General features: G+C 51.6%; 3 protein-coding genes across 4 annotated transcripts in view; 2 read left to right on the top strand and 1 right to left on the bottom strand.

The window, feature by feature from the left end:
* The first annotated feature begins 1,344 nt into the window (after positions 1-1,344).
* CCDC12 (coiled-coil domain containing 12) lies at positions 1,345-56,907 on the top strand. Of its 2 annotated transcripts, none has more exons than XM_049777421.1 (7): positions 1,345-1,470; positions 38,470-38,537; positions 54,578-54,657; positions 55,787-55,848; positions 56,009-56,043; positions 56,418-56,494; positions 56,594-56,907. In XM_049777421.1, exons 1-7 carry the CDS (start codon positions 1,375-1,377, stop codon positions 56,674-56,676), a joined length of 501 nt encoding a protein of 166 aa, XP_049633378.1. In that variant the 5' UTR covers positions 1,345-1,374; the 3' UTR covers positions 56,677-56,907. The 2 variants fall into 2 exon arrangements, with proteins under 2 accessions (XP_049633378.1, XP_049633377.1); XM_049777420.1 differs by having other exon boundaries at positions 1,366-1,470; positions 38,467-38,537.
* Positions 56,908-71,307: 14,400 nt separating this feature from the next.
* On the bottom strand, positions 71,308-97,701 carry PTH1R (parathyroid hormone 1 receptor). The gene is made up of 15 exons (XM_049777352.1): positions 97,503-97,701; positions 95,003-95,125; positions 81,296-81,398; positions 78,891-79,025; positions 77,069-77,185; positions 76,842-76,960; positions 76,599-76,693; positions 75,910-76,102; positions 75,387-75,540; positions 73,667-73,727; positions 73,280-73,346; positions 72,933-73,027; positions 72,343-72,484; positions 72,218-72,259; positions 71,308-71,819 (listed from the first exon to the last, which is right to left on the bottom strand). The coding sequence occupies exons 2-15, from the start codon at positions 95,075-95,077 to the stop codon at positions 71,442-71,444; spliced, it is 1,776 nt and encodes a 591-aa protein (XP_049633309.1). The 5' UTR covers positions 95,078-95,125; positions 97,503-97,701; the 3' UTR covers positions 71,308-71,441.
* Positions 97,702-118,765: 21,064 nt separating this feature from the next.
* MYL3 (myosin light chain 3) overlaps positions 118,766-121,896 on the top strand; it is a 5,430-nt gene continuing 2,299 nt past the window's right edge. The window contains exons 1-3 of the mRNA XM_049777418.1: positions 118,766-118,912; positions 121,733-121,760; positions 121,846-121,896. The exon at positions 121,846-121,896 is cut by the window's right edge and continues 99 nt beyond it. Coding sequence (XP_049633375.1) covers positions 118,766-118,912; positions 121,733-121,760; positions 121,846-121,896 — 226 coding nt within the window. The remainder of the gene's footprint in view (positions 118,913-121,732; positions 121,761-121,845) is intronic.

The raw sequence follows: 121,896 nt of genomic DNA, 5'->3' as shown, positions 1-121,896 counted from the left end.
CTGAGTTATCTGGCATGCAGGAAATAAGGCCCTGGCAGCACCTGCTGGGAGACAGTGGAGCTAAGCAATGCACCTGCTGCATTTCAGGCTAGCCCAGCTCCATTCTCAGGAAGGTTTTTTTTTTTTTTTTGAGGGGGGACTCTGAACCCATTTTAGGATCTGCTTTTTAGCTCAAGTAATCTGACACTGGATACTTTGCCCCTCCAGGGTGTGTGTTGGAAGTGGGGGAAAAGAATCATCTATGAACCTAGATGGATGATTCAGCCATGTATCTCTTGTGAGCACTGGAGCAAATGGATACAGAAAGGCTCCGGGAGAGAATCCCAAAGAGCCACTGAGAGGTGGAAAGCGAGTTAAGATTTTCATGAGGGGGGCCCGGAGAGATAGCACAGTGGCATTTGCCTTGCAAGCAGCCAATCCAGGACCAAAGATGGTTGGTTTGAATCCCGGTGTCCCATATGGTCCCCTGTGCCTGTCAGGAGCTATTTCTGAGCAGACAGCCAGGAGTAACCCCTGAGCACTGCTAGGTGTGGCCCAAAAACAAAAACAAAAAAAAAGATTTTCATGAGGGGCCAGAGAGATGGCATGGAGGTAGGGCGTTTGCCTTGCATACAGAAGGACGGTGGTTCGAATCTCGCCATCTCATATGGTCCCTCTGAGCCTGCCAGGAGCGATTTCTGAGTGTAGAGCCAGGAGAAACCCCTGAGTACTGCAGGGTGTGGCCCAAAAACCAAAATAATAATAATAATAATAATAATAATAATAATAATAATAAAAAGATTTTCATGAGGCTTAAGTCAAAGTGCAGAATCTGAGGAGACTCCAGGAAAGAATTTGTGTCTTTAAATATGATCACGGCAGTGTAAAATTATGGGGGGGGGCTCCTTTGGGTTTCTTTCCTATAGGTATGTAGAATTGATTTGAAATGCCACACTGAATTTGTCCTAACTTTTACTACTTCTTGCTTTCTTAATTTTGTATTTATCATTTGAATAAAATATAATCCCAGGAAAGAATTCATGTCTTGAAGAAACAGGACAAAGGGACAACTTTCCCAGGGTCCTTATAATTGGTACTTAGACGCCCCCCCCCAAAAAAACCCCAAAACCCCAAGACTTGAGATCGATGCACTCAGTGCTCTTTCTCTCAGGTCTGACTTACACTTGTTGCTGCCTCACAGTTCGTTATTGGATAAATCGAGCCTGGGAGTAGGGGAGGCGGAAGTGGGCGTGTCTTGCTACAGCTCGATACTGATTGGCTCTGAGTACTCCCGCCCCTCCCGACGTCCTGCCTCCGGATTGGCTGAGCGTGCCGTCAACTCCCAGGGCCGGCGTCTGATTGGACGAGGGCGAGGAGGGTGGGTCTCCGTGCAAGATGGCGGCCGCTGCGGCCGGTGTGGGCCGACTGGAGGAAGAGGCGCTGCGGCGGAAAGAACGGCTGAAGGCCCTGCGGGAGAAAACCGGGCGCAAGGTGAGGGAGGCATTGCGGAATGAGGGTCGGGGCTGAGGAAGTCAAGCGGTCGAGGATCCAGAGGTTTGGACGGGAGGACGGGGAAGCTACTTCCGAAGGGAAAGCGGCTACTGTGGGGGGCGCCTGCACGCGAGCATCCTTGCGCATGCGCGCGCACCTGATACCTGCGCGCGCACCCGGGACCGTCCGGGCGCAGGTAGCTGTGCGCATGCGCCGTTCGTACCTTGGTCAGTGCCCCACCCACCCAAACTCTTGTATTTTGGTGTCACTCTCGGGGATCGCTTCTGCTTTGACACACTGGTTGATTTAAGGTGTGGTTGTGTGCGCGTCTCCCCGTGCTAGAGCTTCTTTCCTCCTCCCCATTCTCCCCTGCAGTCAGTCTGTTACTCCCTGGGAAAAGTGAGCCCTCCCGCCTGGATCTTGCAAGGCCGGACCCTTTGGGACCATGCACGGGTCTCGCAGTTTGGAAGCAGTTGGTACAGACACCCAAAGGACAAATGCATTATTTATTTGTTTGTTTATTTATTTATAGTCACATCCGGCGGCACTCAGGGGTTACTCCTGGCTCTGAATTGGGACCATGCACGGGTCTCACAGTTTGGAAGCAATTGGTACAGACACCCAAAGGACAAATGCAATTATTTTTATTGATTGATTGATTGATTGATTGATTGATTGATTTAGGGTTTTAGGTCACACCCGGCGGCGCTCAGGGATTACTCCTGGACCTGACCTTTTGGAATCATACACCGGTGTTTCGGCAGTTTGGAAGCAATTGGTACAAACACCCAAAAGACAAATGCATTTATTTATTTACTTACTTATTTATGGTTTTGGGTCACACCTGGTGGTGCTCAGAGGGTTACTCCAGGCTCTGTCCTCAGAAGTCGCTCCTGGCAGGCTCTGGGGACCATATGGGATGCCGGGATTCGAATCATGTCTGTTCAAATTTTCTGCATGCAAGGCAAAAGCCCTACTGTTGTGCTATCCGGCCAGCCAAATGCATTTATAACTGGGGGGGACGGGACCTCTGGGGAAAAGGTGGGAGGGACCGTGTGCACCCTTCCCCCTCCAGACTTCACAAGGGATAGACCTCGGGGGCCTGTGATTTGCGAACTTTGAAAGCAGTTTTCTATTTGAACACCCAAATGCTCTTGATTTCATTTCTTTTTTTTTGGGGGGGTCACATCCGGCGGTGCTCAGGGGTTACTCCTGGCTGTCTGCTCAGAAATAGCTCCTGGCAGGCACGGGGATCATATGGGACACCGGGATTCGAACCAACCACCTTTGGTCCTGGATCGGCTGCTTGCAAGGCAAACGCTGCTGTGCTATCTCTCCGGGCCCTTGATTTCATTTCTATTTTGTTTGTTTATTTATTTATTTATTTATTTGAGTCACACCCAGCGGATTACTCCTGGCTCTGTGCTCAGAAATAGCTCCTGGCAGGCTTGGGGAATCAGGTGGGATGCCAGGATTCGAACCATCGTCCTTCTGCATGCAAGGCAAATGCCTTACCTCCATGCTACCTCTCCGGCCCCTCTACTTCTATTCTTTTTTTTTTTTTTTTTTTTTTTTGTTTTTGGATCACATCCAGCAGCCCTCAGGGGTTACTCCTGGCTCTACACTCAGAAATCGCTCCTGGCAGGCTGGGGGGCGGGGGGAAACCATCTGGGATGCCGGGATTCGAACCACCTTCTGTCCTGGTTTGGCTGTGTGCAAGGCAAACGCCCTACCACTGTGCTATCTCTCCAGCCCCTCTATTTTATTTATTTATTTATTTATTTATTTATTTGGTTTTTGGGTCACACCCTGCAGTGTTCAGGGGTTCCTCCTGGCTCTACGCTCAGAAATTGCTCCTGGCAGGCTCCGGGGATCATATGGGATGCCGGGATTCGAACCGCCATTCTTCTGCATGCAAGGCAAACACCCTACTTCCATGCTATCTCTCTGGCCCCTCTATTTTTATTCTTTTTTTTTTTTTTTTTTTTTTTTTTTTTGTTTTTAGTTTTTGGGCCACACCCGGCAGTGCTCAGGGGTTCCTCCTGGCTGTCTGCTCAGAAATAGCTCCTGGCAGGCATGGGGGACCATATGGGACACCGGGATTGGAACCAACCACCTTTGGTCCTGGGTCGGCTGCTTGCAAGGCAAACGCTGCTGTGCTATCTCTCCGGGCCCCTCTATTTTTATTCTTTTTTTTTTTGTGTGTGTGTGTGGTTTTTGGATCACACCTGGCAGTGCTCAGGGTTTTTTTCTGGCTCTATACTCAGAAATTGCTCCTGGCAGGCACGGGGGACCATATGGGACGCCGGGATTTGAACCGATGACCTTCTGCATGAAAGGTAAACACCTTACCTCCATTCTATCTCTCTGGCCCCGTCTATTTTTATTCTTAAATAGAACAACAATATTCTTTCCATGCAGCAGATCCAATCCAGGAGCTCACTTTACTCTCACTTCCGATGAGCCATGGCTAGGCAAGTCTTCTCTACAGCGGAGCCCTACCTTTTCACACTGGCCTACGTGGGAAATAATTGGGAGAAAGGAGAACTCGCATCATTGTATGCAAATCCTGGTCCTGTCATTTTTTTGGGGGGGGGGGCATACCCAGTGGCACTCAGGGGTTACTCTTGGCTCTGAGCTCGGAAATCGCTCCTGTCAGGCTTGGGGGATTATTTGGGATGCTGGGAATCAAACCCGGGCCTGTCTCTGTTCAGCAGTGTGCAAGGCAAACGCCCTATCACTGTGCTATCACTTCGGCCCCTGGCCCTGTCATTTGGAACTGTGGGACTTGGGACACGTAGCTGCCTCTCTGTGAGTGCCTCTTCATGTCTCTTCTTAAGGATAACAGCCCCTGCATGTTTATTCTCACTGGGTTATTTTGGGATCTAACAGGATAATGTGTGTGATGGGGCCCTAGAGGTTATCTAGTTGCAGGAGTTGTTGGTTCTGTTGTGGAATGGATGAAAAGTTTGTTCTCTGCTCTACAGAATGCAAAGGCTATTATTAAATATCTAGACTTTTGAGTTATGGGTAGGAGGGAAGGGTGACCAGGAACTCCCACTTGCCATCTTAAAAAAATATATTTATAGGGGCTGGAGAGATAGCATGGAGGTAGAGCATTTGCCTTACATGCAGAAGGACAGTGATTTGAATCCCAGCATCCCAGATGGTCTCCTAAGCTTGCCAGGAGCGAATTCAGAGTGTAGAGCCATGAGTAACCCCTAAGCACTGCTGGGTGTTTTTTATATATATCAAAGGAAGTGCCAGAACAATAGTACAGCAGGTAAGGCACTTACTTGCCTTGCACACACTGACCTGGTTTTTGATCCTTCGCATTCCATTTTGACCCCAAGTTTTGTCTGATGTAACTAAAAAACTATAAAAAATAAAAGGATAAAAATAATAAATTAATGGGTTCATCTGGCTTTGTTTTGCATTCTGTTTTTTCGCTTCGTATCTGGTGGAGTTTCATGGGTGACTTAGATTCTAAGAAGTAAGTAAGAAGGAGAAAGGTGGCAACCTCAAGAAGGAAATCTGTCACCCATGGAAGCGCCTGGGAGATTGCTGAAAGTCTGCTGTGAACCCCCTTCATGGCAGGGGCCTTCACTTCTTGTAGCCCCTGAGGGAGCCATCAAGTGTACCTCAAGTCCACTTGTTCAGTACTGTGTGGGAGATGATCCCTACACCCAATATCTCATGGATCCATGGACTCAGGTGAATTTTAGAAAGGAGTCTTTGTTCAGGCTTTTCCGTTCTGTTCCCTTTCCTCACAACACAGAAAATAATTTCAGGACGAGAGAAATAGTGAAGTAAAAGTTTTACTTAGAGAGAATGAGGAAGGGGACACAGAGAGGAGAGAACTGAGAGTACACATCTCAGGTAGAGATGTTGACCCCACCAATGGGGAGGTGTGCTGTCTGCCTTTGCAAGTTCGCTTCATATATTTTTCTCTTAACTGTCCCTATGTGTGGCTTCCTACATAGTCTGTTGCTATGGCATTGTCAAGGAGAAGATCTTGGAAGATTTTGGGGGGGCACATTCAGCAGTGCTCAGGGCTTCCTCTGGCTCTGTGTTCAGGGATCACTCTCATCAGATTTGGGGAACCATATCAGGTGCCTGGGATAGAACCTAGGTTGATCGTGTGCAAAGCAAGTGCCTTACCTGCTTTACTATTGCTCCAACTCTGAGTTTGAGACATTTTTGTTGTTTGATTGTTTTGGGGTTTACACTCAGCAAATGCTTCAGGAATTACACCTGGCTCTGCATTCAGAAATTACTTCTGGTGGTAGTACTTGGGGATGCTGGGGGTTGAGCCTGGGTGCAAATCAAACTCTCCTTCTATACTATCTCTCCAGTCCCCAAGCTTGAGACTTTTCATGGTCCCATCTCCAAGTCCTTATAACATCTTTTTTTTTTTTTTTAATTTTGTATTGTTTTTGAGTCACACCCGGCAGCGCTCAGGGGTTACTCCTGGCTCTATGCTCAGAAATCGCCCCTAGCAGGAACCGGAAACCATATGGGATGCCAGGATTTGAACCACCGTCCTTCTGCATGCAAGGCAAATGCCTTACCTCCATGCTATCTCTCCGGCCCCGTCCAGCCTTCTCTGGGCTTTTGCTGGCGCCAGCCACTTCATCGGTAATCAACGTTCAGTTCCTGTGTGAACAGAGTGGGTCCATCAGTAATGCTTTTAGCATTTGGGGCTAATGACAGAGAAATTCTTCAAGACATCTTGATTTTATTACATTCCAAGAACTCATTGCCAGAGGGGGCCCTCCCCCAATATGTGCCTGCTTCCCTTTCTTTTTCAATAGAGATGCAATTTGAACTCAGAGCCTTCACACAGGTAAGTACTCTACTAGTGAGCCATATTCCCACCTATTTTTTTCCTCTCTGCTTTGCTTAGCCTGTGTCCTGTGGGAAATGAAAAGAGGAAGTAGTAGAGCGAAAGTTAGCCAGATTGGCTTCTGCTTTTGTTGGCAGCCTCTAGGCCCTGTCATAATGATCCTGGAGACTGCTCAAGCCTCTGTCTTGGCAACAATTGATAGCTGAAATCTTGGCTTGGAGTTAGGGTCCAGATCAGAAGAATATAAAGGACAAAAGGGGTACTGTAGAATTAAGGCTCTTGCCTTGCATGTTGCTGACCCCAGCTCAATCTCTGCACTTCATGGTAAACCTGAGCACCCATGGGTGCCGCTGCTAAGGTGAGCTCAGGATGTGAAGCTGCTCCAGCCTTGCTGGTCCCACAAGGCTGGAGCAGTTTCACATCGCTCCCTCTTGCATTATATCACTGGCACTCTTGGTTAAGACTTGGCTGTGAGTGCCTCCTATGCCCCCTGAGTATCTCTTGGGAAGCTCTAAATAAATAAGTAAATGGATAGCAAGACAATGTTCACAGGCCTGTTATCAGAATATTATTTTTATCATCCCAAGTGGAAAACCATGGCCCATTGAACAGTAACTTCCAGCCCTCTCTCAGCCCATGGCAGCTTCCATTTTGTTTGTTTTTGCTTTTGTGCCATCCGACCGTGCCCAGGTCTTCCTCTTGGCTCTGTGCTCAGAGACCATTCCTGGCAGGGGTTGGGAGATCATATCTGGTGCAGGGGATTAAACCCAACAAGACAAATACCTTACATGCCAAACTTGACTTCAGGATCCATTCTGCATCCTTTTTTGGTGTGTGGGGGAATGGGGCCACACCCGGCAATGCTCAGGAGTTTCTCCTGGGGCCGGAGAAATAGCATGGAGGTAAGGCGTTTGCCTTTCATGCAGAAGGACGGTGGTTTGAATCCTGGTATCCCATATGGTCCCCTGTGACTGCCAGGGGTGATTTCTGAGCCTAGAGCCAGGAGTAATCCCTGAGCACTGCCGGGTGTGACCCCCCCAAAAGAAAACCCAAAAAAAAAAAAAAAAGAGTTATTCCTGCCTCTGTACTCAGGAATTACTCCTGGTAGTGCTTGGGGACCAAATAGAGTATGCATTGAGTATTCAATCTAGATCAGCAGTTTGCAAGGCAAGCAACCTCTGCGCTATACTATTGCTCCAACTCTAGGTTGAACTTTTCTGGAACAAGTAAAATTTTCTTTCTTTTTAAGAGGGGTCACGCCCAGTACTGCTCAGGGGTTACTCCTGGCTTTGCATTCAGGAATTATTCCCAGCATTGCACGGGGGACCTAATAGGGTGTGAGGGGTTGAACCTGGATAGGTTATGTGCAAGAGAAGTGCTATACTGCTGTACTAAATCTCTGGCCCCAAATGCAAGACTTATTTTTTTTTTTCTTGCGGGGGAGGAACCCATACTTGACAATACTAAGGGGTTGTTACTCCTGCCTTTGAGCTCAGGTGAGGAATCACTTCTGGTGGAACTTGGGGAACCATTGGGGCACCAGGATCGAACACAGGTTAGCCATATGCAAGGCAAGTGTCCTGCCAACTGTATTATTGCTCCAATCCCAGACAAATAAATTACTCTTTGGTGGGGTGAGGGGAGCTCCTAAGCAATGCTCTGGGGGCCCTCGGTCATTCCCTGTGATACTTGGCTCTCTGAGCAAGAGAGTTCTGTGCTGAGGCCCAGCAGTTCTGTGAACCATCAGGGCTACCAAGGCAATGGGTGGGACTTCTAGGATTACCACATTTTCGCACCAAAAAAACGCACTCCGCCTCTTAAGATGGGGGGATTGGGCCTGGAGAGATAGCACAGCGGCGTTTGCCTTGCAAACAGCCGATCCTGGACCAAAGGTGGTTGGTTCGAATCCCGGTGTCCCATATGGTCCCCCGTGCCTGCCAGGAGCTATTTCTGAGCAGACAGCCAGGAGGAACCCCTGAGCACTGCCGGGTGTGGCCCAAAAACCAAAAACTTCAGTGTGGAGCTGAAGTCTGAGTGCAGGGGAGGAGAACACATAACCACTTGACATCCGCAATGTGATGCCCCCTTTATTGCGCAGACATACCACATAGTCTGAGCAATCAGGTTAATGCACTTTCACTGTCACAAAAAGAGCTTTTGTTTAAGATTATTTGATTGCTGCTGCGGCTTTTTTTTTTTTTTTAATTAACGAAAAAGTATTTAAAACAAGTTTTTTGGGAGCTGGAGCAGTGGCACAAATGGTAGGACATTTGCCTTGCACGCGCTGACCCAGGATGGACTGCGGTTTGATCCCCTGGCGTCCCATATGGTCTCCCAAGTTAGGAATGATTTCAGAGCACATAGCCAGGAGTAACCCCTGAGCATCACCGGGTGTGGCCCAAAAACCAAAAAAAAAAAAAAAAAGTTTTTTCTGATGTAAAAAAAAAAGTTAGGTAAATATGTTTAACCAGCTGTGGATTAGCGTATTGTAAATATACTTCAGCCTTGCAGGCTGGTTGTTCCCAGCCGCTTTCTCCTGAAGGCATCTTGCGTTGCACCATTTGCTTTAGAATATGTTTTTTTTTTTTGTTTTTGGGCCACACCCTGTGACGCTCAGGGGTTACTCCTGGCTATGCGCTCAGAAGTTGCTCCTGGCTTCTTGGGGGACCATATGGGACGCCGGGGGATCGAACTGCAGTCCGTCCTAGGCTAGCGCAGGCAAGGCAGGCACCTTACCTCCAGCGCCACCGCCCGGCCCTAGAATATGTTTTTTTCTTGTTTTCCTCATATAAAAACTATGTGCATCTTATGGTCAGGTGTGTCTTATAAGCGAAAAATATGGTATATCCATATTTTTAATATTTATAAGCAAAAAAATATGGTATATCCATAGGACTACTGAACTCTTCTAGTCCCCTGGAACTAGTAACTCTTCTAGGCAGTAAAGGGCAAGATCACAAACTCCTTGAGTCATCTGGGTTCTAGTAGGACACCCCACATGCCAACTTAATGTATTCAGTTCCCCCTCACTGATTAATTTGTTGTTGGCTTTGGGCCACACGTGGTGGTGCTCAGGGCTTACTCCTGGCTCTGCTCATGGGTCACGACTTGTGGGCTTGATGGGGTTCCGATGATTGAACCCCGGTGGGCTGCATGCAAAGCAAGAGCCCTACCTACTGTATTTTGTCTTCAGCCCTGCATCAGCTAATGTCAGGGTTCATCCATGTATAGCAGGTATCAAGTTTATGTTTCTTTTAAAAGTTGCATAATAGTACATTGTCTAATAACAATTTTGGTTATTTTGGGGGAGTGCACATACCTGCAGTGCTCAGGGGTTTATCCTGGCTCTGCACTTAGGAATCACTTCCAGTGCTCTGGGGCCATATAGATAGCCAGCGATCGAGCCCAGGTCAGCCACGTGCAAGGCAACGTCCTGTCCATTGCACTTCCTCTCCAGGCTCACATTTTGTTTATTCATTGATCTGTTTATGGACACTTTGGCTCTTGTGAGAAATGGATGTTCATTAGATGTTTGCATCTCTGTGTTTCGTTACTCAGACATGGAACTGGAAACCGTTAAATTTTTGAGGAACTGCCATGCTGATGTTAATGGAAGCAGATTTGTTGCTCATATCCTGATGCAGGGCACCACACTTTATGATTTCTTTGTGCATTCACCAGCGTTTGTTATTTTGTTTTGCTGATTCTTTTTTTTTTGTTTTTGTTTTTGGGCCACACCTGTTTGATGCTCAGGGGTTACTCCTGGCTAAGCGCTCAGAAATTGCCCCTGGCTTGGGGGGACCATAGGGCTCAAACCGTGGTCCGTCCTACACTAGCGCTTGCAAGGCAGACAGACACCTTACCTCTAGCGCCACCTCACCGGCCCCCAATTTTTTTGTTTTTGTTTTTGTTTTTGTTTTTTTTTTTGGTTTTTGGGCCACACCCGGCAGTGCTCAGGGGTCACTCCTGGCTGTCTGCTCAGAAATAGCTCCTGGCAGGCACGGGGGACCATATGGGACGCCAGGATTCGAACCAACCACCTTAGATCCTGGATTGACTGCTTGCAAGGCAAACGCCGCTGTGCTATCTCTCCAGTGTTTTGCTGATTCTAACCAGCCTCGTGGGTGTGAAGTGGTGTCTCACTGTGGTTCTGTTGCACCTTTTTCTCATTGTCAGACATGTGGTCCATCTGTGCCTATGACTGTTTTATTTTCTCAGGAGAAATGTTTAGTCAGGTCTGTTGCCATCCTTTCATTGAATTTAATGGTGGTAGTTTTTAGTTACAGGAGTTCTTAAATTTTCCAGAGAGTAACCCAGTGTCTTTTGATGCACAAAGCACTTTTTGATTTGGTTTGTGGCCCACGCCCAACAGTGTTCAGGGGTTACTTTTGCGATCAGGGATCACTCCTGGCAGTCTCAGGGGATCGAACCTGGATCAGCTGCGTGCAAGGCGAACACCCTACCCGCTGTGCTACTTGGACCCCACAAAGCTAATTTTTTTTTTTTTTGGTTTTTGGGTCACACCCGGCAGTGCTCAGGGGTTATTCCTGGCTCCAGGCTCAGAAATTGCTCCTGGCAGGCACGGGGGACCATATGGGACGCCGGGATTTGAACCGATGACCTCCTGCATGAAAGGCAAACGCCTTACCTCCATGCTATCTCTCCGGCCCCACAAAGCTAATTTTTATTGATTTCAATTTATCTTTTTCAGGGGCTAGTCAGATAGTAAGGAGCAGCCAACTCTGGTTATATCCCCCAACTCCTCAGAGTCCCTGATCTCCACAGTGGCTCCACGCCCCACGAAGTTAAAATTAAAAAAATTTACATTTTATCTACATTTCTTTGATCTCATACGTAGGTCTTTAATTAATTTTGAGTTAATTTTTGAGGTGTTTTTGTTGTTGTTGTTGTTATTGTTGGGGGCACGATACTCAGGGATTACTCCTGATTTTAGGAATTACTCCTGGCTTTAGGAATTACTCCTGGGGCTTAAGAGATAGCATGGGCCCGGAGAGATAGCACAGCGGCGTTTGCCTTGCAAGCAGCCGATCCAGGACCAAAGGTGGTTGGTTCGAATCCCGGTGTCCCATATGGTCCCCCGTTCCTGCCAGGAGCTATTACTGAGCATGCAGCCAGGAGTAACCCCTGAGCACCGCGGAGTGTGGCCCAAAAAGCCAAAAAAAAAAAAAAAAAAAAAAAAAAAAAAAAAAGAGATAGCATGGAGGTAAGGCATTTGCCCTGCAATCCCGGCATATCATATGGTCCCCCAAGCCTGCCAGGAGCGATTTCTGAGCATAGCGCCAAGAGTAACCCCTGAGCGTTGCTGGGTGTGACCCAAAAACCAAAAAAAAAAAAAATAATAAAAGGAATTACTCCTGGTAGTGCTCTGGGGACCATATGGAATGCCAGGGATTGGACCTGGTTGGTTTCGTCAAAGTAAATCCCCTGTATTAGTTCTCCAGTCTTCTAATTTAATTTTTTAATTGTTTGCTTTTGGGCCATACCCAGCGGTACTAAGAGTTTACTCCTGGCTCTGTGCTCAGAAATAGCTCCTGACAGGCTTGGGGCGACCATATGGGATTCTGGGAATCGAACTCAGGTCTGTCCTGGGTCAGTAGCATGCAAGGCAAATGCCCTACCGCTGTGCTCTCTCTCTGGTCCGGCCATTGATTTTTTTTTTTTGGTTTTTGGGCCACACCCTGTGACGCATAAGGGTTACTCCTGGCTATGCACTCAGAAATTGCTCCTGGTTTGGGGGGGCCATATGGGACACCGGGGATCAAACCGAGGGTTGTCCTGAGTCAGCTGCGTGAAAGGCAAACACCTTACCACTGTGCTATCGCTCCGGCCCATCTGCCATTGCTATTTTTATAGGACTACATTGACTCTTTAAGTAGATAATTTTGGGTACTGTGGACATTTTAGTTCGTAAGTTTGATGCTTAGGGCTTACTCCTGGCCTGCACATAGGGATGTCCTGTTGGGAATTGAGGGTCCATAGCTTCTGCTGGAGATTGATCTCAGATCAATCAGGGTCAGTCATGTTAAGGCAAGTGCCCTAGTACTACTACTCTGGCTCTTGTATTTTATCTTTTTGTATTTTGGGGCCATACCCAGAGGTGCTCAGGGCTTACTCCTGGCTCTGCACTTGGGATTACTTCTAGTGGTGCTTAGGGTCATATGAATGCCAGGGATCAAACCAGGGTCCATAAATTCAAGGCAAATACTCTGCCCACTTCATTATCTCCAACTTCCAGCCCGTGTATTTTTATAAGATTATATTGCTGGAACAGAATTTTACTTCTGCTTTGATTTGGATGTCTTGTTTTTTAGGTCTTACCTTTGTCTTATATTTGTTCTACTAGAGTTTCTAGTACTGTTTTGAATAGAAATGTAAAAATGAAGGTATCCTTGCTTTATTGCTGACTTACAGTCTTTCACCTTTGAATGTGATATTCACTGTAGTTTTTCATTTATGATGTTCATCATGTGAAGAGGTTTTTTTTTTTTCACCTTGTTTGTTGAATGTTTTAGCTAGGAAGGGGAGTTAAATTTTATCAAATGCAGGGTTTTGTTGTTGTTGTTGTTATTTTTTTTAACTAATTGAGACAATCATGACATTTCCCCTTCATTTTATTATGTATGACTTTGGGTTTTGTAGTTTTGAACCATCCTAACATTTCAGGGGGAAAAAAATCTCGTGTGGTTGTGGTTATAAATCTAAATTTTTTTTTTTTTTTTTTTTTCATTTGAAAGTGTTTTTTTTTTGGGCCCGGAGAGATAGCACAGAGGCATTTGCCTTGCAAGCAGCCGATCCAGGACCAAAGGTGGTTGGTTCGAATCCCGGTGTCCCATATGGTCCCCCGTGCCTGCCAGGAGCTATTTCTGAGCAGACAGCCAGGAGTAACCCCAGAGCAACGCCGGGTGTGGCCCAAAAACAAACAAACAAACAAACAAACAAAAAAAGAAAGTGTTTTTTTCTTTTCTTTTTTTTTTTTTTTTTTTTTCGGTTTTTGGTTTTTGGGTTACACCCGGCAGCGCTCAGGGGTTCCTCCTGGATCTGCGCTCAGAAATCGCTCCTGGCAGGCTCGGGGGACCATATGGGATGCTGGGATTTGAATCATCGTCCTTCTGCATGAAAGGCAAACACCCTATTTCCATGCTATCTCTCCGGCTCCTGCGTGAGTATTTCTAAGGAACATTGGTTTGTACTTTTCATGCACTGCCGTCTCCTGTGGTTGATATCAGTGTGACACTGACCTCACTGAAGAAGTTAGAAATCGTTCCCTCCTTGACTTTTGTGGGAAAATTTGAGAAGGTTAAATGCTAATGGTTCCTCAGATATTTGGTGGAATTTACCAGTGAAACCGTCTCACCCTGTGCGAGCGCGCGTGTGTGTGTGTGTGTGTGTGTGTGTGTGTGTTTGTGTGTATGATAATTATTACTTATTCAGTTTCATTATTTATGTCTTTTCTATTTTTTTATTCATGAGTCAGTTTAGGTAGAAACTGAATGTTTCTAGGAATTTTCCATTTCATCTAGGTTATCCCATTGTTTTGGCATGCTAATTGCTACTTTAATTGGTTTTAATCTTTACAGTTCTGGCATCAGAAAGCTCATGGTTGTGAACTCATTTCTGAAAAATGTACACTCGGAAGTCACATGGATCCTCTCTTAGAATCAAGATCTCACCGGCCTTCAGAATTTTCTTGCATTCCTTTGAGGAAACAAGAGTGTTTTGTTTATATCTTTTTGGCTTTGGGTTACTCCTGGCTTTGGTAGGTTCAGAGGACCAGATGTGGTGTTGGGGATTTAGCCCAGTTTGCTAAGCGCCCTACCTACTGTACTACCGCTTGGGCCCACATTCTTGATGCTTGAGTCTTGAGATCTTTATTCTCTTCTGATTCATTATCCTAGTTAGGAACTTGCGCCATTTTTTACTCTCTGTAATTCTTTCTCTACTAAGACAATGGATGTCTGAGTCAGGGATGTGGCTCAGTGAAAGAGTACATACATATCTTTATATGTTTATATATAGTTTTTTGGGGGGTTGGGTTTGGACCACAACTGGCGGCGCTCAGGGGTTACTCCTGGCTCTATTCTCGGAAATTGCTCCTGGCAACCACAGGGGACCATATGGGATGCTGGGATTCGAACCACCGTCCATCCTGGATCTCGGCTGCGTGTAAGGCAAACGCCCTACTGCTATGTTATCTTTCTGACCTTATCCCCAGTTCTTTTTTTTTTTTGTGTGTGTGTGTGTGTGGTTTTTGGGTCACACCCAGTAGTGCTCAGGGGTTATTCCTGGCTCCAGGCTCAGAAATTGCTCCTGGTAGGCATGGGGGACCATATGGTGCACCGGAATTCGAACTGATGACCTCTTGCATGAAAGGCAAATGCTTACCTCCATGCTATCTCTCCAGCCCCAGTTCTTCATTTTTTTTAATTAATTTTTTTTTTTTTTTTTTGGTTTTTGGGGCCACACCCATTTGATGCTCAGGGGTTACTCCTGGCTAAGCACTCAGAAATCTCCCCTGGCTTAGGGGGACCATATGGGATGCTGGGGGATCGAACCGCGGTCCTTCCTTGGCTAGAGCTTGCAAGGCAGACACTTTACCTCTAGCGCCACCTCACCGGCCGTCTTATCCCCAGTTCTTAAAGGATGTACGAGGCCCTGGACTTGATCCCTGACACTGTTCTAAAGGTGGGTTTAACTTTCTAGCTCACCATCATTCTGGAATTGGAGGTAGGGAGGGCAGGGGTGTTCCTGTGAGTGGCAGGGTCATGGGAGAAGCACTATCTCCCTCCTGCTGGCAGATGGGAGCAAGGAACCAGTCTTTTGATTGGGTACACTCTCTCTCTCTCTCTCTCTCTCTCTCTCTCTCTCTCTCTCTCTCGCTCTCTCTCTCTCTCTCCAATTCAATGGTCTTGTGGAGGACTCACTTGTGAGTTGAGTTGATGACAGGTAGAAAGAGAATTGGTGGGGCCGGAGAGATAGCATGGAGGTAAGTCGTTTGCCTTTCATGCAGAAGGTCTTTGGTTCGAATCCCGGCATCCTATATGGTCCCTCGAGCCTGCCAGGAGTAACCCCTGAGCGCTGCCAGTGTGACCCAAAAAAACAAAACAAAACAAAAAGAAAGAGAATTGGTGACTTCGGTGTCTGTTATGTATTGAAAGTCAGGCTGAGTTGTGGTTCAGAGACCTAGTAGCTTTGCTGAGGGTCTCCTTGCTAGCTCCTGGTGCAGCTCACCTGTGAGGGGCAGGGCAGAGTGTTCAGAGGTTGCTCAGGTGCCAAAGCACTCAAGCTCATGGAGCATGAAGAAGTTCCCTGATTCCAGCCGGTGGAGTCCCCTGTCGGAGGGGGAGTCTCTGTAGGGTGAAGCTCAAGCTGACAGTAAGGGTAGATTGAGGCAGCTAGTATGGGGGGTCCGAAGGGAACGGTTCAGAGGAGAGAGGTGTAGGGGTGCAGTGGGTGATTCAGAGCAAACAGCTTGGCAGTGACCTGCAGGAGCCCGTATTTCTGTCTGGGAGAGCCATCAGCCTGGTGCTCTGTTTAGTATTGGCTTTGACCCTAGTGTTTTTATACTCATCCAAAGGTTGCACCCTGGAGTAGGTGAGTTCAAGGCTGTGCTCAGATCTTGCCACATGAGGCCTCTATCTTCTTCATCAGAGGAAGCTTCTGGAAGGGATCGGCTTTGCACTTACACTTGCCCTTGGCTGAGGACTTGCAGTACTTGTTCTGCCCTGGCTGATGCTGCCTTGAGACAGAGGGGACTGGCTGTCCCCTGTAGGCTTGGCACGGTGACTTCCCTGGCTCTGGAGACCAAGACACCACCACTGTTCCATGAGCTGTTAAGTGTGGTGCCATATAGGATCTGCCCTGCCTAGCTTCTTAGCTCGCTGTGAACCACATGTGCTTTCCAGCCCTTGAAATGTGACTAATATAATATTTTATTGACTTAATGATTATATTCAAGTGTAATTAATTACAGTTAAACGGCCATACTTGTCTTAGGGCTGTGTCCCGGGCAGTGCATCTCCGGAGAACTTGCTCCAGTCCCATTCCTGATAAAGTGCCTCTGCTTAAATTCCCATTGGCGGAGAGCTGAGAGGGAAGGGTGGAAGCCTCGGATGCAGGCCAGCTTGTTGAGTCTCCTGTCTTTGGTCATTGAAGTTGACTTCAGTAGGAGCCTCGTTTGTCTTTTTATGTGTTGTACCTGGGGTGAGGGGGGGACTTAAAGTGTCTTGTTTGGGGTGTGGCTGGGATCCACCTGGCCATAGCTATAGGGGGTTTGCTAGGTTTATCAGATTCATAAGCAGCACACTCGAACTTCCTTACTTGGGGGGAATCCCCTATCAGTGGGTCACTTTAGGATGAGAATATGAGAGTGCTGAGAGGGAGAAGATAGCAAGGGCAAGGGGCCAGGGAGACAGGAGGTCAGGAAGAATTCAGGATGGTCAGGTCCTACTTATACCTTCCAAAGTTGCCTTGACCCCCTTCCCCCCCCCCCCGCCCTGTAGCTTCCTTCTACTTGTCCAGCCAGCTGAAGAGGTAGGTCACTGCCACTGCCTCTGGGGCTCTGGGGTGGACAGGATGGTTGGTCATCATAACAACAGGGGATTGACCCCAGGACCTGGCATATTCAAGGCAGGGGTTCTGCTGCCAAGCCACCTACCTGGCCCAGGCTGTCAGAGTTTTTCTTCTCTGAGGAGTGCTTTGCATGTGGGAGCCAGGATTTGTTCCCCAGCACTCTGTGGTCTCTGAGCATACTGAGAGTGACCTCCCCCCCCCAACACCTTGCCAGAGCAGTGGGGTGGCCTGAAAAACAAAAATAGAGGGGCCAGTGTGTGGCGCTAGAGGTAAGGTGTCTGCCTTGCCAGCGCTAGCCTACGGCGGACCTCGGTTCGATCCCCCGGCTTCCCATATGTTCCCGAGCATAGCCAGGAGTAACCCCTGAGCATCATTGGGTGTGGCCCAAAAAAAAACAAAAGAAAAAAGCAAAAACAAAAATAGAAATTGGCAAAGGGTGCCTGCCTGGCGAGGGATGCCTGACTTAGTGGAGTACCTGGGTTTAGGGGTCATCTAGACTGGCAAAATCTCAGTTCTATTCATCCCAGCAAATGGATGGATGGGATCTTGAAAACTCTCAGCCTCCCTCTCCTTTGTGAAACTGAGACCTGGCTTTAGGCCTCATCAGTAGTGGAGAAAACTGAGAAGATGGGCCTGAAGTGTTCAATGCAGAGTGGTCCATGCAGTCCTACACGATGGCCACAGATGTCTAAGTGGTTCTCCAGCCCCCTGTGCTGAAAGTGGCAGTGATGGGAGCAGGCCCTGTTTTGATGGAAGCCAAGAGTTATCTTCCTAGTCTCTTGACTTCTCCCAACCTGGTTCTAATTCTTTTGAAGGTGGAATTCATTTTCAGTGCAGCGTTAGAGTGTATTTGCAGAACCACAGCCAAGAGAAGCTGTGAAGCCCCCATCTTCCTAAGGACTGGGGTCTTAGAGACAGTAAGACAAAGAACCTGGGGTGGCTGGAGGAGGTTTGTGATCCACAGAGCCAACCCTCTGATGCACTAGTGTGGAAACTGGATTGAGTCACCTCTCTGAGGGTGGCGTCTTATCCTCCTGTGAATTGGAGAAGTTGGGTTAGTCCAGGCACTCACCCACCTGTGTCTCAGGTGATTTGGGGAGACACAGCCATCTCTTCCCAGGTCCCACCCCTGACTTCCTTCCTTCCTTCCAGAAAAAGGTTTTCCAAAGGATTCCCCAGCTGACCCAGTTTTCTGGAAGTCTCTCTCTGACCACTCCCTTGACATTCTGCCATTGGAAATGGAACAGTGCCTCCTCTTCTAGAGTATTAGCAATGCAGGAATCTGATGCCAACTTAGGGACGAATATTTATTGAGCACCAGCTGGTGTACAGCTGGCCAGGTGTGGGGGAGTCGGCCTAGAGTGAAGCATTGGGGTCAGAGTGGAAGGAGATACAGGGTGACCAGGAAGCTGAAGTTCTTTTTTTCCCGTTTTTCTTTGCTGTTGTTGGTTTTGGGGCCACACCCAGTGGCTCCGTGCTCAGACCTCCGTCCTGGTAGTGCTTGCTTGGTGGGAGTGTGTTGAGGGGAGAGCATCTGTGACGTTGAAAATTGAACAAGGGTCTTCCGAGCGCAAATGAAGCACCCTGTTCCTGAGATGGGTGTGGTGTGGGGGCTGGAGCTTGGTTTTGGGGGCACACTAGGCTGTGCTTGGGGACATCTCCTGGCTCTGCTTGAGCATTGCTGCCTCCAGTGCTTAGGGACCCTGTGGTATAGGAGAGTGCCTCACCCTTTTACTCACTCTCCAGTCCCAGGGGAGAGTTGTTTGGAAGGGGCATTCTGGAACCAGGCTCGAGCTCCACTTAGACTGCCAAGGGAGAGGCTGGGTGCTCGTTTCCTGGAATGGGTGTGAGGCTAGGGCTAGAGGGGGCTCTGGGAACAGCTTCCCCAGCAGAGACCAAGGCTTGGGGGTGTGACTTGGTCATACCCTATTTTGTTCTGGGGGGTTGCGGGTCACATCCAGAGATGCTCAGAGACTCCTCCTGACTGTCTTGGATGGGTGGGGCAGTATAACGGAGGGGGTGTGCTGACTGTAAGGCAAAACCCTGAAACCCAGCGCTGCCAATCCCATGGGGGCTTTTAGGAGGAGTTCAGAGAGGAGATTGGGCGGGGGAGGCCAGTGGGGACTGGGCTGGGTTTGGGCAGGACCAGGCAAGCTAGGGCCAGTTGTTGAGGAAAGTGGGTGCGGGAGAGGAAGGTGACAGAGGACCCAGGCTCGCATGGGTGCAGCATGGTGACCGCAGCCTCACTGTGCAGGAGCCTCTTCCTCATTGCTCTGAGGTTTTCTCTAGTTCCCAACCGTGAGGCTAATGATTTGCCCCAGGGAGGAGGAGCCAGATTGAGGCAATACCCTGGACCTTGGTTCCTGGGCTGGTAGCTTCCTGTTCCTTCTGAGTCACACCTGCAGCTTTGATCCTGGAGCCTTAGCGTGGCTTAGCCAGTGGTCCTCAAACTTTTTCAACAGGGGCCAGTTCACTGGGCCTCAGACCATTGGAGGGCGGACTATAGTAAAAAAAAAAAAAAAAAAAAGAATAATTTTCTATGCATACTGCATATATCTTATTTTGAAATAAAGAAAACGAGAACAAATATAACATATATATATATAACATATATATATAACAAATATAACAAATATAACATGTGGCACACGGGCTATAGTTTGAGGACCACTGGTCAGATAGATTGCCACTCATCCTGGTTTGTCCTGCTCTAGCCGCTGCTGGCTCCCTGGCTGGAGCAGGGATGATGGTGAGCAGAGGGCCTGAGGGATGGGAAGGGCAAGTGATGGGGTTCAAAGGGGCCCTGAAGGATGGGAAAGGCAGGTAATGGACTACACAGGGGGCCTGAGGGATGATCAGGGATCAAACCTTCATCAGATGTATGCAAGACAGAAAGAAGCCTTGCCTGTATTGTTTCTCTAGATCCTGGTTACTTGGTGGTGGTGGAGGTGGTGGTGATGGTGGTGGTGGGCGGAGCGATAACACAGAGGTAGGGTGTTTGTCTTGTACGTGGCTGACCCAGGACACACTTGGGTTTGACCCCTGGCATCTCATATGGTCCCACGAGCATGCCAGGAGTGATTTCTGAGTGCCGAGCCAGGAGTAACCCCTGAGTTCTGCTGGGTATGGCCCCAAAAATAAAAACAAAAACAACAACAACAAAAAATAAATACCTGGCGGTACTCAGAGATTTCTTCTGGATCTGCACTCAAGGATCATCCCTATTTGGTCTCAGGGAACAAATGGGGTGCCAGGGATCTTTAGTTGGGTGCATGCAAGGCAAATCTTACCTACTATCTTACCAATTAGCCTAGCCTCAGATTGTACTTTTATTTTTGTTTTTGTTTTTAGGTCACACTCGGCAGCGCTCAGGGGTTACTCTCACTCAGAAATCGCTCCTAGCAGGCGTGGGGGAGTATATGGGATGCCGGAACTTGAATCACTGTCCTGCATGCAAGGCAAACACCCAACCTCCATGCTATCTCTCCAGCCCCTGTACTTGATTTATTTATTTATTTATTTGGGCCGGTGACACCAGGGGTTACTCTGGCTGTGCGCTCAGAAATCACTCTTGGCTTGGGGGACCATATGGGACACTGGGGGATTGAAACATGGTTTGTCCTAGGCTAGCGCCGGCAAGGCAAATGCCTTACTGCTCCACACTACCTCTCTGGTCCCAGATTGTACTTTTAAATGAACCACTATGGACATTTGGATTGGGATTTGTTTGAGGTTTGTAATACTAAGAATTGTAAGAAAATTAAAATGCAATTTATGTTTACTTGAGGGGCTGATGTGTTTTATTTTGGATACTGCAGAACAACTCTTCGTCAAACCCTTCAAACCCGTATCAGTTTTCTTTCTCCCCTATGTCTTCAATCCAGCTTCACTGCATATTGTTTTCCCCCAAAACAACAACAACAACAACAACATAGCAACAACTGAAGATAAGAGAGCCTTTATTGACATGAGATAAAGATGGAGTTGGGAAGAGTGTCCATCAGCTGAGGCTGGAGAACAGCTTCTAGGAGAGGGAGTAGGGGTTTGACTTCATGCCCAGCAGAGGCAGTGATGTAATAGCTTTTAGATTCCAGTGGTTTTAGGAAGCTGATACATATTCATGAGGGACAGACCGCTAATATGCACAGTTGAAGAACATGCAGCGAACATCTGTCACTTGTACAGAAAATGGTAGGGAATTGCCACTGGAGTGCGTTTCATAATGTGATGAAGGAGACGGGCTCAGGAAGGCCTCTATTGTCAGTGTCTATTGGCAGAAACTGCCTGGCTATGTGCTGGAGCTTTTGTCTGTAAAAGACAGACAACGTGGGGCCAGCGCTATAGCACAGTGGTAAGGCATTGTCTTGTACATGGCCAACATAGGATGGATTTCGGTTCAAATCCCGGCATCCCATATGGTCCTCTGAGCCTGCCAGGATCGACTTCTGAGCACAGAGCCAGGAGTAATCCCTGAACGCCACCAGGTATGATCCAAAAACCAAAACAAACAAACAACCCCCCCCAAACAAAAAAAAAAAAAACCAAAAAACGGACAATGTTCTACTTTGACCTAATCAGAGCCTAGCAAGTCAGCATGACAGTTTTCCCCAGGGGAGGTGATCACAGCCTTCAAAGCCTTGGCTTTTATTTTATTTTATTTTTTTGGCTTTTGAGTCACACCCAGCGGTGCTCAAAGGTTATTCCTGGGTCTGCACTCAGAAATTGCTCCTGGCCTTGTATGCTTGGAGTTGATCTTATGCCAGAACACTTCATGAGTAAGGTCTCTCTGCTTTTAGGCTAAAGGTTTTTCCTTTCTGTTTCTTCCATATTTTGCTGTGCCTATGCAAACAACAACTGCCACACACATACCTTTTTATTGTATTTTTTAATCTCTTATCTTTAAAAAAAAAAGCTTACTAAACCTTCTGTTATTATATCAATGACTTTAGTGGAGATAGAATAATTTTCACAAATATACTTGCTACTGAGCTTTTTCTTTTTGTTTTTCTTTTTAAATTTTTATTGTGACCAAAGTGCATTACACATCTTTCATTTATCATGTATGGTACATAGTGACAATGAATGAGGGGCATTCCCACCACCAGTGCTGTCCTCCTTCCGCCCCTGTTCCCAGTATGCATCCCATATCTCTCTCCTTTACCCCCCAGAATGCTAGTGCAACTGGTCTCCACTTAACAGCCCTAGAGTCCTTCACATATTTTGGAGGAAAAGAAGGGGCCGAGTTACACAAAGTTTTGATGATTCATACACCCATATAGTTCATTCCCCCACATATGAAATCTCCCATATCTCCTTACTCTTTCCCTCCATACACACACCTTAGTATTCCAGGTAGTCTTCTTCAGGAACCCCTAAACTCTGTACCCTTGTCCTACATATTACGTATGTGCACACAATCTCTCGCTCTCTCTCTTTTATTTTTTTTTGGTTTTTGGGTCACACCCGGCGGTGCTCAGGGGTTACTCCTGGCTGTCTGCTCAGAAATAGCTCCTGGCAGGCACGGGGGACCATATGGGACACGGGGATTCAAACCGACCACCTTTGGTCCTGGTTCGGCTGCTTGCAAGGCAAACGCTGCTGTGCTATCTCTCCGGGCTCTCGCTCCCTCCCTCCCCCCTCCCTCCCTCCCTCCCTCTCCCCTCCAGCTTGGTGGGCCTGAGTTGTTCTGGTCCTTATTTCTAAAGAGTCCTTCCCTTAGTCCCCAGTGCCCTGGCTTTGGGGTTTGTTTTGGAGGGAAGCAACAGCTCCGCACTTGAAAGAATTCTAAGAGGAAAAGCAGTTGCTGAGGTAACGGCACCCCAGGGGGAGTGAGATCCACACTCCAGGGCTATTTTGATTCAGGACACTGAGGAGCTGCTCTGTCAGGAGAAGATACTGATGGCTGGAGTAGGACCTCTGTGTCCTTCCAAGGGCACTGTCCCTCTGGTCTCCTCCACACTGTGCTCAGGGCACAGGAACCACAGATTTTCTGTAGGGTGAATCCTAAAGGAGAAGCTCTGTGTTTGGTACCTGGGTGAGGAAGTCATCTGATGAGAGTAGAACTTCCCTGTCCTGCCTGCTTGTCTGTGGAGCAGGAGGCTTCTATTTGCTCAGGGAATGGGGTGAGTGCAGGCTCTGCGTGTGGAGCCAGGGGAGGCCACTGAGTGACGGCGGAGCCCATCAGTCATCCACAGTGGGTGTCATTACCCTTCCTGTGTTGGGGCCACTGTGCGCCAGGCCCCCAGGTGGGTCAGGGATTATGGTCAGTGAAGCAGAGCCCAGGATCCATCAGCCATAATAGAGCACCGGTTTACTGTCCAGTACAGAGGGGTGTCAACATTAGGGCCCTAGAGCGGGTGCTCTTCAGGGGGTGGTGGGCTTGACACTTGCACAAGGCTGTCTGCATAGAAGAAGGAACTTTAGGATCCAGTGTGCATGTTCTCTGCCATGTCCCCATTTGAACTCTGGGTCCCAGGCTGTGGAAGCTCTGAGCCTTATCCTGGCCTGATAGAGAAACTCTAGGAGGGCAGGAGGGGTGGAGTGTGGGCACCTAGAGGAGCGTAGAGTTGTGGGGGGGGGATTGTGAGGGACATTTGTGGAAGGCTCCCTTCTCTGTCCAATTCCAAGTTCCCTGTACATGCGGGCTTGGTGTCTACCCAGATCTGCTCCTCTGATCTCTCCTCTCACAGGCAGACTGTATGTGTGCGGACACTGAAAGGCCTGCTATGTGAACGGAGGGGAGAGAGGAGCCTGCAGGCACTGTTTCCTGACCCTTCTCACAGTGGGACTCAGAGGGCCTTGCATTGATGTGGGTGTGAATGGCATTACCCCTGGCTGCTGGATGACTCTCTGACCCCGGGCCACACTGACATGACCCAGGCACTGTTGTGTAAGGCATCAGGCCCCTTGCTGTTGCAGTAGGGGCAGCTTTGAGACAATGAAGCACTTGCCTGTATCCAGGGCACCTGTTGTAGTACATGGGGGGGCGGGTTGCTTCCTTGTGTGCAAGAGTTTCAGCTGAGAATATGGTTAAAAAAAAAACCAGATGCTTCATCTCTAAAGGAAATATGTGTAGGTGAGGATGCAAAGACCTTGTTAAAGCACTATTTCCCCCCACAAATAAATGTGCCAGTTCTGACTTGTAGTTTAAATTTGTTTTTAATTAGGATTTTATCACTTGTAGATCACACCAGAGAGGAGACAACACTCTCTTACTTTGACTTCTCAGATTGTGACACTCCCCGAGAAGCAGCTGATCCGAGGTTAAAATAGCTTCTAGTCTCCAGGAGCTCAAGTACAATTTGTTGCTTTGTAAACCTCTGCTTTGCCTGGCAAGTGACTTGTAGAGAATTGGCTTTTTCAGGTCAGGACCTAATACTGGGATCCTGTATAGTCTACACTCCACCCTGTTGGGGGGGGTTAGGGAAATCGACCCCCCCCCTCCTCCAAGCCAGATGAGTGCCTTGACTTACTTGTTTCACAAATGGCTTTTGTAAGGGGTAGGGGTTGTAGTGCTGGGTCCAGGTCCACAGAACACTCTCCACCCTATACCCAAGTGTCCCCAGAGTGGGAATCAGAATCTTTACCCAGCTTAGTTCCCAGGGTCTTCATGCAGACCCAAGGAGCTATGAACCCTGAGCCAAGTTGAATCTCTTTGAGTATTGTGATCCAAGGTGTTGAAGCGATAGTACAGCAGATAGGATGCTTGCCTTGCACCCAGCCGACCTGTTGTACTATCCTACCCCAACATCCCATGTTTCCCCACTGGAAGTGATCTCTGAGTGTAGGTAAGCACTGAGTATCACCAGATGCATCCCCAAAACAAATAAAATAAATAAAAATGGTTATGATCTAATAAGAACATAGCTTATTAGAAATGGTGACTCCTAAGTAAAAGGACACAAACAGGCCCTTAGATAATGTTTAGTTCATTTTTTTTGGGGGGGTGCATACCCACCGGTGCTCAGGTTATTTCTGGCTTTGTGCTCAGAAATTGCCCCTGGCAGGCTCGGGGGACCATATGGGATCCTGGAAATAGAACCTGGGTCAGTCCCAGTTGGCTGCATGCAAGGCATTTGCCTTACCAATGTTCTATCTCTCCAGCCTCTGTTGGTCAGATATTGATTGGGTTGCTTGTTTTTCTCAGAGAAGTTAAACAGAGTAGTTGAGCTAAATCTAGACATTTTTTGTTAAGGACCCACCATGATTTGTCGTGAGATTATTGCTACAGATATTTATGTGTAGCCAGCGCATTGCATTGCAAGCAACAATTCTATTTTGGCTATTTTGTGTTAGAAAGGAGAGCTTGGAGCTAAGAGATGACTTAAAGCGCTGGTGCTACATGCTTTGCATGTAGTCCCGGAACCAAGCTCCAGCACTACAGAGTCCCCCATGCACCATTGGAAATAGTACCAGCATTTCTACCCCTCAAAAGGAGAGCCAACTTTGGAAGTCCACAGATGGAAAGTTTCAAAGGAAAAAAAAATGGCAGTGGATGAAACTGTGGCTGCCTACATACTACAGACACTGTAGTTAGCACCATTGCCGCTGCTGCTGGCTGTGGTGAGTTCAGACTTGTGCAGTTAGCATCAGAGAGAAGTCTGCTGCCATTTTGTTCCCTATCATCCCTCTGTCCTCAAGGCTAGGAAGGAAGGCAAGGAATGTGCTGCATGTTAGTTGCTACAGTACACCTGCTCTTCTTCTTCTTCTTTTTTTTTTTTTTGTTTTTTGTTTTTTTTTGTTTTTGTTTTTTGGGCCACACCAGAGTTACTCTGGTAACCACACTCAAAGGTTACTCCAGGCAGGCTCAGGGAACCATATAGGACAAGAATTGAACCAAGGTCCATCCTGGGTCCCAATGCAAGGCAAATGCCCTACTGCTGTTCTATCGCTCTAGCCCCCATACACCTGCCTCTTCTTTTTACCAAAGTTCAAGGTGTAACCTTCATGACTGAGGAAAGGGTTCAAATATGGGAAATCCCCTAGAGTAACATGGGAACTCAGTTCTGGTCACCGTGTTCTCAGCTCCAACTGACATGGTCGATTAGTCAGCCTAAACCCTGCCCAACTCTGCCCTTCTCCTTTTGCATACTTTCCCTGGATCCCATGTGGTCCTCTGTGTGATTACTGTCCAGTGCACTGTCCAGAAGCACAGTTTCCCCTTAAGCTGCATTTGTAGCTTCATAGAGGTTACTTTCTGTCCTGAACGAGCCCCTTTTTTGGAATGTATCAGACTCATGGGTCTTGAGAGTGGTGGCTTGGGTATGGGCAGATTCTTGTTTTCTCAGGTCCTACTCTGGGAGTTTCTGATTTGGTAGGTTCGATTTCTTGCCCCTTCCCCAGGCTAAGGGACCTACCTGTCCAGCTCATCCTGTACCAGATGGTAGCCTTGGCCTTTGCTGCCCTAAATATCTGGCTGCCTTACTTCCCTCATATGGCTCTTAGACCAGTGAGTGCATAGATGTGGCCATCCTTCTCCGGCTGGAGTGCAGAAAGCAGAGAACTTGGTTTTAAAAGCTGCCTCATCTTCTTTTCAGCTGTAAGTCATGAGTCATGTTTTAATTTGTTCTGAACAAATTTGTTTGCATGAGGGGTAACACCCGATCCTGGAGAAGTCTTGGGTGGGGGTGGGGGGGCCTGTGTCTCAAGACCCAGAGATTCAGGGCTGCCCTGCTGGCCTAGTACAGGGCTGTCCTTCCAGGGAGATGAGCCTGCCCTAATCCTTCCTGGGCATAAGAAGATGTGGGCATTTTGATCCATATCCAGCTTATTTTTTTACTGAACTCAACTAATGACCCTTGTTCTTTCTTTCCTGATCTTTTCTGAAGTGCTTTATATATTGTTGCTATCTCCCTCCTTGGTTTAAACTTTCGTCGAATACTTCTTGGTGATTGTGGGATGAAAACTGTGGCCTGTCCGGCCCTCCTCGTGCTAGGCTTCTCCTGTTAAACCATGCGCCTTGGGTATCCACACACCTCTGGACCCCTCTTCCTGGGTGCATGGTACCCATGCAGCTCAGCACCCCATTCCTTCTCATAACACCAGCACTCCCTGCTCACTCTGTTGCCCTGTTCACACTTCCCTCCCAGGGCAGCGCAACCCCACTTCCTGCCTTCCTGGTGGGTGAGCTCAGGTTTCTTCCACTCAGCTCTTAATCATCCGCTCCTCAGCTTTCCCCATCCACTTAGGAGTTCATGAACACTTGGGCTGTGACTGAAGTTACCTGTCTGCCTCCAATGCCCCTGCCCTGGAGCTCCCTTCGGTTACGCCTTAAATAGTCAAGAGAAGCAGCCGGACCGGCACATGGATTTGGGAGTTGGCTGAAAGTTTTATCAGAGACGATCACACCTGTCCTTTGGGGAGAATCAGAACCCATGGACTTGGGTGCTGCTGTTAGTGTAGTGCACCATTGGTGACGTCTCTTAAGACAATCAAGTTTTCAAACTGTCTAGGTGGGGGTGGTGAGTGGGAACTCTTCACTTCATGTCTGTGGCTCACAGGCTTGGAGTGAGTCAGTGGTGTGATGTGTGACGTCCTCTTAACAGGCTCTTAGGAAACTGCTTTGGGGCTGCCCAGCATTTGTGTGTACAGGTCTCTGTCCCCAGGCTGCATGTGGTAGAAACAGTGGCATCGTTTTAGGGTCCACTGACTGAGGGTTCCAACCCCTTTGCTTGTTATTTCCACCAAGGTGGTAAATTTGTTTTAGATCTGTAAGCCCTTGACCATGTAGCCTCACATAGCTGTGTAGCACCTCGGTAATTTATAGTCCTGTCAGCCCACTAGTATCACAGGAAGTCTGATAGGAAAGTCACACAGTAATCGGTACCAAGCTCAGTGAGCCTAAAGAGTAATACAGAAGGCTCAGCTAGCATCAACAACAGCCCAGTAAATCCTGAGACACTGACTTTGGTGATGCCATGGAGAGGTAGAATCATTTCAAATGGATCCTTGTTGAGCTAGGTTTTCATGGTTCCTCTTGCTTTTGTATTATAACAAGCAATGGGAAGTCAATTTGTTTGTGCTTGCCTAGAGGAAGGCTATGGTGACAGGTAGGAGAGAGGGTGAAGGGAAGGTGACAGGAAGGTCACACCAGTGGTAGGATTGGGATTTAATGTCTGAAATGACTGTACTATGAATAGTTTGGTAAATCACTGTTATAATAAATATCAGAAAAAAATTACCCCAAGGGTGATGAGAAATGAGCCCTCCTTCCTGGGCTCTGTGCCATTACAAGCCAATGTTTTGCAGAGGGGAGCCTGTGTATAGATCTGGAGATGGTCAGCCACTGCGTGTCCTCAGGCTCAGAAATGTTGGGAGCTCTTTTGTCCTCCACCGTTGACCAGCTCAGCTCCCAGGCCTGCTGGCAGGATTTTCAGGCCCACCCCCAAGTGTCTTTTGAAGCTGTCCCCAACCAGGCAAGAGGCTCCTGAACCCCGGTGGACTTTGGTGCTTGCCTTCATGGTCCACTGCCTTCCTCCAGCCTTGAGCTTACGGTGGAGGAAGTCCTCCTGGCTGTGGTTCTGCTCCGTGGTGCAAAGCACAAAAAGGGAAATAGTGGCGGAGGTGGCCCCCTCCCTTCACAGTCAGTCAATCCTTAACTGAAATGCCCTCTGACTGGGGAAGAAAGAGGGCTGGTCTGGTGTGGGTGCTCTCAGCCAGCTGCCTGTTTGTGGGTTTCGATGCTGGCCCCAGAATGGAGTTGTGCAGGTCTCAGTCACCCAGCCCCTTCCCCAGCAGAGCTGGGGGCTTTTGTTTGTTTTGAGTTGAGAAAGGTCCTTAGATATTGGCTGCGCTTCCTGCAGCCTGAAGGCCAGCTCCAGTTCCCTGCTTGCCCATTGGCCAGATGAAGGTCAGAGCCTAGGTTCAGTCAAGATCTTGAGCCACAGTCAGCCAGGCTCTTCTGCACCTGTTTGTTTTAAATCACTTTGCTATTGATTCAGTATGAGAACAAAATGAAGGAAAATGGGGAAAGTGCTGTCCTGGTCATGTGTGGGGAGGGGGAGCCTGAGGTCCTTGTGGTGATCGGTGGCAGCTATGCTCCCTGTTGTGTACCCGGCCTGGCTGTGCCTGCAGTTGCGGCTTTAGTGATTGCTCTGGCATGAGCAACTGGCTTGACTAAAAGCTGGCAGGTCAGACTCATCTCATAATTTCAGCTCTCCCTTTTATGAGAAACTGCTCAAAACACCTCTCCCTGTCACTCTTTTATCTCCCAGTGAGTCTTTCCTGGGATCCCATTTTCTGGCTTGGAAATGACTCTTATCTGTGGGTCTTGTCTCTAAATTTTAAACACCAGGGAGAGGCCGCAGCCCCTGCGATGTGATGCTGAGGTGGGGTCATCTGCTCTGGCTGCATGCTTCTGGCTCCTTATTTGCTTCTTGAGGTTGATGTGGGGCCATATGGCCTTTGATGTATCCTGGGGCTTCTGCATATAGAGCCTGAGTCCAGCCCTTTAAGAAGTGAGTACAGGGGACTGGAGAGATAGCATGGAGCTAGGGTGTTTGCCTTGCATGCAGAAGGATGGTGGTTCGAATCCCAGCATCCCATATGGTTCCCCGAACCTGCCAGGAGCGATTTCTGAGTGTAGAGCCAGGAGTAACCCCTGAGTGCTGCCAGGTGTGACCCAAATCCCCCCCACCCAAAACAAAAAACAAAAAACAAAAACAGGAGTACAAGATCCCACTGAAAAGCTGTCAGCCTGGTTGCTGGTCTGATTGCAAGGGGCCTTTTGTTCCAAGCCTGGACCCAAGTTTCTGGTCCTACCTGTGAATTCTCTTGTGGTTACCAGAACTCGACTGGCTGTGTGTGTGTGTGTGTGTGTGTGTGTGTGTGTGTGTGTGTGTGTGTGTGTGTGTGTGTGTGTGTGTGTGTGTGCAGAGCAGCAAACTGGGCCAGGCTCCCCGCCTGATGTGACCCTGTGTGTGTGTATGTGTGCTGTGTGTGTGTGTGTGTGTGTGTGTGTGTGTGTGTGTGTGTGTGTGTAGAGCAGCAAACTGGGCCAGGCTCCCCGCCTGATGTGACCCTAAGGCAGGGGCATGTTCCTGGGGTACCTGCTCCTATTCAGTCTTCAAGATGCCCAACAGACCGACCTGCCTGTGGGGAGTACCCCGATCCTTCACGTGCCCCCTGGAAATACCCCATCCTCCTAGTGCTGCCAGTTCCTCGCCTTTTCTCCTTGGGGCCTCTTTCCCCTTGGGAATCTGAAAAACTCTGGTGTCTTCCCCAGGAAACATGCCTTTTCCTAGCAGCTTGTGTGTGTGGCCGTTGATTTGAATTCTGTGTAGAACTCCACCCGGCCCTGGAACCCAGGCGCCTGCATTCTGCTTTTCCTCATCACCCACACCCACACCCTCATTCAGGCCTCTCACATGGAAGCTGGCCACTGTTCCTTGACTAATAAAATGGCCTCAGGGAATATCTCCTGGTTTCCCAGTTGCCCTCTAGCAGGAATGGAGCCAAGTTTGGCTCAGGCCCAGCCCCTTTGGCACCTCGCCTGAGTTGTCAGTACTGGTGGGACCAACCTGGCTCTTCTGAGTGAACTTCTTTTCTATTTACTGAGGGCACCTTGAGCGGCACTGGTCCCCTGGCCTTGTCTGCAGGGGCCTCCATCAGACCCTGGGCACCAGGCCTCTACCCCAGCCACAGCCTCTCTCTTTGTCCCCTCCTCGCTGCCACCTCTTTTGTCAGAGGCGCCTTCATTCTCCCAGTGAGTCACTGTCACAACCTCAGCTATCTCTGACTCCTCCCTGTGCCCCACAGCTTTCAGGCACCCCCTTGTTCTGTCCCCCTGTCACTGCCCTAGTTCCTGCCCTTATCTTCAGTCCTTATCTCTGGCTTGCTTTCTCTTCTCCTGGTCTCCAGCCCCCACACTTGCTTCTCTCTGTCTCACAAGCCTGTGGGGGAATGCCTGCACTCAGCTAACCCAGCTGCCTGCATGTTTACCCACTCTCCTTGCTGAGCTCTCCGTGATTCCTGCTGTGATTCCTGCCGAAAAGCAGAGTCGGGAATCAGATCTCTCGGCCCCGGCCCTGGCTGCACAGATTGTCTGACACATCTGATGTCTTTGCTCAGCAGACTTTATAAACCTCGATGTCTGCTCCTTAGTGTTGAGACCAGGTGCAGATGATAAAGTGAGAGCTTTTCTCGTCTTCCCTAGACGCAGGCTGTATTGCTTTGCCCCAGCCCTGCTCCTTGCCCTCCAGGAGTTGTGGGCTCTCACTTCCTCCTGGCCCTTTTCATTCAGTTCCAACAGTGCCTGATGTCAGTCTAATGGTCCTTGTATTTAAAGATGAAGAAACGGTGCTTGCCCAAGGTCACACACCAGGGAGGTAGGGAGCCTGGTTGCCAGTGGTTTCCAGTCCTAACCCCTAATCCTCATGTCCCTTGGCCTTGTGCTGTGCCTGCCCACTGTATTGGTATAGATGATTATGAGTCCTCAAAGAACTCACTTCCAGTGGTCAGACAGTGGGCTTTGGGGTCGGGGTGTGGCAGCAAATCTAATGCCAGGGCCTTAGCGTGAGGGGTACAGCAGGCAGCTCTGGAATTGCTGCTGCCCAGAAGGCTGGAGACCGACCCACCAACCCCGCTGCAGTCTCCTGACTTGGGCGTTGAGGCGTGGTTCTGTTCAGCCCAGAGTTTATCTCTGCATCTTCAGGGTGAGGCTGTCCTCTCTCTCCCTCCCTCTCCCTGCCCTACCCCCCCCCCCCAGTGCCCTTGGAGTTCAGCCACGCCTGACAGGAAGTCCCTCCACCCAGCAAGGCTGCCCTCAATCTGCAGATGGAACCTGCAGGTTTGCTGCCTTCAACATTAGGCCACTTCCGAACCACCTATTCCTCCCCCCACAACCTACAGGCTTCTGCTCATCCCTCTATGACTCTACCCCAACTTCCCTGGGCCCCTGTTAGAACCAGAAAGGCTCAGACTGGGCCCTTTTGGGCAAGGGTTTGGGACTTTGTTCTCTTGATTGTTCAACAGAGGGCTGGGTCCATGGGGTGCTTGTACCCCTGAGTGCCTACTGGGCCTTCAGCTGTTTCAGTAATTGTCTCGAAGCAGGAGGAGTGGGGAATAGAACTCTGTCTCTGCTCACTCTTCCCTGCCTGCCTCTTTCCTTCTGGGGAGGAGGGCCTAGGGAGCCACTCTTCCTGGGAGGAGGGAGAGTAAGTGCTGGTCCCCCTTCCCAGTGTACCTGCTCCAGTGCAGCTGCCTTTTGGCCTCCCTTTCCTCCACGGCAGTTCCTGACATGACAGTTACTCTGAACACTTTCCCCAACATACATGCATGGGTAGACACAGGTTGGGCTAGTCCAGCAGGGTGTGGAGCACCTGCTCTGCTCTCCCCATCTTCCATGGCTCTCCTCCCCACCCTTTGAGGGTGCTGGCCCTCCTGCCACTGTCCTGCCTGTCCCCTGCCTCCACTCCCCAGGCCAACCATACAAGGCTCCCTGCACCCTCACATCTGTCAGACAACCCCCACTCACAGGAATCTTCTGCCTGCTTTGGCCATTCAGTAAACCCCCTACTGCTTGGGATTCAGTTTAAGGCCCCCCCTTCCTGAACAGCACCTGCCCCATATCCTTTCCCTAGTTGGAAAGCACCTGAAAAACCTCCCTTACCACCTGCTGCAGAGTCACATTTCTTTTTTTTTTGACCCCACTTTAAATTTTTTTGAGGGGGAATTCCCAATGGTGCTCAGGGGGTTCTCTTGGCTCTGCATTCAGGGATCACTTCTGGGATGGCTCAGAAGACCACTTTGGATACCTCAGGTTGAACCTGTGTTAATCACATACAAAGCAAGCGCCCTACCTGGTGTAATATCTCTCCTGCCCCAAACAGATCATTAGAACCCCAAATCCTGGGGCCAGGAGAGAACAGAGTGAGAGTGGTAGAGTACATGCCTACTATGTTGGAGACCTGATTTGGGTCCTTAATAAACAATCCAGGGCCCGGAGAGATAGCACAGCGGCGTTTGCCTTGCAAGCAGCCTATCCAGGACCAAAGGTGGTTGGTTCGAATCCCGGTGTCTCATATGGTCCCCCATGCCTGCCAGGAGCTATTTCTGAGCAGACAGCCAGGAGTAACCCCTGGGCACTGCCGGGTGTGACCCAAAAACCAAAAAAAAAAACAAAAACAAAAACAAAAAACAATTAAAAAACCCACTAACCAAAAAAAATATATAACTAAAACAAACAAACAAAAAACAACCCACTAAGCTCTGAAGTTGATGAACTTCTAATGGAGAAAAGATACAAACTGTCCATGTCAGTGAATAGAGAATGCCAGCAGTCCAGAGTGAAAGGGTGATAAGACAATAGCATAAGCAGCTTTATGCTGCTAAATTCAGTAACTTAGGTGAATGTATATTATTTGAAAGACAAATATCAATAAGATTGTTTCAAGAAAGCACAAAACAAAAAAAAGAAGAAGACACAAAACAGGGGCAGGGGTTAAGGGACATGCCTTGTATCCAGCCAGCCCCAGTTTTGTCCCTAACATCATCATCCTACAGTCCCCTGAACATTACCAAGTATGGCCTTGGAGAGCCCCAATCACCACTGGGTGGACCCCTGGAGGTCTGCAAACACCAGCACCACAGACTGTGAATAGCACTATATTCTTAGGTCCTGACATTGAACTGTCAGCCCAATTAGCCGAAAATCCCTCTGGAGACCACTAGGTACCATGAGTACTACTTAGGAGATGGCCCTCCCTTCCTCCCAAAACTTCAAAAGCCCTGTAACTTTACACAGAATCAAGACAGCTTTGCTGAGGTCTTAACAGGTGATTGAGTTTAAAATCACCCCATGTGATTTTACGTATACCTCCAACCCCAGGTGAACAAGTCTGAACCAGGATCATGCATGAAATAACCCAAACCAGGCTGAGGGTGAAACATGTGTAGTCTGGCAGTCTTCTACCCCTTATGGAGAGCCAGCTGCCTGCCAGAACTGTTGGTTTTATTGAATTCAGAGACCACCCCTGGGGGTGGGAGGCAGTAAGGACAGATAGCTCAGGCTATCCTGAGCCAGACCCACTCAGATTTACAAGTAAGACAATCTGTTTTGGGGTAAATCCAAGCTGTAAACAAATATACAAAGGAACCAGGGATGAACTTTGTTTAGGGTAAAATAAGGTGTAACCTAACAATTGAGGAGGAAATAATTTCATCTCATATAGCCCTACTTTCATTTTTTGTACCCGTCTTGTTCTTGGCAAAAGGGTTTTGAACTTTGTGAAAGAGTCAGACTGTATTTGGGACAGAGCTACTTTTGGGACCTCCTGAGTCTTCCTCAAAGCCCCTTCCTCCTGCACGCTCATGGCCTAGACTAGGGGTGGGTGTGGGGGGCTGTGAAAGGTATCCCAGGGAGGCAGCTGGAGTGAGTCGAGCTGCATTCAGAAGCTAAGCACCTCTTGAGACAGGGCAAGAATGCAGGGGGCTGGGCCCAGAGAGCCTTGATCCAGTGACAGAGACTGAGACCATGGGCCTATCTTTTCCTCCCCATGACAGCTATACCCAGTGATCCCCCTCCCTGGAGGGGGAATTAGGGACTGGAAGGGCCATGGTCCTGCCTGTTAGCTGTGAGTGCTCCTGAGTGGTCTGTAAAGGGGTTGAGGGTGGGATGTCTGTAGGCCATGAGGGAAATAGGCAGCGCTTCTTCCCCAGAGTTCTTTCCCCTCTCCTGAGCCGACTCTGTCCCACTGACATGGCCTGTTTGTGCCCTGCTCCCTGCACAGTGTTCCAGGCTGGTGGGGGTCCCCCTTCACTCTGCCAATCTAGTCGGATCTCCCTTCTCCTCCGGCTGGCTGGAGTCCCTCCTACACTTCTCCAGCTGCACCTCGCCCTCCCGCTTGTGCGCCTTTATGCTGAGGGTTGTTTTCCCACTTATTAATGAATAACTTGGTCTTTGCAAGGCCCTTGAGAGTCTCTGGGACCCAGGAGGGGTGGTGCCAGTGGCCTCTAAGTGCCCTTGCTCGAGGGCTGAGAAGGGGCAGGACCTTAGCAAAGGACTGACTCCTGCACCTCATCATCCTCTACCACAGGCCCCATCCCCACCCATGGGAAGAGGGTTTTTTGTGGGGGTGGGAGGGTGTCACACCCAGCAGTGCTCAGTGGTTACTCCTGGTTCTGCACTCAGAAATCACTCCAGGCAGGCTCAGGGGACCCTATGAGGTGCTGGGGATCAAACCTGGATCGGCCATGTGCAAGTCAACAACCCTATCTACTCCTGCTGTGTTATGGCTCTGACCCAGGGAAGAGGCTTTTTTGTGGGGCTGTGAGGGAAACTGACCTTACCGCCAAGAGCGTGAGGATGATGGCAACTGGGAAGCAGTGAGGATGGAGCTTTTGGTGTGAAGGGCCAGGTCTTGGCCGTCGGCTTAATTGGCATTTATGAGGGAAGGGTTAGTGCCACACTTGCAACTGTGGGAGGCCCTACTCTTGCTCAGCAGCCTAGAGAACTGAACTTTCCTCCATTAAGAGTTTGTGGGCCCGGAGAGATAGCACAGCGGCGTTTGCCTTGCAAGCAGCCGATCCAGGACCAAAGGTGGTTGGTTCGAATCCCGGTGTCCCATATGGTCCCCCGTGCCTGCCAGGAGCTATTTCTGAGCAGACAGCCAGGAGTAACCCCTGAGCACTGCCGGGTGTGACCCAAAAACTAAAAAAAAAAAAGAGTTTGTGCTTAGGGCATAGAGGGTCAGGGCATTGGAGTTGCATACAGCTGATCCAGGTTCAATCCTCGGCATCCTGCCAGCAGCAATTTCTGAGCACAGACCCAGGAGTAGGAGTGACCCTCCCCCCAAAAAAGAAAGAATTTGTGCTTGATGTTTATAGATCATTTTCTTTGCATGGTTGAGGCCTGGGTTTGATCCCCTTTGGCATTGGTCTAGCGGACGAGTTTATTTATAATTCTGGGGGCTGGGAGATAGATAGCTCAAGTGGTAGAGCAGACGCTGAGCATGTAGAAGGCCCTTAGTTCAATCCCACCCAGCATCACTGGATGTGGCTTCTGAACACCAGATTGCCAGGTTTACTACCAGACTGAATGTTGCAGAGAGAAGCCCCTATAAAAAAAGAAAAGAGAAATGGGATGGGCAGGTATTTGGGTACCAGGAATGTAGCTTCATGGCAGTACACTTGTCTTTTAAGTATGAGGTTCTGAATTTTATCCCAACAATACAAGAAATAGTGTTTAGGGGCTGAAGTGATACAGCACAATGTTTGTCTTTCACACAGCTGACCCTGGTTCAATCCCTGGTATCCTATAGGATCCCCTGAGTCTGCCAAGGAATGATTCTGAACGCAGTCAGGAGTAATCCCTGAGTACTACCGGGTGTAGCCCCAAAACAAAACAAAAAAAGAAATAAAATGTTTATACTTGACTCTCCCTTCCCCTTTGGTCTGGTCATCACCTTGCAGGTGTGTCTCTTCCCCGGGGCCTCTTGCCCAACTATTAAAGCAGAGGCTTAGGGACATTTCTCCAGCAGTTCCCCTGCTGCCCCTCTTGTACACCGTGCTAAGAACAGTGGGCAGGGTTCCCATGGTCCCGATATGCCTTGCCCTGTTCAGCCATGTGTCATCATCTAACCTGCATCTTCTGTTAAACTTTTTCTTTTTGTGGTTTTTGGTCACACCAGGCAGTGCTCAGGGTTCTTCCTGGCTCCATGCTCAGAAATTGCTCCTGGCAGGCATGGGGGACCATATGGGATGCCGGAATTTGAACTGATGACCTTCTGCATGAAAGGCAAATGCCTTGCCTCCATGCTATCTCTCCGGCCCCTAACCTGCATCTTCTAAGGCTATGCTCTCCTCCAAGAATGTCCTTCCTTCCCCTCTCCTGATCCCAGCCCATCATCCCTCAGCAGGAATTATGCTGCCCCCAGTTCCCCAACAGAACCAGGTTGCTTTCCTGCTGCCTCATCCTTGGGGAAATGGGGTTGCCCTGGGCTAAGAGCAGGGGAAAGTAGTGAGAGTTACAAAAGCCTTTCCAGCCCGGAGAGATAGTACATAGGGGAGGATACTTGCTTTTGCATGTGCCAGTATCCCCCTAAGAGTAATTCCTGAGTGCCGAGCTAGGGGTAACCCCTGAATATCACCAGGTGTGACCCACAAACAAACAAACAAAAAGCTTGTTTTTGTTCCCTCCTTTCAGGGGTCGGGATGGGGGAGACCAGGCAAGGGCAGGGTCTGGCCATTCTCAGGTCTCTTTGATGAATACTGTCATGACTCACACATCAACGCCGGTCTCAGAGAGGCATTTCTGGGAGGGGAACTGCAAGTCCCTCCTCTACTTACATATCTCCAGCTCCAGCTCATTCTGCTCCTCATCACAGCCGCTTCCCGCTGGCAGGAACTCAGAAATGTGTCAGCAGCAGTCACAGGCAGGTCACCGCCAATGAAGACACACAGGCGGACACCCGCCAGAGGGCTGCTCTGCACTGAGGTGTCGGCAGGGTCTTGTCTTGGAGCTGCTCCCCCTTGAAGGTGTGGTGGGACCTGGTGGTACCCACACGTGAGCACAGCCCAGGTGCCCATCTGTTTGCAGCACAGAGACTGTTATGGAGAAAACTCTGGGGCATGTTGTCTGCTGCAGGCGGAAGTAAAGTGGCCAGGTCCCTCGGAAGACTGCATGCACTGTGTCAAGGTTGAGATGAACTTGACTTCTCTAGGCTTAGAAAGGAGTGTGGACGTGTGGATAGGAACCCTGGAGTCAGTGCCAGGCACCCTCTGCTTGCACCTGCAATAGCTCCCCCCGGCTCCCGGCACTGAATATGTTTTGTTATGAGCCAGATGCTGCTGCTGCTAAGGCTGACCCCATGGTTGTTTCTGGAGGCTCCAGCCTGCAAGCTCAGGATTAGAAGGCCTGAACTTTTGTCCTGTTCTGGGAGCTGGTGTCCTGTCTCCCCCAGCTCACTGAGTGGCTTCACCCAGACCCACAAAGCCATCCTGCAGATTTTCTCTCAGAAGACCTTCAGAGCGGGCCGTGTGTCTCGGATTCTATAGGGTTGGTGAGGAAGGAGGTTCTGCACTGCACCGTCGGTTGAAGCAGGCTTTGCCCTCCTTGGGGTGTAGGATTCCACACGCGTCACTGCCAGAGTAGCTGGCTATGTTGGCGGCAAGAATTGGAGTGAGAGGCTGGTGTGGTGGTGCAAGGTATAAGGCGTCTGCCTTGCCTGCGCTAGCCTAGGACGGACCGCAGTTCATTCCCCCTGAGTCCCATATGGTCCCCCAAGCCAGGAGCGATTTCTGAGTGCATAGCCAGTAATAACCCCTGAGTGTCACAGGGTGTGCCCCCCCCAAAAAAAAAAAGAATTGGAGTGAGGGTTCTAGTGTGATAGCACAGCAGCAGGCCATTTGCCTTGCACACTGCTGACCCAGGATGACCTCAGTTCAATACCGGCATCCCATATGGTCCTCTGAGCCAGGAGCAATTTCTGAATGCATAGCCAGGAGTAACTCCTGAGCATCACTGGGTATGGCCAAAAAACCAAAAACCAAAAAAAAAAAAAAAGAACTTGGAATGAGTGCCTCTGTGGAAGTCTTTGTCTGAGCGGGCCTTTTCCCTTTCTCAGCAGGAGAAGGAAGAGGGTGAGCCAAAGACCAAGGAGCTGAGAGAAGGAGAAGAGGGAGGAGAGAAACACCGGTAGGTAACCCACTGTCCCTCCACTCCTGCTGGTTCCCGTGTCCTCCCAACCCAGCCTGCTGAATCTCTCCTGAGGTCCTTCCTCCCCAGCAGGCCTCCCCACCAGTGGGGACCTACTTGTATGCCCCTTACAGTCCCATCTCAGAACCTGCCCTGTGCTCCCGCTCAATTGGCTCCTTTGGCCACCAGTATTTTCCTTCTCACCCTTCAGCTCTTAGCCCTTTCCTTCCCCAGCCCTGGCCAGATCAGGCCCAACCATGTCTGGGTGTTAGGCTGCCCTGGAGCATCATCTATTCCTGTCCTGTTCTCGGGTTCCCTTACTCGCCTTTTCACTTTGGAAAAGCACCTGGAATCCTTTTTACCTCCTCTTTTCCTTTACTGCTCAAGCTTCATATGGACTCTGCTCACCCTCCTGCTGCCCTTTCTGCCCTGCTTCCTCTTTACAACTTCTGTCATACGTATCTTTGTTCATGTATGCATCTTTCTGCCCAACCCTGTTATCTTCTCCAGACCTTGCAGCTGCTTAGACTATCCTTTTCCCTGAGGTTACAGGCCTCCCCCTGTTTCCCTGAGCTGGAATTTCTACAGAGCTTCGGGTGCTGCTTGGTATAAAAAAAAATAGGTTAAAGGGCTGGAGCGGTGGCGCAAGTGATAGGGCATCTGCCTTGAACGCGATAACCTAGGATGGACCGCTGTTCAATCCCCTGACATCCATATGATCTCCCAAGCCAGGAGAGAGTTCTGAGTGCATAGCCAGGAGTAGCCCCTGAGTGTCACTGGGTGTGGCCCAAAAACCAAGAAACGGGGTTAAGAAACATCTTTCCGGGCCCAGAGAGATAGCACAGCAGCGTTTGCCTTGCAAACAGCTGATCTAGGACCAAAGGTGGTTGGTTCCAATACCGGTGTCCCATATGGTCCCCCGTGCCTGCCAGGAGCTATTTCTGAGCAGACAGCCAGGAGTAACCCCTGAGCACCGCTGGGTGTGGCCCAAAAACCAAAAACCAAAAAAAAAAAAAAAAAAAAAAAAGAAAAAAAGAAACATCTTTCCAGGGGCCAAAGTGATAGCATAGCTGTAGGGCATTTGCCTTGCATAAGGTCAACCTGGGACAGACCCGGGTTTGATCCCAGAATCCCATATGGTCCCCAGAACCTGCTAGGAGCGACTTCTGAGCACAGAGCCTAGAGTAACCCCTGAGCATCGCCGGGTATGACCCAAAAAACAACAAAAAATAAAACAAAAAATATCTTCCCGAACCAGTGGGTGTCATTGCAGAAGAGCTTGAAGCTGCTCCATGTGAGCTGGGAGGAGGGCCTTCTTGTATGAACCCCACGTCGTGACAGGCTTTCATGCCCTCCCACTACTTTCTCAGTGGCCGCCCTGTCCCAGAGTAACTGAGAGGTTCAGCTAGGGTGGAGGCTGACCTGTCTTCTCCCTGAGTGGGTTCCTTCAGGCTTGGGGCCTGGCCCGTGCAAACTCCTGCTCTGTTGCTGCGTGCATATCTCCATGCTGAAGGGTGCTGCTGGGGTGGGGGACTGGGTGGGCTCACAGCAGCATGCCACAGGGTCCTGTTGTTTTGCCTTGAGCAATGTGAGTGGAGCCTCACAGGCCCCCTGGCCTCTGCCTCCTTCTCCTGAGGAGATACCAAGCAAGATAATATCTTTCAAATCTGTACACAGTCACATATGTAAGCTACTTGATAATGTGTGGGTCTTTGGAGGTGGGGATTTGGGCCACACCCATCATGCCCAGGAGCTAATCTCGAGTCTGTCCTATGCTCAGGAGGCTCTCCTAGCAATGCTCTGGGGGGGGGGGTGGGGGACACACACATACAGTGCTGGGGATCACACTCAGGCTTCTGGATGAAAAACAAGTACTCATTTTGTCACTCGTTCTCCAGCCTGGGACTGATGGCTAACTGAAATGTGCATACTGGTCCTCCCAGCGGCCCACCAGGCCTGTCCCTTCTCTTGTGCTTAGCAATGACACAGGCAGTGCGGATCTCTCTCCCCTGTGTTGGGATCTGCTGGGAACCCTCTGAAGTGACTCTGAGGTACCCCTGGTTTTTCTTGTTGGCTCTTCAATTCTCAGTTCTCGGCTTGAGCGCTGTCTCCATTTCTGGAAGGTCTCTGCTCTGACCCTTGTTGATGAGAAAGGAAAGAGACACTGGTGGTGGGTACAAATAGCTTAGAGAGTGTAAGACCTGAACAGTGACGATTCTTTTGAGTCTCAAACTTGGTGCTGAGTGGAGAAAAATCAGGGACATTTATACCGCGTTTTGATGCACGTACAAGAATAAATATGGTATTTACTCCACATATACCAACTTGACAGGAATTTCTTTATGATTTATTCTCCGTAAATAGTTTATATGTGCCCAGGGTCACATAAAAGTTTTGCATAAAGAAGTGAAAAGGTCAGAAGCAAAAGATGAAACCCTGGAGTGGGTTAGCGCAACAATACAGCAGGGAGGACATTTATTTCATACACGGCCATCCCCAGGTCAATATCTGATGTTTCACATGGTCTACTGAGCCCCACCAGGAGTGAGTGCAAAGCCAAGAGTCACCCCTAAGCACGGCCAGGTGTAACCTAGGACCCATGGCACTGGCAATCCTGCCTTTACCAGTGTCTCAGCTGGGGTGTGAATGTAGGTACTAGACTGGTGCCTGCTAGGATGACAGGGTGAGGGGCTCATGGGAAGGAGGAATTCAGGGAAGCAGGGTTGTGAGAGAGACAGACTTTCCTGGGACTCAGCATTGTGGTGAGGGTCACCATTAAAGCCTGACGGTACAGTGCTGCCCAGGTTTAGTGGTGAAGCCACTAAGTTTCAATAGGACTTTGTGGTGGAGCAAGGAGCTCCCTCTGAAGTGCTGTGCTGAGTCTTCTCTGAAGTGCCATGTTAAATCCCTCTGAGGAGCTACGCTGAGTCCCTATGTAATGCTGTACTGAATCACCTTGGAGGTGCTGTGCTGAATCCTCTCTGAGGCACTGTGTTGAATCTCCTCTAATACCCCACTGTTCTAAATCTCTTTGAAGTGTGATGCTGAGTCCTCTGAGCTGCTGTGCTGAATCTCCCTCTGAGGTACTGTGCTGAGTCCTCTCTCAGGCACGGTACTAAATCCTCGCTGAGGTGCTATGCTGAACCCTCTCTGAAGCGCTGTAATGAACCCCCTCTGAGGTGCTGTGCTGAGTCTTCTCGGAAGTGCTGTGTTCGGCCTGCAGAACTGGCCAAGTGCAAGGCTCTGTTCTGAGTTCCCTGCAGCCCATAAGCAGCAAGTGGAGCTCAGCTCATGCTGCCCTGCTTCTCCTGGCTGTGGAATGTCGAGGGACGGGTCTGGCTCGGTAATTAGGAACTTGATTTCTGATCTGGGGTGGGTCTGGTGGGAGCTGGTGCCCCTCAGCTTCTCTGAGCCTCCTGGCCTGCTGCCTCACCTTTCCTGTCCTTCACACTCAGATGGGAGTTGTGTTTGCCTCTGGAGCCCCTCAGGGTGGCTTCGCTGGCTTCAACAGGCTTAGAGTCCAGGCTCTGGGGTATTCAGCAGAGCAGGGAAGAGCTTTGGGGCCAGACTCTGTGGACGTAGCCCAAGCTTGGGCCTGGGCTGTCTGGAAGGAGCAGCAGGCAGCCGTGTCCTTTCCTCCATGGCTTGGAACAAGGTGGCATAAGACCAGGCACAGCCTTAGCCACCTCCTCAGCTCCAGGGAGGTGGGAACAACACCTACTTGAAGGCAGCAGGGAAGCTCTGGGGTGCTGGATTCCCAGAAGAGGGAGAAAGGTGTATTTGTGTCTGTTAGTTTGTCAGGGTATGTGTGTGTGTTGGGGTATATGTTGGGACATGTGTGTTTGGGGGTATATAATGTGTATCTGTATTGGATGTTGGGGGTATCTGTCACAGTTGTTAGTTGGGTTGTGTGTGTCTGTGTTTCTGTGTCAAGGTGTGTTTGTGTTAGGAGATGTTTGTGTTAGTATGTCTGAGTGTGTCTCAGGATGTTTGTATTTCAGTTGGTGTATGTATGTATATCTGGGTGTGTGTTGTTGTGTGTGTTTCTGTGGCTGCCTATGGCCGAGGCAGACAGACCAAGGTCTTCTCGGAAGGATGCCTGTTGAGGCCCTGGGTATAAACCAGAGCGTGAGTATGAAGTTGTGAGTGATGGAACTGTGGATTGGGGGACCTTGCTAGACTGCCCCGGGCGGTTCCCAGGACATGAAGGGAGGTTCTGTGGGGACCTTGTAGACACTGCACAGACACGGGCCATGTGCCATGCATGGCACTGGATGTCAACGTGCTCTTTCACCTTGGGCAGAACCTAATAGGAAATAAATGTTGAAGCTATTGAGTAGCAGTGTTGAATTCAGCAGAATGGAGAGGCTCCAGAGTTTGGAAGGCCCCCCTCCATATACACACACATACAGGGGCCAGGAGCTACCACTCTGACCCATCCTGGGCTGGTCACTTGATCCCAGGGAGCCCCACCTGGGTGTTTCCAACTGAAACAAGGAAGGAAAGTTAAAACCTGGCTTTCCTGCAGAGTGGGACAAATGCCATAGCCACAGCTTTGGGGGCAGAAGGAAGACCCTTTGAGAGAGTTAAAAGGCCGCAGATAGAACTGGACACACTAACTTGCCAGACATGCTGCAGATGAGTAAACCATGAGCATGGATAGACATATTGACCCAGAAGTGAAGGTCAGGGAAGTGTTGGCACCTCCTTCACTGAGCTCCAGAGAAAACAAATTAAGTTGTCTGGCAAATTACTGTGGGGCTTGGGACTTATGACTGAGGAAGTAGGAATATCCAGCAGGGGCAAAGGCGGGTGAGTGTCCCAGGACCTCACCTCTCACCCCCACATTCTTCCCAGCCATACTCCTGCACTTTTTTTTTTTTTTTTTGGTTTTTGGGCCATACCCAGTGACACTCAGGTTACTCCTGGCCCTGCGCTCAGAAATTATTCCTGGCAGGCTTGAGGGACCATATGGGATGTCAGGGATTGAATCTGGGTCAGTCACGTGCAAGGCAAATAAATGCCTTACCCACTGCTATCGCTCCTGCCCCATGCTCCTGACGTCTGCCTGCCATGAGGCCCTCTTCAAAATCTTTTTTTTTTGGTTTTTGGGCCACACCTGGTAACGCTCAGGGGTTACTCCTGGCTATGCGCTCAGAAGTTGCTCCTGGCTTGGGGGACCATATGGGACGCCGGGGGATCGAACCTCGGTTCGTCCAAGGCTAGCGCAGGCAAGGCAGGCACCTTACCTCTTGCGCCACCGCCCGGCCCGCTCTTCAAAATCTTGACTTCTAGATCTTGTGTGTGTGTGTGTGGGGGGGGGGTTTTGGACCCCACCCTGTGATGCTCAGGGCTTACTCCTGGCCATATGCTCAGAAATCGCTCCTGGCTCTGGGACCACAAGGGACATCAGGGATGGAACCGAGGTCCGTCCTGGGTCAGCCACGTGCAAGGCAAACGCCATCACTCTGGCCCTGACTTCTAGATCTTTTGACTTTTCTTGCAAATTTTAGAATTAGCCTGGTCATAGCAATGAAAACATTGACTGTAACTTGGGAATCTCATGGAACCCCTCAATCAGAATTCCATGTTAACATTTTTATGACTCTCCAAGATAAATTCTAGTCCATACTTCTAGAACAAGTTCCTCCTGTGGGGAAGACCAGCTCATACACAGCCCTGCTTCTCCTGTGAGGGGCCATCAGGATTCACAGCTCGCATAGCTCCTTGCTTCCCATCTAGAGCAGATGGATGCTGGTAGCCCAGGAGGCTGACCCCAGAAAGGGGCGTTTATGTCAGCTGCTGCTGTTATTTTTATGCTCATAGTCACTTCCCGCTGGCTGATAGCACCAGCAAAAGCTTGGCTAAGACAGGGTGTGGCTGGTTGTTGGACCGCCGTGCCAGGTGGGAGGAGACGAGGATGCGGGCACACACTCGAGGACGGTCAGGGGAGCCTTGCTTTGTTTAGTGCTAGAATAAGCAAGCCCTCTGCTCTCATGATCGCCATCTCCTGCCCACTTGGCGCTCAGCTCTGTACCCAGTTGGCACGAAGCAGGGATAGATGTTCACCCTGGGGTGGACAGTACAGACTGCAGTAAGACCAGCCACTTGCTTCATCTTCTGGGATGGAAACAGGTTCTTCAGTGTACAGAGACCCACCCTAGCTCAGGTGTATTCTAGCACCAGCACCCAAGCCCCGAAAGCTGACAAGTACTCCCCTTTCTGCCCTCCCAGGTGGTGTCTGCCAGGGCGTGCTCCATGACATCAGTCCCATGTGGAGACGTTCCCCTTCACCAGTGGGCACAGCCCACACTTCCTGAGTGACATCACTCTCCTCCAGGACCAGGGGTGTGGGCATGGGGGGGCTGGTTGTGGCTTCTGGACTTGACTGAGGCAGGAACAGCTCCTGTGCCTCTCTACTCACAGGGCCAATTGGCCTGTTAGTGGGGGAGATGGACAGAGGAAGTGAAAGAAAGGAGTGAGGAACCAGCGTGCTCTGGTCACCAGCAGGCCAGTTGCCTCCCTGTAGAGGGTTCAGTGGCAGTGTGCCTGGGTGTGTCCTCCCTGGTGCTTGCACGTCATGCTCTCAAGAATCCATCCTCCCTGCTCTGGGGATGCCAGGTTGCCAGGAGGAATCGGGTTTCCCACGGGGCCAGTGACTGGTCCTATCTTCCATTTGAGGGAGCAGAGATGTAGCAACTTCTGCCAGCATCTGCTCCAGATTGTGCAGCCCTGAGTGTCTCCACGGGAATTGGCCATTCCTGGCCTATGCCAGCAGGTTTCTAAGGTGGCCCCTACCTGCTCTGCCTTCCTGCAGTCCCACCGAGAAGGCTTGTCTGGACCCTGAGGGGCAGGCAGGTGGGTGGTGAGAAGAGGAGAGCTCTCCCGGACAGCTCAGGGCAACTTACTGGAGGAATTAGGACTCAACTGGGCCCCAGATGCAGATAGCCTGCTCAGTTCCGGGCTAGTGGGTTTCTGGGATGTAGCCCAGAGATTGTAAGCCTCTGCCCTTTTTTCTTTTTTTCAGTTTGTGTCTTACTTGAAGTACCTAGGTTCTAGCTTTTGATTACATTTGTATGAGTTATCATGTGTGGAGCCTTTCCATATATTGTATCACAGCCATCTCTAGGAAAATATACTTCTGGAAAAATCTCATTTTTCAAAAAATGTTCCAAAAATTGCTCATTGCTAAACTTTTTTTTTTTTTTTTTTTTTGTGGTTTTTGGGTCACACCCGGCAGTGCTCAGGGGTTATTCCTGGCTCCATGCTCAGAAATTGCTCCTGGCAGGCACGGGGGACCATATGGGATTCGAACCGATGACCTTCTGCATGAAAGGCAAACGCCTTACCTCCATGCTATCTCTCCGGCCCCCTAAACTTTTTTTTTTTGAGAGTGCCAGGACTTTGCCTTCTCTGATTGTTTTGTGTGTGTGTGTGTGTGTGTGTGTGTGTGTGTGTGTGTGTGTGTGTGTGTGTGTGTGTGGCACATTTGACATTACTCAGGGGTACTCCTGGCTCTGTGCTTAGAAATTACTCCTGGAGGGACCAGAGAGATAGCACAGTGGTAGGGCATTTGCCTTACAAGCGGCTGACCCAGGAGCAATGGTGGTTCGAATCTCGGCACTCCATATGGTCTCCTGTGCCTGCCAGAGTGATTTCTGAGCAGAGAGCCAGGAGTAACCTGAGTGCCACCTGATGTGGCCCCCCCCCCCCAAAATAATTTACTCTTGGAAGTTTTGGGGAACTGTATGAGATGCTGAGGATTGAATTCCAGTCAGCTGCATGCAAGGCAAATGCCCTACCCACTGTACTAGCTCTCTGGCCCCTGTATATCTTTGATTCTTCTGCTGTCTCAGCTATTACTCTTTCTTTAGTGCCCATTTCACATCCCAGCTCAGATGGGGTGGTGCCAAGCTTAGCCTGTAAGTTGAGGGAAGTCCGACCGGGTGCTGCAGTGTCTTGGGTGTCCTTCAGTGCCCTCCCAGAATGTGATGGCAACTGCAACTGTTCCATGGTTCGAGTTAGTGAATGCTTGACCTCGCTCATTTCTTTGACTGGTTCCATACCATTCCTTGGGGACTGGACTCTTGACTCTTGTCAGTCTCGAACACTGGCATGCTGGAGTGCTGTTGGGTGACCAGAGCTATCAGTCCTGATGGGAATCTCCTGTCGAGGGCACAGCAAGGCCAGCTCTGGCTCTGGTTTCCTGTGCTGCGTTGCATCTGAAACCCCCTCTGTCTCATCTGGGATCTCTTGTCTCTGTAATTTGGGCTGAAGGAGGGTCCTGGCAGGGGCATGAGGGGGTTTTGAGAAAGATGTGGAGGCATGATGGCACACCCAGTGGCAGTTTCCTCCAAGGACAGCCTTGGACACAGAGAGCTCATTGGAAACCCCCCACTGGTCCCACAGAATTCCCAGGTCTGACTTTAATGTGGCCGTTGCTCTCCAGGAACCAGCTGGACAAAGCTAGACAGGCCATTCATAGCAGAGACTTGGGCTTGTGGCTTCCCTTTCTCAGATCCTTGAGCACATGTGTATCTCTGGACTGCCCGTGTCTGGAAAATGTCCGGCACCCCCTTATCTTAGGAAGAAGGGGCCTAGAGGGGCTGCATGCGGAGGGGCTTCCTGCTGCCAAGGAAGCGTCTCTGCTCACCAGTGCCACAGTCTGGGCTGGGGCAGGCTATGAAGAAGTTTCTAACTGTGTCATTGGGCGGTGCCCGGTCCAGCACTGGGCACTGTGCCTGTCCTCCCCCTGGTCTGTGTCCTCTCTCAGGGTGGATAGCCTAGGCAGGCTAGTGGCACAGGGTGCTGCTGCTGGACAAAGGACAGGGAACTTCATCTGTCCTCTGCCCCGGAATGAGACCAAAGAGCTGGGGATGTTCCTCTACCTGCAAGGGAGAAACCACGGGGCTTCCTTCCATATTGGGTTGAAGGGAGTGCAGTGGGCTGGAGCATATACTTTGCATGTGGGAGCCCACATTCAATCCCCATACCACAAGGTCCCCCCCAGCACCACAAGTGCACCGAGTATGGCCCCAGGACCAGAAAAACAAAAAGCCACTGATTTTTTTTTCCTTCCCTTTGATGTGATAATCAGGATTTCACACATTTGCATGCATGCAGTTCTCTCTCACCCTCTTGTTTGTGCTGCATCATAGATCATACACTGCAGCTTAGCCTGGGATCACACTTAGCATATGGCAGGTGGGATACCAGGATCAAACTCCATGCTTCACGCCTGCAAGGCAAATACTGTATCAACGAGCCAACCCTGGGCCAACATTGGCAAACCATCCAATGTCCCAAATTAAACTGTTGAGTAGCTGAAATCAGGGAGATAGTTCAGAAATTATTCCCATCCCTGGTTTGATCCCTGGCATCCCGTGGCCCACGAGTAATGTTGGATATATATCCAGCTCTAGCAAGCTCCCAAACACCACCTGGGTATCCACACTGGGCTTCCACACTGCAGGGTCTAAGCTGTCCTCACACCCTCCAGCCCTAGCCCTGAGCTGCTGACCAGATTGAGAATCATGGGAGTGTCCCCAGGGACCTCTACACAATCCCCACAAATTACTGAGTGACCACTAAACCAAAGCATCCTTCCTCTGCTCATCTGCTTCTGTGCTTCATTCTTGTCTTCACTTGATGTCTAAGGATTCCCAGGTGCTCCATCCAGGGGTCTCAAACTCGTGGCCCACGGGCCGCAAATGGCCCTCCGTACAACGTTTTGTGGCCCTGCCTTAGAGGAATCTTTTGTTTTGTTTTGTTTTGTTTTAGTTGTTTGGGTCACACCCCTCAATGTGTTCAAGGCTTACTACTGACTTTGCACTCAAGGATCACCCCGACTTTGCCTCCTGTGGCCCCCAGGTAAATTGAGTTTGAGACCCCTAAGTTCTCAAGAGGCCCCATCATGTTTGTCCCATCTCATCATTCATGTTGGGGCCATGTGCAGAGCCTAAAGCACGGTGGCTGGATATGGAGAGACTATTCTGCTGAGCAAAATGAGTCAGAGGGAAAGGGATAGACATAAAATAACCTCATTCATTTGTGGGATAAAACAAAGATAGTACAGCATGAATATCCAAGGACAATGGGAGGACCAGTCCAAGGTAGGAAGCTTGCCACAAATAGCAGTGGAGCGCAGTTAGGTCAGAGAAGGGACCACTATGACAGTGAGAGTTGGAAATGATCACTTAGGACACAAACTGGGTACTTATAGGAGATGAAGTGATAGGCACGATACCCTATCCATATTGCAAACTATAATGTCTAAAAGAAAAGGCAGGAGAGGGAGAAGAAAAACTGTCCGCCATAGTGGAGTGGCAGGTAGTGGGGAGAGTGGGAGGGAAGCAGTATATTAGTGATGGGAAAATGTGGGAAATGTGCCCTCTGACAGGTGTTGTACATTGTATGACCGAAACTCAATCAGGAGCAGCTTTATGACTGTGTATCTATCTCATGCTGCTGGCTCAGTTAAAAAAATTATTAGTTTTGGGCCCGGAGAGATAGCACAGCGGCGTTTGCCTTGCAAGCAGCTGATCCAGGACCAAAGGTGGTTGGTTTGAATCCCGGTATCCCATATGGTCCCCCGTGCCTGCCAGCAGCTATTTCTGAGCAGACAGCCAGGAGTAACCCCTGAGCATCGCCGGGTGTGACCCAAAACCCCCCAAAAATTTATTAGTTTTAACAAATGAATAATTAGAGGGGAGGTTTGTTTTTTCTTGAGACTTCTGTCTGGAGCTATTTCCAGGAAAATCCTGCAGACCTGCCTGGTTAATGCTACTCCAGAGCCTGTGGGCACATCCTGGTTCTGACTCCTCCAGAGGACCTCATGCCAGCTCTGGTCCCTGGCAGGCCGATGTAGGAAGGAGGGACCAGGGTGGGCAGGTGGGGAGCATCTCATTCTTGAGGAGCAAACAAACTGTGATGAAACGTGCATCCCTGGCCTCTCTCCAGGGGCCTCAGACAGGCTGGTGTCACGAGTGATGGTGCAGAGGGCAGGGGCCAGAGAACTCAGAGCCAGTGGTTCCTCAAAGACTGTGTCTGAAGAGATCATGAGCTTCCTTTCACTGTCCTAGACTGCTGCCTCCGGGACCCAGATTCTGTAGTGCTGTTTCTTTAAGTAGTTAGGATAGTTTGACTGTTTGCCTTCTGACCTTCTTTCCTTCCTTCTTTCTTGTGCCCCACTCCTGCCATCTGTCCCCCTAGTTTCATGCTGTGGGCTCCCTGTTTACAAGATTTAAAAAAACTATTTTTGAAGGGGGGAGCACACCCAGTAGTGTTCAGGGCTTAGCTTACTTCCTGCACTCAGGAATCATTCCTGGCAGGACTTCAGGGACCACATGTGGTGATTTAGTACTGCTCCTACACTGTTTACAGAATTGCCACCTATGGCTTTCTTGGAATATTTTGGGACCTCTAAGCAAGAGAATTTGGAGTATCAGCTGCTGTTCTCCTGAGAGCTTCACTCTCTCCTTTTCCTCCCCTCATTTTGCACGTAGAAGGTGTGAAGGAACACCCCCAAGGAGTGATTTGCCAGAATCTCCCTGGCCTGCCTGTACTTGGCATACTTATATGCTGCCTTATGGAAGAACTCTACAGGATTTCAGGGAGCTCACCCACTTCCTTAGGCTTTTGACAGCTCTTCACACTCACTTAGGAGGAAGTGGGGTCTTGAGAGGGGGACTTGGGGAGAAGAGGAGGCTCAAGAGTGTGTGGAGGGTACAACTCCCACTTGCCACAGAATTCTTGTGCCCAACCCCCTATTGGCTATCCTCCTTCTGAAGCCACCCAACTACATTCCTGACTTGTTTTGCATCCCACCCCCCACCCCCCCAGGCTGTGATTTCTGCTTTGTTGCTGAGACCCCAGGCTATCTTTGAAGCCCTTCCTCAATTCTCAGAATTCTCAGCCTCTGCATCCTGCTGAAAGCTGCTCTGTCTAGACCTTGCTGAACTGGGAATCTGGGTCTCTTAAGTGCTTGCCAGGGGCACACTCCCACCACACTCTGCCACCGGGAGCCTGGAGCTGTTTGCTGCTTTGGGGGAGGAAAAGAGGCAGAGCATTGCCTTGGAATAGGTGGGGACATTTGGGGGAGGGGAGGGGAATGTCCACAGTCTCACCTCTTGGAGCTCACTTAGCTCTGAAGCCTAATCACCGGAGAGTGTAGCAGGCAGAGCTGGGGACTGGTTTAGTGTAGACCATCCACCCACACCCTGCAGTCCTCAGGGGCTGTTTCTGGCCTCTGTTCTGGGGTCATACCTGGAGGTGCTCAGGGCTCAGGGACTGAACGAGGTGCTGAAGATCAAACTAGGTCAGCCCTGTGTTATCTCTTCAGCCATAGGAACACTTGTAGACTGGTCTAGGGACCCTGGGAATCCTGGATCAGAGGGAGCGAGTCTAGGGGTCTGCTGTTTGCCTCTTACGAGGTACCACTTAGACCAGGGGTCTCAAACTCAATTCACCTGGGGGCCGCAGGAGGCAAAGTCGGGGTGAGGCAGGGCCGCATAAGGGATTTCGCTTACCAAAAAATCGCATTAGTAAGAAAAAAATCGCATTAAACATTTGCATCCCCCGAACGAAACTGCTCGGGGTATGCGAATGTTTAATGTGATTTTTTTCTTACTAATGCGATTTTTATTGTGATTATTCGGTAAGCGAATAATCGCGAATGCTGCGATATTTGAAGGCCAGCCGCGGGCCACAAAATGTTGTACGGAGGGCCGCAGACAACCCGCGGGCCTCGAGTTTGAGACCCCTGACTTAGACAGTGATGCCCAATGATGGGGTCCGTGAGGGCCTAGACAGGAGAGTGAACGTGGAATACACCAGGGCACTAGACACAGGGCAGGCAGGCCTAAAAAGCTCTGGTCTCATTGGGTTTCTGTCTGAAGTTATTTTCCTTCACCCTCTAGTACTCCCTTCAGTATTTTGTGTTGGTTTTGGTTTTGTTTCGTTCTTGCTGTACTTACTTACTCCTGGCAGGTTTCTGGGACCATATGTGATGCCAGGGATTGAACCCAGGTTGTCTGGTGTAAGGCAAGCACTCTACCCAAACAAGTTTTTCAAGCCTATTTTACCTAGATTGCATCATGCCACTGTAATACCATGCTGACTTTCAGCTCTTCTCATATATCAATCTATTGTCTTGATGTCCATGGTTTCTGTCATACGACAACTGTCAGTTTAAGTTTCCCCCCTGATAGTGGGTATCTGTCTAATTGTAGGATTTTGATTTGTCCTTATTATTCGATAACAACAGATTTATTTAGATGTGCATTTTTGTTTGTTTTTGTTTTGAGGCCATACTGGGGCATTGTTCAGAGCATTCCTGGCTCTGCACTCAAGAATTATTCCTGGGGCCGGAGAGATAGCGTGGAGGTAAGGCGTTTGCCTTTCATGCAGAGGTCATCGGTTTGAATCCCGATGTCTCATATGGTCCTCCGTGCCTGCCAGGAGCAATTTCTGAGCCTGGAGCCAGAAATAACCCCTGAGCACTGCCGGGTGTGACCCAAAAACCAAAAAAAAAAAAAAAAAAAAAAAAAAAAAGAATTATTCCTGGCAGTGTTTGAGGGATCATTTCTGATGCTGGGGATCGAGCCTGAGTTGACAGCATACAAGTGCCTACCTGTTGTACTACTGCTCCAGCTCTCTAAGTGTGCATTTACAGCTTTTCTTCCTCAGAACCCCACCTTGAATATTTTCCAGCCTATCTAATAGTTCACTAATCTTATCTAAACAGCCCTTAAGTCCATTTACTGACTTCTTCATTTTTGCTTATATTTTAAGTAGCAGAGCTGCCCTGTAATTTTAATGTGGAGTGAATTTATTCCAGCTCTGGTAAACAAGTAAATGCTTAGGAGTTTCCCAACTAACCCCTGAGCAGTTACATCACTCCTTCTGCCTCTGCCTCTAGGTCTGTGTCTCAGTCCTTGTCGAGGGTGTTTCTGTCCCACCTGCTCTGAGAATAGGGGTCACACAGCAAAGCCCGAGTTTTGCCAACACCCTGCTCTGTCACCACTGACACTTTTGTTTTTTTAGCCACAAACTCTAAAATCGTAAGTAGAAAATGCTGTCAGGGGAAAGTGGTTCCCCAGCACCAGGCTTGCCTCTGAGTTCTTGGTAGTCCCTGAATTGCAGATTGCCTGGCTGAAAACTGCTCTCCAGGTTTTTGTTTGTTCATTTTTGTTTTGTGGCCACAATGTCAGTGGTGCTTACTGGCCTCTGGCATGTAAAGCATGTGTTCCAGCCCGTTGAGCTCTCAACAGTCTGTTTGGTTTTTGGGCTCCACCTGGTGATGCTGAGGGGTTACTTGTGGCTCTGTACTCAGGAATCACTCCTGGTGGTGCTGGGGAACCACATGGAGTGCTGTGGATTGAACCCAGGTCGGCCTCATGCAAGGCAAGCAGCTTTGCTGACTGTACCAATACTTGGCTGCCTAAGGGTTATTTTTGTTGTTGTTGTTTTTAATGGTTAGTGGGGGACTGATGGGTAAAGAGCAGAAGTTGGTGTCCCCTGACCTTTCCCAGACCCTTGCCCTTTGGTGAGGCTTGGGGCACGGGCTCTTCATTAGCTCCCAGGGTGAACCAGGGCAGCACAGACATAGCCCCAGTTTGACCCCTGAGTGAGCGGCAGGCCTGCCTGTGGGGTGCCTCTACCTGTCATTGCCGCTCTTCCCTGTCTCCTCCAGTCTCTCCAGGTCCCCTGCTGTGCTGAACCTGGGGAGTAGGTACTGTCCCACCAGACTTCTTGCCTTGCCCCACCCCTACCTGCTCATTCCCCTCAGAGCCCTGGCTGGTTTCTGAGAGGGAAATCCACTGGCTTGACCCTCACTAATCCCTACCGTTTACTTCCCACACCCAGTTTCTCTTCCGCTTTTCTCCCCTACTCTGTTGTGATTTCAAGTCTGTGCACCCAGTCATGCCCTACTTTCTCTCCCAGTGCCTTCTCGGTAGCCTGGCGTTCCCCACTGGGCTTGGCGTACAGGGTGCGTGTCCCCTCTCCTCAGAGGAGCCGTCACCTGGCCAGGTGGGCTGTTTTCTGCACACAACAGTGCTGCCACCATGGTCAGCCTGGCCCCAGCCTACAGGCCGCAACTGATGGGGAGGAGAGGAGCTGAGAGTTGGGGATGGGACAAATGCTAGCACTGACCCAAGGCTAGGACAGGCAGCAGCCATGGCATGGTGGGTCCACTCTGGAAGGCCTCCTGAGAGGGAAATGGCCCCTTCTCGAGGTCCCTGGCTTCTAGGGGCCCTTGACAGGAATGGCTGGAAGGAGCTGGGAAACGGGTGACCTTCGACTCTCACTCCAGTTCACTTGGTATTTGTGGGAGGGGCCTCAGGGGCCTTCCCTGCCTGTCTTACCTTTGGGAAAGAGCAACCCCAGGAACTCCCAGTTTGTAGCCTTATAGGGTTCACTGCCTCTCCTTCTGCCTTGTGGGCAAACATCTGTCGGGGAGGTGGAGCTTCAGAGAGCCAGGGAAGCCCGAGGCGACCTGGCCCAGAAGACGAAGGAGAAAATGAATCTAGCCACTGGCTTGTTCCCAGCTCTGGGCTCATGGGGTCCATTCCAGCGACATGCTAAAGGCCTTTTGTGGGCGGGGTCCATGCAACTATGAAGGTCTGTATGGATGTGGCTTCCCCATCTTGGCAGCCCTCCATTCTCACTCCCATGGCACCCCCAGCACAGGGGTCATGCCTGTGTGAGGACGTGGGGACTTTCTCCCTTCTGCAGCTCATCTTAGCCCAGTGCTCCAGCCTCAGCCTGGCTCGTGCTACTCTGCAGCAACCATTGAAGCGTCGAGAAACTGGCTGTTGACCTCACAGGATTTGGGACAGGCTGTGGTGGGTGATTGCTCACATCACCCAGATAGCTCTGGAAGGTTCTGCCCTGTGTGCAAGGCCTACAGGAGCCAGCCCAGCACCAGGTGGCAGATGGAGGAGGGACAGAAGCTCAGAAAAGTGAAGGGGGTCCTATCCCCAGAATGCGGCTGCCTCAGCAGCCTGTGCAGACGCTATCTCTGCCCTTTGCACTTGCAGGGAGCTTCGGCTACGCAACTATGTCCCTGAGGATGAAGACCTGAAGAGGAGGAGGGTGCCCCAGGCCAAGCCCGTGGCAGGTAGGTGGGCTGTCCCATTAAATCCCCCCATCATGCCAGGACCTCCTCCCCTAGTCTCTAGTGACAGTTGGGGGGTGGCAGGGAGGTACACAGGCACCCAAAAGACTGCTAGGCCCGTCCTGGGCCCCTGGAACGTCAGCAGAAGAGACACCAGAGCCGTGGATAGGCACAGGTACATGGCCACCATGATTGTCCCCAGTCCTCCACAGGGATTTATTTCCTGAGCATGTCAGGGGTCCCCTGGGGGGCTTCTCACCATGCCCCTGGACATTTTTGTTTTGCTCCTGCTTGTTATTTTGTTTGGGGCCACACCTGCTGGTGGTGCTCAGGAGAGCCACATGGTACTGGAGACATCATCTCCCTGGCCCCTCATGGTTGGAGGGTCTTTTTGTTTTGTTTTGTTTTTAATTATAGTGCTTGGAATTGAGCCCAACTCCTCACCATGCAAGATGGTTGCTCTGTTGTTGAGCTACAGCTCATCCCTCAGTTTTGACTTACATGTACATGCAGCCCCTCCTTGTCCTCACTGTCTCTGAGAGTTACACATTTCCCATAGCGTGGCCCCTGCTTGGTGGGGGCAGTGAGGCAGGACAATGAAGAGGACTGGGGCAATTGGTCCAAAACTCTTGGTCAGTCCCCAGAATGGTTACAGGGAGGTAAGGGAGGGTGAGAGTGTTTGAGGAGGCATCAGGTTCAGCCTCTGTCCCCTCAGGGACACTGGGCGCTCTTTCCTGGGACCACTGGACTCTGGCCTGAGCAGAATCAGCAGAGCCTGGGGTTCACTGGCCCTGGAGCACACATCTGAGAGTGGGGTGGGGGGCCCAGTCCTTACAGCCCATCACAAAACTGTGATTGGGTAGATCCATGCCACCTCACTGTTGAGGGGGCTCCGAGGCTGAGCACATCACCCGGGCTTCTTGGTTGGGGTCTGGCTCCCAGTTCTCTAACTGGTGCCCTCCTGTCGCCTCTCCTTCACCCTAGCCATACCTGTGCCTTCCACCATAACTGCCTTTGAGGGTCTTCCCCTCAGGCTGCTGGCAAGGGGGTGAGGTGGGGCTCTCATCTGCCCATACCCTTCTCCCCTGTGGCCAGGGTACAATGGTTGCTCTTGTTGTCTTGCACCCTCTAGTGGAAGAGAAGGTGAAGGAGCAGCTGGAGGCTGCCAAGCCCGAGCCTGTCATTGAGGAAGTGGTGAGTGCCTGCACCTGTTCTGCCTCCTCTGTGGTCCTGCTCTGCTCTTTTCCCACATTCACTTCTTTCTCCCTTTCCTACGTCCTCTCCTTTTCATACATCTGTCCTGTCTTCCTACCCCCTGCGGTGCTGCGCCCCTTCATATATGTTTCTTTCCTAGGACCTGGCGAACCTTGCACCACGCAAGCCTGATTGGTGAGTGTCACCCATGAAGGTTGGGATTAGGCATCAGATTGGCACCTGCTGAAGGGTTGTCATTGGATGTGCCTAGCAGGGGTTGTGTATATTCTGAGAACCACGAGCCGGGGAGACTAGGCCTAGAATACATGAGCCTCCAGAACTTCCTTACTGGCAGGGAGAGGGGTGTATGTGGCCTGCAGTGTGCCTGGTGGGTTGGAGCAGTGTGTTGAGGGACCAGCAGACAAACCACTGGCTGTTGGCTCAACACACCCACAGAAGTCAAGTCTGTGAGACTGACTTTGGGAGGATGTAGAAAGGGAGAGTGAGGAGGCCCTCCTGGCCTCCCCCCAAGGCCATCCCTCAGCCTTGCCTCCTCCCACCTGCTTCAGGGACCTCAAAAGAGATGTGGCCAAGAAGCTGGAAAAGTTGGAGAAGCGGACCCAGAGAGCCATAGCTGAGCTGATTCGTAAGTACAGGGCCTTGCAGAATGGCACCCCCGTCTCTGGGGGCTGGGGTTGGGCCCAGCCAGGCCCTCATCCACCCACCCTCTCTGCCATCCATGCAGGAGAAAGGCTAAAAGGCCAGGAGGACAACCTGGCCACTGCAGTGGCCGCCCCCACCGAGCAGGAGACCTGTGACTCCGACTGAGCCCCCTGCCCATGTGGAACTGTGGGCAGGGATGTGGACACCTCACCAGCCTGCCTCACCTTCTTGCCTCCACCGGGACCACCACCTGTCCCTCTGAAGGCCCACAGGAGGCAGCTTCTTGTCTCACAAGTACCCCCCAACACTGAGATTCGGTGCTGTCTGGGCTGCTTGCTCTGTACATATGTATGTTTTTATGTTTGCAATATTAAAAAAAATCTTTTTTAAACTTGTGCAGATAGAAATAAGCAAAACTGTGTGTCAAAGGACTGGGGGCCTTGGCTGCTGCTATGGGGTGTGGACCCCAATACAGAGTGACTGCCAAGGGTATGCGTAAGCCAACTCTGTTTTAGACTGAGACTAGTGGGTAGGAAAGGTTTTAGCCTGCCTTTGGGCCCAGGTCTTGGCCCTGTCTGATCAGTGTAAACACTTGAGTGGCAGAGACTGTCTGAGAGAGTTCCATGAGCCCCCTCCTCCCCACATGTCTAGGCTTTGCAGTATCTGTGGGAGAAGAAAGATGCTCCCCTGGTGGGTTCCTGGATACCAGCTCCACTGTGACAGAGGAGGAGTTGACCTGTGAGGGGAGGGACTTGGGCCCTGCAAGATTTAGAGTTCCTGGCATCCCATATGGTCCACTTAGCGCCAGGCAGCCCCAGACTATTACCAACATCTTTCAGCTTAGAAAATGTCTCTGCGGGGCCGGGTGGTGGCGCTAAAGGTAAGGTGCCTGCCTTGCCTGCGCTAGCCTTGGACGGACCGCGGTTCGATCCCCCGGCATCCCATATGGTCCCCCAAGCCAGGAGCAACTTCTGAGCGCATAGCCAGGAGTAACCCCTGAGCGTTACCAGGTGTGGCCCAAAAACCAAAAAAAAAAAAAAAAAAAATGTCTCTGCTACACCCGGCAGAGCTAGACTGGGCCCTCCGTTGGACAGGCTCCCACACTGGGGAACTGATACAGCCACTCTTTCCAACAGCCCCAAATACTGGGCCAAACACTGAACCACAAATACTGTGTAAATGTCTGAGGGAGCTGGCCAGAACATCAGGAGTACTGAGACAAAATGCAAAGCAGCAGAAGGTTGAAGCCTGCCCTTCACTTGAAGAGATTTGACATACCGGGGGAGGGGGGACCCAGCCAGTATTTGGGGTCCTTAACTAGGGGCTAAATGAACCCAGTACTTGTGCATAAAGAGAGTCATGGTAGGGGAGGCCTCCACAAAGAGGCTCACAAGGACTGCACCTCCTTGTGAATTGCTGCTCTCCTGATATCCCCAGGTGAAGCCGGCGTGTAAAACAAATAGAGAGCCAGCTCTCATGGACCCCACAGAAGGATCTCCAGAAGCATTCGAGGTAGTCTCAGCCTGGTGGCAATCTCAGATCTTGGGGGAAAGTCCTACTTTGAATTTTTATTCATTTCTGTTCCCTCCTGTCCCCAGAGAAGATTCAAGTAGAATGAACAGTTACAGAAAAGCTCACCAGATACACATATTACATCAAAGTGATTTAAAACAGAGATTCAGTTAGTAAATGGGTTGAAGAAGCTATTCAGAAGGCAGCCCCAGAGACAAGTAGGTTGTTAATAGAAAACAGGGGCCAGAGGCTGTGAGGAGAGGGAACTTCTGTTTAGCAGGTGAGATGGGCCTCCCAGGAAGAGGAAAGGCAGAAGTGGAGCATTGGGGCCATAGACAGATGCTCGCCCAAATCTGTCTTGTTATCTGGGTACTAAGTGCCAGTTGAATCTCTGTTGAGCCTCAGAGAGATGATTTATACACTTTTTATATTTATTACAGCTCATTGAGCAAGCCTGCTTCACATTTTTTCACACCTTCTATGTACCATCTGTTGCTGTATACAAATGATTCAGAAACTCATCCAAGTTTCTTGGATCTGGCTTCTGGAGAGGCTTGGCTGGGTGGTTGTACCTGGATGTCTGGTGAGGGCAGAATAGAGATGTTCATAGCAGCTGGCATATGAAGGCTTGTCTCGAGCTTCACAGATTCCTGCTCCCAGGACTTCCCGGAGGGATTCTACAACACAGCATACACAGCAGCCCATGATGACAGCTTGAAAGGCCACTGAATTTTACTTATTTATTTGTTTTTTGGGTCACACCCGGAGGTACACAGGGTTATTCCTGGCTCTGCACTCAGAAATCGCTCCTAGCAGGCAAGGGGGACCATATGGGATGACAGGATTTGAATTATCATCCATCCTGGATCAGCTGCTTGCAATTCAAATGCCCTACCACTGTGCTTTCTCTCTGACCCCTGAATTTTTTTTACTGTAAATGGGTGAAGTGCATGTAACAGCTCCATAAATGCTGGATTTGGGGAGTATTTTTTGTTTTTGCTTGGGGACCATATCCAGTGATACTCAGGAGTTATTCCTAACTCTGAACTTAGGAATCACTCTTAGTGGAACTATATGGAATGCCAGAAATCAAACCTTGATTGGTTGCATGTAAGGCAAACGTCCTACCTTCTGTACTATTACTCCAGCCCCCAAATACTGTTTTGAAACATTAAATAAAGATCAACAGTGTAGTTCAGCAGTAGGACCTACCTTGGATTCAACCCCCAGTACCACCAAATACAAATTATAATGGATTTCTTCAAACTGAAGGAAGAAACAAAATCCCATATAGGAAATCTGACATGTCAGAAGTCATGAAGAAGAAAATGTGAGGCTGGAGAGATAGCATAGAGGTAAGGCATTTGCCTTTCATGCAGAAGGTCATTGGTTCATATCCCGGCATCCCATATGGTCCCCCAAGCCTGCCAGGAGCGATTTTTTTTGTTTGTTTTTGTTTTTCAGGCCACACCCATTTGATACTCAGGGGTTACTCTTGGCTAAGCGCTCAGAAATTGCCCCTGGCTTGGGGGGACCATATGGGACGCCGGGGGATCGAACCGAGGTCGAGATCTTTTCTTGGCTAGCGCTTGCAAGGCAGACACCTTACCTCTAGCACCACCTCGCCTGCCTCATGGAGCGATTTCTGAGCCTGGAGCCAGGAGTAACCCCTGAGAGCTGCTGGGTGTGACCCAAAAACCCAAAAAATAAATAAATAAATAAATAGGAATTGATCTTATAAAAGTTGTTTGTGGAGTTAAAGTAAAATGAGGGCAGCTTAGTAGTAGTGCTTACAATAGCAGCAAATAAGACTTGATGTAGGAGACTTTTTCACCCCCTCCTTTTTATTGAAATCAGAAGAGAAACTTTCCATGCTTTGATGGAGGACATCTAAGCGGACCTCCATTTTGTTTTTTGTTTTTGTTTTTATTTGTTTGCTTGTTTTTGGCTTTTGGGTCACACCTGGTGACACTCGGCTTACTCCTTGCTCGGGGACCATATGGGATACCGGAGGATCAAACCATGGTCCGTCTGAGCGCGCAAGGTAAATGTCCTACCGCTGTGCCACTGCTCCAGTCCCAGGACCTCCATTTTGTACATTTGCCTTTGTGCGTGAATGTGTGTAAATGTAACATACAAATGAGAAAGAGAATTCATAGCTTAATTTAATGAAGTGGTTGGGCCCGGAGAGATAGCACAGCAGCGTTTGCCTTGCAAGCAGCCGATCCAGGACCAAAGGTGGTTGGTTCGAATCCCGGTGTCCCATATGGTCTCCCGTGCCTGCCAGGAGCTATTTCTGAGCAGCCAGCCAGGAATAACCCCTGAGCACCGCCGGGTGTGACCCAAAAACCAAAAAAAAAAAAAAATTAATGAAGTGGTTTTGGTGGATTTGGGTGGAGCTGATTTGGCTAGAGGCCTCTTGAAGTCATTGGGGATACAGGTCCCCACGGCCTGACCAGATAAAGAAACCACAGTTTTAAACCCAGTCCATCAGAGAGACCATCATGTCTGACCATTTATGAGAGACTGCACACAGTGGGAAGAAGGTCATTTAAGCTGGACATATTACCAGCACAATAGAACTCGAGGTTCCAGGAGGAATGGGAAGTCAGACTGAACATGGGAAAATGGGATGCAGGGGTAAGTGAGCCAAGAAACTGAGCTCTGGGAAAATTGTTTAACTTCTATTGAGATGAAGACAGATACAGACAGTGAAAGTACTGTAAGGGAATATTGTAATTAGCTATTCCAACATAAATTTTACAAGTTGAGGTAATGCACAAACCACCACAACTCACCCAAGATAAAATACCGGTAGGTCATTTGCATAGTTTTAAAAGATGGGGATATTCTAATTTGGTGGAAGGGGCCAGACCTGTTGGTCCTCAGGGAATCATATGGGATGTTGAAGATTGAACTGGGTTTGACTATTGCAAACTAGTGCCTTACCCACTGCATATCAGTCAGCACTGCTTAGGAATTGTTCCAGATGGTGTTGGGGGTCCATGTCGCACTTGGGATCTGGTATGCAATACTGCACTTCAACTTTTGTGTTATCTAGCTGCTCCCTGTTTTTTTGTTTTTGTTTTTGGGCCACACCCGTTTGATGCTCAGTGGTTACTCCTGGCTAAGCGCTCAGAAATTGCCCCTGGCTTGGGGGGGGACCATATGGGATGCCGGGGGATCGAACCTCTGTCCTTCCTTGGCAAGCGCTTGCAAGGCAGACACCTTACCTCTAGCGCCACCTCACTGGCTTCTGGTTTTTGTTTTTGTTTTTTTGTTTTTTGGGCCACACCCGACGGTGCTCAGGGGTTACTCCTGGCTGTCTGCTCAGAAATAGCTCCTGGCAGGCATGGGGGACCATATGGGACACCGGGATTCGAACCAACCACCTTTGGTCCTGGATCGGCTGCTTGCAAGGCAAACACCGCTGTGCTATCTCTCCGGGCCCTGGTTTTTGTTTTTTAAGAAAAACATGGAAAAAATTCAAGCCCAGATGTTGTCTGACCCCCTGAGAATTGCTATACCGGTTTTATGCAATTTCTTGTCAAAATATCAGTTAGATCATTGTTAAGATATAGACAAAATTATTCTCAATAGTAACTGGAAAGGCAAAGGAATTAGAATAGTTTAAATAAATTTTAGCTAGAATAATAGAAATTTGACTCTGCCAGGTTTTTTTGTTGTTATTGTTGGTTTTAGGGTTTTGGGCCACACCCAGCTGCAAGGTAAATGCCCTACCCGCTGTGCTATGGTGCTGGTCCCTGGACTCTGCCCGTTTTTAGACAGACAGGTACCTGGAGTGCCTGCAGAACTGATACTGATGGAGAGAAGTAACATGAATTGGAGAAAATAGAAAACTTGGTTGACCCACATGAGAACAACTAATTACTTAAAACATTTTTTTCTGCCTTAATTCCTGTTGAAGAATCTTTTATTTTCTTTGGTGATGGGGAGAAGGGGCTGGGCTACATCCAGTAGTGCTCAGGGCTTAAACCTGACTGCTCAGGCATCACTCCTTATGGTGCTCAGAAAACATAAATACGTAGTTCAAATCCCAGCATCCCATATGGTCCCCCAAGCCTGCCGGGGGCGATTTCTGAGCTTAGAGCCAGGAATAATCCCTGAGCACTGCCGAGTGTGACCCAAAAACAACAACAAAAAATTAAAAAATATATAAATAAGGGATGTCAGGATTGAACCAAGCAGCTTCGCCCTGGACTATCTCTCTGGCCCCTAGCTAGTTTTTGACAAAAGCACAAGACTTAATGAAGGATAGTCTTCAGTTAATGATGCTGGAGTTGTTGGAAGCCAGAAATAAATAAATGAATCACAACCTAAATTTCAGGCCTTACACTAAAACTAAGGTGGGTCATAGATTTAAATGTGAAATGCAGAGCCGGGAGATAGTACAGGTCTGGAGAACTCGTTTTGCCAAAAAGAAATACAAAATATAAATGAATAAAAACCTTTAGGAGAAAACCTGCAAGTGGTTGCTACTGTTCTTATATATGGGATCAAAAATGGCCCAGGGCAGGAAGGATAAATTTGATAACTAAGTGAAAAGTTTTGTTAAGAGAGTAAAGAAATAAAGTGTTTTATCTAGAGCATAGTACAGTGTTTTTCTCGAATGCTGCTGACCTGGTTTTGCACAGGGTCTCCCAAACTGAAGCCAGGAGTTACCCTTGAAAACTGGCTGGGTGTGGTAAAAAAAAAAAAAAAGAAGATATTAAAGAAATACAGGGTGAGAAAGTGTTTGCACACCCATATTTAGAATATGTAAAATCTATCCAAGTCAACAGTAAAAAAAGCAAATCTATTAGGAAATAGACATTGGGCAGAGAGGGACATTGTATGGGAAGGGAGAGTACACACGTGAACAGTGGGCAATATCAGAAGCTATTAAGAGAACACAGATTAAGGCTACGATGAGATATTACTAATCACGTATTAGAAAAGCATAAACTAGGGGCCGGTGAGGTGGCGCTAGGGGTAAGGTGTCTGCCTTGCAAGCGCTAGCCAAGGAAGGACCACGGTTCTATCCCTCGGCATCCCATATGGTCCCCTCAAGCCAGGGGCGATTTCTGAGCGCTTAGCCTGGAGTAACCCCTGAGCATCAAATGGGTGTGGCCCAAAAATTCCAAAAAAAAAAAAGAAAAGCATAAACTAAAAACTGATGGGGGTAGAGCAATAGCTGAGACTGAAGCCTGTTAGTTATATAAGGGAGGTCTTGCTTTGATGCTGGTACTACCTAGTTCTCAAAACACAGTACTGTTGCAGGTAGCCCAGAAAAATAAAAAACAATATACGGGCTTTACGATATGCTGCAACACACATGGAGAACTGAGCTCTTGTATTTGGCATATTTTGCTTATCTCTTCTGGATTCCAGAGGTGGGGAAATCAAAGGGTATGGCATACTGTGTCCTGGAGCAATTATTTCCGGGCATAACCATTTTTAGGCAGCCTTCTTTTGGGGGAATACACCTGGTGGTGGTGGGGCTACATCAGTGTTCAGGGGTTGCTATTGGCAGTGCTCAGTGATTTGTCCTAAAATTCAATCCAGGCTTTCTGCATACAAAGTCTGTGCTTTAAGCTATCTCCCAGCCCATTTGGGTCACCTTAGTTGAAGTAGGAAGTTTTCTCAAACATTCTTACACACTGATGATAATGTCGATAGTACAGTATAAATAGGACATGTGCCTTGGGGAACCAAAGTCTTCCTGTGGCTTGTTTTATTTTGATATTTATTGCAGGTCTGGAGTGCAGCCTGCAGCATCTCCACATTGTGTGTGTGTGTGTGTGTGTGTGTGAGTGTGTGTGCGCACACAGTAATGGCAGCCCTGCGATTAGTCAGGCATAACACCATGATTTACCAAGTTGTTCATAGTTGTTTCAGGCATTAAGTGTTCCAACACCATAGAGCCAGAGCTGTTGTAACAGCCATCCCCATCATCCCATATGGTCCCCTGAGCCTGCCAGGAGTAATTTCTGAGCACAGTCAAGAGCAACTCCTGAGTGCTGCTGGGTATGTCCCTCCCCCCCAAAAAAATTGTTCTGACATCCCACCACCAGTGTGACCTCTTCACCAATGTCCCCAGTTTCCTCCTACCACTCCAACCTTATCCCGTTGCAGGCACAAACACATTTACTTCCTATTCTTTGGTACAACACAAACTCAAATGGAATTATCAAAATTTTAGATCACTAAAAGTCAAATTGTGATCATTGTTATGTCTCTCACTGATTTCTTACTAAATTCATTGAGGATTTACTGGGCTGTTGAGCCTTTTATGTTACTGTTTTGGCTCATTGAGCTTGGTAGTTCTATGCAACTTTCCCATCAGATTTTCTGTAATCCTACTGGGCTGACAAGTACTAAAATATGGAGGTGTCACTGAGTGCAGCTCTGTGGTCCAGGAGTTATAAAGTTGGAACTATTTGGTGGCCTGGAAGTTTGATGAGATTCAAGTGTGAAGCTGGGTAATCTCTATGTGAGGTTAGAGGCTTTTGGGGGTGACTTCAGGCAGAAAGGGGAATCTATCTGCCCTCATTCTGAAAAGGCTCCAGAGTTGTCTATATGGAAAAGTCTACAGTCTGCCTGAGAAGATGCGGCAGCATTATGTTCTTTTGGACAGGAGTTGTGGATCTGGGCCATTTTTCTGCCTGCAAGGTGGCAGATGGCACATGTGGGTGGGGGCTGATGCAGGGATTGAATTCATGTGGGCTGTATGCAAGGCAAACACCTTACCCACTGCTATGCTTTGGCTCCTAGAGAGATAGAGCATTGGGTCCTTTGCCTTGCATGTGGCTGACCAGGACAGATCTCGGTTCTATCTCCGGTGTCCTATATTCTCCGAGCCAGGGCAGGAGTAACCCTTGAGCATCACTGGGTGTGGCCCCAAAACAAAACAAAACCCAGAAAATTATGCTTCTTGTGGGACTTATATTTGTTTATGTTTTTAGTGCTTAGGGACCACTCTGGACAGTGCTTGATGCCACACCCAGTGTGGGAGGGATCCAGCCTAGGCCTCTTGCATGCAGACCATGTGTTCCAGGCCATGAGCTCTCCATTGCCCTTCTCTACTTTAGTATAAGACATATCACGGGCCAGAGAGAGTAAGTGTAGGGGTAAAGGCGCTTTTCTTACCTGCTGCCAACACCAGTTTGGTCTCCGATACCATATGATCGACCACCTCTCCCTTCCCAAAACAGAGCTGAAGTAGCTGAAGTAGCCCCCAGGAGTAACCCCAAAACCAAAGAAATGAAAAGACAGAAAAAAACAAGCTTTCTGGAGTCTGGACGATTGGATAAGGTAGTTAGTTCCACATTTGTCTCAGTGAGTCCTGGCGGTGGCTAGAGGGATGAGAGCAGAGGAGGGCGTTGCTCTGGCCCCAGCTGCCTCTTTGTCACTGGCTGAAGAGATGGGCAGCTTGTAGCAGCCTCTGGCTCATTCCCGCCACTGCTGAACCCCTCAGAACCCCCCATCCCACCCTCGTAGGACTGTCCCCTCCTGCCTCTCCCACATCAGGCTCTCCTGATGGAAATCCTAAGACACTGACCTCTGGGGCCTTTCAGGAGAGTGTTGAGCATGACCATAGCAGAGTTCAGTCCCTCGAAGAAGACCCCTGTTGCTGCTGGGGCTGTGCAAAGCCTTGTTTTAGGCCAGGGAATGGAGGACTTGGGGCCAGAGAGGCGCAGACCCTAAAGTTATGAGAGGAAACATGTTTCCATCCCATGCATACATCAGTATGAAGGCGGCTACTGTGGGCAGGCCGCAGCTCCCAGCCTCTGCTAAACCAGTGCCCAGCGGTGGGAGTCCTGGTGACTGATAGAACCCCTTCCTTGTCCAGTGGGCACCAGTATGGAGGACCCCACTTGACTGTAGGAGAACTTCGTGAGCTGAACTGTGTCTGGAACCCTACTGTCTACTCCTAAAGGAGCTGGGATTCGATCTTTCTACCCAGTTTCTTGGGATCTGTTCTGAGTCAATTCCCCGCCGTCATTTCCCCAGAACTTTCTGTCCGGGCATTACAGTGGGCAGAGTGACTAGGAATCTGGAGCTTCCAGACCTCCCTCCTTTAGTCCACTCAGCTTTGCTTTGGACCCAATAATCCCTCCGGGCTGCATCTTGATAAATCCTGGACTTTATTTCACCACTGTCCTCAGATGACCACTAGGGGGCAGCAGGAGAAGCCGCTGTGTCGTGTCCTTGTCCCTGAAGCGTCCAAGGCCCATTTCTCCCATTGCAGCCAGTGGTCAGTTAGTTGTCAGTTACTCAAATCAATTTCCTGAGAGACTGTGATATCAAAGGTACACCCAGGTTTTGGTTATTTTGATACCCAGGGAGAGCAGTGGGGGGAGAACAGCAGCTACAGGTGTGACCGTGCTGCTCTTTTCAGGTTGCAGGCACCCCCAGGCGCTTTGGATGGGGGGGAGACTTTACGTGGATGCAGTACCCGGATTGTACCTGTCCGGTTCCCTGAGCCCCTGGGCCATGCCTGCTGTCACATTCTCTGAGCATGTCGCTGAGTCACACTCCTATGGTTGATCTGTTGTCAGTGGCAGCAAGCAATGTGGAGTCAAGTCAGGGTATGTGCTGTCAAAGGCTGCTTCCCTCCTTGTCCCAGGCCTGGCCTGAGAGCCTCTGGCAGCCCTGGACTACACAGGCGTGTCCAGGCTGAGTTTCCTGGCCAGCCTGCCTCTGTTCTATTTACTGGTTTTCTTTCAGTGTTCCCATTACTCAGGCCTCCTCCAGTCGGCACTGAGACAGAAATAAATCCCACACGGCGGCCCAGCCAGAGGTCGGGAATCTGATTCCCCCTCAAAGGCCGGAAGAGGCCCATGGCATCATGCATGCCAGACCACAGTGGCCCACACACTCCCCGTGGCCACGACTGTGACCACACACGTCCAAGCACACATCTGCACATCTGTGTTCAGTGGCATCTTCACGGGTACCATTTTGTGTGTGCATGTGAGGACACAGGTCTCCATACTCACGGATTGCCGTTGCGCACTGAGCCCCAGTACATTCTCCTCACACATGCGCGCGGACACATGAATAACACGCACATGCATACATATAGGCTCTCAGACACACTCGGGTCACGACTGTGGCGAACGGGAGGGCCAGCGGCCGCAGCCCCTGTGCAGCTCTGGAGGAGCTTGGCCTCCTGGGAATGCAGGCCTGGGGCTGCCAGGGCTTCTGAATTTTTTAAGAGAAGCTGGAAAGCTGAATTTTTTATGTGAAATATCCTGATTTTTAAATGTTGGCTCAAGATGTTGAAAATACAGGGCAGGCCAAACCAAACACATGTCTGGGCCAAATTCCACCCACAGGCGGCATTTTCAGACCATGGTTCCACACAGACACACAGACACACAGACACACACACACACACACATACTTCACAGACATGCATATAAACATCCAGATAGACACTGGTACACACAATCACACGGGCACAAAAAAACGGGCATACGGACACACAAACAGGGCATCCAATAGAGCCTCAAAGAGAAGCAGCATAAAGATACACTATCAGGGGGGCCGGAGAGATAACACAGCAGTAGGGCGTTTGCCTTGAATGCAGCCGATCCAGGACAGACGGTGGTTGGAATCCCGGCATCCCATATGGTTCCCCAAGCCTGCCAGGGGCAATTTCTGAGTGCAGAGCCAGGAGTAACCCCTGAATGTTGCCGGGTGTTACCCCAAAACAAAAACCAACAAAAAGATGGACTATCTCTAGGCACCTTTGGTAACAGCTACACACAGAGATGACAGGCACAAAAAAAAACTGATACACGGGTACATAGGCTCGAGAACACATGCTGTGTCTCATGATGTGGCTGTACTTTGGTGGGGAGATTAGTGTGATTCTTTGGCTTTTGGACAGAGTCAGGCTGTGGTCATGGGAAACATAAAAGCTAGAGCAGGCCAGTGCTGGGACAGTGGGGCCCCACGAGAGCTGAATGGTCAAGTTGCGAGATTGGTGTGGAGAAGTTAAGGCTGAGTCTCCCAGGCCTGGGTCATGCCTGGCCAGCATTAGAGGTACTAAGCTCCAGAAGGAAGCTCTGGTGGCCCTCTGAAAAATCCCATTCTCTAGCATCTTTCCCCACTGGGAAACCCTGCCAGCCCCAGCCTGTGGGTACTGCTGTCTGAAGAGCTCCACTCCAGAGCTTCTCCCACTGCCTTTGTCTGACAGGTTCTGTTTGAGAAGAACCAAGACAAACCAGGGAGCTTTGGGGGAAGTGGGGAGTTTGAGGCTCATCTCGGCCAGCACTGAAGCTGATGGCCCGAGTTGGGGAGGCCTAAACAATAGGTACATAATTAATGCAGGAAATGACACCCAGACCCAAAAGGAAAGTTGTAGGCTTGGACTCTGGTGGTGGGTCTAGCCCATGACTGTTCCTTGCTAGTCTTCTACTATTTTTAAAAATTACTTCTCCTTGATTTATTTTTTTGTTTTTAATTTTTGGGCCACACCTAGCAATGCTGAGGGGCTACTCCTGGCTCTGCTTTTTTTTTTTTTTTTTTTTTTTTTGGTTTTTTGGGCCACACCTGGCGGTGCTCAGGGGTTACTCCTGGCTGTCTGCTCAGAAGTAGCTCCTGGCAGGCACGGGGGACCATATGGGACACCGGGATTCGAACCAACCACCTTTGGTCCTGGATTGGCTGCTTGCAAGGCAAACGCCGCTGTGCTATCTCTCCGGGCCCCCTGGCTCTGCTTTCAAGGATCACTCCGGGCAGTTCTTGGGGGAATCATATAGGATGCTGAGGGTTCAACTTGGGTCAGGTGCATTCAAGGCAAATGCCCTACCCACTGTACCACTACTCCGGTCCTCTCTGCCCATCTTGCTGGTGCTACTGACCAGCTGCCGTCTCTTGGTTCATCTGTCCAGAGGACCATGACATTAAAGAAAGGGGGCCTGTCACTTGCAGATGTTCTGGCCCCATAACCATCCAAGGGCAACATAGGAGACTGTGGAGCAAACCTAAACCCAACCTAAACCTGGGCTTGCTATGGGCAGGTTGGGGGTCCTCCATGAGAAGCTGAGGCCCAAAGAGCCAAGCCAGGCCCCTGCATTGTCACAGTCAAGGCATGTTGCTCATGGCCATGGTCACCTTGGGCTGAACTCTGTCTCCAGTTCATGGAGAATTCAAACCAACCAGCCCCCTTTGGACCAGAAATCCTACAAACCATTCTCTCTCTCTCTCTCTCTCTCTCTCTCTCTCTCTCTCTCTCTCTCTCTCTCTCTCTCTCTCTCTCTCTCTCTCTCTCTCTCTCTCTGTCTTTCTCCCTCTCTCTCTTTCTCTTTTTTTTGATTTTTGAGCCACACTCAGTTACATAGCCAGCCTAGCTGTGTGCTCAAAAATTACTCCTGGCTTGGGGGACCACGTGAGATGCCGGGGATCAAACCGAGGTCTATCCTGGATCAGCTGCATGCAAGGCAAACGCCCTACTGCTGCGCCATTGTTCTGGTCCTACAAATCCATTTTCTGACCTTGGGACCATACATCTCCCAGCAACCAGCCAGGGCAAGTATCAGTTCCCTCTCACACGTCAGACTCAAGTAGAACTATAACCTCAGACCCTGGGTCACAAAAGGGTCATGTCCCTTTGGCACTCACTGAACTCGACCTCAGCATTCTCTTCGAGCTGAGAGGATGTGGCTATTTGAGCAGCTCCCTGGTGAGGGCTGTCACATTTGTCCTGATGCCTGATGGAGTAGTGAGTAGAGTGGTCTCTCAAAGCCCTTAGGCCTCTCTACAGCCCATCCAGTATCCCCTTTAGATTTAATTTTTTAGGGGATCAAAGGTGTCAGATGGGGTCTTCAGAGATTCTGCTCTCTTGAGCTAGGGCAAAGACATGTGGAACAGGGCAGAGCCATCCACACGTCAAAGGCAGGCAGCACTCACCATCTCATAGGCTCACATCCTTGGCAGCCCATGTGGTACCTGAGCCCAGTGGCCAGGGGAGTCCAAGAAGTCAGGGTCTCCAGGTGCCCTTCCCCTCGTGCCCCTCTGTGGCTTGCCTGGTGTTTACATGTTCCCTCTGGCTTGGCTGGGCTTGGAGGCCTTGAAGGGAGAAGTGACCACCTGGCTCAGGGCAAATGGCTCTGTCCACCTGCCAGGACCGCTGAGGGCTCCCACATCCTCTGCCAACACCTGGATGGCCCAACCACGGTTTGGGGCCTCTAAGTGAGGAGGCTGCCTTGTCCCTGAAGTTCCAGGTTGAAGCGAGGAAACCTGGCCTGGGTTTCAGATGTAGATGGTTCGGTCTAAGGGAAGCAAAGGCACCCATCTAGCATGGGGGACACTCCCTGTCCCGGGACATCCTGAAGGGGGCCAGCCCTCACAGAGGAGGTTACGTGCTCTGGTTATGTGTGGACACCAAACTTAAGGAGACATTCTCCAAGTCATAGCTCTCTTGTAGTCCATCCTTTGTTTGTTTAGGGGCCACATCCTCTAGTGCTCAGGTTCTGACAAGTTCAGGGAGGCTGAGGATTGAACTGGGGGTGAGCCACGTGTAAGATAGCGACTTACAAATGGCATTATCTTTCCAGCTTCAACATTTTGGTTTGGGGGCCCCACTCCCTGCAATACTCAAGGGATCACGTGGTGCCAGGTATCGAACCTCAACTTCCTGACAGCAAAGCATATGCCTGCACAGCTGGTGACACCATCTCTCCAGCCCACAAACGACTGTTAGAGCTGGGAAGAAGGCAGAAGGGCAGAGCAGGGGCACCGACTTGTGCATAGTCTCAGGCTCATGGTTGTTTAGGTTTGAGAAAAAACTTTCTGGGGATGCGTGGCCTGTGTGAATTAAGGCCCAGAGTAGGGTGCAGGGACCATGAGGGGACAAGTATGGTGGGTGGGTGCCAGTGAGGAGAAATCCCCAGAGAGCAGCAGTTTTTTAGCCTCTGGGTATAGTAGACCCAAGCTTCCCCCTCAGTTCCAGAGCCAGAGCTGAGAGCCCAACCTGTGTCTAACCTACTGGCTTCCCTGCCCAGTGCTAGAGAGGCCACTTGGGCTGGGGATTGGGGAGGGGGGTCATGTGAAGGACTCTAAGTGGCTCAGCCCCTGACAGCAGGAAGGAGCTGTGGTAGGGCTGTACTTGGCAGCTGAGGGCCTGCCCCACAGTCCTCTGGCTGTGTGACCCCTCAGTTCCAGGTACCTAGACCCCCCACTCTTGAGCCAAGAACCCCAACTTCCCTTAGCTTCCGGCCCCTACCCTGCTGAGGTGAATTCCCCTGCAACCCCCAGTTGAGACCACACTACTTCCTTTTCCCTTTTTTTTTTTTTCCTTTTTTTCCTTTATCCTCCTGTTTGTCCTCCTGGCCGCAGTCCAGGAAACTTTCCAGTCACCTATATCTTGGTCCCTCCTGTCCATAGGTCCAACTCTGGGGGCCTGGTCACATGACCGTCTCCCACTCTTCCTGCAGCAGGGCTGGAGGCCGTTCTGGCCCCGAAGCCTCCTCGTCCAACCCGGAGCAGGAGCCGTTGAGAAACCCATCGTCTTTCGGTGTAGCCAGGGCAGGGGGCGTGGGCTGAGGGGCAGGGGCCCCTGGCTTGGCAAGGCCAGGCAGCAGGGGGTGGCCGTTGGTGGTGGTGGCAGGCAGCAGGCGGGGGCTGAGGGGCAGGCCGAGGCCCGTGCGGGGACCCACGTTGGTCACACTCGTGTGGGACACCATGGGGCCATAGCTGTAGCTGCTGCTCCCGCTGCGGGCCTTGCGCTTGAAGTCCAGGGCTAGTGTCCAGCGGCTCCAGGATTTCTTGATCTCGGCCTGGACCTGGGATGGCAGTAAGAGGGTGGGCTGTCACATGTTCCTCACCCCAGCAGTAACATTTCTGTTCCTGCCACACTTGACCCTGAACTAAAAACAATCATGGCATATTACTGGGTCATTTTAGCCAGTCACTGACCAGTGAAACACCACTCCCCTCAGGTCACCCTGCCTTCCTATGGATCACTGACTCCCTATAAATGGCTGAGCCCTTCAATCTGGGAAGGCCCAGAAGCTACCTACGTGAGACTATAGATCCTAACAGACATAGCACTAGAACCTTCTAGAAAAACAAAGGACCAAAAGAAGGAGCAGGCAGAAAGGGCAGAGGGACAGCATTTGGGGCACCTCCCCTCCATCCCCATTTTCTCCTGGCCCTGCCCCAATACAGCCCAACTTCTTACCTCACCGTTGCAGAAACAGTAAATGATGGCAACAAAAAATCCCTGTGGGGAGAGATTTGTGGGTGAGGGCCAAAAGCCTGCACCTGTCCCCGGGGATACAGCCCCCACCCTACTAGTCCCAGCACCTGGAAAGAGTTGAAGAGCATCTCGTAGTGCATCTGGACTTGCCAAAGCATCCCTGAGACCTCAGTGTAGGGGGTGGCGATGAAGACGATGTAATGGACCCCGAAGAGCGGCATAAGCACCAGCGTGGATTTGAGCAGCTTCCTGGATGGCAGGGGAGGGGTCAGAGGCCAGCCCAGCCCAGCCCAGTGGCAGGCTGCAATGGGGAGGGGGGGGGGCCTGGGCTCTGGCTGCCAGAGGAGGACTGCACTGTGGGCCCCAAATTCTGAAGGGTTCTGGAGGGGAGCACAGTGAGTTGCCCAGTTCCACAGCCTATACTGGTGCTGGTCCCTGGTGCTAGTCCCCCTGAGGGCCTTGCCTCACTAGCCTTGGCCCACTCAAGCCACAGTTGTTCTAGGACACCTCTGCCCACCTGGTCCTTGGGCTCCCAAGAGTCCCTCTGAGAAGTTGGCTTGATCCCACTTTCCAGGGGTCTTAGAACTGGGGCTCAAGGGTGGCTTGGGCGGGTGAGAATTCATGCTTTAGGCCCAGAGCTGGCCAACTGGGTTGGAGGGCAGCTGGGGTGGGTGCAGGGCCTACTGACATGACTCACCGGTACTGCTGTCGCGTGTCACACCGGCCCGCGTTGGTCTCCCGAAGCTTGGTAGCAAGCACCCGGACAATGTTGATGAAGAGGATGAAATTGAGCTGTGGGATGAGGGAGGATGGCAGTTTCCATGCTGCACCTTAGCAAGGTGGGAGGCTAGGACAGGGGCCCCCATTCTGGCTCAGTCAGCCTGTTCTGCCACCCCATCTTCATGGAGCCTGTGTTTCCCAGCAGAATTGGAGTGGGGAATAACTGGTCCCCCGGGGCCTCGGCATTCTGAGCCTGGGGAGGAGGCAGGCTGTGAGAGGTTCTTAGACAGGACTGGTCCCTGGTCCCCACCCAGCCCCGCTCACCACGATGGAGGCCAGGATGGGCACCTGGATGATCCATTTCTTGTTCCCGGAGCTCAAGTCCCAGCACCTGGGGGGAGGTTGAGGCATCAGCCCCTACCCTTCTGGTCCCATCCGATGCCAGCCCAGTGAGGTCTCAGAGCTGGCCTGCTCTGACAAGGACCTTCAGGTTAGAGAACAGGCTACTACTGGGGTAGTCAGGCCTGACACTACCCTCAGTGGCCTCTTCAAGTCACCTCTGCCTCTCTGAGGGATCCAGAGAATGAAAACTGGGGGAAGGGGGACATTGGAAACCAGTACAGGAAGTTCCCCTTATTTGTTTCCCATGAGAAGAAGGTGCCGGGGTACTTTCGGCCTGAATCCAAGCCAAGTCCCGAGCCCTGAACTTACCCAGTATTGGCCAGCGTGGCCCTGACGCTGACCCACACAGCCACAAATATGGCGGGCACACCTGTGGGCACAGAGCGACGTGTGAGGGACCTCCTGGCAGTGCGGCCCAGGATGACTTGCCTCACATGCCTGCCCTCTTCCCCTCATCCCTGACAATGCCCGGCTCCCCCCTCAGCAGGATCAACAATGGCTGCCTGCTAATGTGGCCTCCCCTCAGCCCTCTGCCCCCCCCTCAATTCTGTGGCTCTTACAAGGACAAGGCAGGACTAACTTCAGGTCAGTCCGCCCCTCCCCATGAAGGGCTCTCTCCAGGATGGAGACCCCCTATAGGGAGGGGACATTTTGTCTGTCCCAGGACAACCCTGTCCCCACTCAGCTCCAAAGGTCCTAGGTAATGCCTAGGTCCATGCCTGAGGTAATGTTTAGGTGGGAACTGTCCTCCCTGGCTGGGTCACCTGCCTAGGAAAACCATGTCTGAGCTAGCCAGATGGCATAAACATCCGAGTCAGCTTTTCCTTTGGTCCCCTCATGCTGTTCATCCTTCTCATGCTCCCTTGGGAGAAGCAGAGCATGGCCTAGTTTTCTCACGAGAAAGCTGTGACACTCCCAGACCACAGAGCTCTGTGTGTTTCTCATCTCGACACCCCAGCCCTAGAACTAGCATCAGGTCCTAGTCTAGTGTCCAGGTCTCCCCTGACTTTTCTCTGAGGTCAAGGTCCCCGGGTGTGCCACAGGGGGCAGAGAGGTGGTGGCTGGAGATCTGAGGGCTGCTGGGTGCTGAGCTAGGAAGGCCCTAGCCATTCAGCCTACCCCTGTGCAGTCTGGCCCTTTGCCCCGGAGCCAGGCCAAGCTCTGGGGCTGCCAACAATAATGGACAATTATCGGTAACTCAATCCTAGGGCCCAGTGGGGCGGAGCAGCCACCCATTCTGGAGAGGGGATACATGAGAGCTAGAAGGCCACTGGAGGTCAGGCCCTGGAGCAGGGCAGGAGTAGCTGGGAAAGCTACTTGTATTCGGGGGAGAGGCTCAAAGTGGGAGGCTCCAAGACCCCAATTCCTGCTGTTCCTTCTGACTGAGAGCCCCACTGATCCTGAACTGAACCGTGTTCTGAGAATCCTGACAGTCTTTGCTTCCTTTTCGTGTGTGTGTGTGTGTGTGTGTGTGTGTGTGTGTGTGTGTCTGTGTCTGTGTGTATTTGGGCCATGCCTGGTGGTGCTCAGGGGTTACTCCTGACTCTGCTCTCAGGAATTACTTCTGGTGGTGCTCAGGAGACCATATAGGATGCTGGGGATTAAAACTAGGTCAACTTCGGGGCCGGAGAGATAGCATGGAGATAGGGTGTTTGCCTCTCATGCAGAAGGACGGTGGTTCGAATCCCGACATCCCATATGGTCCCCTGAACCTGCCAGGAGTGATTTATGAGATAGAGCCTGGGGTGACCCCTGAGCACTGACAGGTATGACCCAAAAACAAAACAAAACAAAAACTAGGTCAACTTCATGCAAAGCAAGTGACCTATCCGCTGTAGTATGACTCCTCTAACTCTGCCCCTAGCTGAGCCCCCTTGGGGTGGACTCAGAGGCACAAAGGGGACAAGTCTGCAGTAGGCTGTTCTGGGTGGGATCCGAGCTGACTAGTCCCATCTAACCCTGCCCACCAAGATCCCACCCTGTCTGCACCTCACCTCCCCCCAACACACATCCCAACCAGCCTGCATACCCCAACCGAAGACTGTGAAACCCCACAGGTACTTCTTCTCTGAGAAGAAGGCCATGAAGATGAGACTATGCAGGTACAGCCCCTCCACCAGAATCCAGTAGTAGTTGGTGGCCAGGAAGTAAAGGAAGAAGGTCACGGCCACTCGGCAGCCCGCCTAGGAGAGCAGATGGTGTTAGCCTATGTCTGGGTTCAGCAGGGTTGGCCGGGGGTGTGGGTGCCAGGGAGATGGGAAAACGGTGCTGATCAAGCTGAAGAAAGGACAGGGATGGGCATGACGGGCACCCCAAGTGACAGGGGGCCAGGTAGGTGGTTCTGGGAGCGGGAAGGCAGGAAGGGCAGTGGGGACTGGCAGCCTGGTTAAGGAATCTGAGGGGCACTGAGGAACTGGGTATGGCTGGCCTGGAATGAGTGGTTACAGGACGCAGGGATGTGAGGGCTAGGATGGATGGGTGGGACTCTCAGGCAACTGTTGGAGAGCAGGTGCTGCCCAGGTTTGCTCCCCAGACCTGAGAGGGCCACTCACATAGCCGGCGGAGGCGGTGGGCAGCGGGGGTGCCTGGGCGATGGCACGCAGCTCCTCCTCCGTGAGGCGCTCGGCCTCATCGAGCGTGACCCCGGAGTAGAGCACCGCGTCCTTGACGAAGATGCTCACTGCACGCAGCATGAAGGACAGGAACAGGTGCATGTGGATGTAGTTGCGAGTGCAGTGCAGGCGCCTGCGGGCCGTGCAACAGCACTGTGAGGCACACGGGTGGGCGTGCAAGATGAGAGGACCATGCAGCAAGGGTGGGGATTCGAGGATGGGGGCTGGCCCCACCCTGCTTCATCAACTACCCCACCTCCTTTGGTCTACACCCGGCAGCACGCAGGCATTCCTGGCTCTGCGTTCAGAAATCACTCCTGGCAGGCTCAAGGGACCACATGGATGCCAAGGATTGAAGCCGGGTGTGTCCCAGGTCGGCCACATGCAAGGCAAATGCTTTACCCATTGTGTTATTACTCTAGCTCCACTCACCTCCTAGACACCTTGACCCAACTCATGCTCTCTCTCCTCCTACCACCCCCACCCCCAGTTCTTGATCTGCTCTGCCCTGTCCTTTGGCACCACGCCTCACCCTCCATCCACTATTTTCAGCCTCCAGCCCCCATCATACCAAACCATGATCCATTATCCCCCTCCCCCTACCAAATGCCACCTCCTGCCCTGCCCACCTGAAGTAGGCCAAGATGAGCACTGCAATGGTCAGGGAGGCCAGCGACACCGAGTAGCCTACGGTGTAAATCATGCCCAAACGGTCGAACACCTCCTGTGACAGCGAGGGAGATAACATCAAGGCCCTGGGCCTCGAGTGTGTGATTCAGGTTATGGGCAGTAGAGTCAGGGCTAGGTCAGGGGTCACCAAGGGGGACATGAGCACGGATGGCGTTATCATTGGGGAAGGGGAAGGCTCGCACCCGCTCACGAGTCTCGTTGGTCAGGAATTTGACGCACTCGCTGTAGTTGGCCCATGTCCGGTTGTGCCCGGGCACCAGCTCCCAGCTCCCGTTGCGGTCACAGCGCCGATAGGCATGGCCTGGAGGTGCATGGAAGGGGCAGGGCAAGTGTCACAGGGTCTGAGTCGCTGGGCCCTAAGATCTGCCCGGGGCCCTTGCGGTTCCCACTCCACTTCAGTCAGCCTTACCTTTGTGGTTGAAGTCATAAATATAATCAGGGCAGGGCATAGCCACCACCTCTCCTGGCGCCCCCAGTGGCCAGCACAGGATGTGGTCCCATTCAGGTAGGCAGGGGCGCCCTGGCCCTGTGTCCAGAGAGAAAATTGTAGGGGTCACAATATCAGTTGGTGGTCTGTGACCCAGAGAGATGAACACACTTATACTGCTGGCTCTCAGAGATGGATGAGAGGTCAGAAGTTCCAGAAAGAATGTAAGGAGCCCTTCTGCCCTCCTGAACCGTATCCACCTGACCTGACTCAATGACTTCACTCTAGTTTCTGTGGGGAGGACCTGCATTCACCCTACTTCCCAGAAAGGCTGGTGGAAGCCACGATGGGTGAGAGAATTGCTGAAGTGATCCTGCCTAAGGCCCTGCCTTCCTCAAATAACTTCCCCAGCCCCAGACCAGGCCTCTCCTTTCCCTCTTAGTCTCCCTTCCAGGTATCCCTGGAGAAGAATAACTTCCTATACTGACTCTGCTAAGAATGGGGCCTGATGTAACCCTGGCTTGGGCACAGGAGTCAGGAGGCAGAGCTGGTTTTCTGACAGCTGGATGCTCCATGATGCACCCGTCCAGCCGCCTTGTACTGAGAAATTGAGATTAACCACACCAGCCCGAGATTTCCCCATCCTTGTTTTTAAACTTTATTAATTGATTAATCAGTCTTTGAGCCACACTCGGCAGTGCTCAGGGGTCACTCCTGGCTCTGCCCTCAGAAATTGCCCCCTGGCAGGCTGGGATACTATATGGGATGCTGGGAATCGAGCCACTGTTTGTCCTGAGTTGGCCACGTGCAAAGCAGACACCCTACTGCTGTGCTATCTCTCCAGCCCCTTCTCTATCTTCTAAGGCCCTCAACACTTGCTGTCAGACTCCAGTGGCAGACAGTTCAGTTGGTGAGGACCGATATTAAGTCCCCAAATCTAGGCCACCAGTGGTGGGATTCAAGACAGGTTGTTATGCTGTTCCAATTGGGGGTCCCAACCTTGCAGCCCCATGGAGGGTCCCCAACCATTGAATCATCTCTGTTCTTCTGCTGCCCCCCAGCTTCCTCTGTTCCCCCGCAGGGCACCAACCTCAGGACTCTCTAGTCACCCTGGAAGGCTGCCTTCCTGGCTGGACCCACCCCAGCTTGGTGAAAGACTCTCTGTCCCGGGCACCATATTCCCAGCCCTGGCCGGCCTGGCCCACAATTCCCTCTGGTCCCTGGGGAGCCACTGGGTGACCACAGCCTCCCAGATGTGGCCCATCTGGAATCTGCTGCTCACACAGCCAGTTCAAACCGGGCCTGTGGCTGCAGCCTGGGCTCCATGTTTGTCTGTCCTCACCTCTGAGGGACAAAAAAACCCGAGTCTCCCTCCCTCTCTTCTCCCTTCCTTGCCCCACATGGTCAGGCCCCACCTTTGCTGCTCTATGGCCCACCTCACTTTGTCTTCCTGACAGAAAGTTTGGGCCTTCTGTTTGCCCTGCTTTGTTTCCCTCCAATTCTATCTCAGGGTTCCTCTCAACCCCTTCCTGTGTTCCTATGTATGTGTCTCTCTCTTAATGGTCCTCTATCTCCTGCTGTCATCTCTCTCTCTCTCTCTCAGAGAGCTGTGGCTCTGGCTCACTCTGGTGGTGAGCAAGATCCTTGCCATATTTTCTGTGGCTCAGCCCAGCCAGTTCACCTGCCCCAGTACCCCACTCCCTCCTCAGCTCAGTCTGTTCCCATGTGTCACGGAGTCAGAACTATGGAGGAGTCAGTTAGGTCCGACACGGTTGCAAATGGATGCATGGGATCACGAATATACCTGGTCGCCTGCTGCCAGGGGGAGCCTCCTTGTCCTCCTCAGACTCAGGGTAGGGTTTCCCAGATGTCTTCTCCTTCCGGGGTTTCCCTGATGTGGATGCTGATGTCCACCCCTTGTCAGGTTCCATGATGTTGGCTGGAGAAATCAGGGAAATGATGGCTTTGAGTCAAGTCTCAGCAGGTGACCTCAGCACTCACTTGCCTTAGACTCCCCTCTGTAATAATGGAGGTTGTCCCCTAACCCATGTACTTCTCAGGCTGTTGGGATGGCCCACAGAAGTGACAGATAGGAAGTGTTATACTATATAAAGCGCCTTCCAAATAAAGAAGTCACTTGAAAGGCTGGAGACTGTCAGCCAGGGCTTCAAGTGGGAGCACACCCCATGCAGTTGTGGGGATCACCGAGTGGGCTGAGAGCTGTGTGAGCAGGCATAAGTGCATCTCCCAGAATTGGTGCAAGAGGCAAAGGCCCCACTAGAGGGAGCAAGGAGAAAGTAACGGTGATGTCAGCCAGGAGTTAAACCCCATGGAGAGAACCAGGCCCAAGCGTGTGGAAGAGGGCAAGGGCCATCAAGGAATGCTCCACATGTCTATCTTCCTCATCTCTTGCCCTTAAGTACTTGATCAAGGGGCCCTCCCTTGTCAAGTCTGTGGCAGGAGCAGTGGTGCAAGCGGTAGGATGTCTGCCTTGCACGTGGCTGACCTACGACGATCCCCGGCGTCCCATATGGTCCCCCAAACCAGGAGCGATTTCTGAGCGCATAGGCAGGAGTAACCCTTGAGTGTCACCGGGTGTGGCCCCAAAACAAAACAAAAGTCTGTGGCCTGAGTGGGAAGCTCGGGCTGAGAAGAAATGGCAGAGCTCATTGTCTCCACTGTGCCCGAGTGTCAGCAGAAGGAGAGGGTCTTCACTGGGAATAGAGCTAGGGGTAAGCCTCCAGGTTTCTGCAATTAGGAAGAGGACTCTGGGTTTATTGCCCAGAGTGAGGGGTCTACCTGAACCCCTAAGCCCTGATATGGACTGATATAAGCCACTGGTGGAGCTGACGTGGGTGGATATGACTACACAGATCACTGTATGAGTTCACATGGGACCATGTGCTGGCGCTGGGTCTTGGAACATCTGTAGGAAAAGCACCATTTGTGGGGCAGGAGCTGCTTTTGGGAGCCTGAGGTAGGATCTGGGGCTGATTCTGGGTTTAATGAGATGAATCAAGTATCAGAACCCTGGATCAGTGCCAGTGAAACCCCAACTCCACTTTCAGAAGATGGACTCAAGAAAGAGATGGGGGGCCTGAGAGATAGCATGGAGGTAAGGCATTTGCCTTGCGTGCAGAAGGATGGTGGTTCGAATCCCGGCATCCCATATGGTCCCCTGAGCCTGCCAGGAGTGATTTCTGAGTGTAGAGCCAGGAGGAACCCCTGAGCGATGCCAGGTGTGACCTCCCCCCAAAACAATAACAATAACAATAACAAAAAGATCGATTTGAGATGGGGATGCGGGAAGATGCTGTGACTGTTGGGGGTATACACTGCAACATCACTGTGCCCGGGGTTTCATGGAGACGCCAGTTATCCCCCAGGAACCAAGCCTAACCAAGTTAGCTACCCACCCTTACTCCTCTATCCAGCCTGGGGGACCCTCAGTCTTCTGACTGTAGACACCTCTGCCTGCCCTCTGTGCAGGTGGCCCCCTTCTGGAACTCCTTGTATGCTCCTCCTCCAGGAAGCTGTCCCAGGCTACCCACTTCTCAGGATCCTGATTTATCTCACTAGACCTCAATCGACTGTGGGGTCCTTTAACTGCAGCATCATTCTGAGTCTGTGCTGTCGTTGGGCCCACTCTCCACTTAGGGTTCTCACTTTGATCTGGCTTTCTTAACCTGCACCCATCTTTGTCTGGTACCTTCACTTGGCCTTCTATTTTTTTTTTTTGGATTTTGGGTCATACCCGGCAGTGCTCAAGGGTTCCTCCTGGTTCTACACTCATAAATCGCTCCTGGCAGGCTCGGGAGACCATATGGGATGCCATATGAGATTCGAATCACCGACCTCCTGCATGAAAGGCAAATGCCTTACCCTCAGCTATCTCTGCGGCCCCTCTATTTTTTTTTTTTTTATTTTGGGGGGTAGCATTCAGGAGTTATTCTGGCTCTGTGCTCAGAAATCGCTCCTGGCAGGCTCAGGGAACCATATAGGATGCCGGGGATGGAACCTGGGTCTGTCCCGGGTTCACTGCATGCAAGGCAAATAAATGCCCTATTGCTATGTTATCTCTCTGGCCATCACTTGGTCTTCTTGGTCCCTTCTTCTGGCCTGTCCCTCCCAGCACTTCCTCAGGTCACACCCACCCACCCCCGAACCCCACTTCACCCCACCCCACTCCATCCATGGCTCTGCCCCCACCTGGCCTCTGCTGGACTTCTTTGAGCCTCTTCTCGCACTGGGCCTGGGCACGGTGCAGCAGGATGATCTGCTCTTCTTTGGTCATGACATCATCTGCGTCCACCTACCATGTCAAAAGTCAGACCACAGTCAGCATTTCTCTGGCCTCAGGGACCCACAACCGTTGCCTCAGCCTCCCTGATTCTGGAATGTGGGACATCTGCTCCAACCAGCTCTGATTTTACTGCCCTCTGGGGGGCAGGATGGTTGCCATACCTGGACCCCCCGGAGTGAAAAAGGGGGAGAGGGCTGTCCCCACTGCCTGTCCGCATGTAACCCAGTGGCTGCAGCTTCTGCTGTTCTCTGTGCAGCCCTTCCCCAGGGGCCATGGGAAGGCAAAAAATGTCCCAGGATGGAGCGTCATAGGGTCCTGGCTGCCTGCTGGGGACCTGCTGGGTGGGGAGGAGTCTGCAGAATGGGGAACTTTGGGGAAACAATCCCGGCCTGGGTTCCTTCAAGCCCTGGGGATCTTGGAAGTCACCAATTTCCATCCTGGCTCTCTCCAGCCAATGTTTACCCCAGCAAATGCTCAGTGCCTCAGCCCCTACCACCCCTAAGGTCCCCAAGGGGGCGAGGATGGGAGAGCTGCTGGCCAGTGGCGGGCTGGGCTGGGCTGGGCATTCCTGTGCGGGCAGAGGGTGGGAGTCCCCGAAGGCTTATCTGGAAGCGCCTCCTCCAGGCAGCCCCAGGGTTCTGATGACTCACGGGGGGGGGGGGGGGGGGGGGGGGGGGGGGGGGGGGGGGGGGGGGGGGGGCTCTCCTCTTCCCTTTGCTAGCAGTGCCCCTCCTTCCCTCCCTTCCAACCAGCACATCCTGGGCACTGAGTGCCACCTACTGGGACCCAGTGGCAACATTTCAGGAAAGGCACAGGAATTTCACGGCTGTGTGTGTGTGTGTGTGTGTGTGTGTGTGTGTGTGTGTGTGTGTGTGTGTGCAAAGAGAGGGTGGTGTCTCACCTGACTCTTGGCAAAAAAAAAAAAGCCCGAGCTTTCTGACTCAGGGCTGAAGGGGACAGTGTCTGAAGGTGGAGGCAGCGCTGGGGAACAGCTTACTGTGTTCAAGTCCAGCTACTCTCATAAAAGGGACCCACAGCAGTTAACACACGCCTTCAGGCCCCCAGGTTATGAATATGGCCATATTCCCAAAGACCACCCCTCAGAGGCCAGGGCAGGGGCTGTGTCCCCTTAGATGCCACAGCAGGGCAGAGCGTAAGTCCCCCCTGAATTCTCCACAGGCAAAGCTGCAATCTCAGAGCCTTCCATTGTCAGCCTGGGGCTCATTCTGCATGAGGGGATTTGCAGGACGGGAGAGCCAGGAGGAGGCTGGAAAGGAAGGAGGCCAGGGAGGGTAATGGGCGGAACACCCATCGTGGGGGTGGGGCTGCCGGCTGGCCTACTGGTCAGGAGCCTGGCTGCAGGGAGAAATTAATTGACCGAGTCTCTTGTGGCAAGCAGCAAGTACTTGCAGGGCCAAGGAGTCTCCAAGGCTGGTCTTAGGCTCTGATGGTTTCACTTCCCAGAGGCCCATGTGCTAAGGCCTGCTTGTGTGCAGTGGCACAGCCCGAAGTGGCCGTGTACATAGGGGCTGGCCTGTGTGTGTGCATGGGCGTACGCCATCTTAAATAATTTGTATGTGGGGATGAAATGCTCTGCATGCCTGAGAAGTGAGCCTGAAGTGTCCGTGTGTCTGAGCATGCTTGGTGCGTGTTTCTGGGCAGAGGATCAGGGGTACATATCTAGGAGCGTGAGGACCCCCTGCTAGGCATCATCGTGTCTGGGTGTCCATGCTTCTTGGTCTCTGGAATCTATACTGTACTCAGAGTCCCTCGAGTCCCCTAAGAAGAGCTCTGCTCCTTGCTGGCCGAGCTCTTCCAATGCCCCCAAGCTCTTCCCAGTTAGGACTGAGCAAGCTGGGTAGAAGGAGCTGCAGGTATGGAGTTTTGAGAAAGGACAACTTTGGGTTTGTTCCAAGACTCAGAAGAAGTTATTCTCTCTCTCTGTGTTGTTTATTTTTTGCTTGCTTTTGGCCACATCAACAATGTTCAGCAAGGTTACCCCTGGCTCTGTACTCGGAAATGACTCCTAGCAGTGCTCATATGGGATGCTGGGGAACGAACCTGGGTTGGATGCAAGGGCAAGCATCCACCCACTGTGCTCTGATCCCAGGGAATTTCTTTGATTTTTGGCATAGTATCTGAGGGATTTGAGTGCTCCATAGCTGGCCCTGCCCACACAATTCCCTGTGTGTACGCGCAACCTTTTGCTCCACTGCATTTGTGGTCCGTCCAACAGCCACCATCAACCCTGGCTAAAAACACCAACATGGTCTTACCATCATCTGCATCATCAGACACCATCAGCTCCAATATATCACACAACACCAGCACCATCTCTACTCGTGAGCACGTCACTACTATTTCCATATATACACCATGACCACCTTCCCAACCTGGCAGACCCTCATTTTCATCACCATCTTCATCGCCACCAGTACAGTGTCATCCACCATAGGCAACCACCCACCAGAACCATTACCAACCAAAAATATGTAGCTTCTTCACTAACAGTGCCACCAGCCCCATCTCTGAGACGGGAGCACCTTTGCCACCTTCTTACTCCCCACCATCACCCTTACCCACTACCCTTTCTCCTTTGGTCCAACTCCATCGCTTTCAAAATAGATAACACTGTCCTATTTTTTCCATATGGAGAGTATCTGAGAGACGGACAGAGGCCTTCTCCAGTTTCCAGAGTTTGGTGATGACTATCCTTGTCATAAATCAACTCACTGACATGCAGGGAAGTCTCGGCTGATGGCTTAACCCTGCACCATGCAGCTATGTGCTGAAACTGTCTGATCTGGTACCTGAGTGGTGACCAGAAGCTAACCATCAAGCCCTCTCACAGGCCCAGGGTTCTGTTTTGACCTTCTCCCTAGTGCTGCTGTCTTCACCCATTCTGTGGTCAAGAGCTAACAACCCATCTTTTCTCATGGAGGAAGAAAAAAGAAAACAAACCTGTCCAGCATCTTCCAGCACCCAATGGTCCTAAATTCTTTCATGCATCTGCAGAGACAGTGGTTCTATCTTCCACCTCGCTGCAACTGTAGGACTCATTATGTGTCACTCAGTCATGGCAGAAGAGCCCTTTTTACATTGGGAAGTTCAGGGTCGGAGAGATAGTACAGCTATAGGGAGTATGCTTTGCACACAGCCAATTAAGAACATACGGTGGTTCAAATCCCGGCGACCCATATGGCCCCCCCCCCCCGCCCCCGTGCCTGCCAGGAGTAATTTCTGAGTGCAGAGCCAGGAGTAACACCTGAGCACTGCCGGGTGTGACCCCCAAAAAGCAAAATATCAAACAAAAACAAAAACAACAAAGGAAGTTCAAGTCACTGTGAAGGAAGTATCATCCTGGGGAACAGAGGGCTCAAGTCAGGTACATTCCACTTGCCCTAGATGACAATAGGTTCCCTTCCTGGGATGGCTTGTACCCTCACCTCATTCAATGAGATCCTGTCTGCACCAGACTGGCTTTGTGGCTCAAGAAAATTGATTAAGGGGCCTGAGAGATAGCATGGAGGTAGGGCATTTGCCTTTCATGCAGAAGGACGGTGGTTCGAATCCTGGCATCCCATATGATCCCCTGTGCCTGCCAGTGGCGATTTAAGAGCATAGAGCCAGGAGTAATCCCTGAGCACTGCCAGGTGTGACCCAAAAAACCAAACAAAGAAACAAAAAAAAAAAAACAAAAAAAAAAAAAAGAAAAGAAAATTGGTTAATCCTTGCACCCCAGTTTTCCATCTGTAAAATCAAGATAGGACAAGGCTTTTTTGGGAAGCTCAGAACCACTCTTTACTGTGCTTGGGGCTACTCCCTATAGTGCTCAGGGAATTTTGAGGTGCTGGGGTGGAACCAGAACATTTGCATGTAGAGCATGTACTCCTGCTCTCTACCTTTTCCCTAGCCCCCATGACAGAATTTCTATGAAGATTAAGGAAGGTACTGCAGGCAGAACCTGGGGAGGTATGGGCCCAGAAGAAGCTGGTTACTACTCTGAATGTTTGTTAGCAGCAGCAGCAGCAGCAAACCATCAAACCTTTTGGAACAATGTCAGGCAAACATGGAGGCCACATAAGTGGCCAATGAGTGGCAGGGGGACCCAGAGTGGTAGGATCTGGTATGAGTAGGTGAGCAGTTCTATACAGGAGGGCCCCAAAGAAGACCAAGAGGAGAGGAGAGGGACTTTTGGGTGAGCTCACAGAGCTTTGTTCTGTGGCTGGAAAGCCTAGTGACTGGCTGCAGACAGTAGGCTTGCTCAGCTCATGCTAAGATTCAATGTCACCCAAGCTTGTGCTTGGAAGGAGGCATCCTCTTGCCTGCCTTGAGGAGATGCAACTACTTGGAGTAAAGAGGGATGTAGCCTTGTTTTGATGCTCTTCCAGGCCGGGGGGACTGCTGTCTCTTTACTGCTTCCCCACCACCCTCTCCCTTGCACAACTGTGTCTTGGCTCAGTTCCTGGGAACACTCAGACTCGTATTTTATTTTATTTTTTGTTTGTTTTGGGGTCACACCCGGCAGCACTCAGGGGTTACTCCTGGCTCTACTCTCAGAAATCGCTCCAGTCGCAGGCTTGGGGGACCATATGGGATGCTAGGATTCGAACCAACGTCCTTCTGCATGCAAGGCAAATGCCCTACCTTCATGCAATCTCTCTGGCCCTTAAGACCCATATTTTAGATCTAGAGTCTCTGGTGTGAGGACCGAGGGACCTGGTTTGTGAGCAGGGCTCACCTGGTCCACACCCACTTCTGGGAGAAATTCTCCAATCCTGTCACCCAGGTATCCTGCCCTCCACTCTGTGGAGCCCTTGAGTTATTGCTGACTCAAGTTTGCCTCACCTACTTCAAGACCCCCCCCCCCAACTATAGCCCATGCTTCCGAAATTCACCTGTCCCCTCAAGAATACACATGCGCATGATGCAGGGATGGGGTGATGGCTCTGAGCTTGATTCCGTAGGGAGAGTGGGGAGAGGAGACAGCTTGGGAGCTGGGCCGGGCTGCAGGCAGCCATGATACAGGTGGCGGCTGCGAGCCAGTGTGTTATTTACAAACACAGAAGCCGCTGTCCCAGCACCAAGCAGTGTGTGGTCAGGCGTCCTGGATGTGTTTCTCATTTCCTGAGTTCAGAAGCCAGGATGAAGAAGAAAGCCATCTGCTCGCTACTTCCCCAGAGGCCAGCAGGCCTCATCTTCAGATTCTGGGCCCAGGGTGACCCCCACTGAGGACAGGGTTGGAACTGGAGTTGGAAGGACGGTGGATGGGGGTGAAAATAGTTGAGGTGGTGATGTCCAGGTTGGTGACAGGTGTGAGGCACTGTGGAGCCCAGTTCTATGCTACTGACTACATGAGGCCTACTGGGACCAATTCTTCTCCTACCTGCCAAATTCCACACGTTTGCAGCCTGTTTTCCCAGACAGGCCCAAACCTCCTTCTTAATGTAGGGGCCCCTTTTCAGCTGCTGACCCAGATGCCTGATGGGCTTCTCCTCTGACCAGCCTGTGGCTCTCTGGCAGGTGACTGTTGGCACTCTGCACATCTTTGGGAGAGGCACATCTGCTTGGTGAAAACTCTGGATATCTGGATATGCCCAGTCTCTCCTGCAAGATGTGACCCTCTGCCTGGGACTCCAGCCAGGATCCTGGAGCTTTTTTTTTTTTTAAAGGGGGTGGAAATGAGAGTATGCTTTCAAGTCGAGCTCAGGGGGTCTGGGGCCACTCTTGGCAATTCTCAACAGCTAGGCTGGTGGCTCAATGTAATAGCCAGAGGACCTAGTACAGCTCAGGTCCTATGATGCTGAGAGTTACCTAAGCACCCTGGTAGTACTTGGGCACCTTCTAGAGTATAGCTGGTGGTGCTCAAGGATCAAACTGGGTTTTTGGGTGCATGTGAGGACAGTGTCCCTAACTCCTTTCCTACCTTTCCACCGCACCCCTCTTCATCCTGGAACATGACCAATGCCCCCTCCACCTCCCGTAACACCCCTACCTGACAACAAGGCTCTGGGCAGGAAAAAGGGAGATGCACAGAAAGTAGGTCCACTTGTCCTGAAGCAACAGCCTTGGAGGAGGGGAAAGGGAGGAAGAAGAACTACGCAGCCAGGTGGCTTCCCCAGGGTGCCAACTTCTGTACCCCTTTCTGTGACACATTTTGGCACACCAAACAAACACACCTTTGCAGGTCCCCCCTACCCCAGGGAGGCTCCACAGAGGTAGTTTAGGGGTGCAGGTTGAAGTCAGGTGACAGAATGGCTAGGGCAGAATTCTAATAGGACAGAGGAGAGCCATACCCTGAGGAAGGAGGCAGAAAAATCTCTGCCCACGGGAGCAGGACAGAGACCCTCCCCTGTGAGGAGGAAGACCTCCTGGCCTTCCTGCACCTCTACTCTTGGTTCTACTACTGGCACCTGGGCTGGCACCCCTGAGCATCTCCATGCCAGCTGGCTGGAGACTGCTGCCCGCCCTCTGCGCCCTCGTCTGTCCTGTTGGCCCAAGTAGGCCGAGACGGGCTCCCTGCCGGGGACACTCCTGCCCCGCTGACAAGTGCTGACTTTTCCTCCCCTTACCGGGCCTTCCTGAACAGGCGGCCTGTGTTCGGGCTGGGGGCGGCTCTGGCCAACGTGGACGCCTCGGGGCTGGCAGGGGGCTGGAGCCAGGGATGGCAGAGCTGGCAACTCGCACCAGGTGGGACCTTCCCCTCGTGGCCTCCACCTGGGCTCGGAGACCCGCTGTGGCTAATCTGACCGGAGTCTGGTCAGCAGAACTGGATCCTGCTGGGTCTCGTCTGTGGCACAGGGCTGGCTCCAGACTCGGGCTCTTACGCACTGAAAGGTTTCTGATGCCTCTATTTTTTCTTTATTCTTTTTTTTTTTTTTTAACGTGACTCTGAGCAAAACTGCAGCCTGTCCAAGTCACACTATATTTTGTAGACGATTTTTGGGGTCTGCCAGCCACCCTCCCCCTTCCTTTTCCTGGGGACTCTGAAAGAGCTGCCTTCCTGATGCGGTGACCGGACCAGGGAGTGTCCCCAGAAGGCCCACAACAGGAATCTGGGGGAGGCTGCTTGACGCCTCATTAAAACATTCCGAAGAAAACCCCAGTTCCCGGGAGGGCTCGGCCCCCCCTCTGCCTGCTCTGTCCACAGGCAGTTTGTTCCCAGAGCTGGGGCGGGGGGGTGCAAGAGATGGTGTTTAAAGGCAGGTGATATAAAAAGCTTCAACAAATCAATACCGAGGAGACAAATAAGCCCTAGAAAGATGGGTAATGGCTCTGAGTGAGCTCTTAGAAGATGGACAAGCAACCAACTCTAAGGTTCCCTGGTAAGTAGTAAATTCAAATGACAAAAGACATCATTTTTCACTCATCAGAATGGCCAAATGGCCAGGAGAGAGAGAGAGGAGAGAGAGAGGAGAGAGAGAAAGCAAAAGGAGAAGAGAGAGAGAGAGAGAGAGAGAGAGGAGAGAGAGAGGAGAGAGAGAAAGCAAAAGGAGGAGAGAGAGAGAGAGAAAGAGAGAGAGAGAGAGAGAGAGAGAGAGAGAGAGAGAGAGAGAGAAGACCAGACCCATCGGGTCATTCCTGCTGCTGTGAACTGGAACATTGCAGCAGCGTTTCAGAGTTCGATCTGGCCATGCTACTAAAATAAAACACGTGTGTGCTTGGAGCCAGCAGTGACAGAATCTATAACAAGCCTGTAAGGGAAACAGTCACACAGAGACGACAGGGCTTTCCAAGGAGTGTCCCTGCCATGGTCTAGAATTACAAACACACACACACACACACACACACACACACACACACACACACACACACACACACATACACACACACACACATTATTCAGAAATGCTCTAATTGGTACATTCCTAGGAGCTGCTTAATGAATCCCAGGTTTCAGAATATTACGCAGCATTAAATAAAAAGAGATAAATTTATGCTGACACGAAGCTCTCCAAGACGCATTCTTTAAGTAGAAAAACGCACATGGCCGTGCTGGAGAGAATGTACAGAAGAAGTTAAAGTGACCCTGTGAGGTTCCCTGAGCACCGACACTAGTGATCATTGAGCACAGCTGGGTGTGGCCGAAAACCAAAACAAAACAAAAAGAAAAAAACAAAGAAGCACATGGCAGAGTTCTATCTATCCATAGCAATGAATTAAAAGTAAAATACAGATCAGAACTATCTAGAAATCCCCCCAAACAACAACATCTTGAGGAAACATACAGAGAGGATTTGGAGAACGTCTTTCTACTATCAAAACTTTTTGTTTTCTTTTTGGGCCACACTAGGCAAAAGAGGATGGGGGAGTAGAGTAGAGGGGGGGGGGCAGCTTACTTCTGGCTTTTTGATTGGGGATCACTTCTAGAGCAGTATCAGAGCTCTAACTTGGTACCGTAGCGTGTAAAACATGCATTCAGCTCCTACCACCAGACTTAAAAAAACAATTTTTGTTCTTAGTTAAGAAGATGTCTTGAGGGGCCGGGAAGGTGGTGCTAGAGGTAAGGTGTCTGCCTTGCAAGTGCTAGCGTAGAATGGACCGTGGTTCGATCCCCCGGCGTCCCATATGGTCCCCCCAAGCCGGGGCGATTTCTGAGCGCATAGCCAGGAGTAACCCCTGAGTGTCAAATGGTGTGGCCCAAAAACCAAACAAACAAACAAAAAAAAAGAAGATGGCTTGGGGCTGGAGAGATAGCACAGTGGTAAGGCTTTTGCCTTGCACACAGCTGATCCAGGACTGATGGTAGTTCGAATCCCGGCATCCCATATGGTCCCTAGTGCCTGCTAGGAGTGGTTTCTGAGCACAGAGCCACTGGGTGTTTAAAGGCCTGAAGACTGGAAACTGGAGAGAGTACAGCATTTGCCTTGCACATGGTGACCCAGGTTTGGTCTCTGAAATCCCAAAAGTCCCTCAAGCACTACCAGGAATGATTCTTGAGCTCAGAGTCAGGAGTCAATCCTAAGCACTGCAGAGTGTGAACCCCACTTCACCCCTGCCCCCCAAAAAAGGTTGGGACTGGAGCTCATGCATGTGAAGTTTAGGTTCAATCCTGGCACTACATGATCCAAAAACAAGGCAAATAAATAAATAAATAAATAAATAAAGGTTTTCTCTAGAAATGGAGGATGAGGCTTGAGAGTAGTTATGATAGCTTCTGTTTAATTTGTATTACTTTAGATTTTCAAGCACAAGTTATGAAATTTAAAAGAAAAAACTAAAAGGATAGAAACAGAAGCATATTATTGAAGAAGACAAAGAAAACCCCCAGTGGTGACAGGGAGCCTCAACCTGTCGTCGAGGATGAAGCTGAGGGCAGAAGTCTGGAGTTGAGGGTTTAGGGTGCCTCTGTGGGACACCTGTGTTCACCACCTTGTCCCTGGCGGGTGGACAGGCAGGACAAGTAAACTTTTGTGATTGTTTCTGGCTTAGAATTGGACGGGAGAGGGGGGGTTTGGAGAGATAGCTTAGAGGTAAGGTGTTTGCCTTTCATGCAGAAGGTCAGTGGTTCGAATCCCATCCCATATGGTCCCCCGAGCCTGCCAGGAGCAATTTCGGAGCATAGAGCCAGGAGTAACTCCTGAGCACTGCTGGGTGGGACCCAAAAACCAAAAAATAGAATTGGGCAGGGGGCTGAATCCAAAGCACGACAGTCAGGTTGTTTGTCATGCATGAGGCCAACCTGAGTTTGATCCCCAGAATCCCATATGGACCCCCAAGTTCTGCTAGAAGTGATTCTTGAGTGTAGAACCAGGAGTAACCCCTGAACATAGCCGGGTATGGATTATCCCCCCAAAAAAACAGAAGTGGGGAAAGCTACTATTCAATACATGTGGGTTCTTTTCTGGGGATTCTGGCGATCCTGGTGACTGAGTCACCCCTGGGGCATCCTGGGAAGGAACCCCTACACTGCCACAATTTGTCCCGAGTCCAATCCTGGGGCATCCTCTCCTTACACTGTAAGGCTTACAGTTTTGCCTTTCTTTCTTTCTTTTTTTTTTTTTTTTTGGTTTTTGGGCCACACCCGTTTGACGCTCAGGGGTTACTCCTGGCTATGTGCTCAGAAATCGCCCCTGGCTTGGGGGGACCATATGGGACGCCAGGGGATCGAACCGCGGTCCTTCCTTGGCTAGCGCTTGCAAGGCAGACACCTTACCTCCAGCGCCACCTACCTGGCCCCCCAGTTTTGCCTTTCTACTGCTTTCCAGCCTCTGCCTCCGAAAAGTCTTCGTTCCTGGGGTATCCGTAAGGCTATTCACCCCTCAAGGATAAGATTGTTCCTTTGGGGTTATTGCTTCCTCTGAACTTTAACTGACACTCAGCTTCACTGCTACTCTGTCCAGGGGTCCTGGGGATGCAGGGATCCAGCTTTGTTTCTCACAGGCAAAGTATGGCTCAGGCCTTTGAACCATCTCCCTGGTCTGAGATGCTTTTTGGTTCTTAGCCCTGAGGTTCCTGGAGATAGGAGCCTATGGGTTTGGTGCCAGAGGGCATCAGATGAGGGCAGAGCTGGGTGCTAGGGGCAGTCCTGGGATAAAGGAGAGAGAGCTGGTGGCTCTCAGTCACTAGTGTTTGCAGCTGACTCAGAGAGACCTACAGGGCACTGTCGGAGTCTCTGACCTTGCGATCCGATGTACTTAAGACCCAAATGTCCAGCCAGAGAGGCCCCACTAAGGCAGACCGAGCCTCGGTCATTTTTGCTCCTTCTTCACTTGCAGCCCTAGACCAGGGCTGCTAGGAAAATTCTTAGCATCTGTCTCAGCTTCTCCAGAGAGAGATTAGTGTAGGGTCCTGGGGATCCCTACGCCCACATTCTACATACAGAGAGGTTCTCAAGTTGGCATGCAACAACTAGTGGTCACATTGGTTGTATGTTTCCAGTTAGTTAAAAGGCAGGGATAATAATATGATCTTCCTCAGAGGATTGCTGGAATAACTGAACTAGTTAATGAGTTTTTTGTTTTGCTTTTGTTTTTGGGCCACGCCCTGTGGTGTTCAGGGGCTACTCCAGGCTCTGTGTGACTCCAGGGTTAGTGGTGTTCCTGCTGGCCCTTGGGGGAACATGTGGCAAAGGGTGCAAACCTAGACCTCCTGCATAAAAGCCCCTTGAGCTGTCTCTCCAGGTCCGAGTTAAGATTAGTAAAATGCTGAGAAACGCCAGAGTAATAGCACAGTGGTAGGGCATTTGCCTTGCACGCGGCCAACCTGGGACAGACCTGGGTTCGATCCCCGGCATCCCTAACGCTAGGAGCGATTTTTGAGTGCAGAGCCAGGAATAACCCCTGAGCACCGCTGCTGGGTGTGGCCCCAAACCAAAAAACAAACAAAAATGCTGAGAAACATTGTCTGATATGTAGAAACCACTTCAGAATCATTCACGAAATAAATACTAGAACACAAGAGACCCAGACACTTCTTGTTCCCAAGCGCACACACCAAACTCTTGCAAGCCATGCGCAAGCAGACAAGACAACTTGGTATTCACACAGATCCACAGAGCCTTGTTCTGACACAGATGCTCAGGACACCCGCCCCTTACTCTGGCTATCTCTCTGCAGGTCAATGGGCTGCTCAGCTACTTACTCTGGAGGGGCACTACGAAAGGAGATTCTGGCCAGAGAGAACAGTGGATTCTTGATCCTGGAAATCACCAGTACTTGGAGCACCCCTGAACTGTGTCAGAATCACCATTTTTTTTTATTTTTTGCAGAGAATGGGGGTATTCTCAGGGGCTCAGGGACCCAGGCAGTGTTGGGGATCAAACACAGGCATAGCATGTGCTCTCACGCTTTGAGACATCTCCCAGCTCCAAAATCACCGTGTGATTTTGCACTAATGAGGTGTGTGTGTGTGTGTGTGTGTGTGTGTTGGGGGGGGTTTCCAAAGAGCAGAAGACAGCCTCAAATCAGAGAATTAAGAGGCAAAAGTTTCTTTTTTTTTTTTCCTTTTTTTTTTTGGTTTTTGGGACACACCCGGCAGCACACAGGGGTTACTCCTGGCTCTGTGCTCAGAAATCGCTACTGGCAGGCATGGGAGACCATATCGGATGCCAGGATCGAATCGAACCACTGTTGGTTCTGGGTCGGCTGCTTGCAAGGCAAATGCCTTACCGCTGTGCTATCTCTCCGGCCCCCCAAAGTTTCTATTTTTGTTGTCTTTTTACAGATGAGAAAAATGAGGCATGGAGCGGCTTGCCGAAGGCATTAGGCAGGGCTAGATGAATCTCTTTGGGGTAGAGAACCAGGTTGGGGTGTGTGGGGAAGAGGCTGCCTGCCAGTCAGCCTGTGTGTGTCTCTAGAAGGCAGATGCCCTCCTGGGAGCCTGGAAGTCAGACACACAGGCAGACAGCCTGCTCAGCAGTGTGTGCGTGGTCCTTGGGGACAGAGCTACTGGGAGGGAGTCTGCACACCCGTGTACACATTAGAAGGGTGCTACCCTCCCCATCTCCAGCTCTGTCTCTGCCAGTCTCTCCATACTTGTTGTTCTTGACCCATCCACCCCTGCTCAGGGGAACTCTTATCCCCATACCTCTTTGTCTATCTTTTTTCTTCCTTGCTTCATCTTCCTCCCCCCTCCCCCCCAACTCCCTGCTCTTTCCCCTCAAGTCCTCTTGGCTCTCATTTTTAGTGGATGCAGATTGGAGGGTGCCTCCTATTTTTGCATGGGTCCCCGCCTTTACTGGAGTTGGTGTTCTGTGGTGTCTCAATCGCCCCTCCATGCTACAGTACACTTGCTTCCCAGGGCTAGCTAGGAGCTTCCATTCTGGGTAAAAGCTGGGCAGGATCGCATGTATATATATGAATATGGGGGCCAGAGGGGGTCCAAGGTACTGCCAGCTCGTCTATGGGTTCTATGGGTCTGTGACTTCAGACCCATAGCTGTGTGCCCCAGGGCCGACAAAATTTGCAGCCCACGGTGGGTGGGAAGATCCCTCCAAGCAGAACCAAAGCCCAGTCTTCCACTAGACTACTCTGTCATCTTCTTGAAAGACACATCAAGCCAGCATTGCTCATAGAAGACGCAGCTAGGGCACCCCAAACACGGACGTCCAGACCTGGGACCCCCTAGCACAGACTCCAGAAACGGGGAGACCTTCGGCCTCTGGAACTCACAGCTCGGGCACCCCCTCAAGCCCGGCTTGAGGACTCCCTACTTGGAGAAAGCTTCCACCCAAGTTAGGTGACCGAATAATCCCAAGCTGGGGACCCCCTGGGCCTCTGGAACTCACAGCCCGGGCACCCCCAGATAACGGGGCTGGGCTCGGAGACTCTCTTTTACCCAAGTTAGGTGACCCAACAACCCCAAGCCTGAACCCCCAGAAAGAAAGCTACAACCTATGCCTGGGTGCAAGCAGGGAGACCCGGGGCCTCTGGAACTCACAGCCTAGGCACCCCCCAGATAAATGGGACTGGGCTTGAGGACTTCCCACTTGGAGAAAGCTTTTCCAAACCCAACTCAGGTGACTTAAGAATTCCAAGCCGGGACCCCCAAAAGAAAGCCACAGCTTGTGCTGAGGGTGAGAGAGAGAGAGTCCACATCGCATGGCATCGTCATGGGCAAAGGGGGTGCGGGCAGGGCAGGGCAGGGCAGGGCAGGACAGGGCACTTACTTACCAGGGCGTACGCGGAGGTGAAGACGGGGCAGCAGAGCAGCAAGGCCAGGCCGGGCGCGATCCGGGCGGCCCCCATGGCCACCGCCTAGGGCCCCGTCCCTCGGGGCAGCCGCCGTCGCCGGCCCTGGGGGTGATGACGGGAGGTGGTGGGCTTCGGGGCCAGGCGTCGGACCGGGCAGCCCGGCCACGCTCCGGCCTAAGGGGCCCCGCAGGCCCGGTGGCCCGAGGCCCCGGGGCCCGGCGCGGGGCCCATGCGGCCGGGGCGGGCGATCGGGCGACCGGCGGGCGGAGAGCGGGCAGCGGGCAGCGGGCAGCGGGCGGGCAGCGGGGCCGGGCGGGCGGCGGGCGGGCGGGCAGGCGGGCGCCGAGCTGCGGAGCGGCCCGTCTGCCTCGGAGCGTTGAAATCACATCCATATGGCCGGGCCCCCCGCCCCCGGCCCGCCCCCGGCCGGGCCCCCTCGCGCCCGCCGCCTGCCTCGCCTGGCTTTCTTTTTTTCTTCTTCTCTTCTTCTTCTCCTTCTCCTTCCCCCTCTCCTTCTCTGGGGGGTGGGCTGTGGCTTCGCCCCACGCCCAAGGGGAGGAGGGCCGGGGAGGGGTCGCGGTCTGCGGGGGGCTCTCCCGTTATTTTTAGCCCTAGCTTAGCGGGGGGCTCTTGGGTTCGGGGGTGCAAAGCCGGGCGGGGTGGGAGACCACTTGGGGTGGGGTGGGATGGTGGTGGGGACGCCCCAAGCTCGGCTGGGCTGGGCTGGGCTGGCTCCGAGGTGCCAACTTTGGGAGCCACCCGGGAAATGAAATACTTCTGTCAGTCCCTCGGCCTTCTAGGATCTCCATCTCCCCACGGTCCCCACGGGGGCCACCCGCACCCCGACTTTGCATCCCAGGCCCCCAGTCCCTCCCGTGTTCTGTCCCTCTGTCTGTCAGCCTGCAGTCTGTCCGTCTGCCTCTCTCTCTCTCTCTCTCTCTCTCTCTCTCTCATTGCAAAGCCAAGATAGATTCTCTCTCCTCTTTTTCTCTCCCCATCCATTCCTATCCACTCTTTCTCTCCCCTCTCTCCCCAATCTCTCCCTCCATCTCTCTCCCCAATTTCTCTCCTCTCTTCTCTCTCCCCATCCACTCCTATCCATTCTTTCTCTTCTCTTTCTCCACCTCTCTCCCCCTTAGCCACTTCTATCCACTCTCATTCTCTCTGCTATTCCTTTTTTTCTCTCTCTCTTCTCACTTCTGGCTCCTTTCTCTCTCTCTCCCTCCCTCTCTCCTCTCTCTTCCCTATCCTCTCCCATCCACTCCTTCTCTCTCCTCTCTCCCAGTCTCTCTCCCTCCATCTCCGTCTCCAATTTCTCTCTCCTCTCTCCCACTCTTTTCCTCCATCTCTCTCTCCAATTTCTCTCTCCTTTCTCCCAATCTCTCTCCCTCCATCTCTCTCTCCAATTTCTCCTCTCTCCCAATCTCTCTCCCTCCATCTCTCTCTCCAATTTCTCTCTCCTCTCTCCCAATCTCTCTCCCTCCATCTCTCTCTCTCCAATTTCTCTCTCCTTTCTCCCAATCTCTCTCCCTCCATCTCTCTCTCTCTCCAATTTCTCTCTCCTTTCTCCCAATCTCTCTCCCTCCATCTCTCTCTCCAATTTCTCTCTCCTTTCTCCCAATCTCTCTCCCTCCATCTCTCTCTCCAATTTCTCTCTCCTCTCTCCCAATCTCTCTCCCTCCATCTCTCTCTCCAATTTCTCTCTCCTTTCTCCCAATCTCTCTCCCTCCATCTCTCTCTCCAATTTCTCTCTCCTTTCTCCCAATCTCTTTCCCTCCATCTCTCTCTCCAATTTCTCTCTCCTTTCTCCCTATCTCTCCCTCCATCTCTCTCTCCAATTTCTCTCTCCTCTCTCCCAATCTCTCTCCCTCCATCTCTCTCTCTCCAATTTCTCTCTCCTTTCTCCCAATCTCTCTCCCTCCATCTCTCTCTCCAATTTCTCTCTCCTTTCTCCCAATCTCTCTCCCTCCATCTCTCTCTCCAATTTCTCTCTCCTTTCTCCCAATCTCTCTCCCTCCATCTCTCTCTCCAATTTCTCTCTCCTTTCTCCCAATCTCTTTCCCTCCATCTCTCTCTCCAATTTCTCTCTCCTCTCTCCCAATCTCCCTCTATCTCTCTCCAATTTCTCTCTCCTCTCTCCCCATCCACTCCTATCCACTCTTTCTCTTTTCTCTCTCCACCTCTCTCCCCCTTAGCCACTTCTATTCACTCTCTGTTCTTTCTCCCTCCATCTCTCTTCTTTCTCTCTCTCCAATCTCCCTTTCTCTTTCTCTCCCTCCCCGAAAACATTTGCAACTTTCCCAAAAAAAGCCCCGGAGCCCTACTAGTAGCGCCACCAGCGCAGCCCCGACTAGGAGGCGCCGCCGCCGAGGCTGCCCCCCGAGAGGATCGGGGCTCCCCGCTCTCCTTCCTCCCGCGGCTGCCCGGGGCCCGGAGTCACCCGGACCGACCCAGCCGCCCGGGGGGGCCCCAGACTTACTCCGAGCGAGCCGCCGCGACCCCCGCTGAGCCATGGATGTCGGGGACCCCCCGACTGCCTCCCCAGGACCGCGCCCCGTCCGCGGCCCCGGGGCGACTTCATGGGGCGCCCGATCCCCCCGCGGAGCGCCGGGCCGGGCCTCCCACCGAGCCGAGCCGAGCCGAGCCGAGCCGCCGTCTGCCGTCCCCTCCCCGTAGGCCGCTCCCGCCCCAGGCCCGCCCCGGCCCGGCCCGGCCCCCGCCCCGCCGCCGACCCGAACCCCGATCCCTCCCGGCCCGGCCCGTGCCGCAAGCCCCGGACTGGCCTCGAGCCTGACAGCGAGCCGGGGACGTGGCTCCTGCGGGGCTAGTTAGTGTCTTGGGGTTTTGGGGGATCAGGGGGTGCACGGCACAGGCCCCCCGACTTTAAGAGCCGGCCACTGCAACTGGGCAGCCCGTGGGACTCTCCCCAACCCCTTAGGTTGGGTGGTTTTCGGTCCCCACCCTGGGATCCTTCCAGCCCCGGGTCCAGCCCATCCGGACACCTCCCTGGAGGTGGGTCGAGGTTTGGGGCTGGCTCTGGCTGGTCCCTCTCGGGGTCCGGCTCCCCATGGTGTCCCGACCCTTCCAGATGTTCCAGATGTCCGCCTGCCCGGCTCCACCCCTGGCTCCAGCCCGGCGCCTCGGAGATGCAAGACCCGGTTGCTCTTCTGGGGACTAACAGCCAGCCAGCCATCACCGCCCAGTGCCACCACCTCTTCGCCCCTCTGTCCCCACCATGCTCTCAAGTTTATCAGAAAGAAGGAGGAATCTCTGGGGTTAGGGGCTTTGGGGTTAGGGACCCACTAGGGGCCTAGAGCTCCCTGCCCGCCACCTGGCCACCTGGACAGCCTTGGACATTGCCTGGCAGCAAAGGGTCTGTCCGGGCCAGGGAGAAGAATCTAGCCAAAAGGGCAGTTCCCACTTTTGCCTCTTACCGAATGTGTGTCCTGGGCTTCACGGCTGTTCCACTGTCCCAGCCTCAGTTCCTTCATCTGTAAAATGGGAGTTGGGAAGTTGATTGAAGATCATTTCAGTGGTTGGGGGGTTGTGATCTCCCCATATTTGGCCTGTAGAAGCTGAGCTCCTCCTCGGAGCCCATCCAGGGGCTGCTGATGTCAGGGAAACCCCCTTCTGTTCTGTTCCAAGTATGGAAACAGCCTGCAGCCCCCTCCTCTTTGCCTAAGTCCCCGCCCCTTCTGCACCCACCACATGTCCTTAAGGCTCTGTGGCCAGTCTCTGCCTTAGGACACTCTTGTCAACAGAGGTTGGCTGTTGGAGGCAAATGCATCCACTGTCCCCAGGTTCACACTTTCCTCTCCCATGTGGCAGTAGTCGTTTCTACTACTACTACTCCGATGCCACCACTACTTCCTTTTAGTTAAGGACCATCCTCCTTCCTTAGGTCCCATCTGCGCCATTTTGGGACTGGAAGTAGGGGTCTGGCCCATGTGGGTGGGGGTGGCAGTTACTTAGGAACAGGAACTGAAGCCTCCAAACCCAGAACGAACATCTATGGAATGCTTGAAGGACTTCAGTGTTTCTTTTGTTTGTTTTTGACTTCTCAGTTTCCTATGCTTAGGGCTTCTATTCCAACATTTGTGGTTCGATCACCACCACCACCAATAGGAAAAGAACATTCACTGAGGGGTTGATGAAGGGTTGATGAAGGGTGCTTGCCTTACATGTAACTGAGTAGGGTTCAGTCCCAATCCCCAGTACCTCATGTGCTCCCCAAGCCCTCCTGGAGTGATCCCTGAGAGCAGAGCCAGAAGATAGCCATGAGCACTGCAGGTGTGATCTAAAAGAACAAGCAAGCAAACAAAAAGAATTTAGGGCTAGAGAGAGTACCGTGAAAAGGTGCTTGCCTTGCATGTGATGGACCCGGATTTGATCTCTAGCATCCTCTATGCAGGGGTCCTCAAACTTTTTAAACAAGGGGCCAGTTCACCGTCCCTCAGACCATTGGAGGGTCTGACTATAGTAAAAACAAAACTTATGAACGAGTTCTTATGCACACTGCATAGATCTTATTTTGCAATGAAGAAACAAAACAGATACAAATACAATATGTGGCCCGCGGGCCATAGTTTGAGGACCACTGCATGGTGTCCCAGGACTATTAGGAGTAATTCCTGAGTTCAGAGCCAGGAATTTTCCCTGAGCCTGGTTGGTGTGACCCGAAGACCAAAAACCAAACCAAAACCAACGAAGGGTTGGTGGAAAAGACCACCTCAGATCTGATAAGGCAAAGCTCAAGACCTGGGAGGATGGGGGTGGAAACAGTATTTGCACTTGCAGGAACCTGCTGCGGATGAGCAGCAGAACGGCTTCTGATTAGCCCCCTTAGTCCGGGTATTCCCTCCCTCTGCCTAAACTTGTGTCCTTCACACCCAGAGTCCACTGCTGGATAGTCCACTTCTGTGGGTGGGGCCAGGGATCCCCTAACTCACCATCAGGCCTCTGGTTAAAGTACCACCATGGAACGGTGGGTGTCATATATTAACTGGGAACCAGCACCCCAGGGCCTGGCTCGGCCTGGCCGCCCTTTTTGACAGCAAGCCACCGGGCTCAGGGTCAGTTTCTGGTCACTTTCAGGTCAGTTTCAATGGCAGTCAAAAAGGCCTAGTGTAGGGGTTGGGGAGTCTATGTGTGTCTGTGTTGTGTGTGTGGGGGTCCGCCTGGGAACTGCCCTCTCTAGGACCAAGCTGAGGCCCTGGAGGAAGAGCAGGAGGAGACAGTGTCCCTGGAGCTCATGACTGAATCAGGCCTCAGCTGCTGCTGCCGCCACGCCACCACTGTGTGAGGGGCTCCAGCCAAGGTACACAGGCCCTGGGCCCAGGGTGGGCACAAGATTCAAATAGGAAAGTCTAGGGCTCTGCTCTGAGCTATGAAGCCCAGTCTTGCTAAGAACCCCCATTGCTTCAGCTTGAGAGCTTGCCAGGAGAACTGGCCCATAGAGCCTCCCCTACATTTTATTCACTCTCCTAGCCTTAGCCCCCCAATCAGTTTCCACACTATTTTCAGTCTAAGCTTTGCCTCTAAGTGGAATTCTTTTCCTAGTCTGACCTCTCCCCTCTGGTTGAACCCTGACCTCTCCCCCCCCCCCCAAGACGCCTCCCCTGGAGCAGCAAAGTTAGATCCAGGCCCCCCTCTGGAAGCTTTTCAAGGCAAGGTAGCGAGAGGATGGCCAGGCCATAAGTGAAGTGAGGTGCCACTTTTACAGCCATTTCGGCTGCTCATAAACACCCCCTTGCCCTACTGAGTCACTGGAGGTTCCCAGGGCAGAGGGTCAGGAGCCCCCTCCCTTCCTGCAGGAAGTCTGACCTTCTCACCTCTCAGGAGAGTGGGGGAGGGAGTGGGGGTCCAGGGGGCTGGCTGATCAGAGTGAGAGCTCTGCCGATCCCAGGGTGGCAGGAACCTTGCCGAAGGAACCCGGATCACAAACATGCCCAAAGGCAAAGGTACACGGACATTCACCCAGTGTGTTACCCCAGCCTTATCCCTCCACCCTGCTCCCCTGTACCCCACTCACCTTGAGCTCACAAAGGCCTCCTGAGAAGGGCCCAGAGCCACAAACTGACTCAGGCTGGCCCTGGGAAGGCCCTAGGTAGCCCGAGCAGCCTGTGAGGTCCAATCCCAAGGAGTGCCCAGGAAAAGACCTGAGTCAGTTTTCACTGAAAAGAAAAATTAATTATTTTTTACCAAGCCCAGCACTTGCCTAGGACTTTGGCCCAGACCCCTAGTGCTGGGCAGAGGCAGATCTGAGCTGGGCCCAGCCCTCTGCGTCCCCTTTATTCCCTTGTCTGTCTTCCAGTCTCTTCTCAGCCCCTCAGATGGGTGAGTGTTTCAGTGATCTTCTCACCTGGCCAAGTCTCCTCTCTGTTTTTTTTTATTGACCCTTTACACCCTTTCCAGCCCTTTTCTTGTCTGAGACAGTCCAGGTCATCAGCAAGTATGGGCATAGCCCCTGTGAGGGACTTCATTCAAATCCGGGTACCAGGAGAAATCAGAGGCTGAGTATGACTCATATCTAGGTGACAGGCAAGAAAAAAATCAGCCCATGAGCCAGAATGATAACACAGACATAGGGCGTTTGCTTTGAAAGTGGCTGACCTGGGAAGGACTCAGTTTCAATCCCCTGCATCCCATATGGTCCCTCGACCCTGCCAGGAGCGATTTCTGAGTACAAAGCCAGGAGTAATCCCTGAAAGAAAAAAATGAAACCCTGAGCAGGTCTGATCTCCCAGTCTGGGTCCTTAGTAGCCTCCAGCTAAGAGAAATGTGGGGACCTCTCATTTCACCCAGGCTTGATTCTGACCTGTGAGTCCCCAGAATCACCCATATCTGACTCCTGAAACTAACTGAGGAGACTCTCTGTGAAACCATCTGATCCCCCGGGCTCTGAGACTGTCAGTAGTTACAGGTCACAGGAAAGGGGGCTTTGGACATGGTAAACACCCTCCATGGGCCTGTGTGACAAGCAATCACACACACACACACACACACACACACACACACACACACACACACACACACACACACACACACAGAGCTGCACCTGGACCCTTAGAGTGAAAACAGGCATAAATAGGGGAGACTGTCCATAACTTTGGGACCTCACCCCAATGCCTGGAGTCCCTGGCAGGAGATTGCCTTCCTGCCCATGCCCAGCCTGATCTGGTTTGTACCTGGACGTTCTAGGCCCAGTCTGACGAGGTGTAATGATTCACGTAGCAGCCGACGCTCAGCACATTCCAGCCATGACCCCCAAAGTCCAGCACATGAGGCCGCTGACCCCAAACCACCCCCCACCAGCAGCTGGGGACATGTTTCTGGGGCCAGCATGGCCAGAGGTGACCCTTCCCCAGATTTTTCAGGTTACTGGGGAGAGTACCTATCTTTGCCTTTTTCTAAGTACTTGCTAGCTGTCAAATAAAAAAAAAAGGGAAGTCTAAGAGCAGAAACCTATAAAGTGGACTGGACTGGCCAGGACCCAACCTGCAGGCTATGTCTCATAGTACATCCAAGCTCTCACACCTTCTGTTCTCCCAGGTTTACCCAGAAGGGAATTTCAAGGATCATGGCTGTTCTGTGGGAAGTCCAGTGAATGTGAGTGGAGTGCAGGCTCTGATGGGCAGCTGTGTCCAGTGAGGACAAAATTGCACCACCCTCCCTACTCTGCCCCTCTTGCCAAAGAATGTCTCGCTCTTCTTTATTTTTTTGGACCACACCCTGCAGTGCTCAGGGCTTATTTCTGGCTCTGTACTCAAGAATCACAACTGTCAGACTCAGGGACCATATAGGACGCAGGGATCGAACCCAGGTGCAAGGCAAATACCCCCCCCCCCTTACAGTATTATCTCTCTGTCCCCCTTTCTGAGTGTCATTCCCTGCTCTTCCCATGGTTCCCATCCTTGCTGGCCAAGGGAATAGGATACTGTGGACCAGTGACATCCAGGACCAAAGCTCCTGACCTGTAAGTCCCCTTTGAGCAGAACTTCAGTTTCCCAATCTGTCATTCTCAGATGGGCTTCATAAAGTCCCCTAGGACTTGGATTTTGAGTGCAGACCTATGACTCAGAAGACCCATGGTCCTGCCTCCCTTTGCATCGCAGGGGTGACTCTGCACATCAAGCCACGTTGCTCCAGTGGGCCCCAGCATAGGACTCAGAAGGGTGGGACTGGCCCCTCAGTTCAGGGACAGGAAGTTGTATTTTGGTTCTGGGTCCCAGGGAAGGACGACAGGGGAGAATGGGAGCTCAGACCTAGTCGTGTTTACTCGGGCCCGGCCCCCTCGGAGCTCAACAGGCCCATTCATTGGGAGTCCCATAAACCCTTTGGGGCCCCTTGAGACTCAGAGCGCCAGGATGCCAGGTCTGGGGTACCACGGGCAGCAGGTGGGGCACAAATGCTGCATGGCTGATGCTGGCTCTGGGAGCCTCAGACACACTCGGTCTCCTGATCCCTGCATTTGAGTAGTGGGGCCTGCACATCACACCTCCGCCTGGGTCTTTGGAACCGTACACCCTCAGAATAGCCTCCTGGGAAAACCTTCCCAAATCATAGGACCCGGGCCCGGAGAGATAGCACAGCAGCATTTGCCTTGCAAGCAGCCGATCCAGGACCAGAGATGGTTGGTTCGAATCCCGGTGTCCCATATGGTCCCCCATGCCTGCCAGGAGCTATTTCTGAGCAGGCAGCCAGGAGTAACCCCGAGCACCGCCGGGGGTGGCCCAAAAAACAAATTATAGGACCCTCTCAGCAAGCCTGAGACCCTGAAACTCAAATGGGGTGACTCCCCATGGGAATCTGGGGGACCTGACTCTCTCCCAGGTGACATTGAATTATTCCTTTCTTCACCCTGGGTTTCAGGTCCCCCTGCAGACTGGGGTGAAGGAGGACATTTTCCCCTCTCCCCTTAGCTACCCCACCTAGGGGTCCCCTTATGGAGCTGCTGGTGGCAGGAGGGGCAAGTAGGTAGGAGCAAAACTGCATGGCTGCTGGCTGTTCTTCCCAGATGCCTTCCCGCTGGGGTGTGACTTCCCGCTCCATCGGTTGTAAAAATCCCCAGAAGCTTGGTGGGTCCCAGTGGGGGAGGGGGTCTGCTTTTCGGAATCCCCCCCTCCCAGGCATGTTTGACACGTGTTTCCGCCTCTCCCAGCATGGGCTCCCGTTGCTGCTATTTATAACCTTTAAGAGCTCCTGCCGACTGCAAAGTTTTCTTAAACTCAAAATATCACTGAGGTCCTGGGCACGCGTTCCAGAGGCAGCAGGGCCCTGTGGTTTTGAGGGGATGAGGGGGCCGGGCAGTTGGAGGCATGGGGGAAGGTTTTGCTTAGACACTGAGTTCTGCATAATGTGGTGGTACAGAGACCTTAGGAAGGGGACCCACGTCTTGACATTTGGTCCTGCTTGGCCTGGGGGGAGCCTCTAAGTGGGTGGTCCTAGGTCAGGCTGGGGATAGCTGGGCTGTGTCATTGGACCTCAGTTTCCTCCCATTCTGAAATGGGGGACCTTGGTCTGGGTGAGGCTATGAGCTGGCAATGACACTGGGACCAGGGCTTTGCGGCCCTGACTCCCCAGCATCCACCCTGAAGTGTCATGGATGTTGGTTAGGAAGGAAAAATGCTTAGGAGAAGTTTATAAAACTGTGGGACAGCAAGGTCCAGAATCAGGCAATAGTGCACAAGAGGTCACTCAACTTAGCTAGACCAATACTCAAGTGCCTTACAACACCAGCGCCTCAGAGTTTCAGAAGCTGTGGAAAAAGATGGGAGGCCCCATATGGAGACAGGGTGCCCTGCCTCGAAGGAGGTTCAAGGAAAAATGGGGGCCAGTGCATGGAGCTCTGGACCTGCCTGCAGTCCATGGGGCCTAGGAAGGCAGGACAACCCTGAGACACATTCCAACTCCTGTCTAGGGCTCTTCTGCCACTCCTGCTCGGGACACTCCTGCTGATGTGATGAAGAGCTCCTGAAGACTTTGGGGTCCCTGGTGTCTTCTGTGGGGCTCTTAGTGGTCTAACGACACCTGGCTCTCACTGATCTCTTTTCCTTTCTATCTTGGCAGGCACGGGGGACCATATGGGATGCCAGGATTTGAACCACCAATTGTCCTGGATTGGCTATGTGCAAGGCAAATGCCCTACTGCTGTGCTATCTCTCCCCCTCATCAAACATATATATATATATATATTTTTGTTTGTTTGTTTGTTTGTTTGTTTTTTGGGCCACACCCAGTGTTGCTCAGGGGTTACTCCTGGCTGTCTGCTCAGGAATAGCTCCTGGCAGGCACGGGGGACCATATGGGACACCGGGATTCGAACCAACCACCTTTGGTCCTGGATCGGCTGCTTGCAAGGCAAACGCCGCTGTGCTATCTCTCAGGGCCTCATCAAACATATCTTGTCCAAAGCAGCAATGTCCTACTCCATCCTTCCCAGACTGGCTCTGAAACCTTTCGTGACCCAATCTGGTTTCTGTCCCCTCCACCTTCCCAGCTCAGGACTCCTCACTTTTTAGACCCAGGCATGACCCTATAAAGGATTCTTTGCAGCCAGTATTGAGGAGGACCTAGCAGAAAGAGAAAAGAAATAGGAGGGGCAGCAGTTTCTGGAATATCCAGCCTGACATGGCCTCTCCTGTGGCCCTTTGGCTTCTGGATGAGAGCACTGCAGAATTTACTTGATGCTAATCTGAGCTGGGAAGTTTGCCGGATCAGAGGATGAGGCCCATAGGGCCTCTCACTTCCTAGGGTATCTTCTTATCTGACTTGTTGCCTGGAGCCTGAGTGAGTTCTCAGTTTCTTTTTTCTTTGGCCACACCTGGCAGTGCTCAGGAATTACTTCTAGCTCTGCACTCAGAAATGGATCCTGGTAGGCTCTGGGGACCATATAGGTTGCCGGGATCCAAACCCTGGTCCCTCCCAGGTTGACTGCGTGCAAGGCAAACGCCCTACCACTGTGCTATTACTCTGGCCCCTGAGTTCTCAACTTCTGACTCTACTTTCCCATTGTCTGACTTGCCCTTCTTTTCCTGCATCCTGGGGTTTCTCATATGGCATTGCGTGTCCCTTCTCTTTGAGGTCTTCCACAGCATTTGGCCTGTGCCCCAGTTGAGTGGGACCTCAGAACTCCTGGATTGATTTTTTGTTTGTTTGTTTTTGTTTGTGACACTTAGGGGTCATTCCAGACTGTGCTCCAAATTGATCCTGGCTTGGGAGACCATATGGGATATCGTGGATTGAACCGCAGTCTCTCCTAGGTCAGATGCATGCAAGGCAAATGTCCTATCATTGTGCCACTGGATTGCCACAGTCACTGGATTGTTTTTGTTTGTTTGTTTTTGGGTCCACTTGGCAGCAATCAGGGGTTACTCCTGGCTCTGTGCTCAGAAATCTCTCCTGGCAGGCTCGGGGGACCATATGGGATGCCAAATTTGAACCACCGACCTTCTGCGTGCAAGTCAAATGCCCTACCTCCATACTATCTCTCCGGCCCCTGTTATATGATCTTTTTTTTGGGGGGGGCCACACCTGGTGACACTCAGGGGTTACTCCTGGCTATGCGCTCAGAAGTCGCTCCTGGCTTGGGGGACCATATGGGATGCCGGGGGATGGAACCGAGGTCCGTTCTAGGCTAGCACTGGCAAGGCAGACACCTTACCTCTAGCGCCACCGCGCCGGCCCCGTTATGTGATCTTTTAAAAGACTTTTATTTATTTATTTATTTTTTGGTATGGTTTTCTTGGCCCACTTTTAGTGGTCCTCAGGGCTTACTCCTGGCTCTGTGATCAGGAATCAATCTTGTCAGTAGTATGGATTTATATATAGTGCTGGGAACCCAAACCAAGGTCACTATACTATCTCTCTGGCCCCTAAACAAGTTGTTTTATTTTATTTTATTTTATTTTGTTTTTGAGTCCACCCGGCAGCACTCAGAGGCCACTCCTGGCTCTGTGCTCAGAAATCGCTCCTGGCAGGCTCGGGGGAACCATATGGGATGCCAGGATTCGAACCACTGTCCTTCTGCATGCAAGGCAAATGCCTTACCTCCATGCTATTTATCCGGCCCCAAGGATTATTTTTTGAAGGAGGTATATTCTACAGTATTCAGGGCTACTTCTGATTGGGTATTTGGGGCTACTCCTGGTTCTGTGCTCAGGGAACCATGTGTGCTGAGGATGGAACCAGAATCCTACACCCATAAAACATGTGCTCTCTGGCCTGAATTCTTGATTCTTGCTTCAGACGTAAGAGCCCTGAGGGTAGGGTAGAGAGACTGAAGCTTCTCTTCACAATCATGTTGAGTCCTATCTGGGAACTTAAGGCCTACTACTACTACTACTACTACTACTACTACTACTACTACTACTACTACTACTAAAGAGCTCTGGCTCTTTAGTAGGCCTTAAGACCTGGGTAGGAAGCAAAGGTGTCTGCAGGTGAGGAAGAGGAAACTCAAGTTCAAGGATGTCCCTATCTGCGCTTGTTTTCTTATGAGAAGAGAGTGAGAATTGGAGGATCGCAGAAGGATCCTCTGGCTACATCCCTGTCATCAGTTGTTTGAAAATTTCTCTCTAGGGAACCTAAGGAGCAGAAACCTTCCATTGGCACCTTCCTAGCAAGTCAGGGAGCTGCTCTAGAGTTAGAACTCAGGCCAGAGAGATAGCATGGAGGTAGGGCATTTGCCTTGCATGTAGAAGGACGGTGGTTTAAATCCCGGCATCCTATATGGTCCCCGGAGCCTGCCGGGGGCGCGGTGGGGGGGGGGGGCGATTTCTGAGCGTAGAGCCAGGAATAGCCCCTGAGTGCTGCCAGGTGTGACCCAAAATAAAAATTAAAAATAAATAACAAATAAAAAAATAAAAAACAAAACAAACAAACTAAAAAGAGTTACAGCTTAACTGGCCAGTAAGAGGCTGGAGCAGTGGTGTACTGGCAGGGTGTTTGCCTTGCACGCAGCTGACCTAGGATGGACTTCGGTTCGACCCCCAGTGTCCATATGGTCCCCCAAGCTAGGAGTGATTTCTGAGCGCATAGCCAGGAGTAACCCCTGAGTGTCACTGGGTGTGGCCCAAAAATCCAAAAACAAACAAACAAACAACAAACAAACCAACAAAAAACGAGTGAGAGGCCTGAGGCTGCTTAGAGGGTCTGGTCCAGTCTCAGTAGGCCTTCAAGGACTGTTGAGTGAAAGATGGGATGAGGGGGAGAGGGAAACTCAGTATGTCCTTTCTCTGGACCTGAAGGTCAACCAGGCTCTGCCTCACTGCCGGAGGTGGTGATGACTCCTAGAAGCCACAATCAATGGTTCCCCAAAAAGCACAAATAGTGGTTAGAAGTCTGGTGAGTCTGCTAGGCAGGTGGAAGGGGGGGCCCCCCTCCACCCTTCCTTGCTGTGGCTTCAGATAGGTGGGATGGCTCTCAGGTTTAGGCTTATCTATAGCCCCATATTTGTACAGGATTCTAGCTATTTTTCCTTGGCTGACTCAGCTCTAACCTCCCAGCTCTGTTTGAGAGCAGCTCAGGCTCTTTAGTAGGCCTTAGGACCTGGGTAGGAAGCAAAGGTGTCTGCAGGTGAGGAAGAGGAAACTCAAAGTTCAAGGATGTCCCAAGCAGACCGCACTGTGAGGAGCCTGTTTCACAAAGCAAACACTAAGATGTCTGTCTGGGGAGGGTTTATTTTTGTTTTGGGTCACACCAGGTGATGCTCAGAGGTTACTCTTAGCTTTGCCCTCAGGGATTACCCTTGGTGAGCTCTGCGGACCATATGGGATGCTGGGGATCAAACCCTGGTCTGCCACATGCAAAGTAAGTACCTTATCCACTGTGTTATTGCTTTGACCCCAAACACTAAGATCTCTGTAGGGGAGGCCTGGGAGCCAGTGATGGGTTGAAGACCAGAATGGGATACCCAGCTGACCCTGAGCACAGAGCCAACACTCTGCCTTGCTTTAAATGGGAGATGTATGTTCTCCTAACTTACTTTCTTTTGTTTATTTTATTTTTTTGGGTGGGGGGCCCACATCTGGGGTGTTCAGGGCCACACCTAGTTCGTTCTGAGCTCAGGGGCCATGTTTGGTGGTGGTGCATGTGGTACCAGGATTTGAACCAGGTCTACAGGGCCCACAACTGCATGCCAGGCAAGCATCTTAACCTTTGTACTAGCTCTTCAGTCCTCCTCTGTCTTTTTTTTTTTTTTTTTTAATATTTTGGTTTTGGGGCCTCACCTGGCAGTGCTCAGGGGTTACTCTTGGCTCTGCATTCAGAAATCACTCCTGGCAGCCTCAGAGGACCATATGGGGTGCTGGGAACCGAACCCAGGTCTGTGCCAGATCTGCTGCTTGCAAGGAAAACTTCTTGCCACTGTGCTATCGCTCTGGCCCTCTCTCCCCTGACTTTCTAATGCCCACTCCTTACAACCTTTCCCTCCAGATTCCTACAGACTTCACAGACATAAACCATGGGCCATGCTGAGCACCTCATGTGGCTCTATATCAGAGATGGCTGGAAACTGGGTGCCTGGCATTGCCTACCTCCAATATCTTGCACTGGTCAGTACACACCTCAGAGCACCTGCAATCTGAATCTGCTGTAAGCTCCAGGAGGCCCCCAGGCTGATCTGATGGGGCCTTGCTTGTCTGTAGTTACCCTCTTTTTTCTCCTTTGTCCTCCCTCTGCCTGCTCTGGGGTCTCACATCTGGGAAAGAAATGGGTTGGGAGCCTTCCAGAGATCCCTTTCCCACGAGAGCCGAGCTCTGACCCCCGGTCCTTATCGAGTTGTACTGTGCCAAGAATAACACAGATGGTGAAGCTCGCAAGACCCAAACCTGGGGACACCGACCTCCGGAGGCCCAGCTGCCCTGCTGCAGCCTCTGTTTCCCTCCGTGGCCAGAGTGGGGAGGAGGCAAGCGGGAAGGTTCTGAGCAGCTGGACACATATGCTCACAGTCCCCAGAAAGCTGGGCCAGCCTTCTGTGTTCCTGCCTCCTCTTATCTCTGCCTCTTTTTTTTTTATTTTTATTTTTTTTATTTTATTTTTTTTTGGTTTTTGGGCCACACCCGGTGATGCTCAGGGGTTACTCCTGGCTATGCGTTCAGAAGTCGCTCCTGGCTTGGGGGACCATATGGGACGCCGGGGGATTGAACCGCGGTCCGTCCTAGGCTAGCACAGGCAAAGCAGGCTCCTTACCTCTAGCGCCACCGCCCGGCCCCTATCTCTGCCTCTTGTCCTTGCTTGTGGCTTCTCTTGCCTAACCTCAGCTCCCCTATCCCTGAACACCCCAAAGTGGGATGTGCTGGGATCGAAACTTTCTTTTAGGGGGGCACACCCAGTGACGCTCAGGGGTTACTCCTGGCTCTGCGCTCAGAAATCGCTCCTGTCTTGGGGGACCATATGGGACACTGGGGGGATTGAACCGTGGTCTGTCCTAGGTCAGCACGTGCAAGGCAAATGCCCTATCGCTTGTGCCACCACTCTAGCCCTATGCATATGCACATTTGTGAGGCTGTGGGAGTGATGAGGCATGCATAAGTATCTAAACTTACCTGCAAAGTTAGCCGAGTGTGAGGTTTTGCATGAGGATTTGGATTTAAAGAGGAGTACATAGTACATGGGCATCTAACAGACCTCAGGCCACAGTCTAGGGGACTCCAGAGTGTCAAAGCCTTGGACACACTAGTGGGATTCCTGCTAGCTTGTGCAGAGAGGCAGGGACTTGTGAGTTCCTTCCGGCAGAGACAAATACACAAATACACAAGCAGGGCAGACTAACCTGCTGGAGTTTCCTCTGCATGCGTGTATATGCATGTAGGTGAGTGTGCATATGCGTGTATGCGTCTGTGTGTTATATTTTAGACAGAACCACACTGGGGAGCGGGTGGATATATAAATATCCACACAAGCAAAACAGCCAGGTACCGGAATTGACTGGAACTATTCCTGGGGCGGTGGGGGGGACTCAGGCTGCTTTTATTGCAACGTCCACACCCTGGGCCACAGAGCGTTCTTGTGTGGCCACTGAAGGCAAGGCCACAGCTGGTGTTGGGAGGGGTGCGTGAGGACAGTCTTGGGTCTGGTGGGGCCACCACAGCTAGGTGGGGTCTGCAACCCCACAGAAAGGGAGACTTTCCCAGCACCCCGACCTCTTCTGCTCTCCTCGCCGATGTCACCTCTTTGCCACTCCCTGCCTCTGCTGTCCCATCACAGCCATCCACCGGTCTCTTCCTTCATGGCAGGCAGGTGGCACTCAGGCCAATTTTTGGTATGTGGGGGTACATCCCTGAGAGGTGGGAGACATGCTTCATCCCCTTTATCAGCAAATTGGAAGGTGGGGAGGAGCTGGTTTCGAATAGCTGGATGCTAGGGTCCTTTCGTCTTTCCTTTGACCTCTGTCCTGTTTGTTTCGGAGCCCTCCCCCCCCACCATCTCAGTCTTCATGACTCCTGTCTGCTGCAGTTGGGGGTCCCCATCTCCAGTTTCTCCTCGATGGCCCGGGGGCTTGGCCCCTCCTCCCAGCTAGGGGGAACTGTTTGCCTGGGACAGTCGGTCCATCCAGCCAAACAACCACCCAATTCAGCTGCCTCGTCTGACTGACGGTTTTTTTTTTTCCCCTGCTAAATTTACTTGCATTTGGGACTGAATTGGCCATTCAATAGAGGTTGTGTCCACATGCCCCCCGCGGCCCCATGCCAACAGATGAATCGGTTCACAGGCAGACACGTCCTCAGGACCAGAAGTACTGAAGGCTCTGCTTGGCCGGCCGGCCACAGGGGGCCGCTGCCTTGGGGGACGCTCAGGAGCACACACAGTATTGCACCATCGTCCTGCCCTTGGGGGCCTGCGTGAACACACACCTAACTGGTGGCAATGTGCTCACATTCAGAGTCTGCACACTTCGAACCCAGGTGGGAGGAAGCCACAGGGGGAATGAAAGCACAGGCTGAACCCCACCCCACAGCCTGGGCCAGCTCATTCCACATCCTCCTTCCTCCACCCTTACCTCATGGAAGTGGAGTATCTGGTCATCTTGGGCCACTGCTGAGCCCTGGCAAACCTTAGTAACAGCTCCCAGACCCCAATTTTAAAAGGGGACTCATTTTTTTTCTTCTCCCAAGGACAATAAATATTTACTTTTTGGGAACCTGCTTTGGTAGTACAGGGTTTGGCCCAGCGGTGGGGAATGGTCATGGTAGTTGATGGAGGCCGCAGCCTTTTTGGGGGAGAGCAAAGGACCCCTCCAAAGTCAGTTCAGTTGGCAGAGCTGGGAGCCAGCATTGGGGTTGTGCTTTTTTTCATTCCCTATGACCCTCTAAGGCCTTTGTTCTCTCTGTACCTTAGTCCAATATATTGGAACTCCTTTCCTCTGCCCCTCTCTTTTTCTCTTGCTCCTCAACCTTACTAGCATGGGCCTTAACTTCTCATGCTCTGAGGGTGCATAATTCCAGTTTGATAAGAGGTTCAGTGTTCCAGATCTGAGTCGATCAGCCATGCAGAGAGCAAGACTGGTGTGGTTGGTGCCTCCAGACCAGCTCATAGTCCCGACATGATCTTTAAGAGCAAGCTTGGTTTTCCTTCTAAAATGGGTCATGCTTGACCATTAGTGTCCCAGCCCTGTCCCCTATGAAGCACTGGTCTCTGAAGGCTGTCGCTACCCACCCCTCCCTCCTGCTCAATCGGGCTCCCAAATATAGCGGCCGTGGCCACAGCCCGGCCAGGACACCACAGCCCCAAGCGTCAGTCCTGGGCCGGGATCAGAGGGGCAGAAGCTGATTATAGGTCCCTGGGCCAAACCCAGGACTTGCCTGCCAGCCCGCTGGGCCCTGCAGAACCACAAGGTTGGAGCATCTGGTCCCCGTCAGCACAGTGGGCAGAGGGAGGGGCCTGGGGTTGTGTTGGGCCTGCCGAGGACAGAGTTGTCTGTGTGTGGCAAGGGGGTGGTGAGGATGGGCTGGGACCCACGGGCGGTCACTGTCCTCTGCACCCCAGGTCATTGGGGGCAGATGGGGAAACTGAGGTCAGGAAGAGCAAAGACTAGCCCGGGTTGCAAGCGTGTGAAGAGACTCCAGCCTTCCCTCTGGCTGCTCCGTCTCATCTCTCGAGCTGTGTCTCCGGGAAGCCGGCCACATCCTGTTGGTGGCAGAGAAGCCCTGCTGGGAAGTCTTCCTGGGAGCTGTGCTTCCACCCAAACTCCAGGAGTGCTCCTTTCCTTCTTCTTTTACTCTTTGAGACCTCAGGCCTGACTTGGGCCACTTTAGTCAGTATGTCTGAGCAGGACTAGGGTCTGGGTTGGGTCTATATTGATGGGCATCCAAACCCAGGGTGGTGTTTGATGCCGGTCTGAAGGGAGTCCTGAGCCCTGGATTTAGCTCAACCCCACAGGCCTGCCCATTACAGGTCAGGGTCCCCAGGACCCGCTTCATGGCAACATTTGACCTACTTCTAAGGCTGTGGGTCTGGCCCAGGCCACGTTCTCGACTCCTCCGGGAAGTGTGGGCCTGTGTCCCAGCCTAGAGGCTGGAGGCCAGGAGCAGCGGTCTGGGGCGGGCCAGTTCAGCCTATGGAGCTTGTGGCCAGGGGGGACAAGGGTACACGGGTGTCCAGTGCTCCTTCTCAGCTTCTGGTTTCTGGACCTAATGGGCAACCAGGCCTCACCCTTCCTTCCCTCCCCACACCCCGCTCCACACCCATGTGGCCACCATATTCCAAGCTTCCTCAATTGGTGCTGACAGGATGAGGGACATTCCTCATGCCCTTCTCTTACCAGGAAGGTCTGCCAAGCATTCCCCCTCCATTTGCCAAGAGTTTGCCCCCCACCCCGCCCTTGTCTACACAGTTGGGCTGGCAGCGGCGGTGCCACGTGGAACTGGCACCACAGGCTGTCCTGTCCTGGGTTCTGGTCTGGTGCGTGGGCCTGGAGTTTGGATTTAGAATTCTGGGGTCTGGACCTGGGATGTGAGGTCAGGAATCTGGGGTGGAGGAGCTGGGTCCCCAGAGTTGGCTCAGGTGCTGGTCTCTGGCTTCCAGATTCTCTCATTTAAATCCCAGGTCCTGGTTTGGTATTACAGGATCTCCAGGTCTGGATTTTGGGGAGTCTGAGGTTTGGGACCCGAAGGATGTGCCCACAGGCAGCCTCTAGATACCAACCAGCTACCCCCTGTCCTGGGGTGGTGGGGGAACTCCTTTTGTCTCTGAGCTGGAAATCTGGGTTTTGGGGTTTGGGTTCTGGATCCAAAGGCCAGTTTCTATCCCTTGTGCTCCCTCTGCTGGCTTATAACCACAGTGCAGAGCTCTGCTTATTCACCATCTACTCTCATTGTAGAGAGGAGCCCCAATTATTCTTATTGGCCAGAAGGAGTGGTCTAAAAAGCAGCAGAGATTGAGGTGGTCCAAGGCTCCCGAGCTATTCTCAGTCAGATGGCAAGTACCTCCCCTTTCTCCCCCTTCTTCAACACTCTCCCCACACCCCTCCTGGGTGTGGCAAGAAGTTTCAACCCTACAGAGAGAAGTAAACAGCCGCAGTTTGTGAGGTTATTTGCTCACGCAGAATCCATTTATTTATGTATTCACTTATTTTGGTTTTTCGAGCCACACCCTGTAACGCTCAGGGGTTACTCCTGGCTCTGCGCTCAGAAATCACTCCTGGCATGGGGGACCATATGGGACGATGGGGGATCGAACCGTGGTTCATCCTGGTCAGCCGTGTGCAAGGCAAAATCCCTACTGCTTGCGCCACAGCTCTGGCCCAACATGCAGAATTTATTAAGCACTTTCTGCATACTGAACCGTGATCTAATCCTAGGACTGATAATCGTGAAAAAAAAAAATTTCTCCCATGCCATATAGGAATGTGTCTTGGGGGTCATGGGGCCCATGATTACAGAGACCAGTTTATATTCCGGGGCTCAGGGAGGGAGAGTCAGGAAGAGATGGAGCAGAAGTTTCTCAGGAAGCTTCTCAGAGGAGTTGCCATCGCCCTCCAGCTGGGCGTGACAAGGACCCAGACATGGCCAGGCGAGGAGAAATTTCAGACAAAATAGTCTAGGCAGAGGCCCAGGGCTGAGGACAGCCTGGGTGGAGACCAGTGCGGCCAGGGCCCCACATACAGCAGGGTCCACAGTCAGTGCCCTGGCCTGGGGGAGGTGGGTCAATGTGGCTGTCCTCGAATGGCTCTGGAATGGGTCTGTGCAGGCTAGGACACTGCTTGGAGGCAAGTTCTTGGGAGCCAAAGGGGGAAGGATCAGGCCCTATCTGTCCTCAAGCTCGGCAGTCCCAGTATTCTGTCAGAAGCTTATCTGCAGAGTCTTCCTAAGGGCGGGAGCTGAGACTGACACATGAGCCCCAGCTTCTGTGTGACTGGTCCTTGCTGCCCATGGCCTGTATCTTCCTCCCCCTGCTCATCTGTCTGCCCATCTCCTCGAACCGCTCTTCCTGGCCCTGTATAATGGGAAAAAAGGTTCTAGCACTGCCCAGCAACAGGAATTGGGAGAACTGGGCCTTAGAGGCAGGTCTGAAAGTCATCCCCAGGGAGTGAGCCAGAGGACAGGGGTGCACCCAGGAATTAGAGTGTCTACTGAACAGTCTTTTTTTTTTTTTTTTGGTTCTTTTTGGGTCAAACTGAAAGCTCTCAGGGGTTACTCCTGGCTCTACACTCAGAAATCGCTCCTGGCAGGTTCGGGGGACCATATGGGATGCTGGGGTTCGAACCACAGTCCTTCTGCATGCAAGGCAAATGCCCTACCTCTATGCGATCTCTCCGGCCCCATACTGAACAGTCTTGAGTAGGCAAAGGCCAGCCCCATTCTCTATCTGCGCCATGGGGATGGTGCATGGGGAGGATGGCTGTGTTTGAACTGGCAGCTCACACCTGCTGAGACTCACCCCATGCCATCAGGCAGAGCAAGGTAGCCTCAGGGAAAGTCCAGAAAATTCCAGTCACTGGCCGCTGGTTTCTCCCTGTCTGAGCTGATGTTTTGTGGATCCAGAGGGATGGCTCATGTGCAGGCAGAGAAAAGAGACGGGAGGCCTCAGGAGCCTGTGTGCCTGTGTTCAGGGGATCCTGTGTGGGCAGGAGAAATAAGACAGGAGGTCTTGGGGGCCTGTGCGTTTGTGTTCAGGGGACTCTGATTCACGGTGGGGCTGCATTTCTAAGTCTTCATTTCCCTCATGAGAATAAAGGGGTGAGATGAACCTGCATGTGCTATTAGTCCCTGGAGGACATCAGAGTGGGGTGTTGGGAGGGTGAGCTGGCCCCACCTTGGGACTGCCCAGAGGCCTCTTTTGGGTGCCCCCTCTGGCTGGCCTCTTCTTCTTCTTCTTCTTCTGTATTTCTGGTCTTTCTCTGTGGACCCTCCCCAACCCTTTTCTTAATACTGTTGCCAAACATCTGGAAGAAAAGTGAAAAACTTGCCTCCCCCAGCCCCGGATGTTGTCAGATTTCCAGATGTGAGCTATTCTGCCCTCCAGATGAGGAGAGGAATGTGCTTGTTTCCAGCGAGGAGGGGACCTGGCCCTATTGCTGGACCTGGGCCCTTTCACCTCTAGGCAGAGGGAGAGGATGAGGCAGGCCTGGGTGCAGGAGGAAGATGTGGGGGTGCCCCAGCCAGACTCCTGGGGTCTCCCCTCAGTCTGGGTTGCAGCTTCACACCACTTGTAGTCCCAGGAAATCCTCTAGGGCTTGGGGGCAGGGACTGTCTCTGAAGTTTCTATCAAATGCACCAGGCACTTAAAAATAACAAGGAACACCTCCCTCTGTGGCTCCAGTCACAGTCCAATGTGCTTGCAAGATGTCTTCCCTCTCAGGTTTCTGTGCCTGGTGGGGTCTCATGACACTTCAGCTCTCCTCCCCCAGACCCCCAAGGGTGGCCCAGCCAGGCCTCTGTCACTGCCAGCTCCGTGATCACTAGGAATGGGCCTGGGGGAGGAATCAGTTTGAGAATTCTACACAGGGCACACCTAAAGTGGGTTTTTTTTTGTTTGTTTATTTGTTTTGGGGCCATACCCGGCAGCACCCAGGGGTTACTCCTGGCTCTGTGCTCGGAAATTGCTTCTGGCAGGCTCAGGGGACCATATGGGATGCCGGGCATTGAACCCGGGTCCGTCTGCATGCCAGGCAAACTCCCTACTGCTGTGCTATCACTCTGGCCCCTACTTGATGTGCTTCTGAGAAGGGGCCCTCCTAGGACCCTGCCAAAAGGGTCCCAAGACCTACAAGGAGTGGTGTAAATGACATCCCAGAGTTTCCCCGAAGAGGGCCTGGAGAGATAGTGCATATGGTTGACCCAAGATCAATTCTGGGCACCAGATATGCCTTCCCCCTTACACCATACATACCCCGGCACTGCTAGAAGTGATTCTTGAGTACAGAGCCAGGAGAAAATCCTGAGAACTACTGGGTAGGCTCCTACCCCAGCCCCCAAATTAAAATCAAACACACCTTCTCCCAAAGCCTGGAGGTAATAAATGGAGGAGGACCAGGGGCTATCGGCAAAAGTAGGGTATGTGCAGAGAGCAGAGTCCAGCTATAGGGTGACGGACATGGGTCACTCACTGGGGGCTGTTGAGGAGGGGTGATAGGACGTGACGGGGAATACAGACCTAGCATCAGGGCCAACTGAGTGCTGGTCAGGGGGCTGCAAACAGAGGGTTGACACTGGGCTAAGCGACAGCTCTTGAGGGACTGGCATCCATTCTACTGCAACTTGGGGTGTTTCTGGAAACCCTTGACCCAAGGCTGAGGCAGCAGCTGTCTGTAAGCCATGACCAGACTCTTGCACAGACACATATAAACAAACTCCCAGACACACAATGAGGTGGATACAGACAGACCCAGGCTCCCATGTAAACAGCCAGACACAGGCCCTGAGATCTAGCACACGGGCAGGACCACCATGATGCTGAGACACCACAGAAAGACCTCTCAGACAACAACACACTGAGATACACACAGACCAACCTGCTGGGGAAAACACAGAGAGCATAGTCGACACAAATACACAGATAGACAGACATGCACACCTTCCATCCCATCCACATGGCCACATATATACCAGGAATTTGGTGCCCAGATGGGAAGTTCAACTCATTAGCTGATCCCAGGCCTGGCCCCTGGCTCCAGGCACCACAAAGTCTTTTTTTTTTTTTGGGTTTTGGGCCACACCCAGCAGTGCTCAGGGGTTACTCCTGGCTGTCTGCTCAGAAATAACTCCTGGCAGGCACGGGGGACCATATGGGACACTGGGATTCGAACCAACCACCTTTGGTCCTGGATCGGCTGCTTGCAAGGCAAACGCCGCTGTGCTCTCTCTCCGGGCCCCTCCACCACAAAGTCTTAGGCTAACCTTCTGACTAAATGAGGTGCTGAGAGGTTGTCAGGACCCCAGGATGTGTGTGTGTGTGTGTGTGTGTGTGTGTGTGTGTGTGTGTGTGTGTCTGTGTCTGTGTCTGTGTCTGTGTTGAGTAGTGGCCTCTGTGCTCCTGTCCCCCCCCCAACCCCGCTCCGGACAGGTGATTGGAAGGAATCAGAGCCCTGCCTCTCCCCACCCATTCCTGAACAATGCCCTCTCCAGGCCCCAAAATAGCACCTGCTCCTGGCCAATGCCCTTTTATGGCCCTGGCCCTATAGTGCTCTGAGAGGTGGGGTGGGGGTCAGGAGGGAGGATAAAGGCTCTAAGCTCCCCCTTCTCCCCCGCATCACCTTCTCTGACCTTCCTTCTTGCCGTATTCTTCTCTGTGCTCACAGCTCCCATGGCCCCCAAGAAACCAGAACCCAAGAAAGAGGAGGCCAAGGCAGCACCCAAGGCCGCAGCAGCTCCAGCCCCTGCACCGGCACCTCAGGCTGCTCCTGAGCCAGAAGGCCCCAAGGAACCTGAGTTTGATGCCTCCAAAGTCAAGGTGGGTGTGGGATAGGGTTGTGGCTGGGATGAATATGTGAGTGGTTCTGGGATGATCCATTTAGAGCAAGCTGACCCAGGCTCCAGAAAACAGACATTGGGCTGTAGAGAAACGTCTCTGCCAGTGTTTCTGGCATTAGAGGGGTGAGATGGGGCTCAGGCAGCAGACAGGATTCCCTGGACTTTCCTGGTGGTCCCATACTCTTCCCCACTCTCCCTTACTTCTTTATGGCTCTCATATATTGGGGAACCTGGACTTGCCTGTATGCCTGCCCCAGGATCTAGCTGTGGGGTTCAGAGTCCAAGCTGGATCCCCTGGAATGAATGGAGGGAGAGAAGCAGCTCCTGACCAGGTCAGGTACACTCACCCTGCCAAGCCCCCAATCCCTAGAGCTGGTAGGGATTGAGCTTTTAGGTGGGGACATGGAAGCAGGCTGGGTCGATGCAGGAAGCTGTGACCTGTGGCCTCAAGAGCCCTCCCTGGCTGGGGACTCTTAGAGTCTAAACTGGGAGAAGGAGCCATGACTCCCACCTGTGGTATCTGCATAGCAGCACGCTCAACGTGCTGGCCTGTTCCTACTCTTGGCTGGACACAGGCCTGTGAAGGGCCCTGGGGAACCCGCCTGCTTCTCATATTCCCATCTCCCAAGATCTGGTTGAATGGTTCTTCCAGGGGATGTCCACCATATCTATTGCACACTTCCCACCGCACATGTGGGTTCAGATCCCAGCTCTGCTCCATCTCCATCTCTGGGGTCTTTCTGGCACCATGCAGTACTGGGGGACTGAACCCAGACCTCCCACGTGCAGAGCTTGTGTTTGCTCAGAGCACAGCTTCTGGAGCTATGTTTCTCAGTTGTCCCTTCAACCTTGGTTTTTTATTTTTTTGGGGGTCATACCCGGCAGCGCTCAGGGGTTACTCCTGGCTCTATGCTCAGAAATCGTTCCTGGCAGGCTCGGCGACCATATGGGATGTCGGGATTCGAACCACTGACCTTCCACATGAAAGGCAAATGCCTCACCTCCATGCTATCTCTCCGGCCCCCAACCTTGGTTTTCTCAGCTGTGAAATAGGCAATTCCTCCTTGCAGGCTGCTGGGAACCATGCCTTGAAAATTCTCCCTCGGTGCTGGAGTGATAGCACAGTGGTAGGGCATTTGCCTTGCACAAGGCCAATCAGGGAGGGACCCGGGATTCGAGAGGCATCCCATATGATCCCCACAGCCAGGAACAATTTCTGATTGGATCAAGGAGCTCCGGGTGTGGACCTAACTCCACCCCCCCCCAAAAAAAAACACCTCCCTGAAGCCAACTCCTTGCTCTCATAAATCCTCCCACCCCCAACCCTTTCCTCTGGGTCCCAGATCTTCCCAAGGCCCCTTGGTGAGTGTTCTGTGCCCCAGAGCCCCTGGTACTATTGTCACTGATATGAATAAGGAGTGACAGCCCTCATTTGTCCCCGCTTCTTTGCCTTTGCTAAGACCCCCAGGAATCTAATCTCATCTCAGCCAACTTGCCACCAGGCACAGAGAACTCCCAGTCCACCAGGAAGATGAACCAGCTCTTTCCATACCAAGTTGGGCCCAAGAGCAGGAGGGACACTCACGGCAGGACTGGGGGTCCCAGTGGTGTGTTGAAGTGTACTATGGAGGTGGGTGGAGCTCTGAGCCGCCCCGCATGCAGTGGGGGAGGACCCCTTCCCCAGGTTCCCTCCCCCCATGTAACCTTGACCTTGGGACCAGTGATTGCAGTGATAAAAATAACTCTGATATCAGTGAGGAGGGGGCCACAGTCCGGGGAGGCCTCCTGACCTTAGGAGGCTGTAATCACCTCAGCAAACTCTCAGCAGCCCTGCCAGCCTCTTGTAAACTGTCTGTACTCCTAAGGGTGAGAGGCCCTGGAGGGACTGGTCCTGTGAGAACCAAATGGGCCTAGGACCAAGATGGTCTTAAGCCCACCAGTAAAGCCACTGTAAAGTATTTTTCCACTCTACAATTTCCCCATAGGTAGAGGGTGTTAGCCCAAAGATAAAACCACAAATGTACCCTCTAAAGGGCAAGACCTGCCCCCTGTTCTGCTGAAATAGAGGAACTAGATGGGACTGAATGTTACACCAGATAAGGACCCCTTGACATAAAGTTGAGTCAGCAATGAGTTGGGACATCAATCCTAAGACATAATGTGATCTGTGTGCAAATGGAAATGGGCCAATCATGTAAGTGGTGAAGGATGGACTACTTGTATTAACCAGTGAAATGCTTGAGTTGTTGAAGCTTATAAAGTTCTATATAAACTGATGGTAGATTTGATTCAGGGTCCTTGTCAGGATACCCCTGGTTGGATGAGACTTGGGCCTTGGCTATCCGAAAAAAAAAAACTGCCTTGTGCATCTTGCATTATCGGAGATGGTCTTTGATTCTCAGCGCCAACTTGGATGTCAACTCGGACCCTTCCTGATCCTATTCAGCCTCCCATTTCACTCCTATGGACAAAATGGCCCTCAGGGCTTCAGGCCTTGGTGTGGGGTGGAGTGGCTAATTTCTGGTCAGATCTGTGGCTTTGGACACCTGAGGGGGCTGTCAGGGTTGGGTTGCACCTCTTTCCTCACCTCTTTTCTGCCATGAGCAAACAGATCAGGGTACATTGTGCGACCAGCCCAATGTTAGATGGGGACATGGTGACAAATGGCAGCAGATTCCTTGGCAGTGGAAGCTGGAGGCTAGAGTGGGGACAGTGTGGGACAGTTGAGGGGTTGAGGGACCCAAGAGGGGACCTGGCCCCGCTCTCTAAACAAGCATTAATCTTGGGGATCTCTTTACAGATTGAATTTACAGCAGAGCAGATTGAAGGTAAGTGGAGATTTTATGCTTGTGATGTTTGGGGAGTGAGTGGGGATGGTGGCTGGAGCCATCCCACTCACACCCCTTTTTGCAGAATTCAAGGAGGCCTTTCTGCTGTTCGATCGCACACCCAAGGGCGAGATGA

This window comes from Suncus etruscus, chromosome 7, assembly GCF_024139225.1.
Source record: "Suncus etruscus isolate mSunEtr1 chromosome 7, mSunEtr1.pri.cur, whole genome shotgun sequence".
Classification (NCBI taxonomy): domain Eukaryota; kingdom Metazoa; phylum Chordata; class Mammalia; order Eulipotyphla; family Soricidae; genus Suncus; species Suncus etruscus.
The sequence above is the reverse complement of the archived record's forward strand: the minus strand, read 5'-3'. Positions and strand labels throughout refer to the sequence as shown.

Excerpts from the sequence above, each read along its gene's own strand:
- CCDC12 (XM_049777420.1), top strand. The coding sequence starts at position 1,375 with ATGGCGGCCGCTGCGGCCGGTGTGGGCCGACTGGAGGAAGAGGCGCTG. Across the intron at positions 54,658-55,786 it reads CCAGGCCAAGCCCGTGGCAG|TGGAAGAGAAGGTGAAGGAG; the intron begins GTAGGTGGGCTG and ends TGCACCCTCTAG. Across the intron at positions 56,044-56,417 it reads GCACCACGCAAGCCTGATTG|GGACCTCAAAAGAGATGTGG; the intron begins GTGAGTGTCACC and ends CACCTGCTTCAG.
- PTH1R (XM_049777352.1), bottom strand. The coding sequence starts at position 95,077 with ATGGGGGCCGCCCGGATCGCGCCCGGCCTGGCCTTGCTGCTCTGCTGC. Across the intron at positions 77,186-78,890 it reads CCCTGGCAGCAGGCGACCAG|GGCCAGGGCGCCCCTGCCTA; the intron begins GTATATTCGTGA and ends CTCTGGACACAG. Across the intron at positions 76,694-76,841 it reads CCAACGAGACTCGTGAGCGG|GAGGTGTTCGACCGTTTGGG; the intron begins GTGCGAGCCTTC and ends TCGCTGTCACAG.